Source organism: Notolepis coatsorum (genome assembly GCF_963971535.1).
Source record: "Notolepis coatsorum genome assembly, chromosome: 16".
NCBI lineage: Eukaryota > Metazoa > Chordata > Actinopteri > Aulopiformes > Paralepididae > Notolepis > Notolepis coatsorum.
The window spans coordinates 33,610,385-33,754,563 of NC_140180.1; positions in this window are offsets into that span (position 1 = coordinate 33,610,385).

Sequence of the window (144,179 nt, forward strand, 5' to 3'; positions counted from 1 at the left end):
GCTGTGGAAAACAATGCCGGGCAGTTACTATAAAGATCACCATTATGTGAATGTTTGTGTTAAGAGACAGTTGACCTGACATTTCTTATACATTTCGCAATAGGTTGACGTCAAAATTATGACATATACATGCAAATTGACTACACATCATAGTTAGACTGACAGAGCCTTCTGTGGAGTATGTTTAAGTGCTTCTTGTACAGAAAGAAAAGTGGCCCCATGACCTTTAAACTAGTTGTATGGGTAAGTAGCAGGAACTCTGTATTCAGTGTGAAGCACAGCGTGGATTGAAACGAGAGGACGCCATAATCACTCAACAACATCGTGGTGGGCTAGGTGCTAACAATTCTGGGCCCTATTCCCCGTACCTGGTTCAACTAAGTCGATCAAGAGTCCCATTATCCAGATTCAGTTAACCCAATGTTTGAAGCCGGGATTTTCCTGTTCCTCGAAGGTGGATTCAGTCTCGTTAACTCGAACCAGACTTGAGACCCAGGATAAGTGCGCGCGGCCGCTTCAGTTGAAAAGCCAGCACGTATCGATAGCAGAGATCCTGATTTTCTAACGGCATTGATTGATTAATTGATTTAAAACTTTATTAACAGATTGCAGTACGGCTCAATAGCCTCGCCGACAAGTTAAATGCATGATCTATAGGCTAATTTTAAGTCCCTCATTACCCCAATCAATCAGATTATATTTCTTTAAACTTGCCTGCTGGCAGTAGGTTTATGGATTGAATAATCAAATGAGATCTTGCTAGCGAAAATAATTAGTTTAACTGTTATACAGAATAAGGATACGGCTCTCTTACCCATTGATTGATGTATGGTGGATCTTTTACTTATCTGCACTGTGGTGTAACGGTTTGTGGTTTTGACTTTCATGCAGACGGCCCGGGTTCGAATCCTAGTCTTTTCCTTCTTTTTGCAATGTAGGAATAATTCAATTTGGTGCACGTTGAGAGCTATATAAAGAATGACATCCTCAATGCATGTAGATTTATAATATTTTAACTTAAAACTAGGCTACTTTTGCGTATAATCATTAATATTATATTCCAAAAAAATTATATTGGAAACGCGGGGTTTCAAACACCGGTCGCCCGGTTGCCAGGATTCAGCACTAGCCGCTGCGCCACTGTGCCAGACAGGATAAATTCATTGTTTATCCATTAATGGACGAGAGACCCGTGTTTAGAATATTTTACTTTTGAATGAAGTTTTATCTCTTTATTCTCAAATGCATTAATGTGACGTCAACGGCTCATTCAATTTCTCAAATCCGTCAAACAGCGCATCTCATCAGACATTTTAATCCCAGTTACAATATCACACAAAAACCACAATCCCCGCATAGACACTTCAATTTTATGCTTGAATGAAACACAATCCAGGCGCTCCGTTAAGCAAATCTACAGCGGAGAATATATGAAACTAATCAGAGCCAAACGGCCGATAGGTTTCATTCATTAAAAATATCCCCGCGGGATTCACATTTGCAATGCGCCGTTATTAAAATAAACACATGCAGCGTGTATCGCGACTCCGAGCGCCGTATATGACGTGCATTATTTTATTTAGGACAAAGTAAATCTATAGGCTCAATATGATTTATTATCAGCATTTAGTTCTAATATTATACATTTCAAAAGCCCCCTCTAGGAAAACGAAGCACAGAAACGTAATTCAGAATGGTATAATGCAGATCCTAGACTGTGAGAATCATTTCAGGAAGCGAGCTGTCATTTCTTTGCGGGGGCGTGGCCATGGTTCATCCGGCTAACTGAAGTTAACCCTGCTCCCGACCAGGCTCAAACTTTTTGATCTGTTGTCATGGTGATTTAGACAATCGAGCGTCGGGGAATGGGAAGGTCCGGCTTAAGTCAGGCTTGACTGGAAATGATCCGGCTAACTCAGTTATCCAGGTACGGGGAACGGGGCCCTGAACTTACCCTGTAAGTCAAATAAAGTGATTGCTGGAAAGAAAACGGCGTGTGGGAGTCCTCTTTTCTATGTCCGGAGATCAAATGGTTAAAGGAATACTCCACCAAAGAGCTTTAAGGACCTCTCGCCATCCCAGGGCAGATGGAAATAGGATCAGGGAGGATGTAAATACATTTTGGTGACACGTTTGAGAGGAGAAAAAATTACTGCAAATTCCGCTCTTGAAAACAAAGTATAATTTCCAGCTTCTTCAGATAAAGTTAGCTGTGCAGCAGATTCAGGCAATTCCCTCTCTCCCCCCCTCCCTCACTCACTCAAGTTGTGGTATTAATGGTACGGCTACGTTAATAGCGTTAATATTTTTTTTCAGTTTCTCCAGACCATTAATTCTGTCCTGATATAGCTAGTGTAGATATCAGTTCTGTGTTTGTGTAAGCTGAAAATTCAATTCTACCTAAAGCCATGAAAGATTAGGGCTAATGTAGAAAAACAAAGATTTCAAATTTGGGACGGTCCACATTCATTTTGGGGCGGTTCCAGGAGGATGGTGAAAATAGTTAGTTAACCCTTTCACTACCACACTACAGAAGGTTAACCTTTCACTACCACACTATATGTTAACCTTTCACACACTACATAAGGTTAACCTTTCACTACCACACTACAGACGGTTAACCTTTCACTACCACACTACAGAAGGTTAACCTTTCACTACCACACTACAGAGGGTCAACCGTCTGTAGTGTGGTAGTGAAAGGGTACCGTCTGTAGTGTGGTAGTGAAAGGGTTAACCGTTGTGAAATGGTAACCCTGTGTCGTGTGGTAGTGACAGGGTTAATATTCTGTATTGTCACAGTGAAAGGGTTAACCCTTTGGTAGTGTGGTAGTGAAAGGGTTAAGAACCCTGAAGGTTATAATGTATTATGTTTAGGAAATATGAAATGCAGCTCAGTGAATTGAAGAAATCACAAGATATTAGTGATTAACATGGTTATTGACATTTTCATAATTTCACTGAGCTGTATTATTCAATGGCATTAACTATTTATGTTCCTATAACTAAATAGTTATGAATCTGAAACCTGGGTTACATGTGTAAATCTATTTTTCTTAATTAGCCTCTCTCCCTCACTCTCCTTCGCAACTTGCCTTGCAGTGTTGAGCCCTCAATGTCTAAATTATGGTCAAAAGCATGACATAGGTGGAGACAACAGACCACATGAGTTGCTTAACACATCCAGTGCCATTCACCAGAGGTCGCTGTGGGCCGTGTGGGCCAGCGCTTTAATGAATGGGGATACATGCCGGTGTTTGCAGTGCTAAAACTATATTAAATATAGCTATGGATCTAATAATATAGTCAATTGTCATTGAGCTTCTTCCGGTCAAGATGTAAAAACAGATAATTTTTTCATCCATACATTCCCGTTTTATACCATGGTGAATATGAGTATAGTTTTAGAGTAATTCTGTGTAATCCCAGGAAACGCCGGTAAGCAACGTTTACTGCATTTCACTATAAATCGTGGCATTCCTCGCTTGGATCAACAATCAATCTGAATTCAATTCTATATTATCGGTATTATGTTTCATCATGCAGGCATGAAAGGGTGGGGGGGGGGGTTATGCTTTGATCGTCACCAACGGCAAACGTTGTGGAGTAACGTTACAGGACACACACAGATCAAAATGAAGGCATGCTCGGACCAACGCAAGATTGAATATAGCCGTTACCTTGACTAGGAAGTACTGCAAAAAGAATATTCCAATTATCTGATCGCCATTCCAAGTATTGATCTCAATCGTGTTGCCAAGATAATCCACCGAAATACATGAATCCACTGTGCTTGGTTCTCCCCAGTCCATGTGTTATAAATGGTGCTATTGCCCGTTTGTTAGATCAACGTACAGGCTTAACCAGAGAGAATCCAATGATGTGCAATAGCGGCCACAATGCATTAGGCGGCGGTATTGGATGTTTGCGATCTCAGACCCATTCAGGACAGCCTGCACAAGGTGCCTCGATGGATTATGAATGGGAATAGCGAATAAAAGAAATAACGACCCAGAAACGAGAATCTTCGTTTTTTGGCACTGAACCGTTGGGCCACAGAAACGAGAATTCTCGTGAACGGCAACGAATGTGTTAAAGCAATCAATAACTTCTACACGGCACCCCAGCAACAGGCACACTTACAGGGTTTAATTAAACAATTCCTTCAATAAATTGCCACGCAATAAAGAAGTCACACTTACATACTGTATTGTATTTTAAATGTATCAAGATGAATAGGTCACCCCAACAGCAGGTGCAATTAACCACATATGCATCGGGCAACAATTGGGCTAGTTTTTCATAACACACCGAACACGACGATTGCATACACAAAGTCATTTGCTATTTATTATACTTTATACTTATAGCACAGTGCTAATGAAATAGAGTTACAGAGGTTTGAACACACTGAAGTAAAAGTTTTGTGTACTCACATTTGTGGCACGGTGGTGTAGTGGTTAACACTGTCGCCTCACAGCAAGAAGGTCCAGGGTTCGATTCCCACTTGGGGACCAGGTTTCCATGATGCCAGGTACCCACGTCGGGTATCTCCCGGGCCTTTCTGTGTGGAGTTTGCATGTTCTCCCTGTGCTCGCAAGGCCCCCCCCCCCCCCCCCCCCGATAAGATAAACCCAATGGAAAAACATGCACAACATATCGCTAATGCTGTGGCGTCCTTGACGAAGACGGACAGGAGCACTTGGATTGGTCCCCGGGGTGTGGGAAAAAGTGCAGAGAGACATTTCATCGGCGACTCAGTGCATGTGTGTGTGTGTTCCTGTGGGTCGCCCATCTTGCGTGTGTGTGTTAAAACTGCATGACAAATAAAGACTTCTAGTCTTCTAGTCTAACAATTATTATTATATAATTTTTGTTTACTTGTTGCCAGATGCCTGTTTTTGAGTTCCAGCTGAGAGGTAGGAGCTGGAAAACATAACGGTTCCATAGCCTGAAGTCTTATCTACAGTACAGGTCCAAAGTTTATAAAGATCCCATGGAAAATGTGTTTTACAAAGGTTTTTGTAATGTGTGTACGGGCGTTAATTATAATAATATGGTAATACACATAGCACACACATCCACACGCACACACTCACTTTAAACAAACACACTGTAGCACCCACTCCCCACACTTATAGCACACACTCACTTTAAACAAACACACTGTAGCACCCACTCCCCACACTTTATATTTATTGATAAAGGATTGCACTACAACTCGTACACCTTACTGTAAATTGTACCTAAATTGTACCTCATCCCATTTCTGCTTTGCACTATATAGTATTGTATATTAGTACACTGCATAGTATTGTATATTATATGGTAACTCAGTTACGTCTATTCTGCATCGAACATTGTACATATGTCTATACTGAACACTGTGACCTCATTTTCTACTTCTAATTTACATGCTATACTATGTTATTGATACTTATCTTGTCTAGCACAGTCTCTGGAGCGTAACAGTAAGAAGCATTTTGTATAAAAGTATTCTGTACTTCTGTATGACAACTATTAAAGAAACTTGAAACTACAATTTGGATAATCAAAATGGCTGTCCACTTCCATTGATTCAGAGGCTCTAGTCCAGCGGTTCTCAACAGGGGTGCCGCAGAGAGCTGCCAAGGGGTGCCTTGAGATAAAAAATAAAAAATAAACTTTTTATTTTTTTGATTACAGAAAATGATCACTAAAGTGCTATCTGTTGCAGCTGCACTGTTTTCCATGAAAATACCATATTTGGATAAGTTTGACCATTTCTCAAAATCTGAAAATCATTATTTAATAAAACACAGAAAAGGATCACCAAGTTACTCTGGATAAAAAAAAAACTTTACAGACAACATTGAGACAAAGCTTCCTGACACATCTATTCTCCATCCAAACTCTTGGAAGAACTCATTGAAATCTCATCTGATACCACCTGGAGAGCTAGTTTCAGAGTGTGGTGCTGAGTACCAAGTATCTCATGATGCAGCAGTTAAGGTGTTGATACCATTCAGTGTGAAGCTGGCTTTTCATCCATGACAGCTCTGAAAACAAAATATAGGGCCAAGTTGAGCCTTGAGGATGACATGCGTGTTGCCTTGTCAAAGATCTCCCCACGTATTGACCGTATTATTAGCCAGCAGCAGCAGACCTCGCATTGAGCTAGAAATGTCCACTGAGTGAACGAGTGCTTATTTTCTGTATTTATTTATATTTTTTGAGAAATGGTAACTTGGTGATCCTTTTCTGTATTTAAAAAAAATACATGATTTTCTGTTTTTGAGAAATGGTCAAACTTATCCAAATATACTATTTTTATGGAGAACAGTGCAGTTGCAACAGATAGCACTTTAGTGATCCTTTTCTGTATTTAAAAAAAAAATACATGATTTTCAGTTTTTGAGAAATGGTCACACTTATCCAAATATGCAATTTTTATGGAAAAGTGTGCAGCTGCAACAGATAGCACTTTAGTGATAATTTTCTGTAATTTTATTTAAAGAAATATGCTATTTGATTTACTACTACAAGCAGTGTAATGTCAACAGTACTAAGCCATTTAGATCTGAAACACCTGTTAATAATGCATTATATAGCCTGCATAAATACACACAAATGTGTTTCCCGGTTTCTTAAATAAACATTATTTTGAAACCAAGCACTTTTGTCATCATTGTAGCAAAAAAGACAGGACCGGAAAAGTATTTATCATATGTAGGGGTGTCCTGGAATATTCTATTGAACACAGGGGTGCCTTGGCAGCAGAAAGGTTGAGAACCCCTGCTCTAGTCAAAACAAAGGACTTCCCTGGCTTCTTCTACCCCTTTCTCATTGCAATCAGCAATCAGTGTTGGCTCCAGATTTTCATTGGCTACAAAGGTGGTCATCATCATTTTCACCATCAGCTGTGACTGGTCCGTTCAGGACCCGGCCAAACTGGAATGCCAACCGAATGGCTTGTCAAATGACACTCGTCGGATGTTTCGTCTTGTAACTTGAGACTGGAAGCACGCAATAGGTCAAGTAGGGTGACGATCGAAATGCGGCAAATTAAACTTTCGGAGCCGGCAGATGAGGGCAAAGTGGTGCTGAATAAGCTTAGTGGCAATTTTTCACATCTGGTCAATGTTAGCATGGTGTTATTCACCGTCAAAGATAAAAAAAAATATTTTATTCACCTTTGGTTCATTATAATTTACTCCAGCCTAGTAACAGACACAATATTTCTGACACTGGGAATACATTCCCTGAGATCCATAGATGTCCCTAGCAAATGCAAATGTCCACATCAATATTTGTAAGAAAAAGGGTTGGACTAAGTTTGTATGCGGCGGGTGTGAGCTGGCCCGAACTTGGTCCAACTTTCAATGCAGAGTGGCTGTTTACTGACATCTTGATTAGAACGTAATTGTTTTACTTTCACTCCAAGTCACATTCAATTCATCATGGCAGTTACCAGTAAATAGACTCTCTATTGAAATTTTTAGAAGCTGGACCATTTATGTTTACGTAATATGAAATGCTTTTGAATAAGTAAAATATGACATGACGTACCGTCACCCGAGGATATCGTCACATGTTCCATGAGGTCTATGTCTGCACATGCCTGCATCACATGTTCCAGCTCTTTCAAGGAAGAATGTTAAATGTATCTCAAGGTCACACTAACAAAAGTATTGCCTCTCTGTCAAATAAATCGTTGCGCACATTGGAGAAGAAAGGCACTAGAGAAAGCAATAATTCATTAAAGGTGTCTTATAAATGGCCTTTTCCAGTGTTTAGCATTGTTTCCTAGCAATGGGGGTTTATATCAATGGGGTCTGTGTCTCTAATTCTCATTTTGACTCATCAGTCTAGTCTCGAGTTCACGAGATCCTCCCTCACTCAACTAAGCCATTCTGATTTTACTGTTTTGCTGACGTGAGTAAGGCACTGGTTGTAGTCACCGCCCACAATCAACAATTCGAGCGAGTGGAATTACTTCCTCAAACGGGTTGACGTGTGCGGGTGCTGACAGAGACAGCAGAGAACGAGCGAGTGAGAGAGGGAGAGAGAGAGATAGAGATAGAGAGGGAGAGAGAGAGATAGAGAGGGAGAGAGAGAGAGCCCTGCGTGCAGGAGTGTGTGTGTAAATGTGTGTGCGCACGGGATGGAGCTTCTCCACTCGCATATCACTGTCAAAATATCGTTGCGAAATTAATTAGTATCCCCCTCCTCTATCTCTCTATATCTCTCTCGGTCTGCCAGTGCAGACTGTGGGTGACTGTCACTCAAAGCGCTTATGGGCGGATCCCAGCCCAAAACAGCTCGAAATCTTGAAGTGGAAAAATGCTGCCTTAGAGTACTATATTAGAAATACAAAACAATGAATTTTTTGGAAAACGACTTTACAGATGTGTTTCATAGACTTACAGGAATTGTGTAAAGTCGCCCAAATAGTAAAAGGAATAGCAATGCATGTCCCCTTTAACGTAAACGAGGAAGTATGTGTGTAGAGAGAGGGAGAAACATGTTTTCTAAGGAGTGAACAATTTGTTAGCATGACCAAGAGATACTTCGGGGTAGTTTTCTTCTATATAATCCTATGGATTATCACCATAATGTAAAGTGCTGGGGTAATGTAAAATATGTGTGCTGACTCAGTATTGTCCTTTAACTCAATAATTCTCAACAAACTCTAAATTTTTCTATTCCTTTTACCACCCCCACCGCAGGAGCCACACATACACCTGCTGGCCTCAAATATGATTATGCCTCCTGCCTCCTTATCCCTTTCTGCTCGTTCTCCTTAAACCCCTAACAGTGGGATGGCGGAGAGAATCATCTCCTCCGCCGTACCCAGATACCCGGCAGACACTGCGGATCACCGTTCACTATATCTACCTCCTCCGTTACTCCTTGTCCTTCGTTGCCACGAGCCCTTTGATGAAGTGCCGGCGTTAGAGGCGCGGCACGGGGCCGAGTGCTCCCTCACGCCGCTGTGGCCTTTTCAACCCGGGTTAATGGGAGAGCGCAACGGCGGACAAATGGGCGAGGACGACACGGAGCCCTTTTCTCCCTGCGTAATGAAACGCCATTCAATCTTCTTCTCATTGGGCCTCCTTTAGCGAGAGCTTATATCTTAACCTGTCTGCTCAATAGCTCAATTCTCCTCTTATCTCGTGGCACAAGGACGAGATTTAGAGTGAAGTAGAGGGGGGGGGGATTAGCGGCCCCCGCTTTCTACAGGATATATCCTGCACGCCAGACTGTAAAGAAATACAGAGGACACCTAATGTATCTGCCATGGAGGCAGACGTTAATAATGTGGCACAGTGCGTCAGTGTGTTAGCACACGTCTGGGGTATACTGGAGCAAATATAACCCTAACCTGGAGTTGTAGAAGGAACAAAGAAGATAATTGGCCTCCTTTAGAGTAGATTCTACTCTTGCCCGCTCTAGGGGGGGGCAATGCTAGAGCTCGAGGCTAGAGAAGTGGGCTTGTGACCAGCTAGTCGCCGATTCAACCCCCCCGGACTGGCAGGAAAAATCAGGGCGGGGAAGTGAATGAATAGAACTCTCTCCCATCCCTCAATAACAAACCGTTGAGGTGTCCTTAAACCTGCTCAGTGGCCAATAGTGTCAGAGTCAGACTGTGGTTGTACTGGGAAGCTCCCAGGTGTGAATGTGTGAGTGTGAAGCAGCCAAGCAGGGCGTTGCTGAAAAATAGGATTTGTGTTCAGCAAACGTAATGTACCCTGGGTAAATCAACCAAAAAAGGAGCCCACGCCTCATTAGGAGTAGTTCATAGCATAGGTTTTAGAATAGTAAAAGTGATGGTTCAACAGAAATGGGATTAAACCACTTTGTAGAGTTTAACAAAAGGGTGTCTTCTATGAGGACTTCTGGCCTAGAGTCAGCACACTCTACCAGGCTCCCGCTCTCTACTGACCTGGAATCAGCACACTCTACCAGAGCTCCCGCTCTCTACTGACCTGGAGTCAGCAGCACACTCTACCAGAGCTCCAGCTTTCTACTGACCTGGAGTCAGCAGCACACTCTACCAGAGCTCCAGCTTTCTACTGACCTGGAGTCAGCACACTCTACCAGAGCTACAGCTCTCTACTGACCTGGAGTCAGCACACTCTACCAGAGCTACAGCTCTCTACTGACCTGGAGTCAGCACACTCTACCAGAACTTGCGCACTCTACTTGCCTGGAGTCAGCAGCACACTCTACCAGAGATCCAGCTCTCTTCTTCACAGGTGTCTTCGGTCAAGCTTAATTAGCTAGGCCTCAAACTCAGAGGCACCGACATGCATCACACCCCCAGCTCCCAGAATGCAGCCAATATAAATTATTGAGGGAAAGGAAGTGGAAACAAACAACACTTAAATACCTAATCCTAACACAAGGTGGTGCTGTCAAATTGTTGCATGGGTCGGACCACACAAAGAGTTTTTAAATGGAAGAGATGGGTATTTTTGCAGCATTGATTTCTTCTTTCTTTTTAGTCTTTCACCTAAAAAATTTGCTTGTTAGTTAGTTGGTTTTGCCAATAACAGGAATGAAGGGATGTGAGTATAGATCCCCATACATCCTTTGTGCCATTTCTTGGGCAGTAAATACTCTCATGTAATGAAATGACTATGTGTGTTATTTTCTTGGTTATGTGTGTTGTGATTTTAGTGTACAGCATAGCCCATATAAGGCCTTTTGTCAGCAATTACTCTACTGCTGGGGTGACAGCAAAAGGGCGACATGGAGTGGGGTAGATGTCAAAATCACGTTAGCTGACGTCACCTGATGTTTAGCCGTATGACGGCCAGATATTGATGTACAGTAGCAGTGACAATAATAGCCCCCAGACAACGGACATTTTATTATCATCTTTTTTTATTCCATGTGAAGAAAACGTCTTTCCCGCTTTTGTCATTTCACAACAAGAGGGTCTTCCTAACACAGGGAAAGGAGCAATACCCCAGCAATATAACTCGCGATGCGAGTTATTTTTCTGCTCATTTGTTCATTCGAAGTAATTGATTGATTGATTGAATACTTTATTTTGACACAAATCGTATGACAAAAAAAACATTTTAAAAGACAAGACAATAACAGTGTCAATAACGCAGGTCAAAAATGGATAAAACACAATAAAGCCAAGGCTTGTTTCCATTGTGGTCCATACATGGAACATAAAAAGGCACAGAAACACAAATGGACATGTACACTGACAGGACACATTATAAACATAAATTTATAAAAACACCTAACCTGACAACTCATACAGTTAACTAATGTTAAAAGAAAATCCGCAAACCCTTAAAAGCAACTCATGATAAAAGAAATAAAAGCCAAGTTATGATAAAAGAGATAAAAAAAACAATTTAAGACCAATTTGAGTTGCTGCTGAGCCATGTTTTTAGGGCGGATTTAAATCCGAGAGGGGAGTTCAGGAGTTTTATAAATGTTGGCAGGGCATTCCACATTACCGTAGCCGAGTAAAAAAATGCATCTTTCCCCATGCATGTGCTGACTCTCGGCGGGACCAGGTCCGTGGGGCTTCCTCTTGTGGCGTGTTTGTGGACATCTCCTACTTTATTAAAATAATTTACTAGGTACTTGGGGACCGTTTCTTTTAGTACTTTAAAAACCAGTAGCATTTTAAGCTGGTGTACCCTTTCTTCAACCCTAAGCCATCCCAGCCTGCTAAAGTGGGCTGGCGTTAGGTGAGTCCTAAAGTGAAGGTTGTGCAGGAGTCTCACTAGTTTGTTTTGGGAGGTCTGGAGCTTTGTCTTCATTTGTTTTGATATGTTGCTGTACCATGAAGTGCAAGCATAGTCAAAGTGACATTGGATGAGGGCTCCAGCTAGGGTCCTCAGAGCGTTTTTATTTATGAACGAGGAAATTCTAAATAAAAATTTGGTTTTTTGATTGACCTTAGTAATAACTTTTTGTGCCATTTTTTCGTTAGAAAGTTTGTTATTTAAAATAAAGCCCAGGTAGGTGACCTCCTCTTTATCCTCAATAATGTTTTCACCTACTCTAATTTTAAAACCCTGGGATTTCTTTAGGTTGGCGTTTGACCCAAAGAGTATGGCCTCTGTTTTTCCCAGATGTAGAGACAAAACATTTTCATTGCCTCAATTCATGTATTTATTTCCAAGTTTTCCCCTATATTAATATGTTTTAAATTTGTAAGAGATGCATCATTTGTATTACCGGTTGCGGAGGGATGGCAGATTGTACTCCATTTCCCCCGCCGTCTGGCTGACTGTTTGGTGCCTTTTATTACTTTCCACTTCCCTTTTTGACATTATTTGTCTAACTTGTTTATTGTCAAACCGGCTTGTTGGACTCCATGTTTGCCTGTCTGTGTATTTGTCGTCGTGTTTACACAGAGCAAATATGTGTCGGTTTCCTTGTTTACTTTCACTCTATAGTGTGTTGAGGTAGTACACCAATGTACTAGCAGGGAACTCCTCGCGTGTCCATCTGTCAGTGGGCTCATGCCCAGGGCCGGACTGGGGAAATAATTCATACCGGGAGATATAGCGCGAAATATATCCCCAGTCAGGCCACTTTTTAAGCGGGGGGTCTGGGGGTCCCCCACCCGGAATTTTTTTGTTACAAAGACTTAATTTCCTGCATTCTGGTGAATTTTAGTGCATGTGAATCACAAACTAATGAGCCAACAATTGCTTAGTACAATGTACTGTTATGGACCTCAAATAAAACTGTTGTGGCACTAGCAATGCTACTCTCTCCACCTTCAAAAAGAAAAAAGCAAGAGCACAAGATATTTTTCTATTTACTATTATAATACAGTTAACCACTCTCTCCTGTATTATGTATATACACTCTTTTTCTGGACACTTTTGTATCACAAACAGTACTGTATTTGCAAATCTGATATGTCATAAATGTATAGATGTAGCAGTACTGTCTATCTGTATGTCATGTATGTCTTATATGTTATGATGAATTGAAAATGGGGGACCCTGATGTAAACAAGACGAAAGTCTTTCTCTGGTCTGCATCCCCTTAACAATTGTAGTCTATAGTATCCATGTGTATTTGTGTAAAGTATTTTAAAATCTTTTACCCAACATTATAATAAAATATATAATGCTGTATTGTATGTATCTGTGTGTATGAGAGAGGGATATGCACATGTGTTTGTGCATAATGTGGGGACGGGGGGGACGGGAGGGATTGTTTTTGTGTAGTTATCCTATATAGGTTTAAGAGGGGAGGTCGCTTATAAGCCCTTGGGTTTTTTAACTGTTCTTCTTTTTACTTATTTTATTCCAGAATGTATATTTGTAAGTGCGAATAACAATAAACAAATAAACAATTGTATGTATTGAGCTGTACTGTACTGTACCCATTCTGCAATCTGTTAATAAACTTTTCAATCAATCAATCAATCAATCAATCAATCAATCAATCAATCAATCAATCAATCAATCAATCAAGCTAACATCCACGTGTTTATTTTTCTCACTGACTAACCTGCTGGTCCCTTGACTTTGGGCTTGGTGCAAGAAAACATTTGATAAATGTTCCCGGATTTAGCAGCATCTCCTGATGCAAGGGCCTTTCTTTTGTTTGCTTTCTCCCTCTCTGATCCACCCTTTCTCTTTCTTCCACTGTCCATCTTGACATCAATGTTACTTTCGCTCTATCTCTCTCCCGAGTCCCCACTTCACTACCTGGCTCAGTGTAACCTCGTTCCCAGCTGTATCTCGTGAGAGTGCCATCTCTGCCATTCCATTCGCCGTCTCCGCTGTCAATCAGTTGTATGGTCTGGTCCCGCCTCCGGCCTCCACCAATCACATGCGGCAGCACGGCTCCATTTGTGTGGGTGAGATTGCTCCGCGAGAGGGGGAGAGGCAGACTCTGTCGCAGACAGTGAAATCCTGGTTGTTCCCCCGACCCCACCCACCTATTATCTAACTATCGCACCGCCGCAACTAGAAACAATGGCGTCGTAAGTTCAGTGGCCTGACTGTGGGCAAAAAATATTATAATAATAATAATAAAAAATAAAAATAATAATAATAATTAAAATTATATAATTTTTTTTTCTTTTTTTTATCTGTCCAGGTCAGGCCACCGGGAGAACTCCCGGTGCTCCCGATTGCCAGTCCGGCCCTGCTCATGCCTCATGGCTGCTTTGTTTCACAGATATTATGTACTATTCAGAGGAGTAGATGATCTACTTATTAAGCTAACTTGGCTCATTGATGGATCAGGCCATTATGACTACGACCAAACTGTTATACCTGTATCACTGTACATATTGGGGGCGACAGTGGCTCAGGAGGTAGAGCAGTCTGGTAGTCGGAAGGTTCCCGGTTTGATTCCCGGTCCTCCCGGGCAGCGTGTCGAAGCAATCCTCATGGAAGCCAACGGAAGCCAGACCTCCCCATTATGAAAATATGAATTAATATGAAATTATGAAATATGAAAAGATCTTTTTTTTTATATTGTTTACAATAATAATAAAAAATCATAATTTTTCATCTGTGTTATAATTTTTTTTTTTAAATGTCTCCCTCTTCTCCTTCTCACTCTCTCTAACACACTGTCAGACTCACTGTGCTCACTGCAGCAGAGGAGAGGAGGCAAAGGGGGGAGGTGTCTTTCTCCAGCCTCCCACCATGTGATTCATGTATGTGGAGTCGAAAACCAATACTAGCCAATCAGATTTGAGCTGACTAAAGCCCTGCCCACACCTTAAAACGGGGCTGTCAGCAGACTAAGTAGTCTGGCCTCCTCTGCACATTTTCCTAAGGTCTGACATCATCCCCTCGCGGGATTGATTGATTGAACATTTTATTAACAGCAGGCACGTTCAGACTAATCTTGTATTCTATTATCAAACATTTAGCACTTTAGCCACTTATTTTTTGCCGGCGGGACATTTATTGAGGACCAGCACAGCAAACCACTGTGGATAATATTATCTATCTGTCCAGGAGGAGCAAGGAGGACCAGTTTATTGGCCAGGTAAGATGCAGTTTCTACAGTAGCTTGGATGCTAAGCTACTAACGTAACGTTATGGCTAGCTTGGATGCTAACTGAGTTGCATGATGCTAGTAGTACAGTAAGTATATTGGTGCGTCCCTGCTGGGAGTTGCATGATGCTAGTTGTACAGTAACTAGTATATTGGTGCGTCCCTGCTGGGAGTTGCATGACGCTAGTAGTACAGTAACTAGTATATTGGTGCATCCCTGCTGGGAGTTGCATGATGCTAGTAGTACAGTAACTAGTATATTGGTGCGTCCCTGCTGGGAGTTGCATGATGCTAGTAGTACAGTAACTAGTATATTGGTGCGTCCTAGGGTTAAATGCTACAGTATGCTAACTATTTGGAAAAATAAATATAGTCACTTTATTTGAAGAGTCAAAACTGTTCTCTTGGCTTTGTTTTGTTCATAGTAGTAACGCCGCCGAGCCATAATGTACATGGTGACTGCTTGGTTTGACTGGCAGTGGCCGCCGAGCCATACTGTACATAATGACTGCTTGGTTTGACTGGCAGTGGCCGCCGAGCCATACTGTACTTGGCTTAAGAAAAAAATATATATATATATTAATAACTTTTTTATTTTTTTATAACTTTTTTTTTGGCATCCCCTATTATTTTACCCACGCGACGCCACTGGACACGTAACCCCTAATTGCTCCCGTGTGCAGGTTGGCACCTTGCATGGTTGTCTCCGCCGTCGGTGTGTGAATGTGTGAGTGCATGGGTGAATGTGAGTTACAAAAATTGTAAAGCGCTTTGGATAAAAACTGCTATTCAAATGCACCATTTACCTTTTACCATTTACATACTGGTATTACTCTGTACATACATCTGATTAGCACTACACCCAGTAGTACTAATCTATACATGTTATACCCAGTTTAATCACCTGTACATTGTATATTACTATTGCACTTAATATTAATATTTCCCTGATACATCCAACTCTGGTTGGATGCCAAACTTATTTCTGTTGTACTGTACTTGTGTTGTATAATGACAATACATTTGAATCTAATCTAATGTACATACCTACTGATCTCTCCAAATAATATATACATTTACTGCATACCACCGGTCAAAAGATACCACCAGGATTGTGGTTCATCACGTCATCAATAGTACAGCGATTTGCATGTTGAAAATAGCTCTACCTTTACTCTCTTGCGGTGTGTAATGTGTGGAATGCTGTGGACCCATAAAGGTCAAGAGCAATGTGATGGAGTGTGACGGAGCTTTGGTTGGCAATAAGAACACCGAGACCCAGACTACTTATGAACCAGCGGAGGGGTCACATTTATATACATAGCCTCTTCCTGGGGTATAGGATATGCATTGCCACGGTGTGGTAGGTAGATATGCCAGGCCTCTTTGGTAATATGGTAGGTGTTCCAATCTCCAAGGTGGCAATGGCCCATTTTATTGACTGATGACTTAACTCCTCTATTTCCATACAAAGATTATCTGATTCACAGACATACAAATGTCAAGTAGTTCCACATGAGCATAGCTCTGCTTTGCACCTTTGGGAGCAGACCCCTCCCCTCTCTCTCTCTTTCTCCCCCTCTCTCTCTATTTCTCTCCTTTCATGCTGTGGAACACAGGACTTTTCCACCTCTTCCCAGGGAGTGTCATGGTAATCTTGCGTGACAATGACCACCGGCCGTATTGTGATGTATGTATGATATCTGCCCTCACCTCTGCCCCCCCCCCCCCCCCCCCCCTTGGGTCAGCTAAGAGGAGAGGGGTGGGTACGTCAAGGGGATAAGTGCAGACTTGCATGAGTGCCACCAAAAGCATACAAATTATGCTTTTCTGTTTGCTATGGCCTAACTGTCACACTGATTCACAAAGCTAACGCTAGTAGCATTTGTAGCACAACAATGGTCGATAAGGCCTGACCATGAGGCAAGACCAAAAAAAAAGAAATGACACACATGATCTGAGATATTGTAGTTTGATGATTGTGTTTCATCAAAGCCCTCCATCAGGTGTAGTAAGCCAGTAGTAAGGTGTAGTAAGCCAGCTATAGATACCGTCAGATTTGGTCTTCTCTGCCAAACTTCATGTTTCCTATATCATCTGTCCACAATACAACAGATAGGCATTGAAGGTCAACAGTAGAAGGTTAGAAGTATATATTTAGCATTGTGGCAGGTTGTTACCAGCACAGCCAGGAGCTCCCTCAACATGACAAAACCCAAAAGAACAAAATAGCATGTGTAAATAGCATGTTTTTAGAAATACTAAAATAACAAATGTCTAAATAGCATGTTTGTAGAAAAACCAAAATAACAAATGTGTAAATAGCATGTTTGTATACAAACTAAAATAACAAATGTGTAAATAGCATGTTTGTAGAAAAACTAAAATAACAAATGTATTAATAGTATGTTTGTAAGTGGCCAATGCTCATTTGGATGTTTTTGCAGTTTCCGAGTCCAACAGATGACAATACCCCATTACCAGTCTATTACACTGAAAAACAAGGTGAAATCCATCTTACTGGAGGTTTTATATCTTCAGAGCCATTAAAATGCTGTCAGGACTCCATATTCAGATCATATAGATATATGAGCATAGAATTAATGGGGTATACACCCGTAATGACTAGAAAATGGAAATGTGTAAGCCGTCTATGGGGGTGCACCGTGATGGAATCTTTTCTTGTTGACTAGCTTCCACGAAAACGAAGACTAAGCATGAAGTGAAACCATTTTTACAGAGAAGGGTTATTTCAGCTGTACACATTGTACACAACAATGTGGAATAAAGCTCCACTCAGTTGAATGTGACGGTCTGTAAGGGAGCCACCATCAAATATGTCTCTGGAGAAATCTAAATCTGTCCAAACACTTCTAATAGGAGAGAAAGTTGTCGCTAATTCAAATGTATATCAAGACTTCTCACTGAACACACACATGGCATGCTGGTTTTCCATCTGTTAATTGCTCTGGTTTGATAATGTATAGACTAGTCAATACTTTACATTTAGCCATAGAAGTAATTTTGCTTTTACAAATAAAAACAAATGTGAAATAATAGATCAGACCTGAGTACCGCCATCATACATTCCACCTGACACACAAAAGGATAGCCCAAGTACCACCTGGTGTACCGCCATTCATACCTTCCACCATCCCCCAAAACGACTCATCCTTCTAACAAAGAGAACAAGTACAAATATTTATATATTTTCCTCCGTGGTGTAGCGTCGTAATGCCATTTTCCAAGAGTGGGTTCTGTCGTCAAACACCTTCACCTTTACTTTGCGTAACAGGGGCTTTACCTTGGCGCTGGAATTAATATTATTCTAGCGATGGGACGATTGTTTATGACATCACATCCTGTCATTCTGTGTCAATGGTCAAATTGTATATATGCAACAATCAAATGTTGAAATGTATAAAAACAACTATATAATTAATATCCATGGGATGTCAGTGCACCCTTTACGCGCACCATATACTATCCAAATGCTAACTGGATAAAAATCTACGTTCACACTAATAAAACTATTGGCTGAGTGAACCTGGCATTCGTACGACATCATGTCCGGTCTTCTGTATATCATTCCAGATAGTATAGACCATTATGATAGGATTTACAGGACACCTTCTCATGGTAAATCACTATCCAATGGCTGTTAGTTGTAGCACTGTTGCGCATGGTGTTTTCCGGGTATTCTCACGTCACGTCAGCCAGCTAATCACACAACCCACACGTGTGTGTGAGTCAACTCAGACTACCATTGACCTCATCCTGACCTCTGACAAGTCCAAGATCGCCAATAAAGGGGTTATAGCATGCGGGTTAAGTGATCATTATATGATATTCTGTACGCGCAAAAAGCTAAAACAAAAGGCTGGCTGTCACAAAACAGTCACATCTAGAGACCTCAAAACCTACTCTAGCGAGGCCTTTAACCTTGAACTGGAGAGTCTGGACTGGTCAGATGAGCTCAATGGTACACTGGTTGAAGAAACATGGCTTGGCTTCAAAACCAAATTTTCAACGATACTAAACAACATGGCCCCCCTAAGAACCACCAGGGTAAAAGATCGCGCGGAGCCGTGGATGCACGCTGAAATACTGACCGCTATGAAAACCAGAGACAAAAAATGCTCTGAGTTTCGTAAAAGTCAGTCAAAGCTTACCATAAGCACGAGCAGTGAACTCCAAGCCCACGTGACTGAACTCAAACTGGAAAGAAACAGACTAAGAAATGATGTAAACTCCATGATCAAAACAGCAAAAAAAAATGTCATCAATGACAAAACCGAGGAAAACAAAAACAAACCACGTGAACTTTGGAAATTACTCAATAACCAACTAGGCTGCAGTAAAAAACTTAAAACCAGATTCTCAAACATAAACATAAAGACGGACAACACGCTCATCACAGAAAAGCTGGATGTAGCCAATTACTTAAATAGTTTCTTCACAAACATAGCCACAACACTGGTAAACAAACTACCCTCCCACTCAGGGCATTATGGGGTAGAACACATAGTAGCATACTACAAGAACCTAGGGGTCCACAAAGACGACTTCAAACTGGAAATGGTAACAACAGATGAGGTACTCAAAAAACTGAGCGCCCTCCAACCCAACAAGGCCACTGGCCATGACAACATCCCCTCCAAATTCCTCAGAGACTCAGCAGCCGCCATCACCCCAGTCATCACACACATAATAAACCTCTCCATAAAACAGGGACACGTCCCCAAGGACTTCAAAATTGCGAGAGTGACCCCTCTGCACAAAAAAGGCAGTAAATTAGACCCAGGCAACTACCGCCCTGTTTCTATCCTTACCTCCATCTCGAAAGTCATGGAAAAAATTGTATACGAACAGGTCGAAAAATACCTTGCGGAAAAAAATCTAATCTACGAATTCCAATCTGGCTTCAGAACATCCCACTCCACTGACACATGCCTTCTCTATTTAAACGACCACATCAAACAAGAGGTGGACGCGGGCAAATACTGCGGCATGGTCATGCTGGACCTACAAAAGGCCTTCGACACTGTCAATCACACCATTCTGATTGACAAGCTAAAAGCAATTGGTTTTGATAGTCTATCAGTGAGCTGGATGCAATCCTACCTGGAGGGGAGAGAGCAGATGGTGGAGGTAAACGGTACCCTACCCGGACTCTTTTCTGGACTCTTTTTGTATCACAAACAGTACTTTAATTGCAAATCTGGTATGTCATAAATGTATAGATGTAGCAGTACTGTCTATCTGTATGTCATGTATGTCATATATGTTACGATGAATTGAAAATGGGGGACCCTGATGTAAACAAGACGAAAGTCTTTCTCTGGTCTGCATCCCCTTAACAATTGTATGTATTGAGCTGTACTGTACTGTACCCATTCTGCAATCTGTTAATAAAGTTTTCAATCAATCAATGCGAAGGAACTACGACGGGAGCAAAACAAAATGTGCCAATCGCTCTCTTGGTTACTGTAACTGAGGGGTACAATTCCCTGACTGTATTAATAAGTATGGTATCATTAAACCACTACTGTCTTATGTACATTACTACTGGCCATACAGTACACATGTATATGATATGAACACCTCCACAATGACACGGTTCCACACAAATCTGGGTTATAATAATATTTATTAGCAGCAATGATAGTATATTACAATACTTTACGTAGAGTCGCGCTTATAAGGCGAAGAATGTGCATGAGTAAATCAATAACGTAAGTCCATTATCATATTACGCAGGAGATAATGAATACCACCTGTATCTTAGGAATTATATCTATGGTACACTAGTAGGGCAGCGGGAGATACTAGTAGGGTCCCTCCGGTTGTAGGCCAGCAGGGGGAGGAAATGTTCGAATGCAAACTCTGGATCAACGGGGAATCAATAAGCTCCAGCTACGGGAGACGGTACATTACTCCCTTGATCGGCAGACGAAAGCAGCAGCTATAATCCAAGTATGCGTGCAGCATAGGTGAAAGCCAGCCAGCCTCTCCTAGAGACGGGCTCGAGTGATGTTCCTCACGGGTAAATCCCACACAGTAGTGGGTGTAGACGATTCTCCTCCGCTCCAACAGCCACAGGACCAAAGCAATAATCCAGCTGGAAAGGGCTCTGCATTCACCGGTGTAGATTCTCCGGTGCGCGGTACTTCACATTAACTAGGTCGAACTTGACGTTATTCCACTAAGCTCTGATACTTTACTATCCTATTCGCACGCGGTTATAAGTGCTCTATTTAGATGCAAGGTTGCTCACTTCACTTGGTCGTTGACTCGTGATGAAGGCTTTAACGTTTGAGGGTAACATGTTTCTAGGTTAACTTGACTTTAGGCTAAGTGCTGCTGTATCCACCTGCAACGTATTTATACGTACGGTGAATAATCTAGTACCAGCCTTATTCCTGTCTCGTATTCTTGCGCAGAACCGGGCATGTCCAGGCAAGCCTTGGCGGTGACTTTGAACTAGACCTTGGGGGTATGGCAGTGGCGCCTAGTGGATCGCTTCCAATAGGAGAACGAAATATTATGGTCTGTACTAGGTAAAAGGGATATTCCGTGTATATGTACAAAGAATACACAAGGGATATCAGACGATATACAAATACTATGCAATATATATCAAGTAGTAAATATATATATTCGGTTTAATCTGATCCTTCGTAACAGTTACAGAAATATGATATTGGCGCCCTCTAAGGGTTATGGTAATGATTTAGCAATAATATTATGTTAATGTCAAATAACTTTCAGATGATGAGCATGAATGAGCAGGTTCGGATGTGTTGCTGTTTGTTGTTGTTGCTGTTATTGATGTTGTTGTTGTTTTCCCCAAACGTCCAGTGTCTTTGCCACTGTAATCTCTTTGATAGAGAATGTTATTTTGGCCTGACGGATTGCCTTGAAGCACAGTTCTGCCTCAACCAGGAAAACTAGTATATTAGTTATTGTCTGTATGCATGTGTGTGGGGCACATGCATGAGTGTAAGAAAGAAAGAAAGAAAGAAAGAAAGAAAGAAAGAAAGAAAGAAAGAAAGAAAGAAAGAAAGAAAGAAAGAAAGAAAGAAAGAAAGAAAGAAAGAAAAAAAAAAAAAAAAAAAAAAAAAAAACAGGAAGAGAGATTTACAGGTGGATGCGATTAAGTACAGAGTAGTAGGCTACTTTATAAAAAAACATTTAAAAGTACTATTTATTTATATTTAGTTATGAAAATGTTTTACTAACCCAATTCGTTCGGATACACTTTGTAATGAATGCCAGGTTTGTTTCCCCCTTTTCTTAAATAAAAAAAATAATATATATATCATACCTACAGAGGACAGTACAGTAGTTTGTCTTTCATTTAACAAACGCTCAAAGCAGGCACACTCATGAATATTGATGGCTAAAAGTAGTTAATTGTGAGTTTTTCATTTCCTTTCTCCTCTCGGGGGTAAATGTGCTCATTTACAATGTACCTGGGTAATTCTTCTGTCATTGTTTCATCAAGCCACAAGGCTCAGTTCAAGCCATTATTTCCTACCGTTGGTACAATTTGATATGGGTACTCCATTCAATTACTCCATATGTGGGGCAGCGGTGGCCTGGAGGCCAGAGAAGCGAGCTTGTGATTGGACGGTTGCCGGTTTGACTCCGCAAACCAATAGGGATGTTAAGACCTGAGTGAATTTGTCTAGAGAGCAGCTAACGAGGCCCCGCCGTAAGTACTGCAAACGATGCTTCCTCGCCGTAAGTACTGCTAGAGCAGTCCCTGTGGAGTCGCTGGGCGGCTGAAGGTACAAGACACTATTAGCCAGAGCTGAGCAGCTCCCAGGAACGGATGTTAATGAGGGTCCATGAATACGCCTTTTTAAAATAAATGCCCAGCATCCACAAACATGTTTGTTAAAACCTGTCGATATACTGTATACAAAACGTTTATCCATACCATTGATAACAAAGTAATTCCATTATTCATAATTCATTAGTCTTACAATATGCAATAGTGTGGCGGAACAGTGTTTCAGGTATATTTCATTTCATGGGAATATGGTATGTTGGTATGTCAGGTATGTTTCATGTTGATTATGTAACGTTAATTGTGGAGTAACCCTATGAAAGAAGACTCTCTGCAACCCTTTAATGCCGATCTTGCATGTGGATATTTTCTCAGGTCCCATTTTGCTGGATAAGCTGGTTTAACAATTAAGTGCACGTTTTCGGGCGTGAATCTCCTTTGCCTATGAAAAATGACACAGCATCTTCGTTTCCCCGTCAACAGGCTTTTCTTTGATTTTAATATTGCTAAGTTTGAGGAGCAAACATGGGAATTTTGCATTGCAAAGTGTTGGGTGGTGGTTATTAGGGTCATAGCGCAGTGGAGTACTCGGCATGTAAACACAGCGTCGGTAACTCAACTCAGTTGACAATCAATATTATTCTCAAGAAGAATACCATCTCAATGCATTCCGATGGAGGTGGTTCAGTCTCAAAATCAGTGGAATGAATTGTCACGCGAGGGACGTGCTTCCAGCAACAAAAGCACGTTTGTGTATTAACGTCTGGCCATCCCATTCATTGTAAGTGGCGTTGAGCACATGTTCCCATCTTAAGAGATTCGATGATTAATGCCAAGCAAAGGCAACCATTGGAGCGGGTGGGTGAGCCAGCTAAGATGGTCTTGATCGGTGTGTGTGTGTGTGTGCAATCAGAGAGGCGGGAGGACATATGAATGGAGACAGTGTGATGATGCAACATGAGCACTTCCAACAGATGCCTTGACACGTTTCATTATCTCAGAGGCATAAACACAGAGCAGAAGAACAGCCACATGCGTTCTCTATGCAATTATCTTCTTGCATGTCACTTCATGCTAGCTGTGTAACCACACAACACAAAGCCCGGACAAAACAAAACATGCAATTTGCACATCCTTCTCCCTATTTATCTCAACATGCTCGGTTACCTCTGTAATGTTAATGTTAGTTTGCATATGTGTTCGCATGTAATTATCGTGGTGACACTTTACTTCAGTTTACTCTGATTCTCAAAGCTTCTAGGGTGTTGGCTGGTGTAAACGGCGGCTCAACGCGGTCAACGCAATGTTTGTTCTCCTTTTTTCGGGTTACTTCACTTGATTGATCGTTGGATGAGGGCTTTAGACATCAAATGCTCCATTTTCTCACAAGAAAAAAACCATATACCACATATTATTAATATGATAATATATTTGCATATATTTCTGTGACCCTTTGAAATCTTCTCACAACCCCCCTGCGGCGTTCCAACCCTGGGTTGAGAATGACTGCTTTAGGAGTAGAGCCTACATACATAAGTACCTATGAATTAACAAACTGTTTATTAAACCTGTTAAGCATCCGACGGCCCGACGGTAGGCCACCACGCACGTTGCGCACATCGAAGCACATTTGCCCTTGTTTGTCGGCTTCAGGCTGTGTTATTTCCGATCAACCAACACATTGTTTGAAAGCTAAAATGGCCGCCGTTTGATTGACACCCTACTCAATCTATTACTTGCTTCCAATCTCGGGTTACATGACCAAGTAACCAACGAGCGTCAGTTTCGGACAAGTGACCACGTCCGTTTTCGCCTGGCCCTGAACGGACCAGTCACCTCTGACGATAAAAATTATTGACAGTTTATGTAGCCAATGAAATTCTGGAGCCGACGGTATCTTACATGAGGGTTGATTACTACGATAAAGGGAGAGAAGAAGAAGAACGGCCATTTTGGATAAACATACCGAATTATTACCGATACAAACATGAGAAAAACATGTATAATTTTCCATGGGATTGTTTGGACCTGATCAACTTTGGACCTGTACTAGATAAGACTTCAGGCTATGAAACCATTGTGTTTTCCAACTGGAACATCGGTTTGCAAACAAATTGTTGTGGCGGCACGTGGTGTAGTGGTTAACAATGTCGCCTCACAGCTAGAAGGTCCTTGGTTTGATTCCCGCTTAGGGACCAGGTTGCCGTGTTGCCTGTTACCCAGGTGGGGTATCTCCTGGGCCTTTCTGTGTGGAGTTTGCATGTTGTCCTCATGCTCACAAGGGTTTTCCCTCCCGATAAGATAAACCCAATGGAAAAACATGCACAACAGATCGCTAACACTGTCGCGTACCTGGCGAAGATGGACAGGAGCACTTGGATTGGTCCCCGGGCGTGGCACACGCTGCAGCCCTTGTCTGCTCCCGGCTGCCCTTGGGGGAAAGGACGACGGGATGGGAAGTGCAGAGAACATTTCATCAGCGACTCAGTGCATGTGTGTGTGGTTACTGTGGGTCGCTCCGTGGAGAGGGTGATCGGCTGTCCCCTGCCCTCCCTCAGGTCCCTGCACAACTCCAGGGCGCTGAAGAGGGCAAAAAAAATCATGGTTGACCCCTCCCACCCCGGCCACAGCCTCTTCACCCTGCTCCCCTCTGGAAGAAGGCTGCGGATCCCAAAGGCTGTGAAAGCTCATCACAGACTGAGTTTTTTCCCCTCAGCCACCAGGCTGATCAGTGCCTCAGCCCACCCCCCGCCCCCAAGTGACATTGGCACAATAACAATGACACTGGCAAAAACAAAAATACTGCACTGGGACTGACCTGGAACTCTGCACTTTGCTTTACACTTTATATATATATATATATATATTTATTCAAATTATTAATCCTTCACTGCACTGTCTTTGTCCTCTGTCTGTTGTAGCTGTTGTGCCGAAACAATTACCAATGTGTTTACACATATGGCTTAGGAATCTGAAAGTGTGTTAAAATCTTCTTCTTCTTCTTCTTCTTCTTCTTCTTCTTCTTCTTCTTCTTCTTCTTCTTCTTCTTCTTCTTCTTCTTCTTCTTCTTCTTCTTCTTCTTCTTCTTCTTCTTCTTCTTCTTCTTCTTCTTCTTCTTCTTCTTCTTCTTCTTCTTCTTCTTCTTCTTCTTCTTCTTCTTCTTCTTCTTCTTCTTCTTCTTCTAATTCAGACGTAACTAAACAAAACTTTTATTTCAGTATGTTCAAACATCTGTAACTCTATTACATTAGCACTCAGAGTGATTCTGCCTGTTGTGGAATAAGATTCAGAATGTTGCCTTTCAAAAGAGACCAGACTCGTGCATGTGCTATACGTGGTTCAAAAATACATCTCAAATGTCTTTGGGTATACAATCGATAGGCGTTTTATGCAAAACTAGCCTGATGCTTGCCTGAGGGGTAAGAGTTAACCCTAAACACATTGTGACAGACTCTGGGGTGTTTTGAGCTGTCACCAGATTGGAATTAACAAAATACACACAGCACAAGGTAGAAGCAAGTTTAACAGCAGTTGTATTGCCGTTTAGGGGAAAAGGAGAGATTAGTGAGATCGTCAGCCAGTCCGTAATACAAGAGAATCATCTTGGTCCGTTAGCAGGTTTCGGTACAGAGAGAGAGGTTCTCATACGGCCGGGGGCTGATCCAGAAGAAGAGACGTCAGGCAAGCAGGGGTCAATACACATGCGGGTTCTCAGACGATCGGGGGTTATAGCACACAGCAGGGTCCTCCTTCCAAAAGTAGATAAACACAGCATTGGTCACACAGACAATAATCGTCCTCCTCTTCTTGCTCTCTCTTATCTTACTCACTTCCTCTCTTTCCGTACAGGTTTCGCCTCAACTACTCCAAAGATTCTCTGTCTCCATTTTCTATGCCTTTTGATTGGGCTTTGATTGAGATCACATGTCCTGTGCACGTCTGACACAGGTGCGCTGCATTGGGGTTGACGCACTCTGCTCTCTGCCGATACATAGCGCCCTTCTATTAACAGCCGGTCTGCCACAACGTGTACACATATGAATGAACTGAGAAGTTAAGTTAACTTTTAGAATTAGCGGTAAGCAGGTAGACAATTAGAATTTGAGGGCAAAATGGGTAATTCCTTAAATAATTTGTCATTGGGAAGCCAAGTAGGGGAGATTTCCTAGGATTTGAGACATCATTCACCCCAGGCTATAGTACAAAACATATAAAATAGGCTGGTGAAAAGACAAATCAGGAGATAACAGCTTTTATTGTTTTCTCTCTCTGAAGCAACAGCTTTAAATGGTAACTAATATGTTAGCTTGTGGTTTGGTATCTTGTTAAATGGCTGGCTGCTTTTTTATATAGCGATTTTATCCAAAGCGCTTTACAATTTGTTACTCACATTTTACCCATTCACTCACACATTCACACACCGACGGCGGAGGCAACCATGCAAGGTGCCAACTTGCTCATCAGGAGCAATTAGGGCTTAAGTGTCTTGCTCAAGGACATATCGACACGCTGCCCGGGAGGAGCAGGAATCGAACCAGGAACCTCCAGATTGCTCTACCTCCCGAGCGACTGTCACCCCTTGTTATGTAGTTTGTTGTTAGTTAGCATGTTAGTTATTTATTTATTCCTAAGCACTCCACATGTAATCAGTAATCTGTAATAGATACTTATAATAAACTTCCCCTGGCTGGTCGCAAACATGGTAAAGTAATTCAAAGACACTTGCGGGTGCAATGCAAATATGTTGAAAGCATTTTAAAGTATGTACACAACTATTAATAATGCAAAAACAAATTAATATGTAAGACACAAATGAGTATACAGTACATGTATGCAGTAATACACAGTAGTTTGAGTGTTGCATCGTAAGACGACAATGACCTACCACCCAACATGTCTTTGCTTTGAAAGACAAATTTAGTCCATTTAAAAATTCCATACATCTACAATACATTCTAAGCCAATGCTATCCTGTCGATCTAGGCCAATATTTACATAGCTATTTAGCCTATATACTGTATGATACAGAATATTAGATTATACAGTATCTCTGAGGACTGGTTTTGCTCCAGTAACGTTGGTATGGTCTCACCCTGGTCTGTTTAATTGAGCTCAACTGATTCATTGTAACGTCACCAGGCCCGGCCCTTGCTGGGCCGCGTCTATGCCAAATACAACGCAGTTCGGTTTCCGGGTTCCTCTGATTGGCCACTAAGCCCACGTGACCGCGCGCTAGCACGCCCCCCTTATCGCCCGCTGCCGCGCTGTGAAGCGGAAGAGCCAGCGAGGCGACGCGAGGCGGTGGTTTCAGCAGCAGCGGCCGTCTTCTTCCGAGGCGGCTCGTTCTTATTAATCCCTAATGTCATGTATGTTGTGTATGTCATAAATGTCGATATGAATTGAAAATGGGGGACCCTGATGTAAACAAGACGAAAGTCTTTCTCTGGTCTGCATCCCCTTAACAATTGTGTGTATTGCGCCGTACTGTATTGTACCCATTCTGCAATCTGTTAAATAACGTTTTCATTCATTCATTCATTCATTTCTCCCCCACTACTCCCAAAAGTAACACTAAATAGATAAAGTACAACAACGCCAGACTCTCATGCCCGTCTGCTGGGCCGGACATGAGAATGACAGTGGCCATTTCCTCCCTCCTGACATTGGTCCCCTACCTCCGTCTAGTGACCTAAGCCTGATGGTGCAGGCGGCCATCTTGTGTTGGTTCAAAGTAATAGAATTAATTTCTAATTATTTGTTATCCTGGGCTCTTCCTTCCCTTGTTTGATTTCGTCCTCCTGTCTGGTTGTTGTATGTGATTATGCCTTTTGTGTCCAAGTTGAGTTTTCCTAGTGTGTTCTTATTTTTGCATTTCTATATTATTGTCTGGGCTCGCCAGCTGTTAGTAATTCAATCAAGGGTAGTATTTAAGTGTGGTCTGCCCTCACTTCATTGTGGAGTCATTGTCTCCTGTACCCTCCTTGCTACCCTCACTCCTACGTGTTCCCATGCCCGTCGTGCCTCTCAGTTCCTTGTGTCATGTTCTTAAGTCTTGTAAGTAGTTTATGTATTCCGTTTTCGTTCATCTTTGTTTTCCCGTGTCCTTCAGTGTTGTTTTGTATTGTTTCGTCGACCCAGTAAAGTCTGTATATATTTCCACATATCCTGCCGTCTCTGCCTCCTCTCTTCCCTGTCTGCAAATTGCGTTCTCACCCTCACTACACCCCCAATCCTAACAATTCATGGTCTGTAATCCAAGTCAGTCCTTGCTCTATAATCTATATAGCATAGATAAAACAATAGAGGAGACATTTCTGTTGATGCAGTGGGACAGAAATGTGGCATCTCCATAACAACCAGTTGTTGTTTCATCAGCAATAGAAACCAAAACAGTGAGAGAATGCACTTTGGCACATGTTTGATTTAGACAGATTTAGCTTTATTCATTTCATCCCTTTTAAAGTCTTTCCTTGAGCTTCATTGCATTTGCTCGAAAATACAGCTGGGAGATACACTTGGAAATACTTAATGAATGAAAAATAATGAATGTATAATTCATATTTAAAACTATTCATAATTCATCATTATCTTGGCCACCATTAGCACATCTGATAACAGGGGACAAACCAATGTCTACTTTTATGATTTAATTATGAAAGTGAGATATGGAACACCTAGAAAACCATTATACAAAAAAATTAAAGGTTCTTAAGTTAAAGTTATTAAAGGCAAAAAATGCATTTAATATGCCAATATTTTTATTGTCACATGTTCTCTCTCTCTCTCTCTCTCTCTCTCTCTCTCTCTCTCTCTCTCTCTCTCTCTCTCTCTCTCTCTCTCTCTCTCTCTCTCTCTCTCTCTCTCTCTCTCTCTCTCGCTCGCTCAGCCTTTAAGCCTTTGTCAGGCACCCCAAGACGCTTTGATAGAGTTGCACCCCAGACAGAGTTACGCATCGCGGGGAGCGGCTTCCTTCACGCCAACCTCCCAGGGGAGCGTTGTTAATGTCACAAGCTTACTGGCAGCGTTGTCACAGTAGGTCCCCGCAGCAGGCTTGTCGAGAAGAACACCCCACCCACCCCACCCCGCAACCTCAACCCCCTTCCACCCCAATTTCCTAACCACCCATCCTCACCGCGCCCCGCTGACGAAAACCGTACGAACGGCGATCGGGAATAACTTAAGAGTGATTGACTCGTCGGAGCACTGTGCGGAAAGCATATGGTTCGATAGAGGTCATCCTGTCTTGGGTCGCGTTTCATGTACATTTCCCTATACGGCAATATAGGCGCGAGAAAGTAGCTCGGTGGCATGCATGTGACATGGATAGCGTGGTTGTTAGATGTTACGGACATTGGCAAGGCATGATTGACATCACGTACATACAGTACTTTCTCTACCCCTCTCTCTCTCTTTCTCTCTCTCTCTCTCTCTCTCTCTCTCTCTCTCTCTCTCTCTCTCTCTCTCTCTCTCTCTCTCTCTCTCTCTCTATCCTTTAGTCTCTTTCTCACACATGGATGCAAACATGTAATGCGATCATATCACCGGCGAGGTCTCGATGACGCAAACACATTAGGTGCCGATTTTATACAGCTGTTGCAAATAGACAGATGTAATCTGTTTGGGCTGGAGATTAATGGCAGCTAGACCAGTTAAACAGCCCTGTGTCGTCGTAGTTAATTTCGTTCAAAATTGCCAGCCGCTAACTGTGACACGGTTGAAAGCACCCTCAGCTGTGAGACGGTTCTCTCCCAGAGTGTAACAGGGAACAATGGTAATGCAGGGTGCCTCTTCAAACATGCAGAGATGATATAGGTCCCCCTCCAGTGTGTGTTAACGGCTCTGTATTATGCTCATGTTCAACAAGTTAATATAGGTCTCTGAGGTCCCAAGACATGTTTTTGAAGTTTATTTTTCAGAAAATTCCATTCAGATTCTGCATTCTAGCATGTCTCTATACCCCTCTGAGTCCTGTTCTCGGCGGGCGGTTACCGCGCCTGTAGCTTTAAATGCAAATGAGCCGCTGCTTCCCGCGCCTGAGCGCACACGTGCAGAGGCGTCTGGCTCACAAAATTCAGATGAAACTGTCAAACTAGGCCCTGCTGATCAAATATGAATGAAGATCCTGCATGTCCTATTTCTCGCCTAAAATGTTGTCAGAAACATATTTCAGTGAACCGTTTGGGTGGAAAAACAGAGCATTCACGAGCGAGCCACCGCGACAGAAGGAAAGGCTGGACTACGAACTTTAGTGTAACAGAAGGGAAGGCTGGACTACAGACTGTAATGTAACAGAAGGGAAGGCTGGACTACAGACTGTAATGTAACAGAAGGAAAGGCTGGACTACCGACTGTAGTGTTACAGAAGGGAAGGCTGGACTACAGACTGTAATGTAACAGAAAGAAAGGCTCGACTACCGACTGTAGTGTTACAGAAGGGAAGGCTGGACTACAGACTGTAATGTAACAGAAGAAAAGGCTGAACTACAGACTGTAGTGTAACAGAAGGGAAGGCTGGACTACAGACTGTAATGTAACAGAAGAAAAGGCTGAACTACAGACTGTAGTGCAGGGCTATTCAACTGGCGGCCCGCGGGCCAGATCCGGCCCGCGGGATGATTCTGACCGGCCCGCCAAAGATTACATGATAATAAATTTTTTTTTTTTAAATATATGTTTTTTAAATATTTTTTATTATTTTTTTTAAATTTTTTTTTCATGTCAACGTTAACACGCACAATTGAGCCAAAAGTCACTCAATTAATGACAGATTTCATTGATAAATTGAGGGAAAACTTTGCAAGTTGATTTGATGAATTTGACATGTCCAGATAATTGATGCATTTTGTGAGCAACCCATTTGCCAATGTAGCTGCTATTTCCACAAAAGGACAAGAGTTCCTTGCATCACTTCACATTGATGAAGGTCTCCTGCAACTTGAAATAATTGACATGCAAGCATCATCTGCTCTGAAGCAGGCACTTGAGAATGAATCCACCACAACATTTTGGATAAAGTGTATTCATGTCAAGACATTCCCCAAAATAAAAACGCTGGCAATATCTGTGCTAACAATGTTTGGCTCAACATACACCTGTGAATCCAGTTTCTCTCACATGAATGCCATTAAAACAAGCAACCATGCCTCCTTGACAAATGAGCATTTGCATCACTGTTTGCGGGTAGCCCTCACTTCCTATGAACCCTCTTTCTCTGCCATTGCCCAGTCAAAGAAGTGCAATTGCTCTCATTAGATGTGTGTATGTAGGCTAGGCCTGTCTGCCCCCCACCCCCCTGATGTTTGAGAGTTAAGAGTCGACAATAAGTGCTAATAAGATGCTGTGATTTGCTGTTGTTGCACAGACATGAAGCACTTTTTCATAAGCTCAGCTGCACTATAAATGTGTTTTTTTGTTCAAGTATTGATGTTAGAATGTTCATATGCACATCATGCACTTGTTTGTTTTTTATTTTATTTTTATATTGAAATGTTGAAGAGGAGATGTTGCAGTTGTTGCACATAAATGAAGCACTTTTTTTGAAAAGTATACTACTTTTGCAATGTAGTTAAAGGGGATCTTATAAATGGCCTTTTTCAGTGTTTAGCATTGTTTCCTAGCTATGTGGACTTATATTAATATGATCTATGTCTCTAATTCTCATATTGGCGCATTCTTCCAATTCTCCTCTCACAATATTCACCCTCACTGAACTGAGTCATCTGAAAATGTGCTGATTTGTGATGTCAGAGAGACACTGCTGCATGATAATCAGCTGAGTTTCCACACAGTTCCCACAGCGATTTCAAAATGAGATTCGATTCAAATGTATTGTCATTATACAGCACAATACATACATATACATACACACCATCCAACCAGAGTGGATAAATTAATTAAACGTAAAAAAAAATAAAAATTAACCAAGAGTGATTTGAACTTGTGACCATAGGATCCACAGCCAGCAGATAAACGAGGTGAGCTAAGTCAGATATTAAAAGTGAGTGACTAATCCATGATTTACACTTGTGCCAATTGCGTTTGTCCCTAATCTTTAGTATTGGCATTAATAAATCAGATGTCATGCTAATATGTCATGTTCTACTACAGTAGGGCGTACTACTGTGATACCCATTTCAAAGTGCATGTGTGCAAGGCTCGCTCTCCACGCATTATTTCTACGCTCATACCGGGGGGGGGGGGCAAAACTAGCGTACGTCAGTGGCCAATCAGAGCGCAAAACGCAAACGTGGAAGCAAACATGCGTTAGGATAAGAATAGACGCGTAAGGGAAGGGAAGGCTGGACTACAAACGAGGCATTTGAGGCAGTTCAGGTGTTTTCTGTCAGAGAGAATAACTTCCTTTGGCGTAGACTTTGGGCTTTGTAACTGTGCACAATGTTTTACATTCACCTCCAGTTATATAACACACTAAAAGAAAGGAGAAAACACAAAAAGCATAATAGGGCCCTTTTAATGCACTTATAGCCCCAGCAAATGAGGCAGATGCACCACATGGGGATAGTGCCTAGAGGTCCTTGATGTAAACAATCGGGGATGACTAATGTGATTGGTAATAATAATAGTATTATTTACACTTCTTTGTGTTTATCATATGAAAGTAATAAAACACATAATGCATAATATGTACAGTTGTCGATCATACGATCAACTGTACATTATTTTAATCTTGTATAATGGCTAATTCCAGCAACAAGAAGTGCCACTTACTCTAAAATAGCATTATAGTCAAATTAATATATTTCACTTTAGTGTTATTATAATTGATATAATGGTGTTAATGTCATTGCCAAAAAGGTGATTCACACATGAAGTGTCAATCTAGGCACACACAGTAACACGGCATAACTTATGTGAGGTAGAGTAGGCGACACTAGAGTACACACCTGCAGAAGCTCGGGATCAATTAGTCAAATATAGCTGCCACAGCCATGATGGAACTGGATTAGTCATTTGCAAGAATCGTTACATTATACCGGTCTGCTGTTTTAGAATTAGCTCTCTTCTCTCTCTCTTTTTTGTACATTACAATACACTGTACTGTATTTCAACTGGATACTGTACATAAAGGAAAACCCCTCGGATGCCTGTTTAAGCCATTTCCTTAACATAGTTGTATATACCAATGCTTAAAGATGAGACACGCACACACACGCAACAACAATGATAAATAACTTTGCATGTTAGCAGAGCAAAAATCGACAACTCTCTCTGATATTAAATATTAAGATGACTGGGAACCCAGGCAAGTGGAGCAATTCTGCTTATCTTAAACAAAAGAGCTTAAAAGTAGAGTAGTGGCAGGGTTTTTTATTTAAGAAAATATATAAATATATAAATGGAAGACAGGCGCTGTTAAGACCGGGGTTCTTCTCAGGGCCGGGAGGTCGTCTGCTGCACATCTGACGTGCGTTCTTAATTACCCTCATTGAATTCATTATTTATTTCCTCAGTTGAACCTGTTTAACCCCAGTGCCCTTCGGCTAGAAAGGATTTAAGAAGCGACTGGGAGTCGGCGTGGAGTTCCACCCGCGGGAGGCCACTCACCTCACCTCACTTTGAAAAGTGTTGAATTCATCAAAATCCAAGATTGGAATTTCAAACATTTTCTAAATAATTGCATGCTTAAGGTTGCTTCAAGGTTACTCGGATATGTAAATGATGACCTTCTTAGGGTTGTAAAATAAATGTATTAAATCGAATACATATCTCTTGTATTCAGAGATAGCTTGCTTGTTATATGCCATTGATTGAGGCATGCTGTTTGTTTGTTTGTTTGTTTGTTTGTTTGTTTGTTTGTTTGTTTGTTTGTTTGTTTGTTTGTGTGTTTGTTTGTTTGTTTGTGTCTTTGTCTGTGAATAAGATATCTCAAAAGGTAATGGCCAGATTGTCATGAGATTTGCTGTACACATTCAAGACCCAGAGGGAAAGAAACCGCTTGATTCTGGTTTCCCCATGATCTTTCCTCTAGCATCACCAGTGGATATCTTAGTTGTCACAAAAGTGATATCCAACGACGCTACTGCTTGTGGGAAACACATTGATTCTCATCTCTATTCATGACTCGATACACATATCTATGCATTACTCTATACACGCCTCTATGCATGACTTTATACACGTCTCTATGCATGACTTTATACACGTCTCTATGCATGACTTCATACACGTCTCTATGCATGACTCTATACATGTCTCTATGCATGACTCTATACATGTCTCTATGTATTACTCTATACACGTCTCTATGCATGACTCTATACACGTCTCTATGCATGACTTTATACACGTCTCTATGCATGACTCTATACACGCCTCTATGCATGACTCTATACATGTCTCTATGCATGACTCTATACATGCCTCTATGCATTACTCTATACACGCCTCTATGCATGACTTTATACACGTCTCTATGCATGACTCTATACACGCCTCCATGCATGACTCTATACACGCCTCTATGCATGACTCTATACACGCCTCTATGCATGACTCTATACATGCCTCTATGCAGTGTTCGAATTATGTGGGGGGCCAATGGGGGCTCAGCCCCCATAGATAGAGTCTGAGCCCCCATAGTCAACAATACCTGTGGAGGTCTCTCAAAAAGTTAATATTCTATATATATATATATATTTTTTTTTTATGTACGAATTAGTATTATTTATGTTACCTAAATAAATTGTTAATAGATAATATTTGTCTTTTCAGTTTTTAAAATAACCGAGTAATTAATGTTGTGGAATAGGCTGCGTTTCACCTCCAAGCCGCTATGTGTCGTCCATGAGCGTGTCTAACGCTACTCCAACCCATTTGGTGAAGAAGAAGCAGCCAGCTTAACGTTATGTAAACACTCACAATGTGTCCTGCAACTGCGACTCAAAAAATGCTTAACCCGCCACAAGGCTGTACAAGGCTGGACAGCTTTGTCTTTATATAAAGGCCAAAGACTAGTCAAAGACTTTGACTAATGCTGTTAGCGCAGCAGCTAGCAGCGCTACTGGTTGACAGTGCTAGTAGTGAGTGGACCTTTTGGAAAACTAAATACAGCTGGTTATTTGCCAAGGAGGTAAATGGAGGTAAATGCTGCTGTTAAGTGCCATACAACTATTTATTTTCCATTAAATTTTTTTGTTAGTTTTTTATTTATAATATAAACAAATAAATGTTCATTCAAGTTCATAAATTTGGTCAAATTTTTTAAATTAAATTGTTGTATTATTTGATCAGATGCAAAATGCAAATAAGTACATATGGCATTATATATCAGAGGTGAGTAAGAAAATTAACAAATATTGATGGTTAAGAATGAGACTGAATAATGACATCACACAATAGTCTAATGATTAGACTGTTGTGTGATGTGATTGATTGATTGTAAACTGTAACAGATTGTAGAATGGGTACAATACAGTACGGCTCAATACACACAATTGTTAAGGGGATGCAGACCAGAGAAAGACTTTCGTCTTGTTTACATCAGGGTCCCCCATTTTCAATTCATAATGACATTTATGACATACACAACATACAGATATGACATTAATGACATACATGATGACATACAGATATACAGTACTGTTACATTTGTGACATACAATATATACAAATATACAGTACGTTTAAACAGAGATCCTAACAGAAAATGTACATTAGGAGGGGGGGTTTGGACATTTATGGGGGGCCAGTTTCATTAGTTTTCATTAGTATTAGACTCTGATCCTAATGAGATATTTTTCTAAATATGACTTTGAAAACGGCCAAAATGTCAGGAAAAAAATAATAAAAAAAAATATTCAGGGGGCCCCCATAGCTCTCAGGTGATAACTCGAACCCTGCCTCTATGCATGACTCTATACACGTCTCTAAGCATGACTCTATACACGTCTCTAAAGCATGACTCTATACACGTCTCTAAGCATGACTCTATACACGCCTCTATGCATGACTCTATACACGTCTCTATGCATTACTCTATACATGTCTCGATGCACGACTCTATACACGTCTCTATGCATGACTCTATACACGTCTCTAAGCATGACTCTATACATGTCTCTATGCATCACTCTATACACGTCTCTATGCGTGTACGGTGGTGTAGTGGTTAACACTGTCGCCTCACAGCAAGAAGGTCCAGGGTTCGATTCCCGCTTGGGGACCAGGTTTCCATGATGCCAGGTACCCAGGTGGGGTATCTCCCAGGCCGTTCTGTGTGGAGTTTGCATGTTCTCCCCGTGCTCGCAAGGGTTTCCCCCCCGATAAGATAAACCCAATGGAAAAACATGCACAACAACAGATCGCTAACGCTGTGGCGTCCTTGATGAAGACGGACAGGAGCACTTGGATTGGTCCCCTGGCGCAGCTCACGTTGATGCCTGTCTGCTCCCGGCTGCCCTTGGGGGGGGGGAGGACAACGGGATGGGTTAATCGCAGAGACAAATCGCATCGGCGATCCTAAAGAGACAATGCATGCGTGTGTTTTCCGGTGTGTGTGCTATACTAACCGCTGTGTGTACCACTAAAACATTGAGTGTCGTTGCATGCCGAATAAAGACCTCTGCAACAGGTCCTGCATTATTATATTATATGCATGACTCTATCTATACACGTCTCTATGCATGACTCTATACACGTCTCTATGCCTGACTCTATACACGTCTCTATGCATGACTCTATACACGTCTTTGCATGACTCTACACGCCTCTATGCATGACTCTATACACGTCTCTGCATGACTCTATACATGTCTCTATGCATGACTCTATACACGCCTCTATGCATGACTCTATACACGTCTCTATGCATGACTATACACGTCTCTATGCATGACTCTATACACGTCTCTATGCATGACTAATATGTATGCCTCATTCAGTGGCTCTTTGTTCATACATCAACAAGGAACAGAGGGACACATTGCAGAGGATGGATTCACTGAGTTGCCATGGGAAGGGAACAGGCAGAGTGTGCACAGAACCCCTCTCGAGCCACGCCACTCCAGTGGAAAAACGTGTTTCTTTTACTCGATGTACTCGAAGGCAGTGTCTTTGAGTTTGCACGCCACTGGAACACGTCTCACTCTCACATTCTCCTGTTGTTGCCATGGCAGTTCAGGCAGAACTTGCTAGACTCTGATGATCACTGCTGCACACATTTCGCATCCACTTATTCCCCGGCAAAATGCTGTGAGAGAGAGAGTGAGTGGAGCAGCACCAATTTGTGTCTGTCTGTGTCGGGGATTGATGGGAGGCGTAGAGGGAAGACTACAGAATGCTCACAGTGTGGATTTGATAACAATGACGTGATAAATATGATGTGATAATAATGACAAGAATAAATAGATAAACACAGCTTATTAGATCATAGGCAGACAGAAGTGACTTATTAGATCTTCTTAGATTTTTTTTTTTGTGTTATTTTTTATTATGTTTGATCCACCCTCCTTCATAGTTGCTTTGTGAATCATTCATGAGTTAATTCACACTGTAAAAATTAAGAAAAAAAAAGGTGAAATTGGTGGTCCGTGCATCTGGCACCTTGCCAAATATTGCGCCAACCCCTCTGCTAACCTTTGCATAGTATATTTGACTCATGAAGGATTTCTGAAGTATCCGAAATGGGCGTCGCTGGACATCCCAATGAAAAATTTGAAACTTTTTGCTCTTGTGTGTACATTATTCATTTAAGGGCAGCTTTGTATGAAGATATGGCCTGAAAAACATTTTCCCTCTACAGTATATTGTGTTGTGAGGACTTATGCAGTCTTACAATTCTCATTAGGATTGAGAGTAATTATGTGGCAAATCAGCAGGGTTTTGCAGTGAAAGGCAGGATGCTTTTAGATCAAACTGAATTTTGAAATAGGCGTCAGTGATATATCCCTTTGATTTCTCTTTCCTTTATAGCAGCCGTGTGTCCATATAACTGGGGATTGATTTGAAATCAAAATTCTGAGAAAGTAGTTCAACCAAAAATAAAGAAAATTCGACAGAGGAATCCCATTTGACATGGGAGCTGCAATCAAATCCCAATTAGCACATTACCCCCACTCATCTTCCCTTTAGTGAGCGATAGCGGACTGGCCATTGGGAGAATGGAGGGCCAGATTGAGCAGCCCGTTTGTACAGAAACAAGAGCGAGAGAGATTGATGTGTTGTCAGTTCACTTTGGTTCTGCACCAGCCTGCACCCTCCTTCAATTATATTATGATGACAGGTCTGATTTTTTGAGTGGCAGTGTATTTCACAAATGCCAGATTGGGAGCAGACCCACACTCTTACGCCTGTACGTCACAGCCTGCAAAACAGGCTTTTTTCTACAGTATGAAGCACATTCTCAGGTGCTCATACAGAACCAAGCATTTCACTGTAATGTACTTTATACGTGACAAATAAAAGCAAACTTGAAACTTAAAAAAATTATATATAATTATATAACAAATACATTTTAAAAGAAAATGCAGCGATAACTTTGAATTGCATGTATACAGAGCACCACAAATAACCGAAAATAATAGACTATCTTTTCTGCGTAAGGAAACCATACCTTTGTGGCAGCATTCGTTGTCGTTTCCATGGACACAAACAAGGCTGCACAGACGCTGTGAAATGAAATGATTGAACTTTTTTTTACTTATTTAGAAAAGACGTTGGGGGAACAATAATACAATATAATTTTTTCAATATATGGGAAAATAATAAGCGTGTAGGTAGCACTGTTTAGTTGACTTCCTCATTCGGCAGAGATGTTCGCCGCTGGGACGGCGTCCAACTGTCCGCGTAGGAGTCTGGAGCAGCTCCTCCTCTTTCACGCTCGATAGATGCCTTCAAATCTAGACTCAAAACCCACTTCTACCTATTAACTGTTCCCAATGTTCACTGACTGACAATGCCCTGTTTCCCTGTGTGTTTGCCTGTGTGTGCCCTCCTGTAAAACGGAGATGTGATTGTAGTCTATATGTTGTCTAGATCAGTGGCGGCCGGTGCATTCTTCTCCATGAGGGGCGCTATACCAAACATTTTGCAAACATGTACCACGCATTGGCGAATATTTAAGTAGGTACAACTATCACCATTGCCATCAATCAATATATGATCACAGTCAGTCAAATGCAGCCACGCTTCCAATATGCCCTACACAAACACGCGCACATCTCTCTCTCTCTCTCTATCTCTCTCTCTCTCTCTCTCTCTCTCTCTCTCTCTCTCTCTCTCTCTCTCTCTCTCTCTCTCTCTCTCTCTCTCTCTATTCCCTATCCCCCCCCTCTCTCTCTCTCACTCTCTCTCTGATCCATGCAAAAATAATCACTTATGTATATCTTGTCCTTTTTAACAAGTTACCATTCATTGTCCGGGTCATTATGGGCCCCCCGCAGCGAAATGAATTAGTTCAACAACAACACAGCATCGCTCTAACAGGAGAGAGAGAGAGAGAGAGAGAGAGAGAGAGAGAGAGAGAGAGAGAGCGAGAGAGAGAGAGCGAGAGAGAGTGAGAGAGAGAGAGAGAGAGAGAGAGAGAGAGAGAGAGAGAGAGAGAGAGAGAGATATCGCAGCTCTCACTTGTTAAGTTGAAACGCACCACTGTCCAGCAGGCAGAAGGGCTTGATAAAGTATATCCACTGTCCAGACTGTGTTGATGTCCATCCATGTCCACTGCATCCATATAATATATTATTATATTATATATATTATATTATAGCTTCTTGTTAGCCAAGTTAGGCAACAAGTACTGTGAGTGACGAGCTGTGTATTTGCCCATTTCCGCGTCGAACAGCCTGCAAACTACCTGCCGTTCTATCGCCCTGCTCTAAGACAAACTCTAACCTTAACCAACTTTGAAAGAGTGCCTAAGCTTAACCGTCGAAAGAACTTGCCGTCACGCTCTAAGACAAACTCTAACGTTACCTTAACCTACTTCGAACAAAGAGTGGCTAAGCTTTCCCAGTGTAGAAACTGACGTCGGCCATTCAGAGAGTGTCTCCGAGAAATGCGGCTACGGAAATTATTGACGCTGCTTGCTTAGATGATAATAGATGGCTTGAAAACGCGCCTGGTTTCTATCATAATACATCATATTTCAACGCACAGCGAATTACGCACTGATTGGCTGCGACAGTACAGCGATGAAACCAGTGCACGCCCACTGTAAGCGCTATGCGTCTAGCCCAGGAGAAATGCGGCTATGGAAAGTATAGAGGCGATATTATTCTCTAGCAGACAGTCACTTCCTGTTAATGAAAACAATTATTTATATTTGATATATTAACGTTATATTGTGCATTGGAAACACAAACATACTTAAAATGAGTAAATATTATTCATTTTAAACATGTTTATTTGATTTCTAGGGCTCTTAAAAAAAAATTAAATTATTCTTCTTCTTCTCCCTTTTTTTTTTTTTTTTTTATTGGTCTTTTTCCCCCTCCATTTTCCTCCGATTTTCTCCCATCCCAATGTTAGTCGTATGCCAATTCCCAGTCCCTTCCTGGTCGCTGCGCTTTACCCCCCACAGTCAGATCATTTTGGGAGAGTGGAGGCTACCACGTGCTTCCTCCGACACACGTCCAGCCAATCACCGCTTCTTTTCACCTGGCAGCCCGGATTCTCATTGAGAGGGCGTAGCGTGTGGGAGGACCACACTATCCCCCTCACGTCCAATCCGCGCTTAGCAGGCGCCCCGACGAACTGTAGGAGTCGCTGTTTACAACGACCCGGACCCACCCCACCAGCTTCTCCCACCCTCTGATACAGCCAATTGTATCAGTGCAGACGGCCAGCCAAGCTGGTGACAACCCCGGAGCTGTGAGCTGGATTCGAACAGGCGAATCAAGCTCACAGCTCCGGGGCTGGTGACGAACGCAATCTCCGCTCGACCACCTAACCGCCCTCTTCTTCTCTCTTTTAACCAGGGAGGGCGGCGCTCTAGCGCCCATATTGACCAGCCGCCACTGGTCTAGATGTATCTACGTGTATGTACCCTCTGTACAGCACTTTGGTTGACATGTGTCATGTTAAATGTGCTATATAAATAAATCTGATTGATTGATTGATGCAATGTACAGCCTGAGCCCACGCATTGCACAGAGGAACGGAAACCCACCTTCTGCTAGCGAGATGTTTTTCATGCAGTCTAAGGTTACAGTAAATCATGGCGAAACAAAGCAGTTTGCTTAATTTTGTCCGAGGAAGAGAGGTTCAGCCGTCACTCTCAACCTAGACACCTGCTGCTGTAGTTTTCTCCTCAACAAGTGCTAAGTAGTTAACGAGTCGTACACACAGTGGCGGCTGGTGATCCTTATAGTAGGAGGGGCGGGGCAGTACCCCCCCCCCCCCCCCCCCCTTTGTAGATTTGTTTTTGTCAAATCAGTTGTGCAATAGTAGTAATAATAATAGGCCTTTCCATCACTCGTTGAATACTCCATGCATTTACATTTACATTTCATTTAGCTGACGCTTTTATCCAAAGCGACTTACAAGTTCTGTACGACAAGTCATCAGGAAGGGTACAACTCTATCAGCTGAGTAACAATGTTCATCAAAGTGTTGCGTGCTACAGTGTAGGTTAGTATTAGGACAAGTGCATGACAGTAAGGTTAGTTAGGGTTAGATATTTGTATATATTAAAAAAATAATAAAAAAAAACAGATAATGGTTGAAGAAGTGCGTCTTTAGTCGACGGCGAAAGCGTGCCCCAGACACATTTCCCAATGTGAATGGTCTCCCATAGGTCCTTGTCACCCTACCCATGACTAGTAGAAAGACTCTTTTCAACTGTCAATGGGATGAGAGCCTGTCATCAGGGTATCCATGGTGACATTCAGCCTGAACTCTCAAGCCCCTACTCTCGGGCGTCTGACTGGGGGAAACTTTGATGTGTGTCACGTTTCATAATTATACTCGCCAGTAGAGAATTTACTGAATTGTTGGACTATAATGAAATAATTGAAGTGTTCAACACTGAGCCCTGTCATCTCCAGCTGTGACTGTGTCAAAAGTATAAGCTCATTTACAACTGACTGACTGCACTATTTCAATATTATTGGGTAACATAATCGTTTATTGGTAGGTGTAAAATTAAATGTTGTGCTGCTGTTACTGCGTCTGCCAGCTGTGTGTGTGTGTGTGTGTGTGTGTGTGTGTGTGTGTGTGTGTGTGTGTGTGTGTGTGTGTGTGTGTGTGTGTGTGTGTGTGTGTGTGTGTGTGTGTGTGTGTGTGTGTGTGTGTGTGTGCGTGCGTGCGTGCGTGCGTGCGTGCGCGCGCGCGCGTGCGCGCGCGTGTGTGTGTGTGTGTGTGTGTGTGTGTGTGTGTGTGTGTGTGTGTGTATGTGTGTGTGTGTGAGCGTGCGCTAGGCTATGTGTAAAGCATACGAGAGGGAGTGCTGTTCATGGCATCGTAGCAAATCACAGCGGTGCTGATATTCAGTATAACAGCATGACCTCAAGTGTGATATCGCTTTTATACAACTGTTTTACAAGTGCCATTTACAGTACAGTAATAAGCGACAACATATTATGATTTGTTTGTTTATTTAATCATTAATTTAGGTCCACCCAACAAATAGTTCCACAACTGTGCTCTTGAACTTGGATTGTTGCCAGGCAACCTGAACACAAACATTTCCCTGCACAGCTTGCTACTTGGTGCCTGTTGGGATGTTAGATCCTAATGTGAAAAACTGTGATTTTATATGTCTGCACTTGATGTGCTCATTTTATGCCTGTCTTTTTTCTGTTGTGAAGCACTTTGAGCTGCAGTTTCTGTATGAAAGGTGCTATACAAATAAAGTTGTATTTATTATATTATTATTATTATTATTATTACTTTGTATCTAGAGGTCTACACACGTTACCATTGGCTAGCTACTTTGTATCATGTACACATTAATCTGGTTGTTTCCATTTATTGTGCAACCAGTGAAATAAGTTTGTTGACACAGATAACGACCCTTAATGTTGCCTAATTAACGGTTGTTACTGTAATAGAACACCTGTGCGGCAGAGTGATACATATAGTTAAAAGTCCCAGGGCTGTTATACCTAATAGCTGTGTCTCAATTCAGTGATTGTAGCCTTCAAAGGACACAGCCTCCTTCGTAGACCAGGGTGTGTTATTCGTAGACCGTGATGGCACAGCACACACATATGTCCACATATGGACCAAGAGCGGCTCAAAATGGCTGGTAGCATCATCTGAATAAGACGAATAAAGGATAATTTTATTGAGATTATTTGATTATTGTCACTTCCACTAAATGTATTCATCTAGCTACTAACGGGGGAGACTTATACATTACAGATAAAGGAAAATACCAAAGTTGATCGGTTACGCTAGTTAAACCTCACGTTGAATGGGAATTCCCAGTTAAAATGGGCATGCGTCAACCCCAGTCCTGTCACAGCCATTCAACCCCCGAAAACAACATTTCTGTTATTTGGACAAACTGACCACATATTGGGAATCGAACTGGTTACATTCTCGCGTAGGTCGTACGTTAAAACATCATTCGGCCTTGGTAAATAGTCATCATATCTGCGTGTTCGTGAGAAATGCATTCTGGGTTACTTGGCTGTTGTGGCGTTTATCTGACTATATTCAATAATGAAAGGTAGAAAACATCTTTCAGAAGTTTATTCAAAAGTGAATCGAGCAATAGTTACAAACAGGCATACGTTGCAAGGAAAATAGGACATTGCAACGGGCAGACATTCTACATTCTGACACTTTCTCCAGAACAGAAAGACACAAGGCCTTAATTCATAGTGATTTCATATTTAATACAAAGACTAAGTAAATTCCTACGTCAATAGATAGATTTGAAGGAGCCTTCGAATTAGGACAGCCTTGGCCACGCCGCTGTGACGCAAGTTGGCGCATACAGCCTTCGAAGGCTTCAACCTCTGAATTGAGAATAATGAATATCAGCACTCATGGAATGCCTCTTGTCCAATCAAATGATTGGTTGGAACTAACTGTTGTATAATCATGTTTTTTCTGAGCATGTTGGTGCCAGCGTACCTCTATCCATACGCTTGATTAATGCTGCTGTTGCAACAGATGATGCATGCTGTTGTGTTCACTTACTGTTAATCTTGGTGCCTTTAACCCTTTCACTACGATACTACAGAAGTGGTTGTGAAAGGGTTAACCCTTTGTCGTGTGGCAGTGAAAGGGTCAACCTTCTGTATTGTTGCAGTAAAAGGGGTAACCCTTTGGCAGTGTGGTAGTGAAAGGGTTACTGTTACCCCTGATGATGTATAAGGCTTGTATGATTAAATTGTGGTGCATTCAGGTAAATATAGATATAATGGCCTATTTTGGCTAATGTATGCATTTCAGAACCTATTAAGTGTGATTGGTCTTGGACAGGCTAGGCCCCCCGTGATTTTGTCAGTGTACAGTATAGGTTTTGTTCAGTTTTATGTAACATTGTAGATGTTATTTTGTTTGTTTATTTAAATAGCATGTAATATTAATATTTGTTTTAATATTTATTAAACTATTAATATTAAACTGCACTTAACCTCTTTAGCCCGAGATATATATATATCAGATGACATCACATCATAAATCAATCTCTCCAGACTATGACATAATGTTGCGTTTTTTTTTGTATGTACAGTAGCCAAGAATAAAGACCCTAATCCTGTCAAAACAGCAGTCATAGTGTATATTTTCAACAATACATTTGTTTACCAATAGGTTAAAGTGTTATTAGTTAGATTTTAGTTTATGGAATGTGTTAATAATTTAGCGAATATCCGCCATTTTGAATTTGCGTCGCAATTTGGTTTGTAGTCATATGAGGAGAGGACATCCAGAGCTCTCAATGAGCGTTGACATTTCGAAAAACTACATTACACAGCTCATGCCAGCTTCCTGCAAGCAAATTACTTGTGGCTGATTTTTTTTATTTCTCTTATTTTTCTGGATTATCATTCTACCACAAAACTGAACGTTATTGGCATAGATTGGAGCGCAGTTAGTTTGTCAACCTTCTGTGAACGTTTAGCAACCAACCATCCGATTCAATTTGGCTATAATAAGGTAATTTATAAGCCTGATATTCTATATTCTATAATAATATGGCAGATTTCAGTACTGTATCTACAAAACATTCTGTTTAATCATCTTCCCTTTATTCATTTGCTTAGATTTTTTGTACACATGATCTCAATAAGGTGCTGAACGAGCTCAGTTGCAGTTTTTCATGTCTCGTAATTTTTTGCATGGTGTTATTCACCATCAAAGATGCAAAGAAAAATCATAATTTATATTCTCCTTTGTTTCATCACAATTAACTCAAGCCTAGTAACAGTGACAATATTTCTGACACTGGGAATACATTCCCTGAGATCCTTAGATACCAAGAACATGCAAATGGACCTTGTAGACGTGGAGCAATCTTCCATTTACTTAGGTATGTATTTTAGGCAGATTTTCAGAAAATAGGGCTAGCACTTAACAATACACATAATGTACACTACCTGATGGTTGTAATTATTTATAGTTAAAGACTATAGCAATAGCCAGGAGAGTAACCCTGAATAATGAGGCCTGATCCCAATACCACCCCTTGGTCATACCTCTCAGTTTTTGTGCGGGTCTTTTTTCCCTATCTCACTTTTCTCCAGACGCATGCTGTTGCAAAAAAAAGAAAATCTACAACAATTTCCACTGCTCCAAATAAGGAGAAAAATGAACGGCTACAGGTATCTTTTGATGGCCTGCTGGTGACAAACCTTTTCAATTCCTCTTAAAATAGCTCTGTATTAGTGTTACAGTATAGTCTCTAGACTCTCTAGTGTATACATCCATTATGCTTTTAAGTGGTGGAATTGTGGCTGGTGTCCTTGTCTGTGTGTCGCCGGGGTGGAGGAGTATCCGCGGGGGGCGCCGGGGTGGAGTATCCTGTTTTAGTCCCAGTCTGTCCCTGCCCTCTGGTGACGAAACTCATACACTCTCCTGCTTCTGTGCAATGGAATAAGGCAACAGAACACTCAGCGATCGTACCGTTGTTTGCTTCTGCACAGATTCACTGACCTTGTGGAGCGCAGGATTGTGGCATAGACTTCATGCCGGAAGCTTGTATTTGATACCCTTCGGGGGAAGAGAGGAAAACATGGGATCATGGAAATGTCAAATGCTCCTTTCCTTCACAGATGTTGGAACCGAATGCCACTTTGTTTGGCAGCAAATTTTTTATCCAGAGCATTATTTGGGAGTTTAACACCTTTTAACCTGAGGAAATACAATGGCGAGAAGAAAGCATTTGACCTGGAACTGAAAGCAGCCAAGGATTGGTTTGGCCTGTAGTGAGAACCATGTGTGCTTTGCTTTCAGATGTTTGGTGGGGAAATATGACAGGGTTGAGATGGGAGGCTATTTTGCCCCGGAATGGATGCAGACCAACATTTTACTCTCTGTGCTACATTATAAACAAAATTGTATTTAATTTAATTTCAAACTTTTATTTAAACTTGAAAGGCAACTGATGTTTCCCTCATTTACAGTCACGTGTACATACAGAGTTAAGCAAAAAAGGCATATAGAATCACACAGCATATAAAATCAAGACAAGTAAGGATAACAATCAATTAAAACATCTACAACTTGATTGACAAAGGTTGGAGATGAAGGGTTTTAAACTCTTCATTCCATGAACCAGGGGCCTCATAGCAAAATGCAGATTTACCCTGTTCCGAGCAAACTCTGGGGAACCTTAAGGACCAGCCAGTTACTAGAACCAAAATAGGTACCAAAATTACATTCCAATAATGATGTAGTGTAAGGAGGTATCTTACCAATACATACCAGTGTTTGTTGTGCCTCTCCATCAGAGGACATCAAGTAGAAAAACATCACTCGTCTGAAAATGCTAATTGCACACATGGCTCTTTGTCCTATGGATCCATTTGATATGGTAACTATATGAGAGATGAAAGGGAAATAGCCCAGGAACCCCATTCATCATGCCATGCCCCTCGACACAGGACTCCCCAGTGCACACACAGACACTGTATATTTCACTTTGGTGTGGGTAACATTAACAGCACGTATGTCCTCGTAAGAGCTCCTGAGCAGTGAACCCGGCGACGTTGGTTCGTCTCGAATAATAGCAATGATAACCCTGTGGATATTTTGCTTTCGCTTCATGAGAGTTGCCACCTGCGAGTGTAATGGAATGAAGTAGAATGATGCAGAGGCAGAGTAACAACACTTGTTTTATTATTCTTGTCTGGAACAGTTTTATTACTTCATTCTTTGTCGCAGGTGGCTGATTTATTGTAAAATGTACCCGATAAAGCAGCTCAGTATAAAGTTAGGGGTAAACAGAAATATCACATCTTAGCTGAGACATTCTGCCAGAAAACAAAGTTGAACTAAAAACTACGCACTTCCGATTGTATTTTTGTTGAAGGGACAGGTTGTGCTTGGGCCTTTTTATTTGATTTATTTATTTATTTTATCTCATTATTGTAAAGAAAGAAAAGACCCCATGTGGGGGCGACAGTGGCTGAGGAGGTAGAGTCTGGTAATCCGGAGGTTCCCGGTTTGATTCCTGCTCCTCCCGGGCAGCATGTTGAAGTGTCCTTGAGCAAGACACTTAACCCCTAATTGCTCCCGATGAGCCGGTTGGCACCTTGCATGGTCGCCTCCGCCATTGGTGTGTGAATGTGTGAGTGAATGTGTAAAAATGTGAGGAACAAATTGTAAAGTGCTTTGGATAAAAGCTGCTATATAAATGCCATTTACCATTTGGTGCATGGTAGGAGGTCTGGAACAACCATGGCTTGTGACCTCGCCTTGAACACAACAGCAAGGCAGTGCATCCATAGCAACCCCTGTGGCATCAGAGCACGTAGTAGAACGACAACATTACCCGACCGCCAGTCATCCATCCATTTTCAAATAATCAGGTGAGCCTGGCTTGAAGGCATAATGAGAATCGCTTCTCCGTGCCATTCCCCCCATACCACGCATTGATGCCCTCCAAACCCTGCCACCCCCTCACCCCCCTTCCCCACCCCTGACTCCAAAAAGGATTACAAAGAAAATAAAGTTAATAAAATAAACGAGGGCTTAATGATTTCTAATGGCCAATTAGCTGAAAGGCTTCGGGTGACTATTCATTTGTAATCGTTATGTCTATTTGCATGAGTAATGAGAGGGAAGTACAACAGGTGAGGCGCTCTCTCGGCGTCGCGGATGATAAAGTTGCACCTCGACGTCTCTGATTACAAACCATTAAATGGCATTAGAAGTAATTCACAGTCAATTCCATCCATCATTGCTCTAGCAAGAATTTCCGCTATGGTACATTCAAATAGGCCTCGCTCTGAGTGAAGAGGAAATACAAACGGGACTACATGGGAATGCTTGCAGGAGCGAGCGGGAATGCGTGTGAGTATACAATACATGTACATCACAGTTGCAAATAATTGAATTGTACGAGAATAAACAGTACACAGTCAACATAATAATGTGTACTGTTTATTCTCGTACAATTCAATTATTTGCAAAGTTCTGTGATGTACATGTATTGTATACTGTGATGTACATGTATTGTATGGTATGGTATCATCTTCATAATTATGCCTTCTTTAAATAAACACGTTATCTCCTATTGCTGTATTTCTTTCTCCTCAGTATTTGCTACACCCTTTACACAAGTATTAGCATTAATTTGTTTGCAAACCTCAGGAATTTTCATAAACAAATGTTATTTGAAATGCAGAGACGTCTTCTGTAAATGGGGATGAGGCGGGTGTAGATACTGTAGAGAGACAGGGGAGAGCAGCTGTTTATTTTCTTGTTGTTTTCTGATGTTGTTATTTGAGATCTGTCAAGGAGATTATACTGTGACTCAAACAAGGTGGCGTGACATGATATTAAATAGACGAAGTCCCCAGTAGTCATCTGTACTGCATATTAGTCTAACCTCCATGTGTACTGTGGTGATGCTTGCACCAGAAGCGTTTTATGTTTGGTGAAAGAGCCTGGTGAGTTAGTTTATGTATCCGACAAAAGGGGTCCAGTGAGTTTGGTTAAAGCTGCAATATTTGTTTTATAACCACTAGAGGCCAGCAAAGAGACATAAACAAAGCCCTCTCCCTCCCTCTGTCCCAAAACAAAATACCTTGCTAGCATAATCACACTTTTTCATGTATAGATTACTAGATTTATCAACTTAAATTTTATTAAAAACTAACCAATGGCCAAAAGGGCCTATAGAAAACATTAAATACAATTCTGACTGCACAATATGGATGCAATAAAAAGGGGGGGGGGGGAACTAAATGTTTTAAATGCATAGGTGTATCAGGTAAATCAGTTACAAAAGTGCTTTCATGGAAAGGTTGAAAAATAGGGGGATACAAAGCAGAGTCTGGGTTTTGTCAACAAAGAAACTCAATGAAGGAATCACAACAGATTGGCCATGAAAACACAATTCACGTCTTTGACAATCAGACAATTGGTTGCCAGATCATTCTTTGTGCCCTCTGACAGCCAACAACAACAATGTATTTTAAAAAGAAATAATGTTCCAGTACATACAACAACATGTAGAATGATGCTAGAATGAATCCATGATATCAGGCTCTCTTACACTGCACACCAAGTCCCGAGGCCCACAGCTTGCATTATTGTTGACACTGAATGCTTTTCTGACTTCTAAATGAATCACTTTCTGATTCAGATATAAACATTTAAAGGTGCAGTTCACCCCCCAAAACATATATATATATATATAATTTATATATTTTCACTCCAATAAAATGGAGCTGAATGGCACTTGGTTTGTGGCGCTCAAAGCACCAAGAAAATACATTTGAAAAGCAATGTCTCTTTCCCGTTTCATGTTGGAACTATTTTCTACCAAACTACACCCCCATAATGATGCATGCATTTCGGGTGAACTACCCCTTTAAGGATAGCTATCTAATTCAAGTAGAATTGTGGCCAGATGTTGGTGCCCAGATGCACTGGCGTATATCCACTTAGTCACAGACATAATCAATAAGGCTTATTGTATGTGTTTGCGTGTGCGTTTGTCAGCGTGCATGCAAGTATTGTGGTAGTACCGTGGAACCACATTAAACCACGTAGAACATGATATCACCAAAATATGCGAAGTGCTGTCCCACCCACTGTTCAGTCATTAATTAAATATATATCCACATTTGTGTTGAGGGAAGCCAGCTGCTGCCTGGCCTATTTATCTTCACTTCTGGTTGCCTTTGATTCCCGATGCCAGAACTCTTTTGGCCTGGAGGGAGTTGGGAATCTCCTCTCACTCATTGGAACTGTACAGGGAGATAATGGAAGAACTAGTAAAGGTCAAACATTTGTGATTACTCTGAGGTCTAGGTTCTACAGCTGTCCAGGGCACATTGCCAAGAGCAATTACTGTATGCTTTAGTGTAGGTATATATTCAGTATATGCTTTAGACTAGGCTAGGTGAGCAATTACTCGGTAAAGGACAATAGCCAGATGCACCATGACATTGTCTCCAATTATCTGATTGACTGATGCAGGTGATGTGGTGCCATGTGATTTGGTACGGGTCAGAAGTTGGGCGGAATGTGTTCTTGGCCGATTGGAGCAGCGTTGATGGAGCCGCTTCTGATGCCTTAGACTGAGCAGTGAGTTGCAGTTGTCAAGACGGGAGGAAATGAAGGCATGGACGAGTGTTTCAGCAGCAGGGCGTGAGAGGGAGGGTTGGATCTTTGCAATAATTTTTTCCTTTTTGACAATTTGTTGGATGTGATCGTCGAGGGCGAGAGTGTGGTTGAGGGTCATCATGCGAAGGTCATGGAGGGGGAAACACTGGACACCAGTTGATTGGAGGGTGTCGGATGGTTGATTTCGCTGCGAGTGGACATGGAGCAGATGAAGAGAAGTTACGTTTTGTCACACGGAATTGAATTTAACTGAACTGAGTTTCATTGCATTTGAATTTATTGGTCCTTTAGGACATTTGTGGTGGCATTGCAAAGGACATTGCAAACTTAGAACATAGAACATATAACTTTTATTGCAGGCCGGCAGGAGTTGACGTGAGAGAGGGGGTGGGTTGTGGTGCAGAGGTATATCTGAGTGTCATCGGCATAGCAGTGGAGGTCCAGGTTGAAATGATGGAGAATCAGAAATGGACAGAGTACAGAACCTTGGGGAATACCTTGTTTGACAGTGGATGTGACAGTTGAGTGATTGTTTAGGAAAACAGCGTGATCTGTTGGTGAGGTAGGACTGATACGAGGACAAATCAAGATTTATGTCTCTTCTTAACATCTTTGGTGCGAGACCCGACAATTTCCATTGCATAGGAATCTAATGGGTCGGCGTTTGTTCTCTAGGTATGGTATTAGCCCGACCACATGTGTTGCTATGGAAACAGTATAACTTTATTAGCTTTTCAGAGCTAATATTATGTGCTGATGCAGATGTGTTTTGTTTTCAGAATGATTTTTTCTGTTGAAAAGCTGTTGTATAAGCGGGATAATAAACTCGACCTTCACAGAGGTTTGGCTGAGTCTACACAACCTCCACATCGGCCATTTAAACAGTTCAATGCCCAGCCCCTCTTTTATTATCCCTTACACACAAACGCAAACACACACACACACACTTATATTATGTTGTATACTGTAAATCAACCTCATGTCACTATATTGTGATAGTACAGATAGTACTATATAATAATAAATATAATAAAATTGGATACTTTTCCGTGTCCAATTTTGCAATGGAAATCAATGGAGAAATCGGACAGGAAAAAGTCTGAAATTGCACCCATCTGTACTTTAATTTACAGTGACAGGAGGGTGATGATACAAATGTTTTAATAATATGTATATAGCCCAGGAGAGACTGAACAAAATAACACTACTAGTCACTAATAGTCAACCACATATCCCATACCTAAAATCCCATTCACATCTACTTGGGGCATTGGTTTCTGTTTTGTTAGCAGGAAAGACACAATTATTTCACTTAAGGGTAACAGTCATTGATTTATTTTTACATGTTCAAATATAAAACCTTAGACATACAATAATGAATAAATAGGTAATAAGCTCTCTTCTTCTAGAGGGGACCCAATGGCGCTCGTTGCTGTGGATACGCATCAGTGGGCTGAGATGATGTACAGGTGGTGGCAGTTTAATAAAATTATCTCTAAAAAATTAACTACCTTTGTTGTTGGAAGAAGTCATCTTAAGATAATGTGATGTGTCTTTTTATGATCCCATATCTAATAATTTAGCGAGGCTATTTCTTTATGATCAGTTGATTACTCTCTTTACTATTTCCTAACTGATTAGGAAAAGGTTTCAGGGAGGGAAGGCTTATGCCCACAGCATCCAGCCATACGCCTACTGGATTGGCAGCCAGGAGACCAAATAAAATTATAACCTGTGCAACTTGTGTGCAAACACAGTGAGGAGTAGACTTCGGCTTACTGTAGGTGGAAGGTCAGGTTAGTGTCTCACATTCATTATGAATCAAAATACTGTAAATAAGTATATAGGCATATTTTCAAAACCTCTTTGATGTTCCACAGGGACATCTGCGAACTGTGTTGGTAGAATGTGACAGAAAAAAGCTATCATCTTGGCATTTATACATGTTTTGGCTGTATACAATATATAGTGACTGCGCACATCCAATTACCTTGGGAGACTACAATTAAATATAGAAGGTCTGCACACTGTAGCTCCCTTATATTCCGTATATTTACACATCCACAGGTGACATTTCTACGCTTGTCTTCAGACTTCTCAAAATGTGTCTTGTGGATGTGTAAATAAACTGAATATAAAGGAGCGTCTATATTTCATTAATGTTTTGGCTATGCATTTTTTACTTGGATCCAGAGGGTGTGGCCCTATTCTAGGCAATGTCTGTTATTGACTGACTGACTCCCTATTGTTGAAACACGCATGTGTGAGTTCCACACTGGCATGTACAGTATCTAAGTCCGGCTTAACTAGGCTTGCCTAGCCTTGTTTTAGCTATGTATTCATATTTATGGTGAAAATGTTCCATTCCTGCAATAATCTATTCCTATCTATTCCTATTGAAACCAGGAGGCTATACATTGTGTTCTCCAACAAAGATAAAGAAAATATCTGTTTTTACAGTGTAAAGTATAGCAGTGCAAGTATACCTGACATCTGCAAAGCACAAATGTATCCTTTTGCTGGGAGGGAAATCCTCCCTTTGGCTGAGTGGTATTGTAAATGTTTGGCCTGGTATAGTCAGGTAAAAAAGTTAAATACTGTACAGTGTATTACGTAAACATGGCAGTAGGTGAGTGACTCACCTGACGGATCTATCACTACAACATCAGCATCATAAGCATTAGAGACAGATTGAGCAGTATTGCTCATTAACGTTACACAAGCTGGATTGATGGGCACGTCTGCCTGTACTCTGTGTTCAAAATGTCTGTCTCCAATCTACCATCTGGTAGGAAAATGCAATGTGAACTGAAAGGCATTTGATAGTGAGACGACAGAGAGAGAGAAGAGAGAGAGAGAGAGAGAGAGAGAGAGAGAGAGAGAGAGAGAGAGAGAGAGAGAGAGAGAGAGAGAGAGAGAGAGAGAGAGAGAGAGAGAGAGAGAGAGAGAGAGAGAGAGGTGAAGGCCATTTTCATTCCGTAGAACAAATGTCAGGTGTGAACTGGATGAGAAGCTTTAATTTTAATGATGAATGAATAGCACGGATTCACCTCCGGGGGATTGTGTCAAGCCAGGGGAATGGCCATGGCAATCCGAGGCACAGGGGACCCAAGCTCATGTTGGAGTGATAGAGGGAGTGTTTTATCCAGTTCATGTATTGCAGCCATTGGGCACAAGGCACTGGTCACACCTGCAAACCACCAGGTAATCAGGGGAGGCATTCGCTCACCAGCTTCCTAGCAGCCTGGCGGTTTGAACACCACTCTGACTTCTACCAAGAAGCTGGCAAGAAGATCATTAGTTCGATTGATGGTTGTACTGGGCAGTGTGTGAATGTAAAGCTGGGCGTTGCTGATAAAGAGCCTACCCATGGTACATAACGGAACACACATTGTGACTCAGAGAACCTACCCATGGTACATAACCACACATTGTGACTCAGGAGAACCTACCCATGGTACATACGGAACACACATTGTGACTCAGAGAACCTACCCATGGTACATAACGGAACACACATTGTGACTCAGATAACCTACCCATGGTACGTAACGGAACACACATTGTGACTCAGAGAACCTACCCATGGTACATAACGGAACACACAGTGTGACTCTCATCATCTCTTTCTTTTCTTCCCCCACCTAGGAAAACCAAACCGATCGCCGTTACCACTGAGAAACACAAGTTGGGTCCCTGCAAAGTTGATCACATGTTGGCTCACCGCTCTCTCTGCTCTGCTCTACAGGTTCATGGCCACAGCCCTTCATTGAGGGATGGCTAAAGGCTAAACACCCTGAACGGGAGGAACCTTCAGTCATGTTTGACCCCGTTTGATATTTTATTAAAGACTCACAAAGGTTTGGCGCTGGGTGGCGCAGCGGAACTAAGTGCTCGTCACCAACGCGAGAGACACTGGTATCGATTCCGGCTGTCAGCGTTGCCTCCGGCTTGGCCGGCCGTCATACTGTCTCAATTGGCAGAGTCAGCGGGAGGGAAGGCCGGTGGGTGGTAATCTGGTCGTTGTAAAACAACGACTCCTACAGGTCGGTCAGGGGCGCCTGCACAGCGAGGAAGGGAGATGGTGAGGGTAGTGTGAGCCTCCCACGCGTTACACCTCACCAATGAGAGTCCGCGCTGGCAGGTGAAAAGAAGTGGCTGGCTGACTCCGCATGTATCGGAGGGGACATGTGATAGGTATCTATCAACCCTCCCTAGCCCGACCAGTGGGGGGCACATGCGAGCAACAACCAGGAAGGGGAGGGGGGAATTGGCATGACTAAATTGGGATGGGAGAAAAACACAGAAAAACAGGAGGAGAAAAATCAACTGTCTCTGAGTCTCCTGTTTCATTGTGAAACTAGCCTCCCCTGGGTTGGCACATTTTGATGGAGAATGCGGGCAGCCGGGCACAATAAAATAATTCACAATAAAATAGTTACCCGAGAGAGAGTGCTATGGAGAATGCACTAACCCAGCTCATCCAAACCCAGCGGGCCCAGAGCCTTACAAGATGCTGTGACTACACAGGGCCAGCATTTGGCAAAGCAGGCCGAAGCCTACAGGACCCAGTGAAGTGCTCAGAGCGGTGGCCTGAGGCAGAGTGGGCAGGCATATGGCGGCACAGTGGTTAGCACTGTCGCCCCACAGCAAGAAGGTCCTGAGTTCAAAACCCAGCAGCGGCCTTTCCGTGTGGAGTTTGCATGTTCTCCCTGTGTTTTGAGTGGGTTTCCTCCAGGTACTCTGGTTACCTCCCACACCAAAAAGACTAGGTTTCCTGCCATTGCCCTTGACCAAGGTACTGGCATTACAACTGGAATTGGTCCCCGGGCGCTGACTGTACTGTGTGGCTGCCCCACTGCTCCTAACTAGTTAGCATAGGTCAAATGCAGAGGACGAATTTCGCAAGGGGATTAATAAAGACTTAACTTAACTGGCCCCTTTTTTTAACAGTGAAAGCTCAAAAGGCCTGTTGGGAAGTGACAGATGTGAATAATTATGATGTGTTGAAGGTGGCCATTTTAGCCCATTATGTTCACAACCTCCAAACATGGACTCAATGGTTCCAATCCTGGACCTACAGTATGACTCGACTGCCCCGGTTCAACCATAGGTGGCTGCACTTCTCTTGTATAGGTTGGCTGCTGGTCCTGAAATGTTAAGTTGTGTTGTTGTTATGACCGCTCCTTCAGGTCGCAACAAAAATGGGGAGACCACACGGCAAAAAAAATTATGTTAAACAATAATAATAATAATTGAATTAATTTAAATAATAAAAAAACATACAAAAGTGAGGTATGTCATCAGTGGAAAATTCAGTTGAAACCTTCTCGGGTGCCCTTGGTTTCCCCCCCATTCATACAGTATATTTTCTCCAACGGCGGATGCTGTAGCCAAACCCTTCCACCTCCGACTCCCCCTGAGCAGCATCTAATCTAGCATCTAGCATCTCTTTTGTATACTGTATGTGCGGATGGGTGAGACGGAGCTTTTGGGAAATGCTAACATCATGACCAATGGCCCCTGTCTATATGGATATTTTTTGAAAACAGAGTAATTTCTCTGCAATCAGGTCCATTGGGGAGCTCGCTGCAACCTCCAATCAGGTCAGTTCCTGTGAGCATTTTTGCGTCGTTATGTGGAAGGAGATATTTTCTAAAACACTGTTGGCATGGACAGGGAATTATTTTGAAAACAGAGGGGTGAAAGAAATATCTGTGTACGTGTAGACATGGCCTAATATACAGCTAAATTCTACACATAGTTGCAGCTCATGGCCAAACACAGTAAAGAAGATGATGGAGTTTAAGTTTAGTTTGAAATGTATTTGCACTTATAAATAAAAATTTAAAACACCTCCCCTTAATAGCAATATTAATACAGGAAACATAATAACCGAGATAGGTGATAGGGTGGTCCCACTCAGGTCTGATGGGGTGATTCATTATGGAAATCTCAATGCAAACCACTCGTCACCACCCTATGCTACCCAGAGTAATAGGGTCACTTTCTGTGGGCTGCAAGTTAAATTAAGCCAGATTTATACTGTTGCGCCTGTGCTCGTTCTGCAACAAGGATGCTGCTAGCTTGCAGATGACTGATAAAAAGAAAAGAAAAAAGATTAAGTGAAAGTCAAGTACTGTTACAATGTATTATGTGTATTATGACTGAACTACTCACCTGAATTACCCACATATCACATTCATATTCAGTCAATGTCCCTCCTTAAACAGTTTGATGCATATAGATGCATGCCAATCTTTATAAAGAATGAAGACCCTGCTCTTATAATCTTTCATTACTGGATAATACATGTGGAGGTACATGATTTCCCAGCCTGAAACAGATTCGTCTTTTTTTCGTCGTTGTCCTCAAGCCATCCATTACCTCTGCTGCAGTCTGCGGTGCTCGGCGTGTTTACAGTTTTCAGGAGATGCGTGATGAGTCCCCTCTGCAGCCTCTGCACTCTCCGTTTCTGGGGAAGTATACATTAGGCATTAGTTTCTCCTCTCTTTCAGGACCATTTTGAATGGCACCCCCCCGCCCTTTGACTTTGCCCCGGATGATTGATTGGCAAATACAAAACAAATCGGAGCGTTCCTCGAGGCCTAATGGTTTCTGCAAGACCTTCTTCTTCACTGGTACAGTGCTAAACGGAGGGTGACGAAAGGTCTGTGTTCAGGGTTAAGGTGAGGTTAGCTAGCTAGAATGCATTTTCGGGTACAGTATGTGTCAAAATGACACTGCATGGTAACATTGGTAGCTTGTTGAGAAACTACAAGCAAGAAACCTCACAAATTCATTGTTAAGACAATAAACAAGGAACACACTAATTTGATTCGTTTGATTTTGAGAATAAATCTATATTATACATGTACGCTAATTGGAAAGTTGTAGTAATTTGGCTCAAACATTTGCTTTACAAGAAAAAAACAATATAATTCAAAATGGTTGTATTCAATTAATTATTTATTTACACTCGAATGATCATTGAGAGCAAGCTCTCATTACAATGATGTTGAGATTGTACAAGTATATTAAAATGAAAAGAAAATGAGCTTATAAATCACATTAGATTCAAATGTATTTGTGCTGTCCTCCCAATGGTGTCTTCTAGTCAAAAGTAGACAGCCAGCCAAACTCCCTCAATAAGCCAATAGTATCCAGCTGCAGAGCGGCGCTCTCAGGGCCGCGCTCTGACGGCCGCGGCAGAGCGGCGCTCTCAGGACCGGCGCTCTCAGGGCCGCTCAGCAGCGCCACCCCACCCAATGGCTGAATTGGAGTATTGCACTGTGCGGGCCATTCTGGCCTCTCTCTCTCTCTCTCTCTCTCTCTCTCTCTCTCTCTCTCTCTCTCTCTCTCTCTCTCTCTCTCTCTCTCTCTCTCTCTCTCTCTCTCTCTCTCTCTCTCTCTCTCTCTCTCTCTCCTCTCTCTCTCTCTCTCTCTGGTCTCTCTCTCTTGCTTGCTCTCTCTCTTGCTTGCTCTCTCTCGTGACAATCAGGGGCGGGGCTAGGGGGTGGCTACTTGGGCTCAAGCCCAGAATGTTTTCTGAAAAGCCCAGAATCTATTAAAAAAAAAAAAAAATTATAATCTTTTTTTCTTTTTTTTCCTTTTTTTTTTTACAATTAATCATTGTTACATGAAAATATGTTTGCACCAGATTTAGCATAAGCTAATTTCCATCTGTAGTCTATCCAGCTGCTAACTGTATTTGAGTGAGTTAAGTCTTGGTGTTATGGTAGACTCAGACCTAAGCTTTAAATCACAATCAACAAGTTGACAAAAACATAATTCTTCCACCTTAGAAACATAGCTTTTGAGATCTCAGACCCATCCCCAGTGATAACACAGGCTGCCGGCATGTCTTTATGAAGGGAAATAACGATGAAAACCCGACTACACTCTGGTTTTCGGGGGGTCCTGCCGCTCAACGTTCGGCGAGTTAACCCTAGATCTTAGATCCTAATATGAAAAAACGATGTGATTTAATGTTCTATGTCTTACCTTGACTTTGTCTATTTTACTGCTATCTATTTTATGCTTTATATCTGCACTTTATGCATTGCTCTTGATCTGCCAATGTTGTGCTCATTTTATGCCTGTCTTTTTGTACTGCTGTGAAGCACTTTGAGCTGCAATTCTTGTATGAAAGGTGCTATACAAACACAGTGTATTATTATTATTATTATTATAAATTATTATAGTTTGCTTCATTAATTAAAGGGTGTGAATTTAAGTGTTCTCTAGTGCCTTTTGTCTGCTTTAAGGTGGTGGTATAAGTTAAAGGTTGTGGTGTCGAAGTTAAAAAAATCCGTGCCCGCTAACGCGGGCACCTATCTGGGCTAAGCCCCGGATCTCCTACAATCCTAAATCCGCCCCTGGTGACAATGTTGACGTCCTATCGCTGTTATCGACCAAAGGACATTTAACATTATAACTACTGTTGTGATAGTTATGATGTTTATTCTTGAATATGTTTGAAAAATAAAATGATAAAAAAAAAATTATTAGGATTCAAACCAGATTTTTGGAATGTCTGTGTTTCAGATACAAGGATACTGCCGCTGCACCACGCTCTAGTCTAGAGACAAAACACAGTTAGAATTGTTTCATCTTATAGTACACAAATAACAAAATCGTTGGTAAACAAATGTGATTTGACACGTTTTACTTATTCTTCTTTAATTCAGCCACATTAATTCATAGTCTGTAGACATTGTAGACGATGTAGCGTGAATGAAGTCACCAGCTGTAAAATAACTGAATGTAACTCGAGCTTTGTCGAGCGCGGATCTCCTCCAATGAATGAACAAAATGCAGGCGCGTCGGGCACGTTTTAATTATTAATTCTTTAATTCAGCAACATTAATTCATACCGTCTGTAGACATAGTTTGAGATTTGAGATCTCAGACCCATCCCCAGTGATAACACAGGCTGCCAGCATGTCTTTATGAATGGAAATATCGAATAAAAGAAACAACGATGAAAACCCGACTATACTCTGGTTTTCGGGGGTCCTGGCGCTCAACGTTCGGCGAGTTAACCCTAGATCTTAGATCCTAATATGAAAACGATGTGATTTAATTTTTTTTTTTTTTTTTTTTTTTATCCTTTATTTATCCAGGAATGTCCCATTGAGATACAATATCTCTTCTTCCAGGGAGTCCATGACCAACACAGCACACAACAAGTTTCAACATAAAACAGGGCATTAAACAAAAAACATACAATTCAAATATAAATACAGAGGGTCATTTGTGCATTAATGTTCTATGTCTTACCTTGACTTTGTCTATTTTGCTGCTATCTATTTTATGCTTTATGTCTGCACTTTATGCATTGCTCTTGATCTGCCAATGTTGTGCTCATTTTATGCCTGTCTTTTTTTACTGCTGTGAAGCACTTTGAGCTGCAATTCTTGTATGAAAGGTGCTATACAAATACAGTGTATTATTATTATCATTATTATTATTAATTATTATTATTGTTTGCTTCATTAATTAAAGGGTGTGCATTTAAGTGTTCTCTAGTGCCTTTTGTCCGCTTTAAGGTGGTGGTATAAGTTAAAGGTTGTGGTGTCGAAGTAAAACATTTCCGTGCCCGCTCACACGTCACCTATCTGGGCTAAGCCCCGGATCTCCTACAATCATAAATCCGCCCCTGCCGCTGACTGCTTAATATATCAAGAATTACTGTCTCCATGGTGTGATAGAGAATGTGGCTGAATATGATGTCATGCTCAGCTGGCCTGCCCAAAGGCCGAAGGTGCCAGGCACAGGTCGTTAGATCATTGTATTTTGACACCTAGTGTGGAGACTGACTTGGGTTAGTGGAACAGAGGAAGTGGGAATGTACTTTTGACTATGTGAGATATTAATGAACTATAAATAACTATCAGCATGTAAATGCATCATACACTTTGATTGCCTAAGGCTAAATTCATGATATACTATCCCTTGCCAGCTCTATTTGTCTATGGAAAAGTTCCCCTTCTTTGCAGGGCTATAACTTTTTAAATTCTATTGCTAAATTGCCATTATAAGGGCCCATTCAAGGTCCTATATGTATTGTTCATTGTGTAGCAACGTTAAACTTTTTCATTCACATATTCATAGTAAAATATGGTCTAAAGTATAAGTATGTTTTCATCTCTTTCTGCAGCTTTCTCCAGAACGTGATTTATAGCCTCAAATGCATTATATTGATGATGAAATACAGTTTGGTAGGAATCTGTGCGAGATCAAAAATTTCAATTGGATGTACTTCTAGAAGTTTCTACGTATCATCTGATGATGACCGGATGGGCGGGGGATCGTTTATAATTCCGTGGGCAGCGTTATATCATTCATCTAGTGTGGGTGATATGATCATCAGAGCAGTTTATATCGAACACATTCAAAAATAACGCTGAATCTTACCGTATCTTCCTCGCGCCGTTGGACGATGAGCGTGGAACTGAAATATTCCTATTATGGGATGTAGAAATACGCGATCTATTTCCAGGTTGTATAATAGTATATACGTACAAATCATGTTGTTTATCGAGTTATTGGCAACGGATCGCTATGTATTGTGTCGAGATCGAGTCCCGGGACCGATAGAGAGTGCCCGGAAGTAATATGGACGATCAGCACTTCAACCACATAACTTCCTGTTTGGCGCTTCTGCCGATCGGCCACCAGATGGCGCTCTTGAACCGCTAGAGGTTTGAGAGGAGCTCAGAACTGTGTGTGAAGGCTGCGGATGGAAAATATGATTCCGATCACAGATTTTTGAAATATTGATATTAAAGACGAGTTACGGCGTCCTCGGCAACTTGAGCATGGCGGGGAAGGACGCCTAAACACGTTTTCGGCACTTAAAGTGATCATTAAGCCAGAGCATGATAATATTGTTATAAATGTTAATGATGAAGAATATGTAGGGTTTCATGCACTACGTGCCAGTTCTTTGGACGAAGGCCGGTTTGTAAACAAGTGTAAGCAGACTAAATGGGGGCTTTTCAATCTGTATTACTGTATGCATTCAAAGTAAACATGTTGTGTTTCAACACAAGTGTGGGAGACCTATACAAGGTAGACCTTAAGTTTTCCTTTTCATCCATAAGCTAAACAGATTTTCTTATAATTATTTTATTCAATTATTTTCTGTATTTTTTCCCCCACTCATCCCAATTTAGTCGTTATGCCAGTTCCCTTCCTGGTCGTTGCGCACATTGCCCCACTGTCGACCTGGGGAGGGTGTCAGTGGCGGCCGCTGGCGCTGGTGCCTTGTGGGTCGCAGTTCACGTTAATAGGTCGAGTTGAAAATGTAATGCTCTGAGATGCTCTGGAGCAATCTCTCTCTGTCTCTCGGATCAATCAAATTCTTCATTCATTCATTATGCATCAGCAGCAGCTAAATTAATGTTATAGTTCACAACACAGCAGCGCGTTTTGAATCGCTAGCCTATTAATTATCGTCTCAGCAAGCACAGTCAATACTTTTTTCCGTAGCCGCATTTCGCGGAGACAGCTGTGTATAGCGAGAGAGAGAGAGAGAGAGCGAGAGAGAGAGAGAGAGAGAGACTCACTGTTTAGTTGAAACGTCCAGGGCAGGAGAGCTTGATAAACGTGTATAATCCACTGTTGATGTATTCCAGACCACTGTCCACTGTCTCCAGACTGCATCCGCCATATAGCTTGTTAGCCAAGTGTTAGCTTGTTAGCACAACACAAGTACATTTCTTTGTCCATTTTTCCGCGTCGAACAGACTGCAAACTACCTGGCGTTCTATCGCCATGCTCTAAGACAAACTCTAACCTTAACCAACTTTGAAAGAGTGCCTAAGCTTAACCGTCTAAAGAACTTGCAGTCACGGCACGCTCTGCTGCCTGCATCTCACAACAACACAACAACACAACTATCTCTCACCAACGGACCAACCTAGGAAGCTAGAATTGGAACATTAGAAATTGGATTCGGCCAATCAGAGATCGTCTCTGTGAAATTCTGCTACGGAAAAAAATACTGGCGTCGGCCAATCAGAGAGCGTCTCCGCGAAATGCGGCTACAGAAATTATTGACGCTACTGGCTAGACCGCTTCAAATCGCGCCCGGATTCCAACATAATAGTCATATTTCAACGCACAACGCGTTATGCACTGATTGGCTGTGACGGATACAGCGATCAAACTGTGACCCGCACTCAGAGCGCTATCGCGTCTAGCCCGGGCCGAGAAATACACAAAAATAAAAGAAATAAAAAAAAACGTCACTTCCTGCTCAGGAAAACAAGTGTTTTTTTATTTTAGATAATAACGTTATATTGTGCATTGGAAATACAAACATACTTAAAATGAGTAAATATTATTCATTTTAAACATGTTTATATTATTTATAGGGCTATAAAACAAAAAACTAAAAAGTTTTATTTTCTTCTTTCTGATTAAACAGCAAGTGGGTCGGCGCCCTTGCGCCCCTAGCCGCCACTGGAGGGTGTAGAACTACCACATGCCTCCTCCGATACATGTGGAGTCGCCAGCCGCTTCTTTTCACCTGACAGCGAGGAGTTTCACTGGGGGAACGTAACGCGCACTGAGGTTTGCGCTATTTCCCCCAGATCCTCTCCCTGCTGAACAGTCGCCCCGACTGACCAGTAGGAGTCAAACGACCGTCCAGGACACATACCCCACTGGCTTCCCACCCGCTAACACTGCCAATTGTGTTAGTAGGGACAACTGACCAAGCCGGAGGTACCGCTGACAGCTGGATTAGATCTCAGAGTCTCTGCGGTGGTAGGCAAGTGCTTAATCCACTGCGCTACCCAGACACACCTAGCAAAACAGATTTTTGACTTATGTTAGGGTAACACCGCATCTAGGGCAAATCATCCGCGTGGCTGTGGTGTCCACAGCCGCTCACTTTCCCTCCCCGGCCCCCGTGCTTTGAAGGCTGTGTTTAAAGCATGGTGGATTTATTTAATTCTCCAGGTGACTCATTGAGCCTTTTTTTATTCTCTCTGCATTCATTTATAAAGTGAGGAAATTGTATCTTTGCAGGCCATTAAAAGTTCACCCTCACAGATGGAACCACTGGTTTCCACCACCTTTCTATTTTTTTATGTTGACCCTCTGGGCTTTCCATAGTGTGGTCAAGTATGGGCTTTTATGCTAATACACTATTTAAATGTGCCTGCTGAAAGCATGCTTCCATAGGGGCCCTACCCACACAAGGAGCTGGAGTGTTCCATGTTGTCTGCCAATTACTCAAGTGTTAGTGCATTATGATTCACGATCCCCCTCAATCAGCATCCGTTTACCGGGTGTAAGTGCGAGTGCCTGGTGCTTGTGAGCGATGGGTAATGGTGACGTGCTAATGAGGTAGAGAGGCATTGTGGTGAACACCGCTACGCGGTGCCCAGGCATAAGTGCACCGCTTAATTGGGACAGTTCATCATGGCCAAAATGCTGTAATTGGGCGACACATCAAAGGATGGATGGCTCAGTTGCCCCAGAAAAATGATGGGGTGGTTACTGGTTACTGGTATGGAGTGTGTGTGTGTGTGTGTGTGTGTGTGTGTGTGTGTGTGTGTGTGTGTGTGTGTGTGTGTGTGTGTGTGTGTGTGTGTGTGTGTGTGTGTGTGTGTGTGTGTGTGTGTGTGTGTGTGTGTGTGTGTGTGTCTGTGTCTGTGTGTCTGTTTGTATGATAGATATAGAGTAGATATGCAGTATATATAATGAAAAATAAAGAGAGAGGGAAAGGGAAAGACAGACGTGAAAGAAAGAGAAGGACTGTGATCCAAGCTGTCTGGAGAGTGTCCAGAGAGATAGTATTGATGTGAAGGCTTCTTCGTGCAGCATCCCACACATGCAATGGCAATGGGGAGACAGAGCAGACATCTAGCTAACATAAGTGGCCCTCCTGTGAATACTGCAAACCCTCACCAACCCTACAGTGTAACTTCAGTCTGTGAGCAAGTTGTTAATGTTAGTGCAGCTGCCATGGAAATAATGATTTAACGTTGCCTTTGTGTCAGTGCATGTGCGCTTTGCTCACTTTTAAAAAGGAACATGCCAACATTATGGAAAGTGCACTTAACTCAATGGACGCCAGACCCGAGATAAGTCGGGTTAACTCGCCAACGCTTGAGCGCCAAACCCGAGAAAAGTCGGGTTTTCATCATTATTTCTTTTATTTGATATTTCCATTCATTATCCATCCAGGGAGCCTGGCGTTATCATAGGGAATGAGTCTGAGATCGCAAAAGTCCAATACCGCCGCCTGGTAGGATGCGGCCGGTATTGCACATCCTTTGAAACTCTGTGTCTTGGGCTGTGCGTCGATTATATTGGACCGGGCGGACTTTTCCATGTCAGGCAAGGGGAGCGGTTGTCCCGATCGGCTTGAGGAGCGTCAAATGCTCCAGATCGATGATGTATGGCGGATTATGTTGGCGACACCAATACTGGGACTCGCAATCAGATAATTGGAATATTCCTTTTGGGGCAGATCCTAGTCAAGGCTATATGATATAAATCTTGCGTTGATCAAAGCATGCCTTCATTGCGATCCGAGCGTATGTGTGTAACGCTAGTCCATAACGTATTCCGTTGGTGACGATCAAAGCATACAAAAACGTGATGTAACATAATAGGCTACCTATCATATGCATTTGATTTTTTTATTGTAGCGTGTGTAGGGATGGAACGCCAATGCATTTAGTATAATACACGTTGGGGGCTATTACCAGCCTCCCGTGAATTACCCTAAAACCATACTTCTATTCACCACGGTATAAAACGGGAATGTATGGATGAAAAAATTCTTTCTTTTTGAACGATATATACTCTATGTCAAATGGGCAATAGTATTGTATCTATAGCTATAATATATAATATAGTTATAGCCCTGCAAACACTGCCACGTATTCCTATACTTTAAAGTGTTGGCCTTTCAACCACACAGTACACAGCGCCCTCTCCCTCTGACGCTGAATGAGTTAAGGTCTTCTCCAGAGTCAGAAAAGAAGAAGTCAAGACACTAATTTCCTCTCTCTATATCCGGCTGCAAGCTAGCCAATAACACCTCTCCTGGAGATTTAAGGTAGACTAGCTGATTTAGGATAATTTTGTGGAGAAATCACTAGATTTATCAACTTATATATTGATACATATAATGCATTTGACATGGGAATTTCCAATGGGCAATAACTTTTACATTAAATACTTAAGTTAACCTACACACATAACACTGATCTGACAGCACAGTATTGATGTAACTAAGAGATTTGCTGGGGAAAATGTTTTAATGCATAATAATAATAATAATAATAATAATAATAATAATAATAATAATAACTAGACAATTCCACGCGGGGGAAATTGTGAAAGTGTGGGTGACGCCTGTGCACCGCCGGCCAACGGGGGAGAGGGTCTCTCGCGAGTCTCTATGACAAACGGTTCAAAGGATACAAAAAGGGGGCGCGGCCTAAGGATCGGGGGAGTGGTCAACATAGACCAATCAAAGAGGATATCCCTACTGAGTGCAACGACACAACCCGCAACACTATTACACTATTACACACTATTACACTATTACACACTATTACACACTATTACACACTATTACACACTATTACACACTATTACACACTATTACACACTATTACACTATTACACACTATTACACACTATTACACTATTACACACTATTACACACTATTACACTATTACACTATTACACACTATTACACACTATTACACTATTACACTATTACACTATTACACTATTACACACTATTACACTATTACACACTATTACACACTATTACACTATTACACTATTACACACTATTACACTATTACACACTATTACACTATTACACTATTACACTATTACACACTATTACACTATTACACACTATTACACTATTACACACTATTACACTATTACACACTATTACACTATTACACTATTACACACTATTACACTATTACACACTATTACACTATTACACACTATTACACTATTACACACTATTACACTATTACACTATTACACACTATTACACTATTACACTATTACACACTATTACACTATTACACACTATTACACTATTACACACTATTACACTATTACACACTATTACACTATTACACACTATTACACTATTACACACTATTACACTATTACACACTATTACACTATTACACACTATTACACTATTACACTATTACACTATTACACACTATTACACTATTACACTATTACACTATTACACACTATTACACTATTACACTATTACACTATTACACACTATTACACACTATTACACTATTACACACTATTACACTATTACACACTATTACACTATTACACACTATTACACACTATTACACTATTACACACTATTACACTATTACACACTATTACACTATTACACTATTACACTATTACACAATATTACACTATTACACACTATTACACTATTACACTATTACACACTATTACACTATTACACACTATTACACTATTACACACTATTACACTATTACACACTATTACACTATTACACACTATTACACTATTACACTATTACACACTATTACACACTATTACACTATTACACTATTACACACTATTACACTATTACACACTATTACACACTATTACACTATTACACTATTACACACTATTACACTATTACACTATTACACACTATTACACTATTACACACTATTACACTATTACACTATTACACACTATTACACTATTACACTATTACACACTATTACACTATTACACACTATTACACTATTACACACTATTACACTATTACACACTATTACACTATTACACACTATTACACACTATTACACTATTACACACTATTACACTATTACACTATTACACACTATTACACTATTACACTATTACACACTATTACACTATTACACACTATTACACTATTACACTATTACACACTATTACACTATTACACTATTACACTATTACACTATTACACACTATTACACTATTACACTATTACACACTATTACACTATTACACTATTACACACTATTACACTATTACACACTATTACACTATTACACACTATTACACTATTACACACTATTACACTATTACACTATTACACACTATTACACTATTACACTATTACACACTATTACACTATTACACACTATTACACTATTACACTATTACACACTATTACACTATTACACACTATTACACTATTACACTATTACACTATTACACTATTACACACTATTACACTATTACACACTATTACACTATTACACTATTACACACTATTACACTATTACACACTATTACACTATTACACTATTACACACTATTACACTATTACACTATTACACACTATTACACTATTACACACTATTACACTATTACACACTATTACACTATTACACTATTACACACTATTACACACTATTACACTATTACACACTATTACACTATTACACTATTACACACTATTACACTATTACACACTATTACACTATTACACTATTACACAATATTACACTATTACACACTATTACACTATTACACTATTACACACTATTACACACTATTACACTATTACACTATTACACACTATTACACACTATTACACTATTACACTATTACACACTATTACACTATTACACACTATTACACTATTACACCGAGTACAATGGCACAATCCGCAAGTCTCTACGACAAACGGTTCAAGAGATACACTGAGGGGGTGTGGCCTAAGGGGGCGTGGTCTAAGGATCGGGGGAGTGGTCAACATCGACCAATGAAAGGTGGTCAACATCGACCAATGGCACAATCCGCAAGTCTCTACGACAAACGGTTCAAGAGATACACTGAGGGGGTGTGGCCTAAGGGGGCGTGGTCTAAGGATCGGGGGAGTGGTCAACATCGACCAATGAAAGGTGGTCAACAGGGGGAGTGGTCAACATCGACCAATGAAAGGTGGTCAACATCGACCAATGGCACAATCCGCAAGTCTCTACGACAAACGGTTCAAGAGATACACTGAGGGGGTGTGGCCTAAGGGGGCGTGGTCTAAGGATCGGGGGAGTGGTCAACATCGACCAATGAAAGGGGGTCAACATGGACCAATGAAAAATGAAAGAGGATATCCCTACTGAGTACAATGACACAACCCACAAGACAGAGGGCGCTGTCAGCAATTCAGTAGTGCAACACAGTGATGGCCAATGATGGGTTAAGTGGATGATGTCATTGGCAGCTCAGCCACGAGCCACACAGCTGAACCAATCATGAGTGAGCCATGAGCCACACAGGTGAAGCAATCACTATGACTTGCATATTTTCTATCCAATGCATTTCTATGGAGGCAGATGCATGACTGCATTGTCACATTGATTAAAAGAAAACTATAAGAGATGAAGCGTTGTGACGCGCACATGAGCACTACAACGAGTAGGCGAAGGGTTGTGCGCGATATTGTGACATTCGTGCGATATTGTGGCACTCCTTCGGCGATCGGAACAGAAGGCTAAAAAATAGTGTGAAAAATGTGATTTCTAGAGTGCGATTGCATGGCGGTCAATGGGGAGGAGAACCTTCAAACAAATGGTCGTCAGTTGAGATAGAAATGTCCAATTCCATTTATTTTTCTTTTGTGAGCGGGTTGACAGCCGTGTCATCGTTTTGATGTGTTTGTTTTATTTCTACGTCCAAAATTGAGATCACACTCGCAATTCACCCAAGGTAGGGGGAAAAAGATTATTTCAGCTGCTACACTCTAAAATGCAATGCATTCCCAATGGGACCGATAATTTACCGTTTAAAGTCGATTCGTAGCCAGACGGTGCGGTGAAACTTTACGAGTTCGGAGACCGGTGTTGCCATAGGCAAGCCGCTCGTTTTGATACCTTTCACGTGTATGGGGCGCGAACGCTTACGTGTTGCAAAGTGTTTGCAAAATCGGTGGAATAAAGAATAATAAATAACCTTCGCCAGGTCACCCACACTAACTAGACAATTCCGCGCGGGGGAAATTGTGAAAGTGTGGGTGACGCCTGTGCACCGCCGGCCAACGGGGGAGAGGGTCTCTCGCGAGTCTCTATGACAAACGGTTCAAAGGATACAAAAAGGGGGCGCGGCCTAAGGATCGGGGGAGTGGTCAACATAGACCAATCAAAGAGGATATCCCTACTGTGTAGTGCAATGACACTCTCTCTGCAATGATTCTCTTTCTAATTTCATGGCCGTCAAGATCTATATGACTACAGATGTGATTTTATTAACTATAACACAAACTCCCTTTCGTGTTGTATTATTTAATACTCACCCTTTCTCATGGCACCATGTGTCCAAGAAGTGGCAGATCAAAGGTCTCTTCTCACTCAACAATTACTGAACCCCAGGATGCGTCAGTCACCATACACCGGCTGTTTCCATCATCTGCAAAAGCAACGCAAAACATCTCTGATCAGTGCTGCATAGTCAATTCAAGGTGCATCACGATTGCATTACCACAATTACATTATCACAAGTAGCTTTTATACAATGCGGATGTAGCCAAAGGATAAGATTTCAATTCTCCTTACCTAAACCAGTTGGATATGCAGACTTGTTTTGATGTTGACGTCTGTCATCACATAGCTACTGAACTTGGCACCGTGCCCTAAATTCACATAAACATATTTGTAATTAAAGAGTTTTGTTGCTGTTGTTAGTCTGACCTCTCACCTGGGACTAGTACAGCAAGGTAGAACCTTTGAGGATCTGCTCATGCTGGCATAGTACTCAGGATCATTGGGGCACACAAGCTTTCCCACCACGCCAAGGTCACAGCAAAAGGGAAAGAACTAGAGATGCACCGAAAATTCGGCTACCGAAAATTATCGGCCGACAATGGTTAAAAAGGCTCTTTCGGCTCATACTACACTACACGTATGAACTCGACATAACGTTAACGTTACTCCGTTTAAATGAAGTGTTTAATTAGCAGCAATCTGTTGTTGAAAATGTATTATCGTTAAACCGGAAATGGAAATGCGAGGACAGGAAGTCGTCATCAATCGTTGTAGTCTTTTAGTCTTAACAGTCTGGAATTAATGTATGCATTCAAAAGTGCTGAATAAATGTTTTATGGGCCCATAGTGATTATTAATATTATTTAAGTTAAGTTTAGCCATAATCATGTATTTTGCCATAATCAGGTAGCTAAAAAAAAAATATATATATATATATATATATATATATATATATATATATATATATATTTATATTAATCATTTTCGGCCTTTCGGCATTCGGTTTTCGGCCAACTGTTTCCTATTTTCGGTATCGGTTTCGGCCAAGAATTTCCCATTCGGTGCATCCGTAGAAAGAACTAACTCAAACAGTCCACTCAGGTACATTCCACTCGAGGCAGTTTATACGAGTGGCAGAGATGAGTGTTCGACTAGGCTTAATCAAACCATGACGTCTTTAATTTTTTACGCCAAACGGATATTTAGTTACATTTTTATTAGAGGTCATGCAAAGCTCGATCTCTCGGTGGCGAGGAGTAACGCGTGGGAGGCTCACGCTGCCCCGACACTTCCTGATTCTACTGCGCAGGCGCACCAACCGACCTGTAGGAGTCGCTGTCCACAACGCCCAATCCCCACCCATCAGTTTCCCACCCCCTAATACGGCCAATGTGTATTAGTACGAACGACCAGCTAAACTGAAAGCAAATGTGGAGCGCTGGGCTCGAACAGGCAAGCCCAGCGTCTCCAGATTCCGTGGCAAGCGCCTTGCCCACTACGCCATGTAGCCGCCTTCCATCTCATATTTTTTTTTTATTTATTATTATATATATATATTTAACAAACATAAACAAACATGTTTTTTTTTTTTTTTTTTTTTTTTACAAACATATAAACAAGCATGACAACACATGATAAGATATACAAGCATTGGGGCACACAAGCACACAAGCTTTCCCACCACGCCAAGGTCACAGCAAAAGGGAAAGAACTAACAGTCCACTCAGGTACATTCTTTGTTTGGCTAGGCTTATCCAAAGTTTATATTAACACAACAGAACAGAATGAGAGAGAGAGAGAGAGACCACGGCAGCTTTATATGAACACAACAGAATGAGAGCGAGAGAGAAGTTGATGATAACCTGTACTTTTATAAGAGAAAGAAGGGAGGTTATAATCGTAATAATTTTGACTACGGAACACATTTTGTTCGTTTTGTAGATCTATTAATAGATCCATCTGATTGATGATAACCTGTACTTTTATAAGAGAAAGAAGGGAGGTTATAATCGTAATAATTTTGACTACGGAACACAGTTTGTTCGTTTTGTAGATCTATTAATAGATCCATCTGATTGATGATAACCTGTACTTTTATAAGAGAAAGAAGGGAGGTTATAATCGTAATAATTTTGACTACGGAACACATTTTGTTCGTTTTGTAGATCTATTAATAGATCCATCTGATTGATGATAACCTGTACTTTTATAAGAGAAAGAAGGGAGGTTATAATCGTAATAATTTTGACTACGGAACACATTTTGTTCGTTTTGTAGATCTATTAATAGATCCATCTGATTGATGATAACCTGTACTTTTATAAGAGAAAGAAGGGAGGTTATAATCGTAATAATTTTGACTACGGAACACATTTTGTTCGTTTTGTAGATCTATTAATAGATCCATCTATTTAAACGTGACGAACGGGGTATTTCGGGGGGGCCGTCCGGTCCCTGCGCGGTGTACTTTTTTCTTCGTGTACTTTTTTCAACAACCACAGTGGTTTCAGCCAAAACCACTGCACCCACCACAAGTTCACAGACTACAATCACTCCCGACACCAACCACAACCACAATGGCTACATGGAATGACGCAAAGTTCTAAGTAGAGCTCAAAATACAGTATACAGGATTGTGGTAACTCCAATATGTGCGTAATACTCCAGACTGTAGACATTGCTGCGGTCTTGAAGTGTAAATGTGATCCAACAATGTGGTCTTGTCAGTGGTGGCTTCTCGGACCAGTTGGGTATATCCTCTGCTGTTAAACAGTTCAGATATGGGCTTCCTTGATCCGGAAAGTAGATCCTCATTAAAATCTCCACAGACTACGACTGGCTGATGATTCATAATTTCCAAAGTGTCCAAAAGCGCCTGCAGTTTTGGTATGAATTGGCAAGGACTGTAATCTGGTGGTCTGTACACGGCAGCGATTAAAGCTTTGACAGGGGCCTCAACCTTCACAACGACACACTCCAGGTCAGTCACATTTTGCAGGAAATGCCTTTCAAATGCCTGGCAATGGTCCCTCACGTAGACGGCGACACCACCGCCCGCTCTTTTTGCCAACCGAGGAAGGTTTGTGTACGACTCATGTCTGTTGCGTTTGAACATGGTGTACCCTTCCAACTGCAGACTGTCGGCAACAAAAGAGCCAGAGAGGTGAGTTTCGGTGAGGCACAGAACATCGGCAAGTGGCAACTCGTGATGCCGTTTGGTATCCTGGATATGAGCCGGTAATCCTTCCGTGTTGTGGTGGACAATTGTTAATATTTGGCCATTTTCTTTTGGCTGTACATAATTTAATAGTGGCATAACCGTGTCAAACGAGGCTTTCCTCATCGACTCCAATGAAGCGGTGATTGCAGGATCAGCAAATATCTGTCTCTCATTGAAGTCGATGATGTGAAGTCCTTGCAGTGAAGTCGTTCTACTCAGAGCAACGTAGGCCATGCCTGGTGCAAAGATACGTTTCAATGAAACCACGGCAGATTGTGTCGTCATGCCTTGGACTTTATGAACGGTGCATGCGTAAGCCAGCTTGATGGGGAACTGCCTGCGAGTCACTTTCTTGAATTTCAGCCTTTCCTCTGCCCTCTCGATGTAGACCAAGTTGTCACCACGACCAGATGTCCTTTGGCGGCATCTCTGTCCTGTATCTGCATTGTCCAGCACAAGCCCAAGCATGGTCACCTCAGTAGCACCGTTGGCCGTCTGGGTGACTATTCGACCAATCGTGCCAAATGTTCCATTGACTAGCCCATCTTCAACGTCGACGTTCCGCATGATCATGACACAGGCACCCTCGGCAACTTGAAGTATGTCTAGCAGATCGCTTTTATCTCCCTTACGCGGCCTTTCTAGTCTGTCCATCTCACCCGTCATTGGATCTCTCGTGTAATCCTGTGCATCTATCTGGGTGATGTGGGAATGGAGAGCAGACAAAGTAGCGGCATTGTGCTTGGCAACCTCTTTGTTGGTTGCAAAGATGTGCATGACATCCTTAGGGCAATGGGCGGGGTTACGCACAGCCCGAACAAGCAGAGCTTTGTCCATGTGGCTTATCGGATGCGTCTTTTCCCTGACTCTGATTCTGTTCAGAAGCTCCGCAAATGGAAGGTCGTCTCTCTGTCGCATGATCTCGGTCAACGTGATCATCTCAAAGTGGCATTGCCAGAGGTCGATCGTGGCCTCCTCAAGTACGCAGAGCGGTTTGTTTTTCCCCAATGGGGGGAGCTGATAGAAATCGCCCAGCGCTATTACACACATGCCACCGAACGGTTTCTTATTGCCTTTGATTTGTTGCAGTCTCCAGTCGACGTAGGCAAACAGTTGCTTGGAAATCATTGAAACCTCATCGATGATGATGATCTCTGCATCCGACAGCTTTCCCCGCAGCACATCCAAGGTATTTCCTAGTCCTTGGTAGGGTGGCTGTAGGCTTCTTGGCAACTTCAAGAGCGAATGCAAAGTGTTACCAGAGATGTTGAAAGCTGCCGTGCCTGTAAATGCAGCCAGTATAACGGTTGGCATGGATATGTCATCATCATACAGTCTGGGGAGTTGCCGGAGTATCCTTGTTGCCTCACCGTGGATGCACTTTATGAGGTGGGATTTCCCAGTGCCAGCACCACCGGTGACAAAGTAGAAGAACTGTTGGGGGGTTTGCTCATGTTGTTGCACGCGGTCAATACACCAATCGCGAACAGAGTAAAAGATGGATGCTTGTGCCCGGTTGAGGTTCTGACACATTGTGCGCAGAAAATCGGGGCTCATCTGGGGAGCGTCCATGACTGGAATAACTCCACCAATGTACGCCGGTACATCATCTTGTTCCTCCTCATGCAGCTGAGCGTCACTTCGCTCAGCCATGCATTCCAACTGGACCACCTCACTCTCGGGGTCAAATCTGCCCCATGCATCCTCGATAGGACCATCCTTGATGAACTTGTCCATAGCTTTCTCCATCACTTTACTGTGTTTCTCAAACTTCTCTCTGTTGAGTTTAACAAATTCTGAGACTTTGACCATGTCGTGGATCCCGGGTATCGTCACCCAGGCCTGGTCGTGAAACGCTTTGTGTGTGGGTAAAAGGTCGGTTTTCAGTTTGGACACGTCACGATGGGGGAGGTACAGTTTAAGCCAATTGCCGTAGAATTTCTCTGGCTCCTTCTTCTGAGAAAAGTGACCGTATCTGATAATTGCAGGTTTCCCCCTTGTGCGTTTCTGAATGATGCCCATGTCGTTTAACAGCCTATGGCAATTTCCGCTGGTCCCCTGCTCACGGTAGAGCACTCTGTAGTGGGATGTGAAAATGGCAAGGCACATGGGTTCAAACTCCAGTGTTCGTGGTCTGGCTCTGTATCTGTCGGGAATACCCGTCATCCATACGTTCTCGTCATCCTCTGGTCTGTACTGAAGCTGGCTGAGCGGGAGACTCATTTTCAGTCCATTCTCATCAGTTTGTAGGAACAAAACCTGACGTGAGCATTTTCTCATTTTCAAACTGCACGTACGGGCCACAGCCTCCTGAGCGCTGACCTCTCTGTGTTTTGAGTAGGCTTGAAGGATTTGCTTCATTTCCTCTCGTTCAGGCACACTCTCTGGGCTGAGCTCACGGATGATTTTCGCCAGGTATTCGCTCATCTCGTGCTCCGGTTTGGTGATGTAGCTGAGCATGTACTGAATGAGCGCAAACTCGTCGAGAACGTACTGGATGTCCATGTTGGCGTTCCAGGCCGTCAACAAATATGGATTATAGTTATTCACCCAGCAGTCCTTGACATCACGCTTCATTACCATGACACTGGCATTTGTCATTTCCTGGACACATTTGGTGTACTCCGCATAAGTCAACTTGCACTGCGTCAGTAGCTGTGTCAGGTTGTCCACTTGCGCGCTGGAGTCGTTCAGTAAAGCCCACACTGGTTGGAGTTTACGTTTGGCTGCTTGCGCATCCATTGTCTGTAGTTTGCTGCTGACCTTTGCACGCTTACGTTTTTTGCTCGTACCTTCACCCGCGTTGCTCGTACCTTCACCCGCGTTGCTCGTACCTTCACCCGCGTTGCTCGTACCTTCACCCGCGTTGCTCGTACCTTCACCCTCATCGACGCCATATGATGCCGACGGATAGGTTATGAACGACATTGGCATTGGTGGTTTTGGAAATCCAAATCTGCATGCTTTCTTACCTTTCTTGCAGCTCTTGGAATGGTTTCTGCTGTGCATTTGAAGCTCTGTGACACTCTTGTGAAGCAACGGTTCCTTGTCCTTGTCAGGCAACTGGCATGAGATGTAGCGGTCCACAAACTCGCATAGTTTGGCGTCATCGGTGACGCCAAACTCTGGGGCATTTTCTACCCAACAGAGCATGTGTATGTGAGGGCTCCCTCTGGCCTGGAATTCTACCCGGTAAAAGTAATCCACAACCACACCAATTGGATGAGCCGGAGACAGCAGCAGCTCTCTCATCAGAGCATCCACCCGCTTGTCAAACATGCGCATGGTCGTCACCGGGTTGCTTCTGAGAATGTCACATTTTTGGGCCCAGTCCAGCTCATCGAAATTAACCCGTTGACCTTCTTGGGATTTTATCGCATTGACAACTTCTGGCCAACGGAATTCTGCGGCCGAGAAGGTCAGAAAAAAGGTAGGCGTCCCCAGTTGTCTGACCATGGCAAACAGATCCTTCATCGTTTTCGACCAGTAAGCTGGAGTCCCTCTCAGCGGTTGCATGAATCGGGTTGCATCTCTGTTTTTCACCAGCCTCTCGACCTCCACCTTGTCCTGTAACATCTTGTTGCATATTTTGCGTCCATCTCGGCTAAAGGGTTTGCCTTTCCTCAACTGGATGGACATGCTGTTTGTGGCCAACTGTGTCTCGGTGACAAACTGGGCAAAGAATAGGTAGCTCTGGTCTCTCGCAAAACGATTATCGACACAGAAAAGCCTTGCGTTGAAATACATGCTTGGAGACAGCCGCACTGCTCTTTCAGCATCCAATGTATTTTCTCCGGTAGGAAACTGGACAGGGAAAGCCATTGCTTCAAGTCTGGGGACCTTGAAGAAGCCGACGGGCTTGTTTCCTTGTGCGGGGGCAATGCTAAATATGCCATCACCATACGTCAGCGTCTCTTGTCCCATGTCTAGAGGTTGCAAGCAACTATCTAGGCCTAGTCCAGGTCTGAGTGCCTCTCTCATTCTCTGCATTGGGTGGTTGCTGCTTTTCAACACAGTCTTGTATCTCCATCATTTCTGGCTCATCACAGCTGTCAAACTCCGTGTCTGCTTGCATCTCAAGCATTTCCGAGTCATCACAGCTGTCAAACTCCATGTCTGATTCAAATGTCACTTGCATGAAGTCAAACTGCATACTGTCAAACGTGTCAGTATAGTTGTGCAGCGAGAAATTCAGCGTGTAAATCTTGTCGAACAGATCATCCAACTGTGTGAATGTCATCATTACAGCCTTTCCATTAGGCTCAGATAGCCCGTCAGCATTTCTGCTATGAGAGTCAAACAATCCATACCTCCCAGACTGGTCTCTAAACACGGCAATGGTGTATGGTGATATAGTGAGCAGAGCATGGCTCACATCTGCAGACAGACACTGAAGTCTTGTGTGAAGATTCAAAAACCAGTCCTCTATGCCAGACCTTCCCTGGTCTTTCATATATCCCATTTGCACAGTGGATCTATGCACACTGTACGCATGGTGCTCAGTCTCGATGGCGAGTGGCGTTTCTTCCATGTGTAAATGGTAGAGGCCACGGGCACGACCTTGATCCCTCAGCGCTTTGAGGGTTTTTTTGTACACACTGTGTCCCTTATCTAGTATTTTATTAAGATCAGCCTCCTTCAAGTCACAGCCCTCATTCTGGTGTTCATTCGCGTATGCTAGAAAACTCAGTGCCATACAGGCACACTGTTTATTCCGGAACTCACCGTCATATCGGTCATCAGCTTGGCTATAGGACGCCTGCACGGAGATCACAGGCGGTGGTGGGATGCGTGCTTCCTGCTGCACAGTGTCCTTTTCCAAAACCTCTAAGACCTGTTGAACCTCACACTGCATTTCTGGCAGATCACAGCTGTCAAACTCTGTGTCTGCTTGCATCTCAAGCATTTCCGAGTCATCACAGCTGTCAAACTCCGTGTCTGGTCGATTTATTGGTGCATCAGTGGGTGGGTCTTGTAGCAGGTCTTCAATAATTTCTGTAAACATGTCAGCATCATCTCTGATCGACACCTCTCTATAGTCTGGGTGTGCCTCAATCAATTTGGACAGGCCTGCAACTACATGTCTCATATTGACCGTGTGAAAGTTCTGATAGCCTTTGTAAATAAGACGTCGCTTCAGCTTCACTCTATACAAGTGGGATGAGCTGGGCAGTCTCGGTAGGGTGTTGACTGTGGTTTCCACCTCAGATGGCACGCACACTACAGCTCCATGTACAGCTTTCTGTTGACCTTTTGGAAGTGTGACAATCTTGGCAAAGGGCAGAACTTTGGCCAAAAGTTGTCTTTCCAGCACATTCAAATTGCAGAGCTCTGGGGGAATGGGTGCCAACTCCATTTTGTTTGCCACAGCTATGGACGAAGGTCTTCCTCTCTTTAAATGCAAATCACACGTCGGACAAATCCACTCAACTCTCCTTTCCTCAGGCACAGTGCATTGCTCAGGGCCTCCACACTGACCACCACACACATGAACAAATTTTCCTGTCAAACAGGCAGTAACCACATGTGGATTGTTCTTGTAATTAGTTCGCCGGCAAACCTTCACCTGATTGGGGAAAAGAGCACGGTGACACACTGTACATATAAAAGTTGGCCCCGCTTTAATGTGCTCCTGGAAAGTGGCCATTGCCATCTGAAGTAGCCAATTTCCTTCATCGATTTTGTTTAAAAGCTGGAATCTTTGGACTTTTTTGTATTTGCCTCTTATTTTCAATGAACAGCGCAGATTATGGGCCATTCTGAAATGCAAATCTGTTCTGTATCTCATGCGAAAATATCGCTTCCTATTGGCCCTGTAAATGGCATCAAACTGGTACCTTTGCACCATCACCTGCTTCTGCTTCTGCCGAAATTGTTGATCATGCTTGTACCTTTGCACCATCACCTGCTTCTGCTTCTGCCGAAATTGTTGATCATGCTTGTACTTCTGCTCCTGCACCTGCTTCATCACCTGCTTCTGCTTCTGCCGAAATTGTTGATCATGCTTGTACTTCTGCTCCTGCACCTGCTTCATTGTCTGCTTCTGCTTCTGCCTATATTTTTCATTATTTCGGTACTTCTCGATTATGGTTTGCTGCTTCCTCTTCCTGAACTCTTTATCTGTTTCATATCTCTGCCTCCGAGATATTTTCTTTTTGGGAGCTTCAGACAGTTGTGAGCTTTTTTTTTGATTCCTAATTGCTCTTTGTCGCTGTCTTTTGCTTAATTTATTAGACATCTGTGGAGCCTCTTCCGTTACATTTGTGGATGGTGCATTGACTGACAGCACACACCGTGTGCTGATTGGGAGTCCAAATTCAGTTTTGGCTCCAACAGTCACCGTCACAGGCCTTTTGTCATGCAGATCCGCTTCAGACAGTTGTGAGCTTTTTCTTTGATTCCTAATTGCTCTTTGTCGCTGTCTTTTGTTTAATTTACTAGACATCTGTGGAGCCTCTTCCGTTACATTTGTGGATGGTGCATTGACTGTGCTGATTGGGAGTCCAAATTCAGTTTTGGCTCCGACAGTCACCGTCACAGGCCTTTTGTCATGCAGATCCGGTTGCACTTGTGGCACTTGAGGCAAATGGTCTGACGGAGTCTTTGTAGGTACAAATGTCACTTGCATGAAGTCAAACTGCATACTGTCAAACATGTCAGTATAGTTGTGCAGCGAGAAATTCAGCGTGTAAATCTTGTCGAACAGATCATCCAACTGTGTGAATGTCATCATTACAGCCTTTCCATTAGGCTCAGATAGCCCGTCAGCATTTCTGCTATGAGAGTCAAACAATCCATACCTCCCAGACTGGTCTCTAAACACGGCAATGGTGTATGGTGATATAGTGAGCAGAGCATGGCTCACATCTGCAGACAGACACTGAAGTCTTGTGTGAAGATTCAAAAACCAGTCCTCTATGCCAGACCTTCCCTGGTCTTTCATATATCCTATTTGCACAGTGGATCTATGCACACTGTACGCATGGTGCTCAGTCTCGATGGCGAGTGGCGTTTCTTCCACGTGTAAATGGTAGAGGCCACGGGCACGACCTTGATCCCTCAGCGCTTTGAGGGTTTTTTTGTACACACTGTGTCCCTTATCTAGTATTTTATTAAGATCAGCCTCCTTCAAGTCACAGCCCTCATTCTGGTGTTCATTCACGTATGCTAGAAAAGTCAGTGCCATACAGGCACACTGTTGATTCCGGAACTCACCGTCATATCGGTCATCAGCTTGACTATAGGACGCCTGCACGGAGATCACAGGCGGTGGTGGGATGCGTGCTTCCTGCTGCACAGTGTCCTTTTCCAAAACCTCTAAGACCTGTTGAACCTCACACTGTACTTCCTGCTGAGCTGTGCAAACCACAGGTAGACTACATAGCTTGCTGTCACTTACCTCCACGACGTTAGTGCAGCGTCGTTTTGCAGCCGGAACTTCCTGCTGAGCTGTGCATGGGAAAGGTGGACTACATACCTTGCTGTCACTTACCTCCACGACCTTAGTGCAGTGTCGTTTTGCAGCCTGAGACCTCTTCCCCTTGCGTGGCATGCTGTTCTTCTCACTAAATTTTGCGATAGATAATGAACAAATCAGATGGGGTTTCAAATATTCACACAGACCAGAAAGTTAAAGGAGCGCTTTACTGAAAAACAATCCAGATTTATTTTGCACATAATCTCACGTAGACCAAAACTGTAAATAGTTTAGCACACATTATTTTAGTTATGTAGACTATAATATAAGCTTGTATATGTCCTCCAATCATGTCACAGGATTATATAATCTTTGTGCTGTGTGAACTACAGGTCAATTAACCTCTTGCACCCGACGGGACCGGTCCCGAAATGACATCTGGTCATAAATCAATATTTTGTTGACTGTTGTATAAAAGTAGCGGTTTTTATTTCAAAACGTATTCAAGTATTAACAGGGCTCTACAGTGCGACCATATTGCTCGCATATGCCCCTAGAAATATGTGTGTGCGAACCGGAAAAAATCAATTACTCGCACGGTGTGCGAGTGAAGATTACAGCCTTTACCGGGAATAAAACAGAAAACAATCAAAAACACACTTAATTTCTAGAAGGTATTTTTGGAAGAATCTATGAATGAAAAAGTATAACGTTCCTACATCATCCTCGTTGGCCAGGTCCTAGTGTTTAGGTTATTTGTTGTCAGGTCATGTCTAACAAGGTTTTTCCCTTTTAAGAGGTAAAATCCCCTGACCCATGGTATCAGAGGTCTGACCTCCACAGTGAGGTAGCCCCAGCTCATTTGTATTAAATTAGTTTATCCCAATATGATGTCCCCTAATACACTGTGTAAATCCTCCCCTCCCTCCCTGTGGTCGTGCAGGGGCCTTCTCACTACGTTATGTGCTAGTAAAGGGTATATCCTCTGTAGAGAGGTTAAAGAAAGGTCAGACCAGTTTATTGATGGCCCAGGAGGCCTCATACCACTATTACTTTGGAGGAGGTCTTAACCCATGGCATATGCTTGTGTACATTGATGTTACTTTGGAGAAGGTCTTCTCCCATGGCATATGCTTGTGTACATTGATGTTACATTGATGTTACTTTGGAGAGAGTCCTCTCCCATGGCATGTGCTTGTGTGCTTGACGTATTGGTTCTGGATGTCGGATGACGGTGGGTACCAGAAGAGAGAGGGGTTATCGCTCCAGTACCATCTGTATAAACAATGTTAAAACATTGTTCTCATTAATAATTTTTTTATTTATTTTTCACTACTAACACTGCAGTCAGTCTGATACTACATCACACTGTCATTAGAACCATTGTAGCCATACTCACTCTCCTTTATCATTATGAATATTTACCATTATGGATCTTATTGATCCTGTAGTTTGGTCATAAAACAAAATTCCAACCACTGTCAGTAGCAGTGAGGGGGTTGCCCCTTTGCAGAGCGGTGGTGTGGGTATGACCTCAAATCCTACCAGGTCACCTTGTGTTGTTTCAAGACACACTATATCGCATTGGGCCCTTTGGTAACAGTATAATTCAAAGGTCCACTCATCATACCTATTACAGTTAAGTGGACCCTGCTATTTCCCAGTAAACCAACTACATGTTGTCTGTCAACAGTGTGGTAGTGGAAAGTCTCCCTCCCTAATGTATGGAAATGAGTTACACCATGGCTTTCAAACCGTCATGTTGTACCCCACCCCCCAGTCGCATATCAATCACTTGGAGTGTGGTAACGGAAGGTTCGACACCTGTAGCAGGGCAGCTAGAGATCAACCATCGTCTCACGACAGTGAAAGGTCAACCCCCCATTGTCTGGTACTTGAGAGGGCTGATCAACTGTTATGTGGTAGTGGAACAGGGTTACTCCAGAAGGTTCCTAGATTAATTTTGATATGACAATTAATTGGTTGATTGAATGAGTAGTTTAGTCGTCGATTGATTGATTGATTCGTTGTTTGGGTGTGGTTGATTGATTAACAGATTGATTGATAGGTTAAATGAACCATTGATTGATTGATTAATTGATTGATTTATTAGTTAGCTAGGGTTAGAGCTTAAGTCAGGATCAAGGTATTGAGGCCCAGTCAGGGTCTCAAGAGCCTTTTTTGGGGGTCTAAGGGTTCAAAATTGTCCGTCCCTAGTAGTCGGATCAGGTTGGTGCCTAGGTTAAGGCCCTGGTCAACGGTAAGTATAAGGGTTTTATGAATTATTTGGGGTCTCTAGACTAGGCTTCGGAGTTCATCAGTGGCTAATTATGGTCAGCGTCTATGTTAGGGTCCAGGTTATGAGGTAAACAAAAGAGTTCCCCAATGTAACCCGGGGTAAGCGAAGTGTCAGGGGTCAAATAGAGTTCCAGGGAGGCAAGGGAAAAGGAAACGGGTGTGGTCAGTATCTCCAAGAGGGATTTCCCCAAAGTATTTGGTTCATTTCCGTCCTAAAATGGAGTAACATCATATCCACTACCTTTAATCGTTTAACCTTGCCCCCCCTGAATATGTTCCATAAGATCATGCCTTGTAAGAAGGTTTCATGGTCCTCTGGAACTTAGTCTATGTTTTATTTTTAAAAATTAATATTATTGGTGATTGCCCGTCCCTTCAGGGGGTAGGAGGGGTTACACCCTATCTTGACCGGTACCGTTAAAAGGGTAGGGGTCTCTGTTTTTGTTTTTATTTTTTAGAAGAGTTTTTTTAAAACATTTTTTTAATAGAGAAAAAATTATGTATATACACACACATATATATGTATATATATATACATCCTTCCTCCTCCTTTTTCTATATATATATATTCTTTTTTTTATATTTTTTTCTTTTTTGAGCACCTTTTCAGGGTCCCTAAGTTCTGCGGTGTGTCCGGTAGTGGTTCGCCACTTCTTAAGTCCTAGGCTACATAACCTACCTGAAGGGTGCTCTGTAGATACTTACCCAAAATACTTACCCGCACTATTTTGCGATTAAAATAGTCCCTGTCCTATTAATGCTGATGATAACCTGTACTTTTATAAGAGAAAGAAGGGAGGTTATAATCGTACTAATTTTGACTCTGGAACATATTTTGTTTGTTTTACAGCTCTATTGATAAATCTATTTATTTAAACGTGACGAACAGGGTCTTTTGGGGGGGGGGGGGGGCCCCCGAGTAGTCCGGTCCCTGCGCGGTGTGTTTTTTTCGGGGGAAATTTTTACATGTGTCGCTCTAGTATACTTTCCCACAGTGCCCACATGTGGATCCCTGTTTGCAGGGTCCAGTGGATGTGGTCACGCTGTGTTTGGAATAACCTCAGTCCCAGTAACGGGATGTGAAGTATGTTTTCGCGTATGGCTTCATTTAAGCTATTAATGTTGACTAGCATAGAGTCTCTTAGGCGGTAGGAGGCGTTTATGCACGCCATGTATACGAGTGCCTCCGGGAATGCCCTTTTGGCCACTGCATTCAGTCTTTTTACGTTCCTGGCTGCCAAATGCCCGTTGCAGGTTTGCTTATCGTTGATACCGAACGACAGAAGTACTGCCTTAACACTAGGAGACGTCTCAAGGTGCTCAAGTATTTGAATCGCGTGATGGATTCTGGCACCCGGGTAGCTATCTACCTGTATTAAGTTATTATGGATGGGGGGTAACAACCTTAAGTTAGAGTCCCCCATGATGACTATATTCCTATGTATGTTTAGTCTCCAGTTCTCTTTAACCCCATGGCATTCATGTCGTTCGTACCAGGGTAACTGTGGCGTGGTTTCGGGTGGCGGTGTTTCGGTTTCGGATTCTATAGGGGTTGAGTGCGCGGTAGGTCCTAGGTTATGGGTGGGTCCGGGTCCCGGGGACGGGTTGCGTCCTGGGGTTTCACGGGTCCGTCTAAGGCCCAGCGAGAGCTCTGGGGAAAGGGGTGCGTCCATACGAGGCGCCTCGAATATAAAATTAAAGTCGGATGTCTCGTGTAGAGTAAGGTCGAATATCGAGGTGGGGTCAGGCTCGTACGGTACCATGGCGTGGCCCGTGGTTCCTGATGTCCCCTCGTCACCGGCATCTATGTGTGCCGAGGATGTCGTGGTTGTGGCCACGGTTCCCCCATGGGCTGCGTGAGCGTAGACGGCGCCCCTACGAGTGCTCATATCGAGGTCTACGTGGCCAACGAGTGAGGCCTGATTAATAGGCAAAACTCTCTCCGTTCTGGCCGTATTAGGGTCACTGTCAACATTCTGGGGTTGGTTCCCCCGGTTTTGGTTCTGATTTGTGGTAGGTGAGCGTCTACGTTTAAGCGTGTTACCGCACCCAATTGTCTCTGCAGATGGTTGGGGTGTACACGTCATTTCCGTCTCAGGGGCAGGTCTGGGTTCGTCACCTGAGGACGATGTTGCTGCCTGCGTCTGTTCCGGCTCGTGGTCTAATCTAATTTGTAGAACCTGTTGTTCAAAGACCCTAAAGGCCTCTGGAGTCATATGTTTGGTGCGGTGAGTGGACCAGCTTATGGCTTTGCCCAGGGCCACCTTCCAAAAGGCTACGCTAAGCGTGGTAAAGGCCTTAAGGGCCGTGACGGTTCTAGCGCGGCGGAACCGATACTCCCTTTTCAAGTGGTCCAGGGTATCTCTCTGCCAGTTGGAGTTCCTGTCATCGGACAGTCTCCTTGTGAGTTCGGTCTGTTTCTTCTCCTTTTTAGCCAATTTTCTAATATGCACTAAGCGAGACGCGAGGGCCCTAGTGATGGGCTTTTCAAATTGGAGACTCTGGTAGTCCGCTATTAGGAGCAACTGTATCGTTTTAATCAAGTTAAACTCCTCCTCACTCCATTTTGGGTGGGCAGGTACTTTCGGGGGGGGAGGGGGGGGAGGGGGAGACGCCATATTTGTTTTGAACCTATTAAGTTAAATTCTATTTAGTAAATCGCTAGTGCTATTACGTTCTATGAAGATGGACCGGAGCTCCTGGATTGGTCCTCTGGCGTAGTCTTCGTCGGTGTATTTGTTCTGTTGAGATTAGCCAGTGGTCAGTTGAGAAGCCTCGAGTGGGTCCTGTATTTCTATTATATAATATATATATATATATATATACACATACATACACATATGCATATGCATATATATATGCATACATACACACACACACACATATCTACGCCTCCATCTAAAAACCATTGTGTTTAACCCCACATTTCCCCCTAGTTACATGGTGTCAATATGGCTCAGAGGCCCAGATATTGCACCAGCAACCAGAATTAGTATCACATTATACACTATTGTTTCAGCGAAAAGAAAACAACACTGAGGGCAAGATTCCATGTGAAGTCAGATGCAGCAGTCAAACATTTTAAACCATGCAAATTATATCTTTCACCATACACTATGTACAAGTAGCCTATACGTTTCAACGGGAGGCATGTTAAAGGTGCTGTACGTGATATTTCTTTGTTAAAATAAGTGTTAAATAGCTCTACATTATGACAGCCATCACTGATACAGAGTGTCTGGTCTTCAATAGGCTACTGTATTTGTAAATCTGGTATGTCATAAATGTATAGATGTAGCAGTATTGTCTATCTGTATGTCATGTGTGTCATATATGTTATGATGAATTGAAAATGGGGGACCCTGATGTAAACAAGACGAAAGTCTCTCTCTGGTCTGCATCCCCTTAACAATTGTGTGTATTGAGCTGTACTGTATTGTACCCATTCTGCAATCTGTTAATAACAACCAATCAATATTTAACAGATTGCAGAATGGGTACAATACAGTACAGCTCAATACAGACAATTGTTAAGGGGATGCAGACGTAACGTTAGCCCATTGCATGTTATTAAATGCCCGCACTGGTCTGTCTAATGAAATTACAACCGGTTTACATCCATTCATTCTGCTAGCATTACTGATTGGCACTGCCACATGCCACTGGATAACATGAGCTAGTGTTAGCTATCAAACCCCGTTAGCTCAAAGCTCCTCTTTCAACTTAAGCATTAAACAAAATGGCCCAGTCATCTATTCACCTTTGTTTAATACACACAGCGTTGTCTCTAATGTTATCTAACCACTGATAGCTCCCGATATGTGCTGGCTAAGTAGCGTGAGCTAACTGCTATACTGTTATAATGGCAAGTTCCATTGACGTTAGCATGCAGTGTGTAGCGTAGCATAGCATGATTCTAACGTTCGCTAATACATCGAAAGTCTTGGCTTGTACACTAAGGCATGCTTGTACACTAAATTAGTAGTCCGTTGTAGTTGTGATACAAACATAGCTCTCACCACTAGACTAAGCATGTCAATGTATTAACTAACGTTAAACTAATGCGGTAGTAGCTACTAGCGAGCTTAGCCACAATGCAAACACACAGTGACTGTAATTGTAATTCCATCGTGTATTCTGCATCACAAACCTGTTTCGGAGTCAGCTGGAACTGAAATCTGCGGTCTGTGTATATAGTTTTCGAATGAAAAATAACGAAAATGCGTAATCCGTTGTAGGAATAGTATAGAATCACTTTAGGTATGAAGTACCGGTCTTTTCTGTTCGAAGAGCAGAGAAAGACTGGCTGGCCGGGCCGGGGTCGAGACGTTTGATGTACGTCACTCACTGGGGCTTTGAAGTGTGTGACTACGGGAAGCCGTCTATTCTTCTGCTGAGCTCGAAAATACACATACCGCCACCTACTGCACTGGCAGTGTAAAAGTATGCGAGCTCACACGTGGAAAACCGTGGACGTCAGCGAATATTATGTGTTTAGTATATGTTGCGACGGTCGGATTGTTATTAAAAACGGAGCGATACTAGCTATGATGTGTAGGAGTTGGCGAAAATGAATTGATTGCTTTAAAAACGAAGAGAAATGTCATATTTACGCTGTTTAAAACGGGATGGCCAAAATCTTCAGTTTGGGCTTAACGTGTGACGTTAGATTCAATTTACGTGCGGGGAAGTGGTTTACGTAAGGATTAATGACATGACCTAAGGTTGGGTGAGAGGTGTGAATGTAACTGTGAAAGCAGATTATAAAAAATCGAACTGGTTTGGCATATAATGACGAAGTTTGCCGATAAGAATGAACGTTTTCTACTTCCTGGTTTAGTTCAGTGGGGAATATCGACGTCTCTCATTGGTCTGTGTGCCTGGTATGACTCCTGGTATAACAATGTGACCTCCCATTGGCTTAGATGAATGAATGACGTCAGCAGAATAGTGACGTGCTACACTGGTTTGCGTGAAAGCAAGTCGGATAAAGTTTGAATGAATGAATGAATGAAAACTTTATTTAACAGATTGCAGAATGGGTACAATACAGTACAGCTCAATACACACAATTGTTAAGGGGATGCAGACCAGAGAACTTCTATATGAATTGAAAATGGGGGACCCTGATGGAAACAAGACAAACGTCTTTCTCAGGTCTGCATCCCCTTAACAATTGTATGTATTGAGCCGTACTGTATTGTACCCATTCTGCAATCTGTTAAATAAAGTTTTCATTCATTCATTCATTCAGAAAGACTTTCGTCTTGTTTACATCAGGGTCCCCCATTTTCTATTCATCAGGACATATATGAATGAATGAATGAATGAATGAAAACTTTATTTAACAGATTGCAGAATGGGTACAATACAGTACGGCTCAATACATACAATTGTTAAGGGGATGCAGACCTGAGAAAGACGCTTGTCTTGTTTCCATCAGGGTCCCCCATTTTCAATTCATATAGACATTTATGACATACACAACATACATGACATTTATGGCATAGGGACATATAGGTATTTAGTACTGATACATTTGTGACATAAACGGTATTCAAATATACAGTACTGTTACCCCTAGATCCTGACAGAGTATATATGATGGGGAGGGGACTGTACATTAGGAGGGGGTGGGTGGGTGGGAGAGAAATATACATACGGCGGGGAGGGAATATATACATGCGGTGGGGAGGAGACTGTCTATTAGGAGGTGGTGGGGGTTTTGGGCATTTACGGTGGCCAGTTTCGAATTGCAGCCTCCCGTAGGTGCTCTTTTAAGAGCGGTTTTGAATGTGGGTTGTGATTCACATTCCTTTACAGCTTTGGGTAGGGCGTTCCACATTGTTGTGGCATAATTGCGAAACGTGTTTAGTCCCTTGTTTGAGCCGAATCTGGGTTTAACATGATTTGTGGAGCTACCTCTGGTGTTGTGATCGTGGTATTCACTGACCTTTGGGAAATATTTTGCCATGTACATGGGTACCTTGGTCGTGTAGTGTGTCTTGTAGACCAGGCCCATTGCAAGTTGCTGTACTCTGTTGTCTACTCTAAGCCATCCTAGGTTGTCAAATTGGGCAGGGGTGAGGCGGGTTCTAGGAGTAAGGTCAAGCAGTAGTCTGACCCGTTTGTTTTGAGATGTTTGTAATTTTGTTTTTAGCGCCTTTGAGGTGCTTTGGTACCATGAGGTGCAAGCATAGTCATAGTACCCTTGAATGAGTGCTCCTGCCAGAGTCTTCAGGGTATTCTTGTTTACCAGAGAGGAGATCCGGTACAAGAATCTAGTTCGTTGGTTGACTTTTTTTTTATTACATTGGATGCCATTTTGTCACAGGAGAGATTAGCCTCTAGGATGGAACCCAGGTAGGTAATTTCATCTTTCCTTGTGACAATATTGTCACCCACTGTAACTGACAGAAGAACTTGACAGAAGATGTCGCAGATGACAGAAAAAGCAACTCAAATTGACATGCCATCCTTTGCATTTGGATCATACAGATGCGATCAGATTAGGCACAGCAAGTTAGACATTACAGCAAGCTTATATGTAACGGAGATGATAAATATTGTAATAACAGGACCAAAATCCAAACTATTCAGTCAGATAGCGATTTATTATGAAAATGCAATTACAATTTCAACAATAACTTTCCAGCACTTTATACACAATTGAAGCACATTTAAAACCTTGAAAACAGCACATTGAAATACAAGCATTTTTCAAGGATTTCCAGCACCACGTACGAACTTGGCTAGCTCAGGACAACGCTGATCAATGTCACTAAGAATTGCAAAATGGGGGACCTTGATGTTTTGAAGAGAGTGTCTTTCCTCAGCCTTGGAAAATAGCCAAAGTAACTCCACTACCAAAGAACTGTAAAGAGCCATTTACAGGTTCAAACAGTAGGCCCATTAGTATTTTACCAGTAATAGGTAGAATTGGAAGTAATTGGAAGGAATTGTGTTCAAGCAGATTCAAAAGTATTTAAACGAAAACAACATTAATTCTGATTTCCAGCATGCATACAAAGTAGGATACTCTACAGGAACTGCTTTAACATCTCTTACAGATAGCTGGCTACAGCTGATCGATAGGAAGTTAGTTGTGGGTACAGTGCTCTTGGATTTCGACATCATAGATCATGACCTATTATTATTGAAATTACACTGTACTGTATTGTATTGAAGACACTGCCATGGAATGGATGAGAAGCTACTTGTCTAATAGACAACAATGTGTTATATTTAATGGTTCCATGTCAAATATGGTAACACTCCAGTGTGGTATTCCCCAAGGAAGTTGTCTTGGACCCCTCCTTTACTCTATATTTGTAAATGATATGCCTTATGTATTGGAAAGTGCAGGTACAGCGATTTATGCTGATGATACAATTGCAAAATGGGGGACCTTGATGTTTTGAAGAGAGTGTCTTTCCTCAGCCTTGGAAAATAGCCAAAGTAACTCCACTACCAAAGAACTGTAAAGAGCCATTTACAGGTTCAAACAGTAGGCCCATTAGTATTTTACCAGTAATAGGTAGAATTGGAAGTAATTGGAAGGAATTGTGTTCAAGCAGATTCAAAAGTATTTAAACGAAAACAACATTAATTCTGATTTCCAGCATGCATACAAAGTAGGATACTCTACAGGAACTGCTTTAACATCTCTTACAGATAGCTGGCTACAGCTGATCGATAGGAAGTTAGTTGTGGGTACAGTGCTCTTGGATTTCGACATCATAGATCATGACCTATTATTATTGAAATTACACTGTACTGTATTGTATTGAAGACACTGCCATGGAATGGATGAGAAGCTACTTGTCTAATAGACAACAATGTGTTATATTTAATGGTTCCATGTCAAATATGGTAACACTCCAGTGTGGTATTCCCCAAGGAAGTTGTCTTGGACCCCTCCTTTACTCTATATTTGTAAATGATATGCCTTATGTATTGGAAAGTGCAGGTACAGCGATTTATGCTGATGATACAACTATATATGCATCCGCTGAGAGCACAGAACAAGTGAATAAGATACTTCAGAGTGAATTATTTATGATTTCGAATTGGATAACTGAAAACAGACTCAAATTAAATGTAGCAAAAACAAAATGTCGCTTCTCGGGTCACATCTCGCTGAGGCGTCCGCGTGAGCCCACCTCGGATCGGAGGCTACCTGGTTGATCCTGCCAGTAGCATATGCTTGTCTCAAAGATTAAGCCATGCAAGTCTAAGTACACATGGCCGATACAGTGAAACTGCGAATGGCTCATTAAATCAGTTATGGTTCCTTTGGACGTTCACCTGTTACTTGGATAACTGTGGCAATTCTAGAGCTAATACATGCAAACATGACTCTGGTCCTCTTTGGAGCTCAGCTGGTCCTGGATGTAAGTCAGCTGCTCTGGGACCGGCGGGTGTCCAGGGAGCTGCTCAGCCCCTTGCCCATGCCCAGCTCTGGGTAGGACTCCACCAGACTCCCAGGCTTCGGGGACATCAGCACTGGGCCTGGAGGTCACAGGGAAAAAAGGCAGAAACCCGTCATTAGTCATTAGGATGTGGTCCAGGGCGCCTGTAGCTGTTCCGCAACCATTGCTATTTCCGGGGTAGGCCTGATTGGCCACACTATTACACTATTACACACTATTACACTATTACACACTATTACACTATTACACACTATTACACACTATTACACACTATTACACTATTACACTATTACACACTATTACACTATTACACACTATTTTTCCGGTTTTCGGACTTTTCCGAGTTTTTGAACTTTTTCGGATTTTTGATGTTTCCGAGTATTCGGATTTTTCAGAGTTTTTGGGTTTTCGGACTTTTCCGAGTTTTTGAACTTTTTCGGATTTTTGATGTTTCCGAGTTTTCGGAATTTTCCGAGTTTTTGCATTTTTCCGGGTTTTCGGGTTTTCGGACTTTTCCGAATTTTTGAACTTTTTCGGATTTTTGATGTTTCCGAGTTTTCGGATTTTTCCGGGTTTTCGGACTTTTCCGAGTTTTTGAACTTTTTCGGATTTTTGATGTTTCCGAGTTTTCGGATTTTTCCGAGTTTTTGAACTTTTTCGGATTTTTGATGTTTCCGAGTTTTAGAAATTTTCCGAGTTTTTGGATTTTTCCGAGTTTTCGGACTTTTCCGAGTTTTTGAACTTTTTCGGATTTTTGATGTTTCCGAGTTTTCGGATTTTTCCGAGTTTTGGGATTTTTCGGAGTTTTGGAACTTTTTAGATTTTTCCGAGTTTTCGGATTTTTCCGAGTTTTCGGGTTTTGGGATTTTTCCGAGTTTTTGAACTTTTTCGGATTTTAGATTTTTCCGAGTTTTGGGATTTTTCCGAGTTTTCGGATTTTTCCGATCAACATCGACCAATGGCACAATCCGCAAGTCTCTACGACAAACAGTTCAAGAGATACACTGAGGGGGTGTGGCCTAAGGGGGCGTGGTCTAAGGATCGGGGGAGTGGTCAACATCGACCAATGAAAGGTGGTCAACATCGACCAATGGCACAATCCCCAAGTCTCTACGACAAACGGTTCAAGAGATACACTGAGGGGGTGTGGCCTAAGGGGGCGTGGTCTAAGGATCGGGGGAGTGGTCAACATCGACCAATGAAAGGTGGTCAACAGGGGGAGTGGTCAACATCGACCAATGAAAGGTGGTCAACATCGACCAATGGCACAATCCGCAAGTCTCTACGACAAACGGTTCAAGAGATACACTGAGGGGGTGTGGCCTAAGGGGGCGTGGTCTAAGGATCGGGGGAGTGGTCAACATCGACCAATGAAAGGGGGTCAACATGGACCAATGAAAAATGAAAGAGGATATCCCTACTGAGTACAATGACACAACCCACAAGACAGAGGGCGCTGTCAGCAATTCAGTAGTGCAACACAGTGATGGCCAATGATGGGTTAAGTGGATGATGTCATTGGCAGCTCAGCCACGAGCCACACAGCTGAACCAATCATGAGTGAGCCATGAGCCACACAGGTGAAGCAATCACTATGACTTGCATATTTTCTATCCAATGCATTTCTATGGAGGCAGATGCATGACTGCATTGTCACATTGATTAAAAGAAAACTATAAGAGATGAAGCGTTGTGACGCGCACATGAGCACTACAACGAGTAGGCGAAGGGTTGTGCGCGATATTGTGACATTCGTGCGATATTGTGGCACTCCTTCGGCGATCGGAACAGAAGGCTAAAAAATAGTGTGAAAAATGTGATTTCTAGAGTGCGATTGCATGGCGGTCAATGGGGAGGAGAACCTTCAAACAAATGGTCGTCAGTTGAGATAGAAATGTCCAATTCCATTTATTTTTCTTTTGTGAGCGGGTTGACAGCCGTGTCATCGTTTTGATGTGTTTGTTTTATTTCTACGTCCAAAATTGAGATCACACTCGCAATTCACCCAAGGTAGGGGGAAAAAGATTATTTCAGCTGCTACACTCTAAAATGCAATGCATTCCCAATGGGACCGATATTTTACCGTTTAAAGTCGATTCGTAGCCAGACGGTGCGGTGAAACTTTACGAGTTCGGAGACCGGTGTTGCCATAGGCAAGCCGCTCGTTTTGATACCTTTCACGTGTATGGGGCGCGAACGCTTACGTGTTGCAAAGTGTTTGCAAAATCGGTGGAATAAATAAATAATAAAAAGAGTATGGATATGTATAGTGTGGGTGGCAACCTGGCTTCGCCAGGTCACCCACACTAATTAATAATAATAATAATAATAATAATAATAATAATAATAATAATAATAATAATAATAATAATAATAATAATGATAATAATAATAATAATAATAATAATAATAATAATAATAATAATAATAATAATAATAATAATAATAATAATAATAATAATAATAATAATAATAATAATAATAATAATAATAATAATAATAATAATAATAATAATAATAATAATAATAATAATAATAATAATAATAATAATAATAATAATAATAATAATAATAATAATAATAATAATAAACACCTTTCATACAAGAATTGCAGTTCAAAGTGCTTCTCAGTAGTAAACATTTATAAAATGAGCTCAAAGTAAGGGTAATGTTGTGAAGGGCCAGATTAAACCGAATATATATATTTATTATATATATATATTTAATTGTATTTGTATATTCTCTAATATTCCCTGATATCCCTTGTATATTCCTTGTACAATATGCATTGAATATCCATTCTAGCCTACTGAACATCCCATAATAGTCTCCATTCTACTATTGGTCGAGACCTTGGTGCCAGGCTGCCATACCCCCCAGACCCAGTTCAAACGTACCGCTCAACATGTACGAACAAGTCCTAGTTCCGCGTAGGAATCTGGCTACCGCACCACTAATGGGACTATTTGTTCATAGTGCGTATATATACTGCGCTACTAAAGTAGGACTTCCTTTTCAGTCCAGTTTCTTACCCTCCAATAGAGTCACAGACGTAAAGCCTCCCCGCGACGCCACGTGTGGGAGTAAGGCCAAGTTCGCCTACCATCGGTATTGAGACATCGTGTATATTAATATTTGAATAGTCATATTTGGCACTATATCGTCGAGTTGGACGTAGTCTATTAAGCTAATAATAGTCTGTTAATATATAGTGCTTCGTGCGGTGAGAATACTACCGTAGTCAGCACCCCATCGTTTCGGGCAGAAAACTGGCTGCTTATCCAGGGTGGTTGACCCCACGTGAAGCTGCACCCGAGGAGCCCCAGAGCCGACGAGCGAGTGGACCTGTATACCGGATTATTCTACCGACGACAGCCCGCCTTCCCAGGCACGGATTATGCTTTGTATACGTTGATTATTCCATGGATAAAGACCCCCGACACTGCCGTGTGTTGGAAACCCCCCCCCCCCCCCTGGAGAGGACGCAAGGTGAGGAGACGCTCTGCAAGACGAGGTCGCTTCACGTCTCTCCTCCGTGGACCGGAGGACGCCGGCCCACAAAGAGTCCATCTGCTTTCATCTGTGGTCCAAGGATCGCCGGCGCATTGAACGGCACTACAGTGGGTTCACCTGGGATACCCTTGGCCGGATGAGGCAGCCGGATTCTACCCCCCCCCCCTTCCTACTCCTGTCGGCTTACAAGCGACCGGATTAACCCCCCCTAGTGTATCCAGTATATAATCATTAAAGTATCATTGCTTTTATTCCTTAACTATTCCAGGTCGTATATGTACCACCTGCGCCTTCAGAGATTGGACATTCTCTATTGATATACCGACGAATACTCTTGCCATAAAAGTGCATACTAATTCCCATTCATAAATGTGATTGATTTGATTAAGTGCTTGCTCTACACACCATCGCTGTGTAGAAATAAAGACCTATTTCTAATTCGTACATTTGTGTTGGATCCGTTTCATCTACGTGACAGTGTTCATCATAATATATTTATGCCGTGTACTGGGTGGCCGAATATTAAGTACAAAGGTAGTGGTAGTAAGTATCATATCTAGTAATACAGTCAGGGAATTGTACCCCTCAGTTACAATTGGTCCTTCGAGCCGGAGGGTAATTAGTGTAATATTAATATAGTGTTATTAATATTGAAATGGCCTATGATGAACACTCCACGAAACGATCCTCCTAACCAACACCCGCAGCGCGAACGACGGCTCCCTCAGTACTTAGAGGCTTACGCTGTCAGTCAACAACCTAGTCTTCTACTAACAGTAAACGCGGTAAAACTAGAAAGTAAAAGTATGTCTAACCCCAACGCCCAGACTACCCCGACCATAGAGGCCCCTACGGGTTCTAATGTAACTGACCAAGTTCACGGTGGGGACCAGTGGGAACCAGACATGACTTCACACCCCGCCAGTACTGAAGAAGTAGTCCCCGATGAGTCCCGGGAGGAATACAACGCTACCGAGAGAGAACTCGGCACGGAAGAAGACGGGGAGAGCACCGTGGAGATAGAGCTCCAAGGCTCCGCAAGGAGTACCCCGAGGGAAGGCTCCCCTATACAACCGCCTTCTCCCAGTGAGGCAGAGAGGACCCTACAGCAGGCCTTCCTCATCAGCCTGAACGCCGCTGCTGAACGCGACCGACTGCAGATCCAGCAGCGGAGCGAAGAAGAGCATATACGTCTAGAAATAAGACGCATTCAGAGGGAAGAGAATGTGGCCCGAGACCGAGCAGACAGCCAGCGAGCAGCTGCTGGTGCTCTACGGGACGCAGAGCACGACAGACAGCAAGCGCAACTAATAGAACAGCTGATCAGACGGACAACACCCTCTCCCTCCGCCAGAGGCTCCAGGAACTCGTCTAGACACACCTCCAGGGCGGCATCCCCTAGCCGAGTAAACAACCCTGAACTTGACCAACAGACGAGGTCTATACCCCCCACAGACCACCTCCCCCCACCGGTCCAAGCGAGACCTAGCAACCGGGAAGGAGCAGCATATCCTGTGGAGAGGCTAAACCAGAGACTACAAGCACTGGATGACCTAACTGAAGACGAAGAGGAGGAGAACCACGCCCGACGACAGCACAGTACTCTACCGGACCAGGAGGTCCGGTACAGCCCAGGCTATACTCCCACGGAGCTGCGCTACAGACCCCCGACTCTATACCCGGGTGAGCACGACGCACAACCCGCACCGAGGAACAGCACCTGGACAAGCGGGCCATGGTACACTGCCGGTACCAGCCCATACCAAGGAGCGAGAGGAGACTCGCCTAGGAGGCCTCTCCCCCAACGCTCGCCGATGTATCCACAGTCAGCGTCATACATTGGCACGCCAATGGTACCCGACTTCACCCAAGAGAACCGGGCCCAGTATACAGAACTCTGCATGTGTCTGGAGACCATGTTGGTGGATGTATTGGATGAACGCCATAAATACGCCATCCTACTGAAGCACTTAAAGGTACCCCGCGCACATAATATAGCGCTCGCCTACGCGACTTCCACCACCCCATACACAGCAGCGCTGGTAGCATTGGACCAGAGGTATGGGCGCATATGGGATTACGTGATCCAGGAGATCCGACACATCGACCGCTTACCCCCAGCAATAGACAATCGAGCACTGGACGACCTGTCCATCAGAGTGCAGTCCCTGGTAGGGATGTTGGGAGCGCAGAGAGAGAAGGGGAGGCATGAACTTTACGCCAACTCAAATGTGGAAAGGATCTTGGAGAAGCTGCCGCCCGCTCGACAGGAGCGTTTTAGGCGACAGAGAGACCACCGAGACCCGAATGGCCCCGAACCGAACCTCCTCGATCTAGCAGACTTCCTGGCGAGAGAAGTCAGCAGCCTACGGCTAGATACATTCGGACGGAGCACCCCTGGCTCCAGAGAAGGAACCAGACGACTAAATGATGGAAGAAGATCGGTGACTGTGATGCACCAATCGGAGTCAGTACCGAGCAGCAGGAGCCACAGTACCCCCTCCAGAACGGAGAAGTGGAAGATAGTGTGCCCCTACTGTGAGAAAGAACACTGGCTAGCGCAATGTGACTCCTTCCCCAAGCTGAACGCGGAGGAAGCAAGTCAATGGATAAAGTCCAACAAGCGCTGTTTTCGCTGTGCGCGCTCACACATAGCAGCCGAATGCCGCTTAAAGAAAAGGTGCACCAAGTGCGATGGAGCCCATCTGGACATACTTCACGACAGTAACAGACGGCGCCCTCCACCCGCACCATCCAGCAGCAAAGCGAGCGTCATGTACATCGATCCCGCCAGCAGCAGTGGAGCCCGAGTACTCCTAAAAGTAGTGCGTGTGACACTAAGCTACCAGAATAAAGTCCTGGACACTTACGCCGTCCTCGATGACGGGTCAGAGAAGACCCTTCTGCTCGCCTCCGCTGCGGCCCAGCTAGGGCTGCGGGGAAGCGAAACCCAAATGACAATTCGGACAATAAGACGAGATTTGAAGACGATAAAGGGCGAGAATGTCTCATTCTCTATCGCAGCAAGCGGCCAGCCTGAGCGACGGTACCAGATTACAGACGCTTTCACCAGCCAAGAAATAGGACTGTCGCGGTACACATACCCCGTCGCCAAGCTGATGGAGAAATATGCACATCTGCGCAAGTTACCGATCCCGCTCATAGACAATGCTATGCCGACCCTGTTGATAGGCTCCGACCATGCAGACCTCATTGTCCCGATAGACCGGGTTCATACCGGACCCCGAGGCTGTCCTGCAGCAGTCGAGACCCGTTTGGGATGGACTCTCCAAGGCCCGCTCGCCAAATCTCTCAACCGAAGTACAGCCACTAGATGTCTCCACTCCCGAGTCACGGAGGGAGAAACCGCACTCCTGCAACACGTAGAGCGGCTATGGACCTTGGAACAAATGCCCTTTAAGAACGGAAGGAAAGACATTCGCTCTAAAGATGACATTTACGCCATTCACCTCCTCGAGACAGGGACCAAGAGAGTCCCGGTCAACGGCGTGTTGAGATACGCCACGCCACTCCTGCGGCGAGAAGGAATGCCTACTTTCCACGCCAAGACAGACGCCACAGAACGGTACCTGCTGAACACGGAGCGGCGCTTAGCCAAGAACCCCGCCCAAGAGAGTGTATACCGCGCTGAGATTGAGAAGCTCATCACAGCGGGACACGTCACAAAGATGGACATTAAAGAGGCTGACCAGACCACTGAATCGTGGTACGTGCCTCACCACAAGGTCCATCACAACGGTAAAGACCGCATAGTATTTAACTGCAGCTACCAGATCGGATCCCAAAATCTGAATAAAGAGTTACTGCCCGGTCCCACACTCGGCCCCTCCCTACTCGGCGTTCTACTCCGCATCCGCCAGGAAAAGGTGGCCATCACCGGGGACATTAAAGGAATGTTCCTGCAGGTGAGATTAGTAGAGGAGGACAAGCCCCTGTTACGGTTCCTATGGAGAGAGAAGCCAGGAGATGAGCACCCAGCCATCTACCAATGGGAAGTCCTCCCCTTCGGAACGACGTGCAGCCCCTGCTGTGCTACATTTGCACTACAGAAACATGTAGCAGAGAACCCAGCAGCGGACGAAGAGGTCCGACACAGCGTAAAGAACAGCTTCTACGTAGACAACTGTCTACAAAGCCTTTCAACCCAGGAAGAAGCCGAGGCTCTCCTGATTAAACTCCGCGCCTCATTGATCAAAGGCGGCTTTGATCTCAGGCAGTGGGCCAGCAGCGATCCGCAAGTACTGCGCAGCCTCTCCTCCGAGGACAAGGCAGCCAGCAGCGAGACCTGGATGGCTACAATCCCGGGAGAAGCCCAGGAGATGACCCTGGGATTGGTGTGGCGATTCAAAACAGATTCGCTTCACTACAGACACAAGCCCCTGACTACGGAGCAGGGAAGGCCGGCGGCGGCGCCGACCACCAGACGGAGTGTGTACACAACACTCGCCCGACAATATGACCCGCTAGGATGTATTCTACCGTACACCACCAGGGCAAAAATGATTGTACGAGCATTGTGGGACAAGGACCAGGGCTGGGACGACCCCATTCCCGCACACCTTGCATCCACCTGGAGAGAGTGGGAGATGGAGCTCCACTCACTCCCAGGCGTTAATATGCGCCGAAGCTACTTCCCACCCACGGTGAGGCCAGAGACATGTAAAATGGACTTACACGTCTTCAGTGACGCCTCAGAGGTCGCATACGGATCAGTAGCCTACTTGCGGGCCCAAGAAAAGGGGGGAGAGATCTACACAGCATTTGTCCTCGCCCGCTCGAGAATAGCCCCACGCAAGCAACAATCTATCCCACGTCTAGAGCTCTGCGCAGCCCTAGCCGGAGCGCACCTAGCCACGCTCATCCAACGTGAGCTCACCATACCGGTGTCTAGAACAATCCTGTGGTCAGATTCCACGACAGTACTCGCCTGGATCAAATCGGACTCATGCAAGTACAAAGTCTTCGTGGGAGTCAGAGTCACCGAGATTCAAGACTTAACCGAAGAGTTAACCGGAGAAACAGAGTGGCGCTACGTTGATACAAAACAGAACCCAGCTGACGTCATCACCCGGGGGATGCCCCTGGATGACCTCACCCGTCACAATGCTTACAGTGACGGCCCCGCATTCCTAAGACTCCCGGAAGGACAGTGGCCCATGCCTATCCCGAGGGAAGCAAGTCCAGAGGAGGTGGAAAATAAGAAGTCTGTGTTCTGTGGATTGAGCACTGTTATCTCCGCAGACCCCAACACACTCCTGATGGGGCGGCTAGATCCTGCATTACCCCAGACAATGTACCGGCCTGAAGAAGCGAACGGCCGACGAATGTGGAGGTACAGCCAAGTATTAGCCGACAAGTTTTGGAGCAGTTTCCTACTGCACTACCTACCGTCTCTACAGACCCGCCAGAAGTGGGTAAAGGAGAGAGACAATTTGACAGAAGGAACAGTCGTCATGATTATTGATCAATCACTGCCCAGAGCTATGTGGCCGGCCGGCCGCGTAAGCAAAGTGATCACCGGTGCCGACGGCAAGGTCCGAGCAGCTGAAGTGCTTGTCCAGGGTCGCACTTACACCCGTCCCGTGGCGAGGCTCATAGAACTGCCCCGACTCCCAGACACAATCGATGATGACCATGACCCCATAACCCTATGACTTTGTGAAGTTGACTGACCCCTACAGCAAACCCTTATGTGTAAATAGACAACGCGATTAATCTGTCTCTGTTTAACTGATTAGGTCTGGGACCAATCAGGGGGTGGCTGTTGTGAAGGGCCAGATTAAACCGAATATATATATTTATTATATATATATATTTAATTGTATTTGTATATTCTCTAATATTCCCTGATATCCCTTGTATATTCCTTGTACAATATGCATTGAATATCCATTCTAGCCTACTGAACATCCCATAATAGTCTCCATTCTACTATTGGTCGAGACCTTGGTGCCAGGCTGCCATACCCCCCAGACCCAGTTCAAACGTACCGCTCAACATGTACGAACAAGTCCTAGTTCCGCGTAGGAATCTGGCTACCGCACCACTAATGGGACTATTTGTTCATAGTGCGTATATATACTGCGCTACTAAAGTAGGACTTCCTTTTCAGTCCAGTTTCTTACCCTCCAATAGAGTCACAGACGTAAAGCCTCCCCGCGACGCCACGTGTGGGAGTAAGGCCAAGTTCGCCTACCATCGGTATTGAGACATCGTGTATATTAATATTTGAATAGTCATATTTGGCACTATATCGTCGAGTTGGACGTAGTCTATTAAGCTAATAATAGTCTGTTAATATATAGTGCTTCGTGCGGTGAGAATACTACCGTAGTCAGCACCCCATCGTTTCGGGCAGAAAACTGGCTGCTTATCCAGGGTGGTTGACCCCACGTGAAGCTGCACCCGAGGAGCCCCAGAGCCGACGAGCGAGTGGACCTGTATACCGGATTATTCTACCGACGACAGCCCGCCTTCCCAGGCACGGATTATGCTTTGTATACGTTGATTATTCCATGGATAAAGACCCCCGACACTGCCGTGTGTTGGAAACCCCCCCCCCCCCTGGAGAGGACGCAAGGTGAGGAGACGCTCTGCAAGACGAGGTCGCTTCACGTCTCTCCTCCGTGGACCGGAGGACGCCGGCCCACAAAGAGTCCATCTGCTTTCATCTGTGGTCCAAGGATCGCCGGCGCATTGAACGGCACTACAGTGGGTTCACCTGGGATACCCTTGGCCGGATGAGGCAGCCGGATTCTACCCCCCCCCCCTTCCTACTCCTGTCGGCTTACAAGCGACCGGATTAACCCCCCCTAGTGTATCCAGTATATAATCATTAAAGTATCATTGCTTTTATTCCTTAACTATTCCAGGTCGTATATGTACCACCTGCGCCTTCAGAGATTGGACATTCTCTATTGATATACCGACGAATACTCTTGCCATAAAAGTGCATACTAATTCCCATTCATAAATGTGATTGATTTGATTAAGTGCTTGCTCTACACACCATCGCTGTGTAGAAATAAAGACCTATTTCTAATTCGTACATTTGTGTTGGATCCGTTTCATCTACGTGACAGTGTTCATCATAATATATTTATGCCGTGTACTGGGTGGCCGAATATTAAGTACAAAGGTAGTGGTAGTAAGTATCATATCTAGTAATACAGTCAGGGAATTGTACCCCTCAGTTACAGGTAAGGTATAGAACATTAAATCACATCGTTTTTTCATTCAGGATCTAACATCGTAACCTCTTTGTTTACAGTTTAACTATAACTGCATGATTATTAACACATTCTGGGCCATTCACGTATATATATACGTGATTGGGAGCCAGCGCTTGACGGCCAATCACGTATATATATATACGTTTTTAACTTGTTATTTCTTTTATTCGCTATTGTCATTCATAATTCATCGAGGCACCTTGTGCATACTGTTCTGAATGTGTCTGAGCTGGCAGACGATCAATACCGCCCCCTAACACCTTCCAGCCGGTATTGCACTCCATTAGAAACAATGTAGTTTAAGCTATAAGCCCCATTTCATGGGTGCACAAAGAAGGATAATAACGATAATCTAGCATTGATTTCAGGAACATTAGATAATCAGGCGAAAAATGACAACGTGATAAGTGGATTTCACTATAACGCTATTATCGCGTCTTTTCCTGGAATTTCTCAGAAGCACCCAAACTATACTCATATTCAAAACGGTATAAAACGGAAATGTTCAGATGAAAAAACAATCTGTGTTGTGCATGTTGACTGGAAGCAACTCACTGACAATCGACTGGTGTATTAGATCCATAGCTATAATATAAAATATATTTTAAGCACTCGCAAGTGAACAAAGCGCCCCATTGACTTACAGGGCTGGCGTTCTACCCAGAAAGTAAACAGCGACCCCTGGCCGTGAATGTGTTAATTAAACCGTCATCATCACATCAACACAATGGTGTGGTAATTTCTTCCCGAAAATGACTTTATTATAGCATCCCTATATCCCTATGTACTGTCTTGACACCAAGAGGTGCGTTACCGCAAGCCTGGGTGTGGTTTGGGTACTCCAAATCTATCACTCTTCTGTCTTGCTATGACAACTTTGACAACATCATTGTTCCTTTATAGGTGTAGTGACTAAAATAGAATAGACAGAGTAAAATAGTGCAGTGCAGTACTACAATTACAAGGCTTACTCTGTCATTGGCATGTTGTCTGTTGTCAGAGAGCTGATTACAGGAGTCTAGGTGAGGCTTTGTGTTGTAACGCCCTTGTGCATTTTGTTTACCCTCAATATTGATTTATATGGACCATGATGGGAATTCATTCAAATAGAATACTTGTCCTTGACCGATTTCAAAAAGTCAGCTCCTTGGCCTGCTTGTCAGCCTATGTGCAAAGTTTCACCCAAATCAGATCAGAACCGCAGACAGACAGAACCATGGACAGCAGTGATTGCAATATCCTCTCGATTGCGCTTTACACACCTGTGTGTAAATATTATTACTAGGGCTGTCAAAGTTAACACATTAATAGCATGTTAATGCAAATGTGTATTCACACCACTGTTTTCTTTTATGCATACGGCACATTTAAAAATCATTAATACAACATTTGAATTGTAGAAATGGACATTCAATGATACCAGTCCATAAATGTAATTTTGTTGATAGACTTCTTCAGACAAAGATTTCTGAGTACATTGTAATTACTGACATGCATTTATTGTATGTATGTGTATGTGTCTGTCCCCCAATATGCCAATTAACAATGAAAATATCCTCTAACATGGTACAGTGTGAGAGGGGGAGAGAGATTACTGTACAAAAGTTAGTCTGTAAAAGGTTGGCAAGAGATTAACATTGGACTCCATTCAGTTGGATTTGTGTCACTGTTTTGATTCCACATAGTAGAAGGGGATGTTTTTGTGACCCTTTATTTTTACATTGCTTTAGAAGTGTGAAGGATCCAGGAGAGTATCTTTGAGTAATGGAAAATCTAGCTTACCAATGTATCTGTTGTACAATGTTTGTTCTTGCGATGCATTTGGTTTAATGCTTAATGTTTTAGTGAATCTTTATAAGAGTAAAGTTGTACACTCCATTGTGTGGGTACTCATATTAGTGAGTAATGTCACATTTAGCAGGTCAATATGGCCATCTGTTGCTGCCTATTGGCCTTTGCCATGTTGTGATTTTTTGCAGAATATTTATTTTATGCTAAATGCAGTACCTTTGTTTTTCCTGGCAATATTTGTAATTTTGGTTATTTATTTGATTTAATAAACATATATTTGTATAATGAAAGGATACCTAACAGTAACAGGTCAGATGTTGAGGACAGGTGTTCCACCTGGCATACCAACTGATGGTTTCTTTGTTTCGTTCTTTCGTTCTTTTTCTTTCTTTCTCTTTCTTTCTTTCTTTCTTTCTTTCTTTCTTTCTTTCTTTCTTTCTTTCTTTCTTTCTTTCTTTCTTTCTTTCTTTCTTTCTTTCTTTCTTTCTTTCTTTCTTTCTTTCTTTCTTTCTTTCTTTCTTTCTTTCTTTCTTTCTTTCTTTCTGTTTTTATATTCACACAAGCACCTGCAGTAAAATGCCTAGCAGCTGCACGAATGGAATATCAATACAATTTCACAAGTGACAAAACTGAACAAATGTGTAATCATGATTGTGTGTGCATTGTGAGGCATGCCTCTCAGTTTTCTTTCCAGTCTTTCTGTTGTTTTTTAAACATTGCAATCCATTGATTGCATTGGCATTGAGATAATTAACTGGTTCCTTTTCTTCTCAGGCTAGCCGCTCCATTGATTACAGAGCAAATAACACCTAGAATTTAATCTTTCTTTGTCAATTGGCATACTTCCTAGTACCTGGAAAACTGCTCACTCTCTACAACTAGCCATTCAGAACCTGCAACTCTTATTTAATGCTCTGCACAATGCACATATTGGTCTTAATCTTGCACTTGTGCAAATAAAACAGAATTTGTGGTGTTCTCTAGGGCTAGATATATTGTTTACAATAAACTGCATATATCTGGGTCTGACATCGAGAGAGTTACAGAATAATACATAATATCTTGGCATCTGGCTTGATGAGAAATTTACATTTAAATACCATAGACAATATTGCCAGTACACCGCCTGTAGCTTCTTGTACAGGAACAGAACCAGCTTCCCGATGATTAGCAGAAAGAGGGGTTTTCTATCTGTCTTGGATTATGGAGATGTGATCTACTGCTTCTGTTCTTAAAGGAACATGGCAACATTTTGGGAAATCCAGATACATACAGTTTCCTCTCTGTGCGTTCAGTAGAAAGCTATCTGGCTGCATGTTAGCCTAGCTTAGCACAATTAATGAAAGCGGACATGACCGGTTAGCCTAGGCATTGTCCAACTAACACCTCTCCCGAATGCTTCCATTCATTGTCCGAAGCTAACGTGCAGCCAGATAGCTTTCTACTGAACGCACAGAGAGGAAACTGGTATCTATCTTTTTGTCTCTATAGTATATTATTCCAAATGGAATAACGACTGCATTATGCATTGCGAATAATGTCTATGATAATATAAACGTTGTTTGAATGTTCAGGCTGAGCAGTATACATATATGGTCTTGTCTTGCCATAGTATTTGTTCAGTCATGTATACAATTGCATCTTATGTTACCAATAGAGGTTGATAATTACAATTATGCAGTGTATGTGCAGTCTAGGCCTATAGAACAATGTTTTTCAAAATCAAATAACTCAGGGAAAAGACACAAAACATCCAATATGCACCATACTGCAGTAGTAGGTTGTCAGTAGCACACAATAATAAATAATAATAATAATAATAATAATAATAATAATAATAATAATAATAATAATAATAATAATAATAATAATAATAATAATAATAATAATAATAATAATAATAATAATAATAATAATAATAATAATAATAATAATAATAATAATAATAATAATAATAATAATAATAATAATAATAATAATAATAATAATAATAATAATAATAATAATAATAATAATAATAGCATAGGAGGAGCAGTAGGCCTACCGTTTAATAGACTGTTTTTTAAGAGCATGAGCTTCAGATACTGGATAGGTATTCAAACATAAAGAAAATTTTCTTGAAGTATAACACTCCAACCCATCAAGTGCTCCTGTGGAACGGCTTTTTAGTCTGGGAGGGTTGGTGCTCACGCCTAGAAGGAACAGACTTTCTGACAAGAGGTTTGAGAAGATTCTGTTACTGAGATATAATCACTGGTTTACTCACCCCTCTCCCCTGTTTCACTAGGAACATTTGAACCATATCTGAATAGGGCAGGTAGGCCTCAAAGGTAGGGTACATATCAGCCTACATGTGGTGTTATTGACCATTTATCTTTTGTGAAATCTATAGATCTATAGATAGGCCTACCTGCCCTATTAGTACATTTTACTCAAACTGAGTACATTTTACTCCAACAAATGTTGTCATTCTTATGTTGTGGCAGCAGCAGGGGGGACGACTTCGTAACCTAGTTACTTTCAAAGTAACTAAGTTACTCTGATAATCAAGTAATCAGTAAAGTAACTAGATTACTTTTTAAAGGAGTAATCAGTAATCAGTAATCAGATTACTTTTACAAGTAATCTGTGGCATCACTGGTTAAATGTGTTAAAAGATAGTTTTAAGTTTTTGTTTTTTGGTCACCATTCCAAGCTTAAAAAAGAAAAAATATTATAAACCATGGGAATTGTAGTCTTTTTGCGGCCATTTCGTAGAGGACATGCACGGCTGTCGACCAGCGTTGGAATTTTTCCGAACTACATTTCCATTCAAGTTCTATGGGGGTTCAAAGTTCAGAGTTGAATTATGAATATGTCAATAACTATTATTATTCGCGATAATAAGCCACAAAAGGTAACGTTTTTGACAAATATTGAAATGCAGTTAGTTTTTCCTCCCTATTGTTAGCATGTAGGAACAATTAGATCTGAAATTAGTTTCAAAATGGTTGCACTGTGGGGAAAATAAAAAAGTACACTAGATTACAGTAGATATCATTATCTGTTCTTATGCACGCCTGGTGATACTAAATCCAAATTGAACTTGGGCATTTGAAAGATAATATATGTATATATATATATAAATGTGCGAATTAGCTATAATAAGGTAATGTATAAGCATCTATTCTATATTCTATAATAATATTTCAAATTGCATTGGTCCGGATGGGAGAATTCAGTACTGTATCTACAGAACCTTCGGTTTCATCATCTTCCCTTTATTAATTTCCTTAGATCTTTTGTACACATGATCTCAAGAGGGTACTGAACGAGGTAAGTTTTTTAAGTTTGGTCATTATTATCATGGTGTTATTCACTGTCAAAGATGCAAAGAAAAATCATAATTCATATTCTCCTTTGTTTCATCACAATTTAAGCAGGCCTAGTAATAGACACAATATTTCTGACACTGTGAATACATTCCCTGAGGTCCATAGATGTACCTAGATACCAAGAATATGCAAATAGCCCTTGTAGAAGTGGAGCAATATTCCATTTACCTAGGTATATATTTTATGCGGATTTTCACATCGTGTGGAACAGGATGTGTAGTAACACATTTGTAGATGCTTTGAAAAATGGATATGAAAAAACTACTATACTGTACCTCCATTTATTTGTTCATGTTCAACAAATTATTTGTTAAGACATTCATAAACATCTATAAATCATTTGCAGATGCTATTGTGTGCCCTAATCTGAAGTGAAGCCTATTCATCATTAACAAATGTCTAATACAGTTAATTATTTGTTTACTTTTTCATCACCTGTTACAAATGTTGTAGACAGCTTTCGGATACACCCTTCTTTGTGACATCAAACAGTGACAGAATTAGGACTATAGATAAATGCAATTTTATTAACATATAAAATACATGCATAACATATAGTGTGTGTGTGTGCTCAGTATATTGCGGTATGTGATGATGACACAAGGATAATAATTATTTGTATTTTCAGGCTTTATCAGCGCCTATACATCCTGAGAATACAAATTATTATTACCCTTGTGTCATCATCACATACATATACTGAGCACACATTAGGAACAAACACATAATTCAAATGTAACGTTAGCGCCCACCACATCAAGTACGTCTACACAACATATAAGAGTTGTATGTCGGAAATTATGGAATAGATTTACCAACAAAAAAGGTGTTTAGCCTGCTCATACCTTAAAAGCGTGGGGCAGCACGAATAACTTGTACTCCTGGGTCCCAAAGCCCCCATGTTACACTATATGTTATGCATGTATTTTATATGTTAATACAATTGCATTTATCTATAGTCCTAATTCTGTCACTGTTTGATGTCACAAAGAAGGGTGTATCCGAAAGCTGTCTACAACATTTATAACAGGTGATGAAAAAGTAAACAAATAATTAACTGTATTAGACATTTGTTAATGATGAATATGCTTTACTTCAGATTAGAGCACACAATAGCATCTGCAAATGATTTATAGATGTTTTATGAATGTCTTAACAAATCATTTGTTAAACATGAAAAGACAAGTCTGGTAATTGCTTTGTGTGTATTCATAAAAGTCCACAAATAAACAAACTATTAGACATTTGTTAATGATGAATAGGCTTCACTTTAGATTAGGGCACACAATAGCATCTGCAAATGATGTATAGATGGTTTATGAATGTCTTAACAAATCATTTGTTGAACATGAACAAATAAATGGAGGTACAGTATAGTAGTTTTTTTATATCCATTTTTCAAAGCATCTACAAATGTGTTATTACACATTAAACAACATTATTTAATGATGAACAAATCAAGTACAAACAATGTTGATAATGAGTTATAAATAATGTAGAACTAATTTGTAAATGTTATACAAATATAGTTATAAATGATTTAATAATAATTTATGAATGTATATAAATGATTTGTTCATGATTAGTTCATTATCTACAAATACCTTATAAAGGTCTTATAACTGAGTGTTATTATAAAGTGTTACCAGATACTAAATATTCTAGATTTACATAGTCTTGACTCTCTTCAATAAATAAGCCACAGTGTGCCATGGGGAGACTGCTGTAAAGGAACATCAGTGATCTGAACGTTGGTTGGTTGACTTACCTGGGACCCAGTGCCTGAACTGACCTCCAGCCTGCCTGGGACATGGCAGGTGGGACAGGGACTCTGGCAAGTGAGCAGGACCAACCAAGGGGGAGGTCGCCAGTCAATGCCGAAAGCTGACCCCTTGCAACTCTGCAATACTTCCATAACCCTCTAGTTTCTACAAGCCCCACAACTCCTTTTCAAGCTTGCAAACAAAAAGCTTGAAAGGTCAGCACCGTAAGCACATTTTTGCAGCATGCGTTTGCTCGACATGTTAAGACACATCAAAGGGTTAGCATGTTGGGGGGGGATACAGCGCTATTACCTTATGACATGGTCATAGTACGGTACATAACAAAACGTTTGTGGTGCGAGAACTGACACGCCATATGTAATTACAGTACATTGTACTGAGAATATCAATAAGTGAGTGTGTGTTTGTTTGCGTATGCGCATGTGTCTCTATTATAATGTAGCCGTCCCAGTTGCCTACAAGCAAGTGACCTAATTTTCGCTGTATGAATGAAGTAGAGGCTTGAACAGAGAGAGAGACAGGGCAGGGGAGCGGTGGTGAGGGGAGGGTTCGGGAGCGGGCAGAGAGATCGGATCCCCTGCTTTATTCTGGCCTGTGGATTAATTACCCTGTACCTAAACCCGATCCCAGGCTGTGACTGAGACACTCCGGCATCATCTGGATCAATAATGCATTTTTCTGTCTCTCCATTTAATTTGCGCACGGGCCCCACATGCTGGCATCGGCCCGTCTCGCTGCAAAAGTGCAGCGGACACCTGATACCCAGAGTGCAACACTGCTCCAACTCACCCCCCACCTCCACCCCCACCACCATCGCACCCTGCCTCCTCCCACCTTCACAACCGTTGGCTGACAAATTGATTTTCTCAATGTGTCGCATGGGGGGGGGGGGGGGGGGGGGGGGTGATGAGAACCCTCCTCTATCCTCAAGAGCAGTGTAGAAAGGAAACGCTGCGTGTTGAATCGGCTCCAAGGGTTTGTTAAAATCTGTCCCGTTTTTGTTATCGGCCGTGACGTGTGTGTGGGAGTTTATTCAACTGTATACAGGAGGCTTAAGAGAATATAAGATGTGGTGTAGCGCTGGCGAGCGCCCGGCCATTGATCAACGGTGGGTGCTAATGGAAAGGTCAAGCTAACGGGCGAGACAGGTAGGTCATCTGATCCTGTGTGATTTACCCGCCATGGCTCTGTGTGCGTTGGGTCCTGCGTTGAAACGGGAGCTCTGTGTCAGGACCTTGCTGTGTAGACCTTTGTAGACCAGAGCACTCTCTCTGGTGCACTCAACCTGATGGTGACCCGGAGGACCACATTCACTGGACACGGTCACCTGGAAGGCCAGGTCCTTGTATGTCTTCCTTGTAGGCTATATCTGTCTGGTGCAACACGTTCATGGAGAGAGTTTGTGTTTTGTTGTTAGACCAGGGGTGCAACGTGTCCTCGAGTCCTCAAAGACTCTTAACCCTAACTGCTCCCCATGAGCAGGTTGGCACGTACCTTGCTCCGCCGTCTGTGTGTGAATCTGTGAGTGAATGGTGAATGTGAGGAACAAATTGTAAAGCGCTTTGGATTAAAAGCCCTATATAAATGCAGTCCATTTACCACCTATGTTGTGAGGGAAGCGACACACGGGGGAACCTTTTGGACAATAGGCAACATTACAAGTAGTTGCCTTAGCAATGGTGTTTTAGTCACATAGGAACATGAGTGATCATGATAAATGGTTGACCCCGTTTCTCACTTTGTTGCCTGTTGCTGGGTGGATTGCCTATTAATATTGCCCCAAAGGATTTGCCCTGGTGTATTTCCACCCAAAAAAAAATATTGTTGGCCATGCTGTTCAATTGGCCATGGCTTGCTTGGAATGCAAAGACATTTTAAGGTCACCGGCTTCGGCTTGCGTATATGCCGGGTGAATCCAAAGTGACAAAATACATAATACTTTGTGTATGGCTTAAACAGAATCCATGCGATATCGTCTCATATCAAATTAAATGATAAGTCTCGAGAAGCAAGATAGCAGGTGTGTCCCAGAAAGTCACGCGCCAAGAGAGATGACCATCATATAACTTGTCAAGGCAGCACTGTGACGCATCCTGGAGAGGGGGGGGGGGGGGTATAGCATACGGATGCAGTGTGATAATGCATTCAAGCGGGGCCACTATCTCTTGACAGGTATCAGTAGAGTGGCCTGGGTCAGTGAGATAGCCTCTCGTGGGGAATGCCTGTACTGAACGGAGGGAGAATCAGTTTGAGAACATGGATAATGAATGAGACTCTCCTGCTGTCAATGCACTGTTAGGTAATTGGCAGGTTTGTGGGTCAGCAAGCACCATGCACCATGTGCAATTTACAAACTGTGTGGGAACCCATATGTCCAAGGTGGTTGATCCTTATGATTTTGGGTCACATAATAACACACATTGTAGTAACATGCGTTGTAGTTCATCTCTACACTGTAAGAAAAAAAGCTGCAAGAAAACGGTAAATGTCTGGCATCAATGGTTTCCAAATACTTACAGTCAAATTACAGTCAAATCAAATACATTTACAGATTACAACCTTTATTTAATGGTTATATTTTGATAAAAGGTAATTTACTGTATTTTTATGGCATTTACACAGTAGAAAAACAAAAGTAATCTGTAAAATAATACAGTGAATTTCCTGTGAAAAAACATTTATTTTTTACAGTGTAGGTATCTCAAACCTGGGATTTCCTCATAGCTCCCTTGTAGCGCTGTAGACATCCTGAATCACATCATCATTGCACAGACATGCTGAGCCAATTAGCCAGCTGCATGACACAGGGCACCATTAAACCCAGTTTACACTTGAGGACTCATGGCCTCAGACTTAATACAAAAGATATTAAGGGTGGATAAGAGGTTCATATTCAGGCCTTCTCTAAGCAGGTGCTTATCTCTGATGTTGGGCGGTGCACCAGAAATATTTAAAGCAACTGTGCGGAACCTTTGTCCTCCACCTACTGTCAATGGGTCTCATTCACCAACATTGCCATAAGATTTCTCTAAAGACAACCACCTTGGAAGGCCATAAGAGAAACTTGATGATAATTACACCAACGTGGAGAGGGATGTCTTTTTTTTGTAATCCACTTTTTCTTCTCTTTTTCTATTTTTCTCCTATCCCAATTCCACTGTGCCAATTCTCCCCTCCCCTGTCTTGAACGTTGCTTGCATATGCCCCCCACTGGCCGGTTGTAGGGAGGATAGAAGCCTTGCATCACGTGTCCCCTCCGATACACGAGGAGGCAGCCTGTCACATCTTTTCACCTGCCAGCGCGGACTCTCATTGGCGAGGTGTAACGTGTGTGAGGCTCACACTACCCCCGCCATTTCCTGTCTCTGCTGTGCAGGCGTCCCCAACCGACCTGTAGGAGTCGCTGTCCACAACGTCCAGATTACCACCCATCGACTTCCACCCGCTAACTCTGCCAATTGAGTTAGTATGACGGCTGGCCCAAGCCGGAAGCAACGCCGACAGCCGGAGTCGAACCCGATGTCTCTTGCGTAGGTGACGAGTGCAATGTCCGCTGCGCCACCCAGCGGAGAGGGATGTCTTAAGTGGTCAAACTGATCACAGCTGCGATGGCCACAATTAGATACGTCACTCATTGACAAATTTTAAGTAGGGCTGTCAGTTTATCGCGTTAAGTAGATTAATTAATTACACAGCAAATTATCGCGTTATGAAAATTAACTCAAAATTAATTACCAAAAAAAAACAGACACAAAAAAAATTGTATCTCATTCATTCCATAAGAACGTAGAATACACATTTACTTACACCATATAGCTTGTTAGCCAAGTGTTAGCTTGTTAGCAGTTAGCAGCACCACACAACAGTCACAAGTACTTCATTCCTTTGTCCATTTCCGCTCGAACAGACTGCAAACTACCTGGCGTTCTATCGCCATGCTCTAAGACAAACTCTAACCTTAACCAACTTTGAAAGAGTGCCTAAGCTTAACAGTCTAAAGAACTTGCAGTCACGGCACGCTCTAAGACAAACAGCTGCCTGCATCAACAACAACACAACTATCTATACCACCAACGGACCAACCTAGGAATAAGCTAGAATTGGAACATTAGAAATTGGATTCGAGATCAGAGATCGTCTCTGTGAAATTCTGCTACGGAAAAAAATACTGGCGTCGGCCAATCAGAGAGCGTCTCCGCGAAATGCGGCTACAGAAATGCTTGACGCTACTGGCTAGACCGCTTCAAATCGCGCCCGGATTCCAACATGATAGTCATATTTCAACGCACAACGCGTTATGCACTGATTGGCTGTGACGGATACAGCGATCAAACTGTGACGCGCACTCAGAGCGCTATCGCGTCTAGCCCGGGCCGAGAAATACGAAAAAATAAAAAAATAAAAAAAACGTGATTTCACTTCCTGCTCAGGAAACGAGTGTTTTTTATTTGAGATAATAACGTTATATTGTGCATTGGAAATACAAACATACTTAAAATGAGTAAATATTATTCATTTTAAACATGTTTATATTATTTATAGGGCTATAAAACAAAAAACTAAAACGTTTTATTTTCTTCTTCTCTGATTTAACAGCAGGTGGGGCGGCGCCCGTGCGCCCCTAGTGGCAGAGCCGCCACTGCATTTACAGACTTTTTTTTATTGTCCATTTGCATGTTCTTGGTATCTGATTCTAGGGACATCTATGGATCTCAGGGAATGTATTCCCAGTGTCAGAAATACTGTGTCTGTTACTAGGCTTGAGTAAATTGTAATGAACCAAATGAGAATATCAATTAAATTTTTTTTAATCTTTGACTGTGAATAACACTATGCTCAAATTGGCCAGACCTGAAAAATCTAAGCAAATGAATAGATGGAAGATGATTAAACAGAAGGTTTTGTAGATACAGTACTGAATTCTGCCATCCGGACACATGCAATTTGAAATATGATTATAGAATATAGAATATCAGGCATAAAATGGTTATGCGATTAAAATTCGATTAATTCGATTAATTAATTACAAATCCTGTAATTAATTAGATAAATTTTTTTAATCGCCTGACAGCACAAATTTTAACGCGCGTTCCCGTTTACTTCATTTGCATACAGACACGCCTCCGGCAGCTCCTTATAAAGCCAGCCAACAGAGCCGTGTGCAAATGAAATCCCAAAAATTATGAGTTTGAAGAGAAGAGTTAGAGGCGCACCTGCAGGAAAACGTAGAGCTAATTACAGCAATGCAGAGATGGAAACCCGCAAAAGGGTGCTTGGCATGTTGGTTGACATCGCCCTGCATTAAATGTAGTAAACTGCCATGAGAAATGTAGGAAATTTGTACGCGGTGGTAAGCTTGACTGAAACCTCAAACGATTGCGGACATGCCGCACAGTCTGGTCCGCTCACGCCCGACTCTGAGGAGATGTTACGCTAAGATGTGTACTGTACATACTGTACTAATAAGATAAGATGATCCTTTATTGATCCGGGTGTCAAAGCAGCATGGGGGGGGGGGGGGGGGGCACAGGGTGGGGGATGAATAGCTTCACAGTCCTATATACACTATAGATACACTTAAAGTATAGATACAAATACAATATAATATAAAAAAGTACAAACACAAGATAGTCCAGTGATGAGAGTCCAGTGATATTAGTCTCTAGTGCAAAATACAAGATAGTCAGTACGGTTATGTGAGTCTTTAGTTCTCATTGTGACAGTGATAGTTCTGGCAGCAGATCCGGCCGCCCAAGCTACTATAGGGCAGCGCAGTATCTGTGATCTCCTAATAAAACAACTCATTCGAATAATATAAGCCTACTGTTCATTCATCACGCAGATAGACTATACAGTACGTGTGTGCGTACTGCGCGCATGCACGCGTGTGTGTGGGCTGAACAGGTGGGCAGGCAGGAGCGAACAAGACGGTATAAATATGGAATATTAATACAGTCTATTCCACTATAGATATATCCACGCGATTAGCTTTAGTTCTTATTTATTTATCCACTGTCATCAATGCCATAGAATGCCGTCTTCACCCAGAGAGTTTAAATAGCACGATTGCTCACTGTTAATTGGATGGCAGGGTTCTATGTACATGATTGCTGTTCAAGGTCAAGGTTTTATTTGTCACACGCAACATCATACCGGTAAGATGAGCAGTGGAATGTTTATCCACTGGCTCTTGTAATGTATACAAGAAGCAATGTCCAAAAATATAAATAAGAACAAAAATAAATAATAACAACATTTATCTGATTTATTTATTTATTCAAAGTCATTTGCAGTGTTTGTGTAGTGCTATTATTTATTTTTGGACGTCAAATGATCCTCTGAAACAAATTCTCCCAAATCAAAGGTATATACAATGTACACATGTACCTTCACAAAATCATCAAGGGGGGGGGGGGGGGGGGGGGGGGGGTTCGTTTTAACTCAAAACCGTGATCGTGTTTGTCGAGCATGTTTTACGTCCAGTAAAACACAAAAATGTCTATACATGTTTCGATGGTAAATACGCTTCGGCAACGGAATTTCGAGGCGATCGATGTGAATCTCTGTTCAAGCAAGAGGAGGAGTCATTACCAAAAAAAAGGAAAACGTGTATCAACACCAAGCCATTCCAGTTCAAAGGTAGGTGATACTGCCACCTGGTGATATTCGATCAGCATTGCAATTCCAACGTATACAAACGAGCCAGGGATGGCTAGAATGATATGGATGATGATTTAGAACGGGGATCAGAGGAAAAAGATCAAAGGATCAAAACCCGACTATGGTATGGCGCTCAACCGCTGGCGAGATAACCTGACTATACATGGGCATGGCGCTGAATGTGTTAAGCCCGAGCGGTCCGGTACTGAACCGCAAATGACATCACGCCATAAATCCAACTCTACAGAATGTATGAATTAATGTTGCGTTTTCTTTTCAAATGTAGCCAAGAGTAAATAACTTAACCCTGTCAAAACAGCAGTCAAAGTGTATATTTTCAGCATTGATTGTTTACCAATGATTTTAACTGTTATGTGAAATATAAGATTATAGAAATCTCAGGACATATTGACGGGAGGAAGTTGTGCAGCCAAAACTGAGTGTAGTCTTTTGAAGGAAGAGACCCAGGGCTTTCGATGGGCTTTCGGATTTCGAAAAACTACACTACCTAGCTCACACCGGCCCCTGTCAATCATCTGATTTCTGGATTTACTTTATTATTTCTCTTATTTTTAGGGATTATCTCCCACAAACCTGAACGTTATTGTCATAAAACAGAATGCAGTTAGTTTCTCTACCTTTCTGTCAACGTCTAGCAAAAAACGGCGTTGCAATCTGACGAAAAATGGTGGAGAAATGTAGGCCTACATTATAAAAAAGTAACTGTACTCACAGTAGATTTCATTCACGGTTTGTGAATCACGCCTGGTGATACTAAATCCAGATTGAACTCTGCCATTGGAAAGGGGAGATTTGGCCCGATCCATAGATGTGCCATAATAATGTCATTTATAGGCCTGATATTCTATATTCTATAATCATATTTCAAATTGCATGTGTCCGGATGGCAGAATTCAGTACTGTATCTACAAAACCTTCTGTTTAATCATCTTCCCTTTATTCTTTGCTTAGATTTTTCAGGTCTGGTCAATGGTCTGGTTAATATTCTCCTTTGGTGCATTACAATTTACTCAAGCCTAGTAACAGACACAATATTTCTGACACTTGGAATACATTCCCTGAAATCCATAGATGTCCCTAAAACATGCAAATGGACCATTTAAAAAAAAAATTAAATGTTTATTCTACGTTCTTATGGAATGAATGACATAAATTAAAGAAAATATATATATTATTTTAATCCCCCCCCCCCCTTTGTCTTATCAATGGATGGAGGAGCCGCACATTGACGGGCAAAGAGCTGCGGGTCGGCCACCCCTGCACAATAGGTATAGCTCACATGCTATAATAGGCATAGCTCACATGCTATAATAGGTATAGCCCACATGCTATAATAGGTATAGCTCACATGCTATAATAGGCATAGCTCACATGCTATAATAGGTATAGCCCACATGCTATAATATAGGTATAGCTCACATGCTATAATAGGTATAGCCCACATGCTATAATATGTATAGCTAAAATGCTATAGGCTATAGAAAACAGTAAACAGAAAAGCTAGTAGATACAGAGAGTTCTTCCTGGAAAGCAAACAGTCACAACCAAATTAAACAAAATGTCTTCACAACTCAGAATATGTGTTTTTGTAACAGTGTTGTAATTGACCATCATTGCGCGAAGATAATGTGTATCCAATCAGCGGAAACAGCTATCGGTGACCCATTAATCTGTGGCTAATCCCCTTGGCAAAAACACAGGCGGCAATCCTCTTATCAGCCTTGATACATGTTGTCGCTGGTGATTACAACCTGAAAAAGACAGAAATGTGTCAATACATTCCATGGTTGGCAGATACTAATTTGTTGTTGTTGTTGTTGTTGTTGTTGTTGTTGTTGTTGTTTTAGCAACCCTGCCTGCACCCTCAGCATGCCTGCTTTCCATATTGCTCATACAGTCAAAGAGGAGGTTACTATGATCCGACAACATCATGCATGTTGGCATTCATAATTAGGGTCAATCAAAAGGCAAATTATCTATGCAACACATCTGATGAAAGTGTGGGTTGTGAGTAAACATGGCAACATTGAATGAATAAAGAAAATGACAAAGTTCATTAAACATATTGATATTCCAGACAAAGAGGACTGAACTTACTGTACTTACTTGGTTGAGAGTGTGTGCTTCGAAAAAGCTCTTATTTTTCTTTTCTTGCCCCTGAAAATAGCATTCACTGTTGATGTGGAATAATGTGACCAGATTATTCATAGAGGCAAACAACAATAGAGTATTTGATTACGGATAGAGTTTACTGACAGAATGACATGATGCAACATGATGTGAGACCGAGGCATGGAGGCAACAGTGGCTCAGGAGGTAGAGCGGTCGCCCGGTAACCGGAAGGTTCCTGGTTTGATTCCGGCTCCTCCCGGCAGCGTGTCAAAGACAAAGTGTCCTTGAGCAAGACACTTGTGGTAGTAACACCCCTGTAAAACCCACATACCTGGTCACCTTTCCCCGACCCCCTCTCATTGGGCCTCATTCATGAAGCGATATAAGAACAGATTTAGTTCTTAACTAGCATTTCCTCTTATTTTGTTCTTACCTGGGATTCAGCAATGTTTTCTTATTGTTGCTTTTCTCTCAGGCAAGACCAAATTATAAGAGTGGCCGAGAGCACTCTTACCCAGATAAGAAACTCTTACCCAGATGAGATAGCGTTTTTCCTAATGCTCAAAGACACTTTACAAATCAAACAATACAATACAATACAGTTTTAGTAGATACAATAAAAATATATCTTATCTTATCTTACAGACCTGGTTAAGAACAGATTTGGACGTTAAGAACGGCTTGATGGATGGTGGCTTTTCTAATTGTTCTCTTAACAGACCGGTAAGCAAGAATATAAGAAAAATAATAAGAGAGTATTGTTGAATGAGGCCCATTGTATATAAAGTTCTACTAATCGGGAACTTGAGTGTGTTCTCCTGGCCACTCTACCAAACTCCTGAACTAATTTGTATTCGATTGACCATGTTTTAGCAAATACATTTAGTAACAACCAAGATTATTTGACCAAGCGCATTCTTAACCTCTCCGGTTTCCATGACACACTGTAACTCCTAACTGCTCACGTTGAGCAGGTTGGCACCTTGCATGGTTGCCTCCACTATTGGTGTGTGAGTGAATGGGAGGCGTACTTTGTAAAGCACTTTGAATAAAACCATTTCCCTAGGCTACAGCAATGGGCCCTAACCTAGTTCTCTATAGAATGGCGAGCTAAGTGTGTTTGATAATAAAACAGTAAAAAGAAATTAGAACACTCTTTTGCAGGAAATCACATGTGTGCACACATGGATCAGCTTGAAATGGTTCATTAAAACACTATTTCACTCAGCTTTCATTTAGATTTTGAATCCGTGCATCTTGAAGCTGTGGGGTTTGATATGTGCACGTGACATGCACAAGTTAGCACAACATTTGATTGTATTGTTGGAGATAAAACTATAATCTGCATGAAACCTCTCTTCTGTGACACTTTCTTTTCACCAGTGCTTATTCATACATGTACATTGGTATCTTTTGTTGATGTCAGCGTAACCTCTGAACAGCCTCTGGGGACGTACATATGGTTCAGCTCTCCACGCTGATAATATGTCCTTGTAACTCAATACCTAGATTGAGAAGTGTGGCATATTGTGGCCCCTCTGTCATTCTCGTGTATTCTCCTTCTCCTTAGGGACCACACTGATCCCAGAGCAGTCATTTGAGATAAGACAAGATAAGATAAGATGGATCTTTATTTATACCCTTGGGGAAACAGACAAAAAACATTTATATAACAAAAATATCAGTGCTTATTCATACACATACATTGGTATATTTTGTTGATGTCAGTGTAACCTCTGAACAACCACTGGGGATGTAGTGGTGGTGCGGAAGCTCTCCACGGTGATAATATGTCCTTGTAACTCAACACCTAGATTGAGAAGTGTGGCATATCTGCCTCATTCTCGTGTACTGACACTTTCAGTCCCCTTCTGCTTAGGGACCACACTGATCCCAGAGCAGTCATTTAATACAAGAAAAGATGGATCTTTATTTATGTGGGGAAATGTGGGTGTCAAAGCAGCAAAAAGGGAGGGAGTACAGCCAGGTTAAGGATACAATATAATAATGCAACAATTATTTATTGCATCTCTTGTATCATATAACTGGAGTGACACACCTAACCCGCACTCGCTTGCTCTGTTCCTTCTGTCCTGCTTCTGAAAGCCTGCAGCCAAGGGGACAGCCCTGGGGTGACAGTGGCTCAGGAGGTTGAGCTGTTGTCTGGCAATCGGAAGGTTCCCAGTTCGATTCTCACTCTTCCCGGCAGCATGTTGAAGTGTCCTTGAGCAAGACTGTTAATCCCTAATTGCTCCCAATGAGCAGGTTGGGACCTTGCATGCTTGCCTCGGCCATCGGTGTGTGAATGGGTGAATGTGAGGCATACATTTTTATTTGTCTGTTTCTTTCTGGCTTAAACATCTAGCCCAGGGACTACAACTGAAAACTAGCAACCCTGATAAATGTATAACTGTTGATTGATATGCACTGTCTCTGATCAAATAAACTGAGTAAACTAAACTAAAACTAATTGTAAAGCGTTTTGGATAAAAGCGCTATATAAATGCAGACCATTTACAGCCCTTCAGCTCCAACACATGACTGCACCAAACCTCTTACAGTATATGTACAGTGTATTTAATTGTCTAGTTGTTATACTTTAGCTTTATCTGAATTTTGTTATCTGAATTCTTTCTTTATGTTGAAATATGACTAGGGGCGCTTCGTGTTGTCATCTACTGTAGCCTATACTGTGCACTGTAAGGCAGCGTTGGAGAGAGACAGAGGTGGAGAGAGACAGAGGTGGAGAGAGAGACAGAGGGGGAGAGAGGGACAGGGGTTAAGAGAGAGACAGGTGGAGAGAGAGACAGAGATGGAGAGAGAGACAAAGGTGGAGTGAGAGAGGCCTTTGAACCAAACACTCACAGTTTAGCTTTGGCAGCACTGGCAGATTAAATTAGAGACGTGGATAGATGTGTTGTTCCTTTTGAACAAATCTTGAAAAGTATTATTATAATTTTTTTTAAATCTCACCAAAATAAAATGAATTGGCGCATCTAAGGAAAAGGTGCAAGAGGCAACCAATCATCTGCTGCTGTCATTGTCTGTTTCAGTGAAGCTAAGCCATACTTGAGATCGTTTTGCTTTTGACATACTGCTTACTGTCTGTCACTTTTGATGCAAGACTTCTGGTTGATAGTTTGTTGGTTGGTAGGTCAGATGAAATTTGTTCTATGTCCTCGACTTTGGAGAATGTGGATCCCATGCACAGGGCCGTCTCAGGGGGTGTGCGAGCAGTGCGGTCGCACAGGGCCTCGCGGGAAGGGGGGCCTCGCACAAAAAAATCTTTTTTTTGCGAGGCCCCCCTTCCCGCGAGGCCCTTTTTCATCACAGACCTAAAATCTAGTTTTGCTTATATGCTTATATATTTCACATTAGACACGTTTGTAGAATGTTCCTGGCTCTGCGGCTCTGCAGACATACTCACTATTGGAGCTCTGGGGCTCTGCACATACTATTGGTTTCAACTAAGGGAGGGGTTACATCATGTGTACGCCGGCATGCGTCAGCTGCGTTTGACTATTTCGCGCGTGCAGCTTTGGAGGTTATGCTTAGTTATGCCAGCCAAAACGAAGAGGGCGGTCATTCGGCAGATGGACTGAAGATGAAAGTTGTTGCATGTTAGACAGTTCAGTCAGGCTAGCCATCCCGGCTAAATGCAGGGACAGCTAGTTAGCTTTAGCTACGTTATAATATTGAGTGCTAACGTCGGGATAGCCATGATGATGTCGGCTAGTAGCTAGCTTAGCTAAAGGCTAACTAGCGTTAGCTAACCTAGAGAGAGCGCGTGCAGCATTGTTATGCCAAGATGAAGAGGACGGTCATTCGGCAGATGAACTTCGTCAACTCCACGCGGTTGTCTCGATCCTCTTGGACGTTTGGTGAGTTTTTAATGCACTCTATTCTATTCTCGCCATGGATATCTCTCTCTCTCTCTCTCTCTCTCTCTCTCTCTCTCTCTCTCTCTCTCTCTCGGGAGCCAAACGGGCCGGCTAGCTGTTGTAGTAGCTAACAGTGTGTGGCCTGGTGTCAGCACCTGGTGCGAGGGAGGTGAGCTTGGTGTTTCATTATGAGAATATATCCATGCTCAAGTCGGCTATAGTCCGCGAGGGACTTGTTGCCGGCACCGCTATGGTAAACACCACTCTGTAGTGGGACGTGTATTGCCTTCTTTTTCCCTTCTCTCTTCGTATGAGAAGAGGAAAACACAGCGGCTGTCTGAAGTGTTGGCCTGTATTGCTTTTCTCACGTTGTACAGTTTTTCAGTGGTAGCCGCATAGCTTGCTTCTGCGTTAGCTAGTGGTTAGCGATAGCCGGGTTGAGCTAACTGTTAGCCAGTTAGCTGTTTAGCTATGACGTTAGCTGCTCGTTTCCGCTCGGCTGGGAACGTTAGCTTGATGCTATCAGTTAGCCTAGAGTTAGCTGTTAGCTTGTGCTACGACCATTGACATTAGCCGTGAGAATAGCAGGCCCTGGCACTCTGACTACAACATCATCTTTGACAGAAGATGTAGTCGGGCCTGCACCATGACAAGGTGGAGACCTGTGTTGTGGCCTTTCGCCCTGCGTTCCTTGGTGCAGGTAAGATGTCCATTGGACATTACCCCACTCTTCCTTTCTTCCCCTCCCGAATGTTTTGTTAATAACAATGTTTTTTTCCAGGCAAAACATATGTTACTTCACAACATTTGGAGATACGACATGTGCTGTGTGTGAATTGTCTTGGTCGTTTGTGTAGCTTGGGTAGCGTTGGCCAAAGCTGTGTGTGGCCTGGTGTCAGTACCTGGCTACTCTATTTGCAGTTAGCCTATTTAGCTGATGTCGGCCATTGGCTCCTTGCTACTTTGTTTTCTCTGGTATAGACCCTCTTCTATTTGGATTTAAGTGTTGATCTTTGTCCTTTTGGATCTATGTATATTCATGTTGCCTTTGTGAAGTTATCTTTTCCTTCTGTTTTGTTCTTCCATTAAAAGTTGAATATCCTTTAGGGGCTCATCTTTGCTTATCTCTCTCATACATGCTCTCTCTCTAACACACACACACATACATGCTCTCTCTCTAACACACAAACACACATGCTCTCTCTCTCTCTCTCTCTCTCTCTAACACACACAGACATGCTCTATATCTCTCTCTAACACACAAAATGACATGCTCTCTCTCTATATATTTCTCTCTCTTTCTAACACACATATACATGCTCTCTCTCTAACACACACACACAAACAGACATGCTCTCTCTCTATCTCTCTCTTTCTAACACACACAACTGTGCAGCGATAACACTGTATATTGACTGTAGAACGGGAGCTCTCTCTCGCTCTCTCTCTTGCTATATGTTGACTGTATCATGCCCAGCCTCGGGCAGCGCTATTATTTAAGAATATGTTGACCTTTTAGGGGGGGGGGGGCCTCGCGTTTAAATCTCGCACAGGGTCTCGCATTTCTCCCAGGCGGCCCTGCCCATGCACTCGCATGAATGCAACCATGTGAAATTTAAACTTGCACACACTTAAAATCGCACACAACCATTTTGCTGGCAGTCTGGAACCCTGAATATGGAGAGCCCCCGCCTGTATAATATACAGACTCTATCCTAAGTCAACAGTAGTTAATCAAGGCAGTCCTTGTACCCGCAGTCCCGCCCAGTTTGGTGATGTACCTACTTTTCAGGAAAAAATCTCTATCTAACATCTCTACTATAAAAGTAAGTCATTTTTAACATTCAAATCTTCCAACGTGGGAACTGAAAGCAAATTGCAATGGAACTTTGGCTCAAATGTGGTTTTTTTTCTTGTCTTTTTTACGAAATGTTAGCGTGACATGAGTTTATGTCCTTTAGTTTAGGGCATTGTAGCCCAGAAGAGAGAAGCTGAAACAACATGGCATGAAATCCAGTTAATGTGGAACTTCACAACTTCACGCAAACCTGCCACACTAGAACTACACAGAAGCTAAGCTAAGCTAAGCTAAGCGAGAGCGGGCGATGCACCAGGGGGTGCTGGGTATTTAATTTTCTTTTTTTACTTTTATTTAGCCAGATAAAACATTAAGAACAGGTTTCTTATTTACAATGTCGATCTGGTCCAAGAGGCCCCAACAGGAGTACAAATATATATATATAGGATTAGGGGGGGGGTAAAGTGTGTGTGTGTGTGTGTGTGTGTGTGCGCGTGCGTGCGTGCGTGCGTGCGTGCGTGCGTGCGTGCGTGCGTGCGTGTGTGCGTGTGTGTGTGTGTGTGTGTGTGTGTGTGTGTGTGTGTGTGTGTGTGTGTGTGTGTGTGTGTGTATGCAGACAGATGCGTGTGTCTAGGTGCGAGTATGAAGATGAATGAGTGCTTATATGTTGTGTGTGAGGGTGTATGCAAGTGTGAAACTGGGGTCAGCAAGAGCAGGAGGGATCTACTAAGCGCGTGTTGAGTATATTCTTAAAGGCAGTCAGTGAAGTAAGAGCTGTAAGTGAAAGGAGTTTCGGCCGAAGGTGGTCTTGGATCTTGGGATGTTTAGTTTGATGAGTTCACTTGATCTTGTGACGTAAGTGCTATGAGAAAGGTGGAGCAGGGAGGAAAGATAAGGTGGGGTCTTGCCCAGGATTGTCTTGTAAATGGAGTGGAACCAATGTTCGAGTCGGCGCGTGTGGAGGGAGGGCCAGTTAACCAGTTTGTAAAGGTCACAGTGATGTGTATTAAAGGGTGCATTGGTGGAAAAGCGGATGGCAGAATGGTGAAGAGTGTCCAGTTCGTGTAGAGCCGTCTTTGAAGCCATTTTATAGATGATATCACCATAGTCCAAATGGGAACAGCAGGGAAAGGGGTGGAGTCGACTGTGGAGCTCTTTGGCTGAACGTGCTCCTCATCTTTGCTAGCTCCCTGTAGAGGGGATGGGGTTCTCCAGCCTCTTCCTCGCTCTCCTCTCCACACCCACCTCCAGACTGTCCAGTTTGACTCGCATTACGGAGCTATCCTTCCTCACCAGCTTGTTCAGTTTGTGTCTCTTGAGGGGGAAGGCCACGGTAAAGAGACACTGCTATAATGTTATGCTGCCTTAAGTCCTTTTAACCCATTCCGTGCCAACACGAGTATAGTCGGGTTAACTCGTCATTGCTTCCGTGCCAATCACGAGTATAGTCTGGTTTTAATCGTTATTTCTTTTATTAGCGATATCCATTCATTTTTCATCCATCCAGCCTGACATTATCATTGGGAATGGTTCTGAGCTCGCAAAGGGCAAATACCGCCGCCTATCGTCTCCCGGATGGTATTGCACATCATTGGATTGGATTGGCTGGGACTGTGCATCAAAAAAATAAGTCCGGTCCAGGTTTTACTTCTCGGGCATGCAGCTGGATACTATTGCATTGAGTCCCCCCACTGGGAGCATCGTGGATCATTGTGTTTTGGACTATAACGTTGGATCAATGGACACGATCGATATTTGGAATGGCGATCAGGAATTTGATTAATCTTTTTGCATGACATCAGATGGGAGGTAAGGCCTTTATGTTACGAATATTGGGGTAATCAGATGTTCCTATCACCGCCATCGGAGCGTGTGTGTGTGTGTGAGGTTCGCGCTGACCAAAGTACGGAGAAGCGATTTTTCAGACCCCGCTTCTCTTCGTGCATGAGGACACATATACTATCGATAATATAGCGTTTATTTGAAAACGATTAATAAATCAGCCAAAAAATTACAACGTGTTTTGTGTATTCCACTAAAGGGCTATTATCGTGTCTTTCTCTGGAATTACTAGAAATCTCCAAAACTATACTCGTATTCAAAACGGTATAAAACGGAAATGTACAGATGAAAAAACAATCCGTTTCTTACATGTTGACTGGAAGCAACTCATTGACGATCACTGTGTTATTTAGATCTATTGCTATTATATTTGATATGTTTTATGCACTCGCAAATAAGTCCTATTCTCCATTGGATATAGCGTTGGCACGGAAGGGCCATCAGCAGAGGGCACTGTTGGCCCGGAATGAGTTAATGATATGTGCTCGATAGTTTACACCACACAGTACAGTCTGCAAACTCTTATGTCATGTGCAGAATCAACTTGGTGATGTAATCTATAGGCATGCTGCGGCATCAACTATTAAACCTTAAACCTCTGGACTCTATACAGTATATCACTCAGCTCTTAGATGTATTACTGGTGACAGATATGATACTCACCCTCATGTCCTGAATGATAGGGTGGGTTGGCCTTCTCTTGCAGAAAGGCGCAACAAACACTGGTATTTGTTTATTTTTAAAGCCCTTATTGGAAAGCAATCTTTTTATATCTCTTTACTGTTATAATGGAATATTGGAACCTATTCGAATGACTGGATGGTTCTTAGGGTCCCTCAGGTATGTTCTGATCTAATGACTGGATGGTTCATAGGGTTCCTCAGGTATGTTCTGATCTAATGACTGGGTGGTTCATAGGGTTCCTCAGGTATGTTCTGATCTAATGACTGGATGGTTCATAGGGTCCCTCAAGTATGTTCTGATCTAATGACTGGATGGTTTGTATGGTTCCTCCAGTATGTTCTGATCTAATGACTGGATGGTTTTTATGGTTCCTCCAGTATGTTCTAATCTAGGGGAAATCAGCTTTTTCCTATGATGCCTCTAACTCATGGAATGTCCTCTCTCTCTGAAGTTGAAAGTTCTCTCTTCTCTTGGAATGTTTAAACGTATGATTTCTGACCAGTGTCTGACTAACTAACTAACTAACTAATGAGGGAAACCTCAGAAATGTACCATTTTAAATAAAGGTTGAAATGAAATGTAAAAAAAATACGTTCACAATGTTTCCAAACATGTTATGATGTTTCAGAGTACACAAGTTATCTGTAAAAGAGCTATTAATTAGGGATGTCCGATATTATCGGCCTACCGATATTATCGGACGATATCGGCATTAAAATGTGATATCTGAAAATATCGTTTTTTTTTTTTTTTTTTTTTTTTTACATTTCTATAGAAATTATGTCCGATATTATCGGCCTACCGATATTATCGGCCGATATCGGCATTAAAATGTGATATCGGTTGATATCGGTATCGGAAATTAAGAGTTGGACAATATCGGTATATCGGTATCGGTAAAAAAGCCAATATCGAGCATCCCTACTATTAATACTCAAGTATTTCAGTTGTTGTACCCCTCCTCACACGGGATTATTGCTGGAGACATTATTTGACCTATCCCATGCCTTAGTGTTATGTACCATGCTTTTTGTTAATCCTGTGTCCTGTGTTGCAGCTGATTGCTGCTAATTGAACAGCTGCCTGTCAGGGCTCAAAGGCCCTCCCCCGCTCACACATGCTGACACACTACTGCTGGAAGACGGGAGCTGTGTCTGCCTCCCTTCCACCACATTGACCTTTTGTTTGTGCTAGTTATAGTAATAAATATAACCTTTTGGTTTAAACTTGACCGTTGGTGTCTGTGTCCCCTTTATGTTGCTTCCCTCTGAGCCAGGGTCGTAACAGTTAGCAAGCACAGCAGTTAATACTTTTTTATCTAATTGATTATATATATAATTGATCGCTGCCTTTAATGGATAGCTTGATTACCTTCTCCTCGCTGATGTTAGAATAATCTCCATATCTGAGGCAACTGCCCTCACTGCACTGATTTCAAAAGGTGCTCCAGGTAGAAACAGCCACCTCACCAACAACATGTTCTTTTGTCAACAACCAGGAGGTTATGTAGCATAAAAGCCACACACACACATGTGAAATTGACATGCATTCTGTAACTAACCCTAACCTTAACCATCACACTATAAATAGCTCACAAATAACACACACACACACACACACACACACACACACACACACACACAAGCATGAGTCTTAAATTATTTGGTTATAGAGACATGAACATATCTACAAATTAAATCTCAATGGGGTAGTAATAGCATGTAGTGTAACAAGAATGGTTTAATTATGTGTCATTAAACAATTTTAAATGATCTGTCATCATACTTTCAATTTTAATTTCCTATTCCACAACCCCCCCCCCCCACACACACACACACAGTATCTCTTTCTCTCTGTGTCTCTCTGTGTCTCTCTCTAAGGCTGAGGTTACACCTTTCGTATCATCTTCGTATTGTTTTCTTATACGTATCGCCGCGTATCGCCGCGACGTCATGCGCCTCGAGTCACACTTTCGTTTTTTTTTCGTTTTTGTCAGCCAAGCACACTGATGTAGTACACTGCCAAAGCAGTAGGTGGCAGTAGGTGGCAAACATGAAGGCAATTTCAACCAATCAGAACGAATGTGCCAATACACTTCCTGGTGGAAGCTCCAGCAAAAGAAAATGTCAATAAGGCAGGCGCCTATGCCGCGCCACCATCTTGCTTTACTCAATGCAGCAATAATTTTTCAGCAAAGCCTAATAAAAGTGCAATAAACAAAACGGATACATTCACTGTGTGTTCTGCCTGTCATTTGTTGATGAAACAAAACTAACATCAACACAAGTGACCACCAAGAGCGGATAGTTTAGGCTAAAAAACGATCGGTAGCATTGTAGCATTGTTAGCTGCATGCTAACGTCAATGGAGTATGCCATTATAACAATATAGCATTGTGGCTAGAAGCTAACGTTAGCTCACGCTACTTAGACAGCATCAAAACTGATGATATCGCGAGCTATCAGTAGTTAGATAACATTAGAGACAACGCTGTGTGTATTAAACAAAGGTGAATAGATGACTGGGCCATTTTGTTTAATGCTTCTTAAGTTGAAAGAGGAACTCTGAGCTAACAGGGTCTGAATCCTGATAGCTCACGTTAGCCAGCTGCTCATGCAATCGGTAATGCTAGCAGAATGAATGGATGTAAACTTTATTTAACATATTGCATATGGGTACAATACAATACGGCTCAATACAAACAATTGTTAAGGGAATGCAGACTGTTGTAGCTTGGACTGGGGTCCTTATAACAATAACTTGACAACACATGGTAGCTGAAGCTATTTGGGACACGGAGCTCTGTCCCAAACACACACACTGTACACAGGAAGGGCACGCAGACGGTATCTACTGCGCATGGGCGTTTTCGCAACAACTGCTCCGTGCTGACTACACGCTGTTGTCGAAGCGTTTTTTTTGCGTATCTCCAAACGCAAACACAATTTTGCGTTTCAGCCGTATCCACAAAAAAACGCCAAAAAACGCATTTCTGTGTAGATACTGTAGGACATGAAACGTCGTCAAAAACGTATAAAAAAACGCCAGGAATACACTAGTCTAACCATAGCCTAATTTGCTCACCACTGCATAGTGTATCTGACTGTCTCCCTCTTCTTTACTCTCTACTGTCTCACCCACACCATTCCATTGACCTGCATTATGGCTCTGCATCAGTGCAGCTATGTTGGTGTATCTATCAAATGTTTACAAACAGATTCAAAGTTAAATTTTTATTTATATTTTTTTCAGAAAGGAGGTTTTGCTCTTCGGCCATCGATATGTTCTTCCTGTTTTTGTGAATGTGCAGTTTGTGCACCTCTCTTAAATCAGAGGGAGAACCCTTCAAACTGGGATGTACTGTAAAGCCTGGGGCTGCTTCATAGGCAATGCATGGGGCACTACTTTATGAGGCAAAATCTTTTGTTGTGTGAGCTCTTGCACCGAAATTAAGTTTTGCATGCGGTTCCAGACCTTCTAGCAATGTTAGGGTATAAGAGCTCACATGAACATTGTATGGCCTCACAAAGTTAGAGCCCCATTCATTGTCAGTGGAGAACTTTTACATCTCAGTGACATCATCGTTTGGAGGGTTTTCTCTCACTGAACTCAACTATCCTGTGTTGTAGTCGAGTCACTAAGTCTCGAGTCCCCAGTGTTCAAGTCCGAGTCACCAAAGAAGAGCCCAAGTCGAGTCCCCATTACCCTAGTCCGAGTCCAAGTCATCAAGGTTGAGTCCACTCCACTCTGGCAGTCAAAGAGCTGACATACAAATAAAAAAAGGTCTACATTAAGGTCTCATTCAGAGCCACGCCCATATGACCAAATTAGGGCTTGTATGCCAGCGCTTTACTCAATAGGAGGACGGGGATATTTGCGAACGCTTAAACTATATCTTAAATTATGGCTATGGGTCTAATACACCCGTCGCTTATCAATGACTTGCTTGCAGTCAACATGTACGAAACGGATTGTTTTTTCATCTGTACATTTCCGTTTTATACCGTTTTGAATACGAGTATAGTTTTGGAGAATAGACCTGTCTCAAACCCTGCCCCTTTTCTTGATCCTCCAATCACAGCTGTCGCTTACCTCGGACAAACTTTGTTTGTACGAGGAAGTCCGAGGTAAGCGACAGCTGTGATTGGAGGATCAAGAAAAGAAGGCAGGGTTTGAGACAGGTCTATTCCAGAGAAAGACACGATAATAGCCCTTTAGTGTAATACACAAAACACGTTGTAATTTTTCGGCTGATTTATGAATAGTTTTCAAATAAACGCTAGATTATCGATAGTATATGTGTCCTCGTGTACGAAGAGAAGCAGGTTTTTATTTTTTTATTATTATTATTTTTGTATATACCTGTATATATTTTTTTTATTATTAAGATATGCGGGTTTACCCGCGATCGTGATTAGAAAAAAATTCTAAGGTCGTAGGAGTCCCAAAACTATTTTAAACATGTTTGATAATCTATCCATTTGTCCCTCAACGCTCTGAAATGTGATAAAAGTAGATTAGGGTGTTGCCTGCTCCTTTAAGAGTGATTCGTTGTGGGATATATGCCCTTCTCCAACTTAAAACTAACGTTATTTGAGCGAACATTTAACGTTATTATAACACTATTTTAACGTTAGTCAATAACATTTAGAATAGAGAGCTGCAAACGGAAATAAATGCCCAGTCCTTGAGAGAACTGAGTGTTTACTGTCACCACCTTACAGAGGGAATTACCCCATAGTCCGGCTAGTTATAACAAGCACGTTACATGACCGGCACTTCGGCCCGGGAGTGTTGGGAGAACTCTCCCCTGTACTCTACTACGGTTCAGATTAATACAGGAAAAGGTATACATTGGGGGCTCGAGTCCGGGATATGAAAATAAATCCTGATTTCATCTGTGAGTTGTAAACTGTATGGAAACGTGAAGTTAGCTCATGCTACTGGAAAACGGACGCACGAGGCTATCTCGTCATTAAATATCCCCAATAGACAGAGGCAGAGACTCGGGACAGGAGAGAAGGTGCCGGTGGGATTTGATACTCAGCAAGCAGTGAAACATATGACGCTTGGGGTGTGGGATCTCAACCGCTACGACCATCTCTGTTTCATGCATTTTATGATCCATAATATCACACAAATGGGTTATCGCCAAACGGCCATTGGAAGCAGTTACCTAACAGTTATAATTACCAGCCTGAAGAAACAACTACACTTTTTTGTGGCTTGAAAATCTGGCATAATAAAATGGGGATAAAGCGAGTGTTTGGAGGTGGACATAAAACACATGAAGCATGGCTATTGATCGTCACTTACCTGGATTCAGGACCAAATGAGGAGCTTCCATGGCTCACTGTCCATCATGAGCTAATAAAAAGTTTTACTGGAGCCATTATCTATATGTCCCATGGCCGGTGGCAGCATGGCGACAAGTCTTAAAGATGGAGGCCATTTCGGATGCATACAACAAACTGTAACACTCCTCCTGCCCCCTTGTTTGTTTTTGATGCCCACCAGTGCATAACTATTTTGGTCCTTTTTGCATTCACGTTCTCCAGTTCCATTACTGTGATATTTTTGTCTTTATTAAACACCCTTAGAACCTTCAACTGCCTCCTATTGTTGAGCGTTTGTGTTACAATGTGGTGTGTGTGATACGACCCAAACAGAGTGACATATACAACAAAAAGTGTCGGTACATTTGGAGAATTGCCGCGGTGAAGCAAACTGTGTTATGAAAAACGATTAGAAGAACAAAGAATGTTTGGATTCAACAGAGCTACTAACAGGCCCACTACCATAATTTTCCTCGACTCAGACTTGATAGTGGCACCGTTGAAGAGCATTGTATGACATCCTTTAGCCGTATCTATCTACTCTCTAACAAGATTATTTTGGGATTTCACTGAAGTGCAGTTCAGTCACCACAACATCCACTAATCTGAAAGAGAGGTCAAAGCAAAAGCCAATGGGTGATTGACATGAGGGGAAAGAAGCCAGGCGTGATGGGGAACTAAAGCAGAGAAGGTCAACGGGCTGTTTGTCACTCGTTTACTGTGTCATCTAAAGCCTCCAGTTCAGCCTCAAGGTCGTGTGGTTCAGTGCACCTCTCTGATCCTTTCTGAGGGAAGAATGTGACCGGCAAGGTAGATCCTTGACCCCCTCCACTGGAGCAATGGCAGTCTAAGTGCCTTGCTCAAAACTTCAACAGTGGCTATTGAGGGAGGTGGAAGAGCGTTATTCATTCACTTCTCCACCCATATTTTACCCGCATTTTCTGTGGAATTGAATTGGCAACATTCCAGTCACAAGCCCGCTTCTCTTTTTCCCAAATTCAGTTTTTTCCGTTTTAATGTTTCAAAATTCTGTATTTAGCTTTTTATGCTCATTTTACCATCAGAAATAGTGTCTAATAAGTGGGAATGAATAAATGTCCACAATTGAATAAGATATAACAGTCCATTTAATGTTTTTAAGTGCTGCAACTCAGAAATACAGTTCAATTTTACACAATATTTTTCAAATAATACTGTGACAAAATAAAAATGCACACAAAATAAAAATACACATTTCAAGTGTAAACAATAGATACAGCTAGCTACTACTGACATTATCACAATGACAATGTCAGTAGCCTAGCTATATCTATTATATTGTGATGAAATATAGTAATGCATAATTTAGGCACCTTTAGTTTAGTTTATTTCGTTTATAATGGACAGTGTGTACTGACAATCATTTGCATTAAACAAATGGATGGGTGCACCAGATTTAGCTATAAGCTATCATTTCCATCTATAGTCCTATGTACTGTAACGTTACATAGCTATTTAAGTTTATTTAGTTTATAAAGGACAGTGTGTAATGGCAATCGTTTGTTAAACAAATGGATGGGTGCACTAGATTTAGCTAGAAGCTATCATTTCCATATATAGTCCTATGTACTGTAACGTTACATGGCTATTTAAGTTTATTTAGTTTATAAAGGACAGTGTGTAATGACAATCGTTTGCATTAAACAAATGGATGGGTGCACCAGATTTAGCAAGAAGCTATCATTTCCATCTATAGTCCTATGTACTGTAACGTTAGCTATTTAATCACAATAGTGTTGCACATGTTTTTGTGGGTCCAGTCCACGGAATGTTGACAGAATTTGGAAAACACCTTATCGCCGGAAGCATAAAAGTCATTAGGATACTGCTCTGCTCTGAATTTAGGGCTTATTGCAGAATGTGTCTTTTGCTACAGCAACTGCTTTTGATTTGCTTAACCCACTGGTTAGGACTCTTTACCCATGAAACAGACTGGCAGTAGAAGCAGAATTTATGTCTTCAATAAGTGTCCCACAATAATGGGGACACCAATTCAATGTCAAATATTTGAATTTTTATTGTTTTTGTCCTCTTATTAACCCATTGACGCATGGAGAAATTTAAATGTATATCTTTTTTTTATCATAATAAATGTATTTTTTTGGTCAAAGGTGCACAATAGGCCAATACAGTGGACATTGGTCACGCAAGTCACGCATTTCAGAAATCGGTAAAAATTGAAAAATGGCATTTTTGAGTGCTTTGAGATGTTATATATATGTCTCCTTATTTGCAAAACTGAATACGACTTGTAAATACGTTAATTGTTATTATATTGTAAGGCTGTTTTTCCCCGCAATAGTATGAAGAACTACAATGTCGAGGGGAGGGGCTGAGTTAAGTGTCGGTGATCACTGACGGTGATCTCCATAAGTAAACACTGACTGAGCTCTGAGCTGAAAAGCTATCAATAATAATAATAATAATAAATTCAATTTGTACCGCACTTTATATTTGTGAAAATCTCAAAGTGCTACAGCATTACACAGCATTAGCATTGGCAGCAGCTATCAATCGTATTGGAGAATTCTGTGTTCACGGCGAAGAGGACAGATATTAGGCCATTATTATTATTATTTTGTCTCTGTCTCAATGAAGACTGAGCCGGCGAGCGAAAGCGAGAGTGAATCCAACGATGACGTCGCCTAGCTAACCTGCACTGTCCGCTTCCATTCATTGTGCTAAGCTAGGCTAATAATAATAAGGACTTTGGAGAAGTCAGCCAGATAGCTTTCTACAGAACGGGTCAATGAATGAATGACGCTAGAAATAAATAACACCTACATGCTGGCTGTGTGTGTGTGTGTCTCTATCCATTCAGTAGAAAGCTATCTGGCTTTGTTATTAGCCTAGCTAACCGGCACTGTCCGGTTCCATTTATTGTGCTAAGCTAGGCTAACGTGATAATGCCCAAGACATCACATGCACATGTACATATCCCTTACCTACTCTTACTACTAGTTACTATATCTATCTGTACATATCCCTTACCTACTCTTAGTTACTATATCTGTACATATCCCTAGCCTACTCTTTCTAGTTACTATATCTGTACAATATCCTTACCTACTCTTACTACTAGTTACTATATCTAACTGTACATATCCCTTACCTACTCTTTAGTTACTATCACTGTACATATCCCTTACCTACTCTTACTACTAGTTATTATATCTATCTGTACATATCCCTTACCTACTCTTTCTAGTTACTATATCTGTACATATCCCATAGCTTTCTATCCCTAGCCTACTCTTTCTAGTTACTATATTTATATCTGTACATATCCCTTGTCTACTCTTACTACTAGTTACTATATCTATCTGTACATATGGTGAAGAAACGGCCCATGTGCTCATTATATATCTATATAATCTATATAGTGTGTGTGTGTGTGTGTGTGTGTGTGTGTGTGTGTGTGTGTGTGTGTGTGTGTGTGTGTGTGTGTGTGTGTGTGTGTGTGTGTGTGTGTGTGTGTGTACTGCATGTTTGTCTATATGTGTGTGCTCACTATGTGCCCAGTCTCTTTATATATATATATATATATATATATATATATATATATATATATATATATATATATATATATATATATATATATATATATATATACATATATATATATCTTGTGCATTACAGGTACATTTCTATCTAAAGCCCTATAGTTTGTGTGTGTCACTCTAGGCCTCTTGGGTCCAGTCATTGGAATAACAAAGGAACGACAGACTGGAAGCTGGGCCTTTGATCAGGTGTGAATTTGTCACATTGACATTGATCACATTGAATTCTGGGAGTGTAGTCCTTTCATCAAATAGCTGAATAGTCTTCCTTTCAAAGCCCTGTACTGAGATTTAGTTAGAATGTTACCAGAATGTTTCATAGGACATTGATTGAAAACTATCGGCTCGAATTTTATAATTGATGGTTTATTTTGAAGGTATGAACCTGTAGTTTCATATTATGTAAAAAAAAATTAATTCCTAGGGAGGAGGAGCCCAACAGCCCAGACTAATGCCACACAACGATGGTTGGTTTCGGTACAGCATGTTAAATAGTACTGGGACATCAACATAAAACATCAAACATCATACGCCCCCCTCCCAATCACCACAATAAATACGTAAATACATACAGGACAGTCACATATAACAGTGTCAGTCAGTGTCGGATGCGTGCGCGTCTGTGCAAGGAAGGGCGGGCCAGGGTGTTTAACACTTTGAGCGCCAGCTATTATCCTCATCCTGTAGTTAATGTGCCACGCTTTAAAAGATAGGCATTTTCACTGTGCGTCACAATGTTTGTAGAGCTATATCTATATTCTATATTATAGCTATGGAGACAATACTATGGCTCATTTGACAGTCACTATCTCTCGTCCAACATGTAAAAAAGAGTAAATTTGTTCATGTATTCGTTTGCATGTTATCCCGTGGTGAATATTGTATAGTTACAGAGTGATCCGGGCTAATTCCTGAAAGCTGAGTTATGGAGCGCTATGTGAATTTTGCTAAAGTCGTTCGTGTTGCTCGCCTTGACATGTTACTATTTCAAAATCAAAGGTATATAATAGGCATTATGTTTCATCATGAATGCATCAAGGGTGGGGGGGGTCGTTTTTTGATGCTCGTCAGCAACGGCATACGTTTTGAATACTACATACATTGATCGTTGCGATCGATGTGAAATCATTGTTGGATCAAAGTAGGTAGATGGAGTCCAGAGAGGGGAGGGGGCAGCCAATAATTTTGGAGGCTGTCTTGGTAATGGCAAATGGCAAATGGCTGCTTTTTTATATAGCGCTTTTATCCAAAGCGCTTTACAATTTGTTACTCACATTTTACCCATTCACTCGCACATTCACGCACACATTCACACACCGACGGCGGAGGCAACCATGCAAGGTGCCAACCTGCTCATCGGGAGCAAATAGGGGTTAAGTGTCTTGCTCAAGGACACATCGACACGCTGCCCAGGAGGAGCGGGAATCGAACCGGGAACCTCCGGATTGCCAGACGACTGCTCTACATCCTGAGCCACTGTCGCCCCTGTCGCCCCTTGGTGATGCGTTGGAGTTTGTGTTTGGTATGTTGGTCAGTGGAACCGTACCAGACTGTGATGGATGAGGTGAGGATGCTTTGAATTATGGTGGTGTAGAATTTAACCAGCAGGCGTTGTTGGACTCTGTACTTCCTCAGTTGCCTGAAGAAGTACAGGCGCTGCTGGGCCTTCTTGATGATGGCAGTGGTGTTAACACTTTCTCTGCCACGCTTATATCCATCAATGTTTGATCACTGCCACCAGTCTAAGCCTATGGAGATGTTCACCTTCTTTGCAGGGCTATAACTTTTTTAATTGTATTGCTAAATTGACATTACTATGGCCCATTCAACATCGATTATCTATCGTTCAGGATGTAGGAACGTTTTACTTTTTCATTCACACATTCATACAAAAATACCGTCTAGAATATAAATATGTTTTTATCGTTTTCTGCAGTAAATCCTAGAACGTGAGATATAGGCATAAATGCATATATACATTATCAAATGCCATTTGTTGCCGATACACACTATATTAAAAATGTCAACGGTACATGGTCCTAAACGTTATGACTGATCATGCACGGGTGAACGGAGGGGGGGGGGGGGGGTCGTTTATAATTCCGTGATATCGTCGTTAAATGATTTATGTAGTATGGGTGATAATAATAAACAAAAATGCTGAAACTCACGGCAGCCTACTCTAACCGTTGGGCGATGATACTGGAGCAAACAGATCCCAGTTATGTGATGGGGATCGAGGCGATCCATTTCAGGTTTGTATAATACTAATACACGCCCAAATCATGTGGATTATTGAGTTATGGCAACGATCCATCCACGGTGTGTGTCTTGAGTCCCGCGACGATATACGAATGGCCGGACGGATTTGGGAGACGCACCGAGCTCCAACAGGCATATCCGGTTTGGCAACTCGCCGATCATCCACCAGGTGGCAGTATTGAAGCGTTGCAGAGTTGTGCTGAGTTCCACAGCATCAGCCAAGGCTCTGTGAGTGAAATATGAATACCATGGCGAAAATATGAAATATGATCAGAATAACGTTGTACGCCGTGATCTGGCAGAATTTGCATGAACTTGAAACCCGTTGTATGACGTTATTGGCGGAGAAAGTGTTAATGTCCCATTTGAATTTATTGCTGATGTGGGTGCCGAGGAACTTCAATGATTCCGTTAGGGTTATGGGTTGGTCTGAGAAGGTTATTGGGATTATGGATGAAGTCCTGAAGTCTGGCAATTTCCATGGTTTTGGAGGTGTTGAGCAGGAGGTTGTTGGTTGAGCACCACCTCACTGCTCTGTCCACCTCCTGCCGGTAAACTCATCGTTGTTGGAGATGAGGCCCAGGATGGTGGTGTCGTCGGCGTATTTGAAGGCCTTGACTGAACTGCTCAGGGGGGTGAACTGGTTGGTGTACTGTAGAGGGAGAAGAGCCAAGGGGAAAGGACACAGCCCTGGGGGTCCCAGTGCTGAGGGTCAGAGGGCGAGATGATTTATTGTTTACCTTGACTGTTTGGGTTCTTTTGCTGAGGAAATTGAGGATCCAGTGGTTGATGGCTGGGTTGCTGTCCATGTCCTGTAGCAGTTTGTTTGAGGTTTGAATGTAAACCAAACCAAAAGCAGGAATATACCTGATAAATCTGCATGTAATGAAGCTTATTGGGAAGGTTTTGTTGACTTTTTCCGTATATATATATTATATCTCTTCACCATAGCCTTTTAATACATTATGTAACTTTACACTCATTACATCCACACTGTTATAATCGTATTGTAAATGAGAGCTGTTTTATTGTTGTTTATGCTGCTATTTTAATGCATCACTTTGCACTCACTACATCCACACTGTGATTATTGTATTGCAAATGAGAGATATTGTATTGTTGTATTAAACTGTGTGGGTATCAAACAGGAAGAAAGACTGTCAGGTTTTAAACTGTGTGGGTATACGGGAAGAAAGATTGTCAGGTTTTAAACTGTGTGGGTATCAAACAGGTTCTGGAGAATTCTGAGGTCGCTGTGAGTGAATCTCCCAGTGTTTTTCCATGGAGTCCGTGTCAGGCAAGCAGAGAAAATACACTTGACGTGGATTTTATTGGACGTGTCTGGTGTTAACAGCAGTGCCTATTAACATGGTGCCGCTCATGGTGCCTTTGATCTTCAGTGGTTAGGATGAGGTTTGCTTTGAACAATTCTAACTATATTCATTTATACTTATTTGATTAATTTATCTTTATTCTTCAAGATTCAAGAGATTTATTTGTCACATACATAGACAGACATGTAGTGAAATGAAGGTGGTCATGCCTGCCTTGATTGTGCAAAAATACAAATAATAAAATTGAATGGATAATAAAATAGACATGGTAAAAAGTAATAAAATACAAAACAATGCTAAGCTTAATAATTGAGGTAAAGTACTATATACAATAATATACAGTTACAGTATGTTTCTTGAAGTGACCTTTTTTTGTATTGTGTGTGAGAGAGTGCAAGTGGGGGATGTGTGGTGTGTGTGTGTGTGTGTGTGTGTGTGTGTGTGTGTGTGTGTGTGTGTGTGTGTGTGTGTGTGTGTGTGTGTGTGTGTGTGTGTGTGTGTGTGTGCGTGCGTGCGTGTGTGTGTGTGTTCATGTGTGCTTGTGTGTGGAGAGAAGCTGAGTCTGAGTCTCTCTGTTCTTGCTGCATATGTGCAGAGGTGCTTGCCTGACCGCAGCAGCTTGAACAGGCTATTGTTCGGGTGGTGGGGGTCCTTCATTATTCTGCAGGCTCTGGATTTGCACCTCCTGTTGTAGAAGTCCTGCAGGGGTGGTGGTAGTGCAATACCCGTAGTACGCTCTGCTGAACGCACTACTCTCTGAGTGTAGAGCCTTCCTGTCCTGGGCAGTGCAGTTGCCAAACCAGGCAGTGATGTTCCCAGACAGGATGCTCTCCACAGCCCCAGAGTAGAAGGACTGGAGTATCTTCCCCTCCTAATGTACCCATTGTAAAAAAAAAAATTAAAATGTGAGAGTGCTTTCAGCTACTACGCCCGAAAACGTTGGAACACTCTCTCACCAGTGGCGAATATTCCTGGAAGCCAAGGGAAGCCAGGCTTCCCCAAAAATATGAACAGTAACAAAATGAAAAAAAAAATAAAAAATGAATATAGTTTACAATAATAATTAAAAAAATCATAATTTTTCATCTCTGTGTTATATATATATATTTTTTCTCCCTCTTCTCTTTCTCACTCTCTCTAACACTCTGTCAGACTCACTGAGACAGGGCCTGGCAGTCACTGCAGCTCAGGCAGAATAGAGAACATTTGCAGAGGGGGGAGGTGTCTTTTTCTAGCGTCCACATTGTGGTTCATTGTGGACTCCACAACCAATTATTAGCCAATAAGATTCGAGCTTAATAAAAGGGGTTCCCACGCCTTAACACGGGGCAGTCTGACAGCCAAGTAGTCTAGCGTCTTCAAATTTGCCGCTCTGGAGGCGGGCCAGTCCAGAACGTTTCCACCGATTGACCAATCAAATCACATTAAAAGCTAAACGTGACGACGTCATCGCCTCGGCCTCGCGGCCGCGTAAACCGAACGCGGAAGTGAAACTGCATTGGGGAAAATATACACGCCTTGCGGCCACATTCGAATCAAAACAACAATACGTTTAGGCTGGAGGGAACCCCGGAGATAGCTAGCTAACGTTATGTGAGTCTTAATGTCTAAACAAACAGCATTGTTTGATTGATTGAAATTTGGATTCCTCTTTCGGATTAATTCATTGAGGAGACCTGAAATTCGCTCAGCTGCAGAAAAGTTTAGGAGAATACCCACAGGACTTGGAGAACTTTGTGGACGAGTTGCTTTACTTTACTTAATTTGGACCAAGGTGCGTCAGCTGCAACAATGGTGAGTACCTAATTACCTAATAACTTTTCATATGTGATGCAGCTGTGTGTGTGTGTGTGTGTGTGTGTGTGTGTGTGTGTGTGTGTGTGTGTGTGTGTGTGTGTGTGTGTGTGTGTGTGTGTGTGTGTGTGTCATATCATACTGTGTTATTGTTTGATGGGGCGGCGCCGACTCGCCGAGTCATACTGTATTGGTCTGCTTGTGTTTGATGGGCCGAGCCATAGGCTACTGTGCCATGTCAGCAATATCTTGCAAGACGCTGAAACGCTCCGACATCAGGCCATTCATTAATTTCAACCTAGAACCTAAATGATCTCTCTCTATCTCTCTGTCCCTCTCTCTCTCTCTGATTCATAATCAAACCAGACCTCCTGCAGGCAACCACTGTCAGGCAACCACTGTGTGTGTGTGTGTGTGTGTGTGTGTGTGTGTGTGTGTGTGTGTGTGTGTGTGTGTGTGTGTGTGTGTGTGTGTGTGTGTGTGTGTGTGTGTGTGTGTGTAATATTCAGAAAGAGAGGGAGAGAGAGAGCGAGGGAGGGAGAAATATATTATATATATTATTTGGCTTAAATATGAAAAAGATTTATTAAGAAAAAATGTATTAATACATTTTTTTTTAATAATTTTTCTTTTTGGCATCCTCTGTTATTTTACCCACGCGACCACACTGTCTCTCACAGGTCATTAGGACAGCAGACTCGGTCGGCACATTTAAAATAATTGTATGTAATTTTTATAGTCTCATGTTATTGTCTTACTGTGTGTCTTTAGCCATGTTTTACCATCTTATCTAATTGTTTTATTACCATTTTTTATCACTTTACATTTTTTTGTATCCTTTTATTCTGTAGCAGTTTGAGCTGCAATCTGTATGAATGGTGCTATATAAATAAAGTTATTATAGGAACACATCAATCGGTACCTAATGTAAAGAAGGAAAACTAAGATTGAGCTGCAATCAACATTTACTGGTGTTGTTGTCTCCCACGATACCCATTGGAGAATTGCCTATGGTTTTTCGAGAGAGAGCAAGAGAGAGAGAGCGAGAGAGAGCGATTTAGCCTGCCACTAGCATGACAGATGCTCCAGAATTGAATATAGATTTCAGTGAGCAAGGCAGCCGTGCCTGATGAATCTCAATTTACCGCCGACCATATTTCATAGCCACCACTATGGAAAGCTCAGGGAGCGGTGGGGAGGAGCACTAACCTTACACCTGCCAACGTGTCAGCTGACGATCAGATGATGATCTGTGTTCCATAAAAGCCTGTATTTATCCCTCGACTCCCGCCATACGTTGCTTTAGCCATGGTGTGCAGTACGGTGGGCGGGACAAAGCAGAATTGTGGGTGCTACACCCCCTGGCTTCAGACCAATACAGTACTCTCAGAGGCTGAGGTCTGAGGGTAACAGGGCAGTAACATAAACATTGGTTGATGGAAAGGATGACCAGGTTTGTAAACAAAAATTATATTTATTGACATACAAGGAAGCACAGGTAACTCAAGAGTGAAACAAGGCCAAAACAACAAACAAACTACTAACTACCACTATTCTCCAAAACAAACAAACCTAATCTATGGTAAAAATGTATTACATTCCATACCCTTACCTAACAAAAACAGGAGAAAACAATACCCAATGCTTCCTGAAAAGGAGAAAATAACACACATTAGTCATATAATACAGGACATGTAAATATATATATATGGCAGGACAGCAAACTACTGCAAATTACAAGTATAGCAAAACAATATATAACTATAAGGATACAATGTACGTATCATTATTCAAGCTCTCTATGGCCACTAACAGTGGTAAAAACAATTGCTCAACGACCTGAGCACATGGCAATTACACAAAGGCACCAAAATATAGAAACAGGCCTAGCCTCATGCCAGAGAGAGAGTGAATGAACTGAGCAGCCAGGCTTAAAACAGGGTGTGATGGTTCAGGATTGGGTGCAGGAATCCTGAAACCCATCCACCAATTGTGATGTGCTGCATAGTAGTCCACCAATGGAGGGGCAGGAATGGCAGCGACCAATGGTGGAGGACAGGTTCTGACTGAAGGGAGGAAACAAAATGGAGACAAAACAAACACTGGGGAAGCAAATACATTGGGATGTATTTTCACTAATAAAAGAAAGACTGGAAATCTGGGGCTCTCTATGTATGGCAAGCCATTCGAGAGACACGTAATTTAAGTTTCTAGGAGTTATTTTTGAAGAGAGAGTAACATGGAGAAAGCATATAGAAAGAACTGTGACTAAATGTGAGAAGTGTTATGCGATGCCTTGCTGGAAGCACATGGGGAGCAGACAGAGACACACAGTTAATGATATACAGAGCCATGATCCGCTCAGCCTTAGACTATGGGTGCTTGGCATAATGGAGCTGCAGCCAAAACCAACCTGGCAAAACTGGATAGGGTACAGGCAAAGGCTTTGAGAGTGTGTAGCGGGGCTTTTTGCTCAACTCCAATCCCAGCCTTGCTGGTGGAGATGGGAGAGACACCACTAGCGTTAAGGAGAAGAAAGCTAGCCTTACACTATATAGTCATGAACAAGTCCACCCAGGCAGGCTGGAGGAGTGCTGGGAATGGGGACTACAATGGTATGACCTGCTGTCCCACCATGGCTGCTACCAAAAGTGGAGGTGGACCTTAAACTATCTGAGAGAATGAGGGAGAATGGTAGAGGAGACCCAGAGGATTTGGTGAGGGAGAGGATGCAGGAGAACAGGGCAGGCCACTTACAGATTTACACAGATGGGTCCATGGACCCAAACAGTAAAAGAGTGGGGTTCTCAGTCCACATTCCCGCCCTGCGGGTCACCCGGAGCAGACGGCTGTCAAATGGGGTGTCAGTTTTCACATCGGAAGTAGTGGCCTTATTATGGGCAATAAATTGGGTGGAAGAAGTGAGGCCGCAGCAGGTGCTTATCTGCTCTGACTCTGCGGCTGTGCTGA